We start from the raw sequence: 144,179 nt of genomic DNA on the forward strand, positions 1-144,179 counted from the left end.
CAGATTTTTGTGAAGCACACTGTAAAAACAGTTGGGTTAAAAATAACACGACTTTGGGTCAAAAATGGACTGATCCACTACTCGGGTCAATTCGACCCACCTTTCTGGGTTAGTTTGCAGAAAACAACCCCAAATATCTGTAGTTTTGTTAGTGTGTAAGGTGACTGGGAGTGAGAAAAAGGAAGAGGGTGAAGATACAGCGGAAGATCAAATGGTGGAAGTCAAGAGAGGAGGAATGGTGTGGGGAAGCAGTTGAGAATAGCTCCGGCTTATCTGGAGGAACTGGCACATAATTGGCTTGATAAAGTAGCAGTGATAAGGGAGACAGGTAGGAACGTATCTTTTGGGCAGACAATAAAATAAAAAAAGAAAAAGAAACTTGAAGGCGTAATGAAGAGATTCAGGGAAGTGTACAGAAAAGAGGTTGACAAAAAGAGTTGGGATAGTGAGAGAGAGCAGTGAGGAGAGCAGACTGCCGTGCAAGGAAAGGGCACAGTATGTGAGCAGGGACGTGACACACTCAGCTCAACTTTATTCATAGAGCAATTTCAAGAGGAAGTCAACCCCAAAATGTTCTTCCCAAGAATATGTTATATGCAGCCCACTCGTCTAAACATCTCCATCTTAGGGGGCGGCCATTTTGCCACTTGAAAATGACATCATAGTTGCTCAGGGATCAGGTAACAACCAATCATGGCTCAGCTTCAGAAAACATGACAATAGCGCCAATTTAACACTATATGACTATATATATATATATATATATATATATATATATATATATATATATATATATATATATATATATATATATATACATATATATATATATCAGGGTTTCATGAAATAAAATACACAGAATGGAACACTCTTAAAACAGTTGGGTTAAACATAACACAATTTTGGGTCCAAACTAATTGGGTCGATTTGACCCACTTTCTTGCGTTGTTTTGTACAAAACAGTCCAATTTGTTGGGTTGTACAAAACTATCCATTTTTAGGGCGCTTGTTTTCTGCAAAAACAACCCAGAAGGTTGTGTCAAATTGTCCCAAGTAGTGGATCGGTCCGTTTTTGACCCCAAATGATTAATATTAATTAATTAATATTAACTCAACAGTTTTATAGAGTGAAAAGGTTTATAGGCCAGTAGTCAGACCAGCCAGCCATGTTGTATGCCTTGGACAAGGTAACAATGACCAGAAATCAGCATACAGAGCTGGAGGTGGTAGAATTGAAGATACTGAAAATTGGAAGGCTTGGAGACAAAGCCAGAGAGGCCACATAAAGATGTTTTGGACGTGAAAAGAATGAACCGTGGCTATTTATCGATAGAAGGATGCTGGAAATGGAGCCAAGGAGACCAAAGAGGAGATTTATGAATGTGGCGAGGGAAAACTAGCAGCTAGCTGGACTCAAGAGTAGAAGATGCAGAGGACAGGGAGAGATGGAAGAGGATGATTTGCTGTGGCAACTGCTGACTAGGGTTAAGCCCAAAAGGGAAAGAAGAATCAATAACTCATTTATTACAGAGAACTCTTGTCATCTTAATGGGAGAAGCAGAGCTAGTTACCTAATTTGATGTCATCGCAGCGATAGTTTGTCTTCACTTTGAACGGAACCCTCTGCGTTCAAAATGTGAGGCACCCCTTGCATCAGTAAAATTACGATTTTAAAGGCAAATATGAGTACTGTGGTTGGAACATAGACAACTTGAGGTTTCTCAGGGACCACCGGGAGTCCACAGACCACTCTCTGATAAACACTGCTCAACATCCCTGCGAGTTCTGCATGGGATCAGCACCCTGGACAGCAGTATTCACATCGGTGCTGTTCGGCGACTTACTGACTTAGTAGTCATGTTTACGCCCCTGCCATCCAATGATGTTTTCCCCATTGTGTTTATTGGTCCAAAATTTCCCTTTCTATAACATCTTGCCCATTTTAAAGGGGGAAATCAACGCACACATATTTTATGTTCTATGCAGGCCCACTAGTTGAAACATGGTATTCTGATTAATATTGCTAAATTGCTGATTAATAATATGATCAAATCCACCCCTTTTTAGCCATCTCTAGGGGCGGCCATTTTTTCACTTCTGTCGACTGAAAATCACATCACAACTGTTCAGGGCTCAGGTAACGATCAATCATGACTCGGGTTCAGAAAACAGGTGAGCCGTGATTGGTCGTTAACTGAGCCCTGAGCAACTGTGATGTCATTTTCAGTCGACAGAAGTGACAAAATGGCCGCCCCCACAGATGGCTAAAAACGGGTGGATTAACTCTTATTCCACAAAGACAATATTAATCAGAATGCTGAAAAATATGTTTGGGTTGACTTCCCTTTTAAGTCAAATTGGTATTAAATTATCTCACAAATTAGGAGGAGTGGAAAAGGCAGTAGGAAATGTGTTTGTGATTTATGTTTTTTTTTTATTAGTTTGTCCCCTTCCAGATAGACTGTTTGAAAGTGTCTTGCTTTGTCCCTGAACTGTGGGTCTTTTGGGTCATGGCTGTGTGTGTTTGTTTTTGTGTGTGCTGTGTTCACATAAAGTTTGCTGACTCTCTGGCTTGGCAGGCTAAAGGCTACATGGCATAATTCCCTTGTGTGCAAACTGTGGAAGTGTACACAACAGTGTGTGAATGCAATTTGCATATGCATGTGACCTTGTGCTATTTGTTATATCCTTAAAGCCAAGTGAATCATTCCCAGTGGGCATCTGTGATTTGGGTTATTGCAAAATGTGCATGCCTGGCTAAATGTAGACATCGTAAATGCACGACAGAGGAATGCGTTGCATTTAACACAAGTAGCATACTGTATATATGTAAATCAAATGTTGCCTTTTTTCAATTTAAGGAACATTTCACAAAATTGTGCCAAACAGTCGAACCAAAATTTGGGGGTGAGCCCGAGAATTTGGGTGAGTGGACGAGAGAGGTAAGTTACCAGGTAGTGTGGGAGTTTCAGCACGCGTCTCGATTTTGTGCATGTGTGTGCGTGTGTGTGTGTGTGGGCGAGTATGAGACCCAGCGAGCATGAGACCCAGCGAGCGATTGCATGAAGGCAGTTGTCATGGCAACAGAGCATGTCGTCTTTTTCTGCAAGAGCACTCGGCTGTCCCAGAATTCTACATCACTCTGTCGCTCAACTGTTGTTGTCTGCCAGTGTCCTTGTGAGTCTGTATCAATGCTTTCAATACTGTCTTTTTTTTAGGGGAGGGGATGGAGGGGGGGGGGGGGGGGTCTAAAACTAATAATGCCTGTCCCTTTTAAATCCTATATAGGGTCAGAACCATATTTACCAACTTTATAGCGATACCCACTGATGAAATGTGACTTCTCCTAGCCAACCAGCAGACATTGAAAATAAGAAAATATTTGAATTTGAATATAAAGAAAGAAAATATGGGCGGCACGGTGGATGATTGGTTAGCACATCCGCCTCACAGTACAGAGGTTGTGGGTTCGAGTCCGCCCCCGGCCTTCCCATGTGGAGTTTACATGTTCTCCCCGTGCTTGCGTGTTTTCAAATCCAGATCTGGTGTCCGTGGCGAACATGGAGAAAGCACACGCAGGCTTGTTGCGATCATGCAAAAAACACTCAGAAGGGGTTGTGTTTTCGCAATATAAAGCACGTACAGAACCAGTTGTGGGAAACCAGGACATCAGGAGCTCTAACTCACCACCCTTTTCTTCTACATAGACAGTACACGCATACACGCAGGCCATTACTCTCGCATTTAACATCTTAAGGATCAAAACACTGAGGCTGCTTAACCAAATCAGGCATTTCCAATATCCTATGTGGGGGGCTTTTGTTTTTTTTTCAAAGACTAATTCCCAGTAACAAAAAACACTGACATGGCTTAAAAAGCCACAGAACACCAAAGTAATTTCCCAATAGCTCATGTAGTCTATAAGCACCAGTTTAATTCCAAAGTCTTCATCTAGTGTTCAAGGCAGTTATCTTAAGAGAAATGGCAAAGATTAATCATCAGAAGCACAGGGAGTAGATTATGACTATATGGTCAGTGCAACACGTCACATGCACAAGTTCAAGGAATGTGACCCACATCACTGAAAACATCTAAATCTCCTTCCAAGGTCCATTGTGTAACAGTCTGGCGCCAGGTTTACATTTCCAACCAGTCAGCTGACAAACACGCTCGATTGTAGACGATTGTATTTAGCATAAATCAGGCCTTTGACAGTGCCTTTCCTGCTTTAATAATACATGTGATCATGTTGTCATGATGATATTGCGAAAATTACCAAACGGCGCCATTGCAACCACGGCGCACACTGCATGGTCAGAAATATTTTCCCGGAGATGGAAACCGGCTCACGTAAGTGGAGTAAGAATCCAAACGAAATCCTCTTATTCACATGCCTCAATAAAGATTATTAGTTGAATTAAGATTATGAGTTGAATTAGGACTATTCTTCTTGAATTGGCAGCTTTTCATTTGCAGCTATAAAATTACATCTGTTGTGTAATGTAATTTGCTCATTTTCCTAGAGAAAGAGCATTAAAATGCGATTGTGTTAATATTCCAGTCATGCAACGGCACAGAAATTAAAGCTTTGCTTGTCTCATCTCTACCATCTGTTCCTCCACCTTTACCTTAAAGGTCTTTCTCAATCTCAAAGAAACACCTGCGTTCACACACACACGCACACACGCACGCACGCACGCGCATTTGTAGCTTTGGTAGCAATGATCTGTATCCCTGAGAGAGAGAATGCCGGAGGAAGGTGCAAACATATCACCCCACCTGAGCTCGAACGCTCTACTCATCTATCCACATTTACCTTACCAGAATGTAGATAAAATACATTCATGACTGCCGTCTGGAACGTGCTGCAAAATGGAAACCTACCAAATGCTACCTGATTACAGCCTCTTATCAAACTTATAAGGGCGCCTGTTATTTGAAAAGACATCATCGAGGGCAATATTGGCTGGTAAACAGTTCTGGTAGAAGGGCCCTTGCTGTGGAATATACAAATGGATTAAACGAGTTTCTTTCTTTCTTTAAAGTTAAATAAATACATACAATTAAAAATACAGTTTATTAGTTGAATCTTTGATTGAATTTTTCCCTTAAATAATCAGTTCCCTGTCGGTTGTAATTGCTTATGTATGTCAGTGTAAAAAGTAGTTAACCACTGACACCATCCAATGTAAAAACAATAAATCACTCTATCTTAATTTTGTCAACAAGTGACAATGCGCATGGTCAGCATTGGTCACACTGGTCTAAAGTTTTGGGATGCCAGTGAGTCTTACTGTTTTGAATGTGACTGTTTTTCTTTTTTATTTAACACCCATTTTGAAGACATTTTTTCTTTTTTTTATACGTTGTTCAAAAAGCCACAAAAATCCAAAACAAAATACATATGCAGAGTTACTCGTAACGATGCTCGCTGAACTGAGGTATATAAATGAGGTTGATATGTCGCGTGTGACATCATGTATGTCGATGGCTTGAACCAGGGGTGCCCATTACGTCAATCGCGATCGACCGGTCATCGCGAAGGCATTGTGGGTAGATCGCCAGCCTATCATCCGTCCTCACTACTGTATTGCTACGTTCATGCTACGTTCACACCAACAGAGTTGGGAGCGTTTCTGGCGGCGCGTTTGAATTGCGGTCAGTGTAGTACGCACGGGCGGGCGCGGTTACGTGCGGGGCGGCGCGAATGATGCGTTTGGAGATGTGGGTCGTGGAGTGAAGCACCCAAAACCCGCCCATTCACTCCATTCGGCACGTGTAAAACAAGTCAACTTTTTTGCCATTTCCCCAAGCGGTAGCCAGTCAGCATCGGGCATTCTACGTCACACACAGCCACACAGCGTCGTGTTAGCTCGGCAGCTTTTTTTTTTTTTTTTTTACAGTTCTTGAACTTTACCAAGACAGCAATATTGTTAGCATTAGCATAGTGTGCAAAGAAGTTGACTTGTTTTATATGCGCTGAATGGAGCGAATGGGCGGATTGTACTTGCTACAACTCTGCTTGAAGCTGCATGGCTATCAGCGGCTACTGTCCGGACCATGCGTCCCTGGCTGATTCCATTCAGTGCAAGTCATCAGCGTAAGGTAATTACAAAACATTTTTTGTTGTTGTATTGTGCTATATAGGTTGATGCAGTCATGCCAGGTTCACCAGCATATACAGTACATATAAAAATAATTCTCCATATATTTATAAATAATGTGTTTTGCATTTTTAGTAGGTGGTAGATCATTTTGACACTGTCATGTCAATTAGTTCTCAGGCTGAAAAAGTGTGGGCACCCCTGGCTTAAACTTTGACGTTTTGGCTGATTTTACTGTCATTGTTTCCCCCAAATTTTTGCTTGAATTTCATATTGTATGCTCAGGGGTGTGAAACTCATTTTGATGTTATGACTGTGACAATTACACACTTTCAATAATTTAAATTACTGCATGCTGTATACAAAATAGCCTTGCCATTTGATTATTGTATTTTGTTAATCATCTGAATCGGAAATTAGAAGTCATGAAGTATAATGGCAAAGATTACATCCTACAGTTTATGATGAGAAGGGATTTTGTTCAAATTAATGTTAAAACTGGTTTAATTGAAGGAAAATTCAGCAAGAAGCATGTTATAGAAAATGATGTGGTGACCCCCAGGTGTGTGGCCTGCTGGGCACTGAAGTTAGGATGTTACTCTTTGCCACTTTTCTACCTATCCTAATAAATTGGGAGGGACCAAACTTATGTGTTCAAGGACTCCAAATAATTCCTAATTTCTGTAAAAGACAGCGTTGGTAGTCAGATGGTGAACTGTGGAAAAGTGAGAGGTGCCGGAGTTTGTGCATCCCCCCGCCCCCTTTTTTTAAGCGTTGATACTGAGGAGCTGGTGGTGAGGAAGGAAGGAGAATATCATCAAGGAAAGTGTGAATCCCTCAAAGTACCCGCATGCCTTTGCACCCTCAGTACGCATCTGTCTGCTTGGGGCACATGGAGGGGAGGGATACCGCAATAGCTGACGCAACAGGACGTGTGACCGCGCACCTCTCCCCTCCTCAGAGAATATCTGCCCCCGCCCCCCGCTAACCATATGCCTCGTAACATGACTTTCATGTCTTTCTCTGCACTGTCCTCGTCTCGTTGCCTTTGATGGAGTGCCAGAGGCTGGCAGATGCTCATGCGCACGCCGCCGCCTTCTGCGACTACGCTTTACAAACAGCAGGCACGCACGCGCGCACGCACACACACAGGCACGCATTTATGGTGATGAAATATCAAAGCTCAACGCGGCCTTGAACTGCCAAAAATGGCTGCGTAGCCGTCGCTGTATGGCCCCTCGTAAGAGCACGGACGTGTTCGTAAATTATATAGGAATGCTCCATGTATGCATTCATATTAGGCTGATGCTCAGAACAGGCCCTGGTGAAGAAGGGCAACATCTCATTATGGTTCGCAACAATTCCATGATTCCAAAGTGCAAAAGATATCAAAGAGACAGCAGAAGGAATTATTTGTTTTCCTTTGCTAGATTGGTCCTGATTTTAGCCGTCACTGTCACTCTTCCTTCTGGATTTTGGACTCTAAAAACAATCGTTTATTCAGTGTTTCAAGTTAAGAATTTCCCATTAAATCCGTTTTACTAGCATTAGGCGTTTGACAATCTGAGTGGCATTTAAAGTTCTTTGTGCCCAGTTGTGTGCTCCAATTTAATTATTTGTTTGGATTACGAATTATGGTGCTGGGTCCAACTGGAACATTTCGAATGGCTCTTCAGGCGATGCTTTATGTCCTCTGTCAGGTGGACACAATCTCTATCGGGGGATTGACAAACACTCACATTTCTCAAAGCAGCTTCTGTGACTGAAGACTGTTGGAAGAGAAAAGTGGGACAAGAGAAATTGTGGAGAAAAACTGACCTACATGAAAGGTTGTGTTGCACTGTGGAGTCCAGTAAAGTATTGCTGTGATTTTACTGGAAGACATGTTTTCTTGCAACTCATTATATTGATGCAAATATTTATGTATATTGACTTATGTACAGTATGTATCCGTAGAACCTCCTTGAAGAAGATTATGTAACAGCGGCACATGATGCGCATGTTTGTTAGAAACGTGGCAAATTTGCATATAAACTGATGACACTTAAATATGAATCATTTTAAGACAGCTACGGTTGGGATAGGCTCCGGCACGCCCGCGACCCTCGTGAGGATAAGCGGCTTGAAAAATGGATGATTGGGTTTGGGTTGGTTGCATTTATACTCAGTATTTTTTTATTGATTTTTTTTTTTTTTTAAGATGGCACGCATTATATAGTCAACGCTGTACAGTATTTTTTGTTTTTTTACGTGTGCACATTGTGTGCTAGCTGACATTAACTCATTCACTGCCATTGACGTATTTATTTGTCTTTTCACAGTCCAGCCATTCAATCGCAGGAGTTTATATAATTTTTTTTCCATTTTTTTTTTTTTTTTTTTTTTCAAACGTTAGGGTCGGTGAATGAGTTAAGTAAGACTGATCACGCGCCTAAGTGAATACGAGGCTGCTCATCCTCTGTAAAAGTCAATGTGTCTTGTAAGATATTTATGTGCATGCTGTGATAAATATTCACATCAATATCGTATTGCCTCAAAAAAGGAGTCTTATGTCTTCCCAATATTGCTCTGCTCATTTTTTTTGTTTTTTACCGCATCCTGTACCAGCGCTTTCACTCAGAGGATTCAAACTCAATAAAAGCATGAAATGTGTGGTTCATTTCTCTGCCCAAACCCTTATTGGTTCTGAAATATTGCACTTTTACTGCAAGCGCCTCGAAGGTGGCATCATGGACAGGAAATAAATGATACAGCAATGATAGCATAGCATCATCAGAAAGCTAATGGCTTTCTCTGTTGTGATCCCTCCACTGCTCCCAAAAGTGCGATACAAAACCAGATTTGCTGTTTCAACAATGCTGAAATGATTGCTGGAGATTACCGAGGAAAATGTCAAGAGCGCAGACCTCCGCTAAGTCTGAATTCTTAATTTAAGTAAAAACAATTTATACATTGTGTTTGTTTGTCCATCTGTTTGTTAAATGGCTGGCTATTTCCTGGTTCATGAAGTACACAGATGGGAGTCGCCATTATGATTTGGTTGGGTTCCAGTGATCGTAGAGAAAAACCATACTGACCCAAATGGAACAAAGTAAAAAAACACTCTTCTATGTGCACCCCTAACAAAGTACAAATTGTACTTCCAAGACTCATGCGCCATCCCTTTACAAAGTTATGTAGTAGTTTGTCATGTATTTTTTTTAAATATTTATTCCCAGGAGACTTTGGCTGAGAGGTGGGGTACACACTGTTCTGGTCAGCAGCCAATCGCAAAATTGTAGTCCTTAATTTGATGTTCAGTGACAACATCTGACAACATTTATTGCTTTCAAAAAAGTATAGTTGAAATGACTACACAAAGGCCTTAATTTTTTTTCCTCTGAGTCCACAAACGTGATTACCATTGGCATTACCCGGAGGGGTGGGAAGGGTGGTCAGTGCCCACCCATGGACACGCTCTGCCCACCCAAAGAAAACTGGATGTAGTTCTGATGAATGGGATATAAAAAATCCAAATCAAATCTACTTTTATTTGTATAGCCCAAATCACAACAACAGTTATCTCAATCAAGGCGAAAACAAAACAAAACACGTTTTAAGGTGCAGTAGCCCTACGCTGGATTTCGACCTACTTGAGCATTGTTGCACTTTTTTGCCCCCCCCACCCCAGGTAAGACTAATGTCCACCCACACCTGGCATCCTGGTAACACCACTGGTGGTTACAATCTTTTCAGACTCCCAGAGACAAAAAGGTGTGATGATAATTGATTCTTGATTGACTACATTAAACCTAACCTGTTTTAGGATTGTTTTTCGTATGCAACATCAGTGAATCCTAAATACTTGCAGGATGGATGGGCTTTGGCAAAATGACATCTGGCCAATAACTGTGTCCCCAATCAATTGAAACAGAACAAACCTAGAAGTAGACCACAGTGAGTCATCACAGAAGGACTTTTTCCATCCTGTGTTATTGCTTTGGAGCTCAATGCTATATCTCCCACTTTACAGCCACATCACTGACACATAAAGGCACTGTTATTCAGTGGCATGATTAGGCCTATAACATTCTCAAGCCCCCTTTAATATTTTTTTTTAATTAAAAAAAAATAATCTCATAGAGGTCTGCCCTGCAATCGATCCAATGAGCCATGACCGCCATTCGGAGTGGTTGAGAGTTGAGTGCATTTGCAGGCAGTGTTGGGCACCAATGACGTAAGAATGGCCATAGCAACATTGTTTTCAACATTGAAAGGCCTTTTGATATAGAACCTACTTTTTTTTTTTTTTTTCATCACATTGTGCAATAGTGTTCACAGAGGCTACATTTCCCCATACAGCAGAGCGGTATGGATTCTGGACAGGATGGCAGAGGAGGAAACTGAAGCGTACATCTTATCATTTTTCATACTTTTACAAATTCATGCATTTTATTGAGTCGCAGAACACTTCCTTCCACCATTTACTATATTTTTAACACTACCCACCAAAAGAAGCTTGTCTGTATCCAAGATGTCTAGCACAAATTGACAAAAGTACATTCAGGTGTGTCCTGCAAAATTTTAAAACCGTTTTTTTCGAGGCTCCACCCAATTGAAGTTGCTTTGTAGCTTTTTAGTAAAGGCCCAAGCTGTCAACCCTCTGACTAGCGTGACTAACCACATCAAACCGCTTCCACTCCAAATGCAGCCTAAAATAGCGTCTATTTTCTCCACTGCCGTTTAATGCATTACCAGCATATACCAAGGAAACATTTACAAGCATTAGTTTCTCTGCTTTCCGGTCGGAGGGGACACTACATCCTTTTCCTCATCGCGGAGCTCAACTTCTGCATTTTGGGACTGCAAACTTATATTATAATAATAATCTGTCCAATTTGAGGTAAATTGCGCTAAAATTAAAATACGTACCGTTATTGCCTACTTGTATAATGTAACATGAGGAGGTAGAGTGCCGAAGACAAGTACTTATGAAGATATTACACAAATTCGGTTTGATGCTAATTGACTACATTCGGCCGCAATGGCTTTGTTTTGGCCACAAATACGATACTGTATCTTGTCTGCTTTCAACACTCACATGCATTTTTGTTAGAAACTGCCACTCTAGTTAGTATTTGTAATCATTAAAACAATAACATGCTGAATTATAAATGTAATTTCTGTTCATTATTTTTATGTAGAGCTAATTAATTAATGCAGCATCCTTCTATATGCAAAGTGAGTAGGTGTATCTTGATGACTTGCAACATGCATATATATATACGTACATCCATCCATCCATCCATCCATTATCTATACTGCGTTATCCTCACGAGGGTCGCCGGGGTGCTGGGGCCTATCTCAGCTGTCTTCGGGCAGTAGGCGGGGTACACCCTGAACTGGTTGCCAGCCAATCGCAGGGCACATGCAGACAAACAAACATATACACTCACAATCACACCTGGGGGCAATTTAGAGTGTTCAGTTAACCTACCATGCATGTTTTTGGTTTTAATTTTTTTAATGTGTGAAGAAATCGGAGTAACCAGAGAAAACCTACGCAGGCATGGGGAGAACATGCAAACTCACAAAAAAAAAATAATATATATATATATATATATATATATATATATATATATATATATATATATATGCCACTCTGCTCAAAAATGATCTTATTTGTCATCTTTTATTTTTGGCCTGTCACAACCTAAGTAGGCTGTTTTGGACAATCACAGCACATAAATTGAAACCAGCCATGATATTACAAGGCCCACAAAGCTATAACCAAACAGAAAGAGGATGGGAGCTTCAATAAAAGCCAAATTGTGAGCTTTAGTGCAGCATTATCATTGTTATCAGTTGGCTTCATATCCGATTGTTTTTGACAAGTCAAATCAGAACAATAAAATTGTGTGATGTCCAAATAGATAGAAGCTTCCTGAGTTCAATCCTGAATCGTAAGCTGCGTCATGCACAACCATCAATCTTTACTGATTATCCGATGCAAGGTCACTTGGATTCTGTTGTTGGGGGAACACAGCTTAAAGCTCCCCAGCACACACATGCTCGTGTAGTTACATTTAGGTTTTTGCGTGTCCCATTATTTGTGTCATTAAGGATAATGGATGTGATCATAACCTGACAAATGGAAAATGAGCCGCTTCATCAATCACCTGCTTTACAACAGCTCACGCACCACCCTCCCCGAGCCACAGTCTTAACTCACTTTGCTTTCTGTGTAGTAGGCTGTGTACTCACATGAAGATTCTTTTACTTAAAATTCTACATTGTGGATGTAGCCATGAAAATGTCCCTAGACAGCCAGGAAAAAAAAAAATCCCAATTTTTCTACAAAGCGGTATGGCAGTTTTGTATTTAATCAACTCTATGAAGAATCAACATTCCTTCACAATGAGTTAGAGACATGGGTACTGTGTCAAGATTTGTCCATTTTAGACAAGTTGGTTCCATTTTCTTTTTCTTTTTGAGTGTAAACGAGCATGGAAGGTATTTGGTCCTCCACAGGCAGGTTCTTTCACTCCTTTGCTCACCGAATGAAAAGAGCAGGACACATCTTGTTTTTATTTGGTGCCTTACACTGCTCCGCTGCGTGCTTTTTTTCCATCTGTATCTGAGTGTTTCGTTTAAGATACAAATGTCTTACAATAAAACCTTGTGCGGATTAAGAATTACAAGAAAAATTCATATGCACTGTTCTTAAATACGTAATCCAAGCAATTTACAGTATCTTCAATTGATTTATTGGGCCATTTGCCTCTTCCTACTATTTTCATTATTTCTCAATTTCTCTGTCTTTCTTTATCAGTTCTAAATTTTATTTTAAATGTCCAAACATTAGAATGCAATACATTACAATACAATTCAACTTCATTTCTTCAGCGCATTTCACAACAGCTGCAACAGTAACAAAGCACTATTACAATTTAACAATTACACATTATTTGGAAAAAAAATCAACCTGTTTTAGTTTCTCTGCATCTATATTTAAAAAACCTGCTAAAAACAGACCAAGATTGTTCAGGGTATTCAATAAAATGAACATTCCTTAAAACTGTCTAGTGCAAATGAAAACTGCCAATAATATTTTACACATCCGCGGGCAATTTTTTTGTGACATATTTTCAAAACGTGACCTGCCGGATATGTGTCATGGGTTAAAAATAGGTCTAACCCGTGTCCTCAATACAAATCCCGTCCTTCACTTAGCAGTTGTGTTAGCGTTGACAACACATTGTTATTGGGTAAACAGTCGGTTTTAGGATACTGCAATTAGATTCTGTTGGCTTTCCAAGACTAATTTATATTTCGTCTGCGTGTTGAGTCGGCAAAGAGATTGATATGGTGCTGTTATTTTCTAACTTATGGACGATGAAAAGAGAGTCGCACCAGATGTTGATAATCGTCTGATTGTGAGATAGCAGTTTAAAATCACACAATGGTATTTTCTGAGATATTTCTGTAAAAGATCAGGCAATTCTCTGTTGTCGCTCATTCTAACATGTTAGATGGGGTCCAGGTCACGTTGGAGTCAAGTTTTTCACACCACCTTTTTGTATAGCTTTTGGTTGACCTGTCTAAGGCTGGATTTTTTTATTACAGTGTGTGCATGAGAGGTGACAGTCACCGCCTAGTTGGTGTGACAGTGCTAACAAGAAAAATGCAAATCGGTCTGGATCACAGGCTTTAGGTAAGTGTCCCATCTATATTCCAGTACCCAATAAAGCTTAAAGTGGAAAGTCAACGCAAATATTTTTTTTCAAGAATATGTTCTAGGCAAGCCCACTAGTTGAAACAGGGCATTCTGATAAATATTGCGTTTGTGGAATACCACAATACCACAAACGCAAAATTAATCAGAATGCCGTGTTTCAACTAGTGGGCCTGCTGGGAACATATTCTTGAAAAAAATATGTTTGGGTTGACTTCCGCTTTAAAACTGAAACATCTATCTCTCATTCAAAAATACAGGTGAAAATAGATAGCAAAAAGAGATATATCAGACAAACATAGAGGATTCTGATGCAACCAATACATACAGTGTGTGTGTGTGTATATATATATATATATATATATATATATATATAATATATATATATATTTTTTTTCTTTTTATCATTTTTTTCCTTAAATCGTTTGTGTTTGATGTGTATTTGATACAATGCCAAGGCCCGCTGTAAAGCGAGTAGTTGACATTTGGATGAAAAACACACACAAGCAAGATGTCTTTACGAGTTTATGATATTGTCCAGCTACTTATATGCACCAGAAGGGTTAAGCCCTGAAAAATAAATCACACAACAGCGAATCTTCAATCGAAATGAACAGAAAAGTGATTTCTATTGTCAACGGTGAAGGTCCTTGTTACTCATCTTGATTGTGGAGAGAATTTCATTCCAGCAGTCATGTACAATACAGCCACCGAGACTAAAGGGTAGATAAACATATTTGGTGCTCAAATGTCAAGGTCAGTGTAACTTCAAAGTAGGATCTGATTTCCTGGTTGCCATAGTTACTCATAACTACTTACCCAAAGGATATTTTATGAATCACTTAAAGGTCAGAGTGACACGGTGTTTACACAAAACCTTTATTGATACAGTACTTTATTGTTAGTGGGGGCAACTACCACAGCCAGGTGGCCGTTCCACTGTTGGCCATTGGACAGAGCCAGGAGTACTTTAAAATTCCCATTCAAGTCAAACTAATTGGCTGTGAGCATAATTTCCATGCAAAAGCTGTTGCAGAAATGAACATACTTGATCTTCATAATTAGGAGTGGAAAGAAAATCTTATTGAACCCTAACCCTTTATCCTGGATAAAGACTGACACCTAGTGGCTTGTCTGATAACTTGTGATAACTGTGATTTTTATGCTGATTCTATCAGGCAACCATTTGACGCTCGCGTGTGTGTATGCACGTAAGTGCGTGTGCACGCCGCCGCGCCTGTGTTTGTTGCTCTTTCTCCATGTTTTTTTGTTTAACTTTGAACATTATATGTTTTCTTTTAAACCGCTGCGCCTCAATGTACTTCCTGTCAATTTGATAGATATCTTCCCAATTAATATCCATTAATTAATGATCGCACATGTTTCAAGCTTTCCTTCTGTTTTCTTTTAGTTTAGTTTTTTTCTCCAAATAGTCACATGTATTTAAAAGAAGTAAGTTGGACTATATCTGAGTTAAACTTCTCCTCCTCCACCTCATCATCATTTTCAACATCATCAAGTACAAATGTTTTATAGTTCCTTAAAGAATGTCAACCCAAGAAATTGTTTTATGCACCTTAAGTTGTTTAAACACAACATTCAGATTAATATTGCGTTTGTGGAATATGAGTTAAGCAGAAAAATCTTTGTCCATCTCAGGGGGTGGCCATTTTGTCACTTGCTGTCGACTGAAAACGACATCATAGTTGTTCAGGGAACAACCAATCACGGTTCACCTGTTTTCCGAAGCTGAGCCTTGATTGGTCGTTACCTGAGCCCTGAGCAACTGTGATGTCATTTTCAGTTGACAGAAAGTGGCAAAATGACTGCCCACTGAGATGGCTGAAAAACGATGGATTTTGCTGCTTAACTCATACTCCACAAACGCATTAATCAGAATGGTGTGTTTATGGCGCATCGAACATATTGGAATTTTTTTTTTTTAGGTTGACTTACCCTTAAACTATCAACATTTAGTGGTTCACTGTTTATTTTTTGGGCTTTTGCCTTTGGTTGTCCAAACATCCCTGCAAGAGTGACTAGCTGGAGTCAGATATGACGTTCAAGTTGGAAAATTAGCATTGAACTCTTGTTGTGGCTTACTGTGAACTATCCAAGGCATGTTTTCCCCAATGTGTGAAAAGGAGCCAGGGAGTGTATTCAACTGTTTCATATGAATAAGAAAAACTCCCCTACATGTTTTTTGAACATGCTTTACTTGCTTGTGGTGTGTAAGAGTGGAGCCACATCTGGAAACAATAGAGCAGTAGATGCTGTCACTTTGCTCTTACCTCAGGCTTTTGAGGGAGCCCTTAAACAAACACCCATTCAGTCATAGTAAATTACAGGAAGGTAATCCAAGCTACAAACCCAGATATTTGGAAACCCTCGCCAGCACCTCACCAGCACTACCACAACACACACCTTTGAGCTCAGCTAGTGTGGGTTACAGCTAAAAGTCATACCAAACAAAGTCTTTGGGATTTAAATTCCTATCTTTGTTGCTCAGGGCTAAAATAATGACCAATCATGGCTCAGCTTCAGAAAACAGATGAACCGTGATTGGTGACTATCTGAGCCCTGGGCAACTCCAATGTCATCTTCAGTTGACAGAAGTGACAAAATGGTCGCCCCCTGAGCTAGCTAAAAACGGGTGGAATTCTCATATTCCACAAACGCAATATTAATCAGAATGCCGAGTTTAGACTAGTGGGCCTGCATAGAATATATTCTGTAAAAGAATATGTTTGGGTTGACTTCCCCTTTCAGAATGCAAATATTCAGCTCTCTCCACAGGTTTTCTATTTTGCTTGAGGTCTAGAGACCTCTTACTGATTCTTCTTATAGCCACGATTCTTCTTATAGCCACTGTTTTGTTGCCATGGCTATACTGTTTTGTTGTGTATCCCCAGCATTTTGACTGTCACCTTCAGTAAACAGAATGTGGAGACTGTTAATTCCTTTATGAGTGAGCAAATTTCCAAACACAGCCGGGGGTCAAACTGTGGTAAAAGTATAACCTTTCCGATTTGTTTGGTTTCTCATCAGACAGGAGGTGGCAGCATTGCTTAACTATTGTTATAAGTACTGGCGTATGCACGTGTGAGTGTGTTTCACTCTCACTCTTAATTAATGCACTCTAGTGGCTTAAACTTGATGATGACATCATGACAAGACGTCATTTACCCAATAACTTTTAAAATATTGTAAACACGTGCATGTAAAAACACACAGACGCACACTGAAAACTTCACATTTTGGTAACCAAAGCTTTTTTTTATTCATCTTCTGATACAAAAGTGTCATTTAAATAACAAACAAGTTTTAAACATTCTGTCACTTTTTACAAGGATAAATTAACATTTTTCCTATCATACACTGATCATCTTTCCAGATTTCTTCGATCTTATAGACTAAGACCAGCAATGGTGAACTAAACCCAACATTGATTCATATCTGGCCATCTCAACATTGACATACCTTATTGCCAGTGATTTATTTGATTTTTTTTTTTTACGTGGCCCGTGCCAAAGTAACTTAACTACTCTGTCATTGTGTGAAACATCAGGGGAGGCACAGTGCGGTCATACGGGAGGTGGCCGCCAAACGTTATGAGAAAAGGGAAACTGCATTAGCTCAGTCGGATGGTGGTCAGAGCTTTGCTTAATTCACTTTAGCTCAATGTAATGTTTGTTTGACTTAGGAAATTCAATCAGGGTGCCAAGGTATGCTGCGTTGAGGACCACTGGTGGCTGCTCCAGGCTTCTCAGGTTCACCACAATATTTAGAAATATCTACAACAAGGTCTCATTTCCCTTGGTAGGCCAAGACATAACACGAGTCTGTAAATTGATACCCTCACCTACTTCTGTATATTTACCTCAAAATGCATGTGACAGCAATGCGAGGCACTCTCTGGGTTCGCATGACACATTGAATGCTTGTGTCACAGGCCCTTGTGCACTCAAAAGTCCCCACGTTTGACTCTCGCATGTACGAGGACTAAATGTGACAAATGTTATACATTCCGAGACTCACTGAAACGCAAGCGCTTTGTTAGATTGTCGTGCAAACACAATAAGTATGTATACATTGATGAATGTTGCGCTAATACATGGTGAGTGAGATACTTGTGAATTGAGGAGTTTTCAATTCTCAAATGCTTCGAACAACATTTTCTTTTTTTTCTGGGTGTGACCAGATTGTCTGGGATGGCCACAATGAAGGCCTGTCGCGTCACTCGAACATGTTGTTTCTCCAATGGCTGTGCGGAACTTGGTTTGAAACTGGAACTGATGTTTGATATCACCCACATGACATCATTATATGGTCATAGATTATCTATGTATGGCAAGTGGATTTGGTTCCACCTCTTCCCAGTGTTTGAATGCATAGTTGCATGAGGGCGTGTGTTTGCAACTGCTGTATAGACGTTATGTCTTTTGGCAAGTGATTGTCTAATAACTTTGAATTCTGGCGAATGTTTGGAGAAGGCAGCTTTAATTTCCTGGACTGCCTATTAACTTTTGAGGATATACAGTCCCTGGTTTCCCGGGAGACTGAACACATAATTGAAAAAAAGATGGCTCCGTAAAGATAACAAAGCTTTCTAGCGTCTCGCAAATGAATTGCTCCATAAGCACCCACAGACTTTTGTTTTCTTATGCAAACAATTGGCTATAAGTTGGCAATTTAATGAATCATAATTTCATGTTGTGGGCCTCATTGACAATTCTCAGACAACTGGTTTATTACCATAAGTATGTCTCCAGAGAAAATGAATTTTAAAAAAAAAGTTTTTTTTAGAAAAAAAGTTTTTTTTTTTTTTTTTTTTACTGCTGGCTAAACTAGTCCGGTCAAGTTTCATTACCCATATTCAACATACAGGAAAACTTTTCTTACTTGCGGTAAGATTCAGCTTTTTTTTTTTGTCACAAATGCCATAATTTAAATACATGCAGAACTCAACCATGATCATTTTGACATACCGTAGTTGCCTCTGATTCATTGGAGTCATCATGTAATTGGTGCGAGATGGTGTCATTATTGCAGCATCTTAGGAACAAGTGGATTTTTTTGTGCTAGTGACTTTTCAGAAATCAGTCTGCTGTTTAAATGAATGCACTTGTGGCAGGCACAGACACTTCATGTGTTTGATTATAGTGCATTTCTACAGCTTGAAGCTGGTGTGGATAAAATAACAGACCAACCCTAACCCTTGCTGAAATGTAAACACTTTAGAAACGTAAGGCCATTTATTTGACACGCGTTACTAACTTTTGGTCTGGTATGTCTTTTCCATTTCCCATTCCATTTAATATAGAAAGACACAAGGCTCTTTGGGAAACCTCATCCGGTATCTGAATACCATCTGTACATGGACTCATCAATGGCCTTCGCAGGCGTTTAAGGTAGAGGGGTTATTGTACGCAGCAGGTTCAGTCTTTGCTGCTGAGCACAATATCGAGGCAGAGGTAGACGTGGCACTACACAGCTTATTCGGCGTCAAAATTTCTTGTTATTGCTTCAATGCTGCCTGCTCTGTTTTTCTTCCTCCTCCATTGTCCGGCTACGAAATGTCTCGAGCGGTCAGGGGGCTGCTGTTGCTACTAGTTTTTGAACCGGCCCTTCCTTTTCTCTTAACTCCAACACTTAAAGGAAAATGTCATAGACATGCTTGTGGACTCCTAAACATTTTACAGCGCCGTTCACATCCAGTGGTTTGTATAACATCCTCCTTTTGTCAGGGTGAGCGTCTGTGAGTTAAAGAAGCAAGTCCAGTCTTGCGCAATCTTTCGCCTCACACTACCGTCTCGTTGCCTGTCCCTGGCTTAATCCAACCTTTGCCCGGTCCTCGCTTGCCACCTCGAGTCACCCTGCTGTCCTTGAGTAAGCGGGCGGAGCAGCGTTGCCACGTGTGGAGGGTCTTGGCTGACCAGATCCACATGCCCGAGGTGATGCCCACCAGTAGTGACATGAAGATTCGAAGCATCTCTGATGCAACGTAGGAGTCTTGGGTGGTGGCTTTGAAGTCCCCCCAGTGAGAAAGTTGGTAGAGGTAACAGCCAATCACAGTGGATGCTGGAACGGTGTAGAGAACAGAAAACACTCCGATCTTCACCATTAAACGCTCGAGCTTGTCCGTCTTGGCGCCATCCTTCTGCAAATTGGAGCGGATCTTGAAAAGAGCCACTAGGCCAGCACAGATGAATAGCGTACCTGCAATTTAAAGTAGGACACATTTCATTTATCATATTTTGTAAACAACTTCTGATGCCCTGTATTTCTACAAATTTATTTTTGAACAAACATTAAACAGCATTGCTGTTATGTTACATTTTATTTTAAAGAGGAAGTCAACCCGAAAATGTTCTTTAGAATAATATGTTCTATGTGCCTCCACTAGTCGATATACTGATTAATACTGCGTTTGTGGAATATGAGAAATCCACCCATTTTTAGCTAGCTCAGGGGGCGGCCATTTTGTCACTTCTGTGGAATGAAAATGACATCACAACTACTCAGGGCTCAGATAACAACCAATCAAGGATTAGCTTCAGAAAAACAGGTGAGCCGTGATTGGTCGTTACCTGAGCCTTGAGCAACTGTGATGTCATTTTCAGTCGACAGAAAGTGTCGAAATGGCCGTGCCCTGAGATGGTTAAAAACGGGTAGATTTTGCTACTTAACTCATATTCCACAAACGCAATATTAATTAGAATGCCATGTTTGGACTAGTGAAAATGCATAGAACATATTTTTGCAAAGAATTTGTTTGACTTTCCCTTTAAGTAAAACTACAGTTAAAAATAAAATGTACATTATATGATAGGCAATAGTGAGGAACAAAAACTGCTGTACAAACGCTCTTCCCTCATCAGATCACCATTAAAATGGAAGTTGTTCACAAGATGTGGACATTTTCCGCACTTTAATTCATCCGAGCGACTATTTACATGTTTCATGGGTGCTCGTTTGGGCTAGCAACAATGTTCAAACGGACTCTGCTGTTAACCCTTTGTGTGTTAATAACAGCAGAAATGTGTTTTACGAATGGGAAACGGGACGAGGCTGTCTTTGAATGACAGGCTCAGTAACTAATTGGGGCCTGGTCACTATTTAAGCAAATGCAGCATGCCATGAAACTCTTCATTTGAGGTAAGTTTTTAATTACCTATGAGGAGGTAGGTCGCTAGCGGCGCCACTACGAAGCCTGTGAGGGCCTCTTGCTGTAGGTTGCCAACATAGCACAGGCCGGTCAGATCGTCAGCATCCACCAATCTCATTATAAGAATGACAATGGTTTTAACAGCTGGGATAGCCCAAGCCGCTATGTGGAAGTAGGAGCTGTGCATTTCAATAGCCTCGTGGCCCCACTTCAATCCTGCTGCCAAGAACCATGTCAGGGTCAGGATCACCCACCTGAATTGAGAAGAAGAGAAAATTAAACAACGCATGGTTCTCTATTTTTCTTTCTATATTTTTACAGTGTAAATACAGCTATGGCTAATCTGTGTTGCTCTTTGTGGCGGCACATAGTAAAGGGTTACACAACAGATGGTGGTGTCATATTTAAGGCCAGAATGCAGTCCTTTGGGTTTGCTTTCCTGGAAAGGGGAAATCAAGGGCAAAACCCAAAAGGAAGACTTTGAGCTGTGTTTTTCAATAGCCGCACAACGAGTTTGTGAAAGGTGGCCTCATTCCAGTGGTAGCTTTTTACACGTGTGAATTTATCCATCTAGTGCAGGGGTTATGGGACAGGATGGCAAGATTTTAAACAAAACAGGATGCTCGTCTCGGCTTCCAATTGTTGTTCAACAAGAGATGATTTTGCGTGTGCGCACGAACCAGAGAGAGGAGGCCATGCCAAAGAAGTAGAGCAGTAGGAAGACGATGGCACAGCCGGTGCTCTTTAGTCCTTCCTGCACTAGAATAGGAACTTCGGTGGCATCCAGGTCACATGACACACGTTCCCTACCCAGAGTCAACCGGACCTGAAGGAGAGATAAATATACGTTGTTAAACTGGAAAACAGTTGCAAAAACAATCTGTTTTTTCCTTCTAAATGTCTCTACAATTATGGCAAAATTAAATTCTCTTAAGACCATGTTCATTTTGAGAAGTTAATGGGAGAGCACATTACAGAAAGCAGAAGTAAATTACAAAGAAGTACTTTTTCGACTATGAGCCGTTACTTTTTTCCCCACCCTTTGAACGCTGCGGCTTTTAATGTGACGCAGTTTATTCGCGAAATTTTACCGACGAGCTTCAGGCCGCCGAATCGATTTACCCATAGTCTCGTCGCATCGGACCAGTAAAATTACCAAGCACGTTTTGGTCCAACCAATGAATTGGTTGGAGTTCTCCCTCAAACGGAATATTCATCAGCCAAGCGCGTTTGGAGTGTGGAGGCGTGAGGAAGGAGTGGATCGCAGAATTCCAGAATAGTGTGCGCGGCTGTGTAGGAGTGAATATACAGAATATATAGTAGAACAAAATCTCGAGTTGACGTGGGCATTGGGAACTAGTACCATAAATACAGCTCTCTCTGCAGTGCGACCCCGTTGCGTCAGCGTCTCCCCAACACGTAACAAACTGGTTTCCAAAGGCTGCACTGTTGCGTGATGAAACTTCTCAGCAAATTTGTCTCATGTGACAACGAGAGACTGAGAGAGGTTCCAGGACACTACTGTGTAACTAGTTGCGTTCTGAATTGTTTGGCGGGAAAAAAAAGCGCCTACCAACGTTTAAAGCGGAAATATATATATTTTTTTTTATAGTATATATATTTTTTCATGAATATGTTCTATGCAGGCCCAATAGTTGAAACACTGCATTCTGATTAATATTGCGTTTGCGGAGTGTGAGTTAAGCAGCATAATCCACCCGTTTTTAGCCATGCCATCCACTGAAAATGACATCACAAACGCTCGGGGCTCAGATAACGACCAACCACTGCTCAGCTTCAGAAAACAGATGAGCTGTGATTGGTCATTACCTGAGCCCAGACTGAGCAACTGTGATGTCGTTTTCAGTCAACAGAAGTGACAAAATGGCCGCCCCCAGAGATGGATAAAAACGGGTAGATTAACTCTTATCCCACAAACGCAATATTAATCAGAATGCCCCATTTCAACTAGTGAGCCTGCATAAAACGTATTCTTGAAAAAAAATATGTTTAGGTTGATTTCCACTTTAAGGTAAAAAAAAAAAAAATCCATCTCTGTGACCTCATTCTCACAACCTATGTTATAACGTGACGAACCGTGGCTAATAATATGAAGCAGCCAATGTATGTACAAATTAGTTTTGTGGCTAAATCGAGCTGTTGAGGCTTTTCATTTTGTAGACATAATGGTAGGATTTGACCCTGGCTGTGTGTCACTAAGGCAACTCGTGCGTAAAACAGTGGAACATTTTTAATCTTAACAACCGAATATCCACATGGATAACAATGTTAGGTACAGCTGCATGACAAGACTTGTTTTAAATAAGATGCCCTCCCAAATGGACTAAACGTACTCTGCAAGCGCTGACCTCTGCCAAGGCTGAGCAATAATACGAGATACGGTAAATTCCTCCCCTCAAACTTCGTGGCTACTGAGACGTTGTACGTAGGAGAAATGGAACAATTTACAACACATTCTTTTCCCAGTAGCGCATTTGGAATGTTGCATTCAATGCTGTTCCTTTACTGTCGACCGGGTGGTACTGCACATTTACGGTGAAAACATCTACCACTACATTACATGGATCTCATTTTCCAACACAGTTACACTTAGTTTTATGGGGATTTATTAAGGTGTTTTTGAATTATTCCAGAATGAAGAAATTGTGTGTGAATGCTGGAATGCTCAAAGAAAATGATGTCGAATGATATTTGATCAAATGAAATAATGTTCAATGGTGTTGAATGAAATGAAATGACAGAGTGATATACAATAATGTTGAATGATACTGATGGAAAAAAAAAATAAAATATGTTGGTGGGAAATGTGGAATGATAAAGATTTAGATTCATAGATATGAAATGAGTGGAATAGTATCAAAGGATATGGAGCAATATTGATTGATATGGAATGACTGGTGGAAAATGTGCAATAAATTGATTAAAATGTGGAATTATATTGAAAGTTGAGCAATGATCCTGAATAGGAATATGGAATCATGTGAAATGATCCGCCCATCCATCCATGATCCAATCCTTATTTTGCTGAAAAATGTGCAATATGTTGGCAAAAAATGTGGAATTTGGGAAAGCTATGAATTTTTGGAATGTGAAAAATGCTAGGCGTGAACCTTTGGAATATGCTGAAGTTGGAATGGTGAGAACCAGAAATGTGGAAGTACAAGCGCATAAAAAAGTGAGGAGAAAAAAAATATGCAATTAAGTTCAAAAGTGTAGAATAACATATGTGCGAATGCTTCCAGCATTCACCCAATTAAGGTAATCTGCTTCGTGCTCGGTTGAGGTATTTCAGTCCATTAAATTCAACAATATTCTTAGAATTGGTGTCGTAGCGTTGCACTGCTTCTACACTGACGTAAAGAAGGGGAAGTAAACCTATATACACACACAGTGATGACTTACCAGGTAGGCGACACTGTACAAATTGCAGCACATGGACAGGAAGATGATGGGCCTCTCAGGGTAGGAGAATCGTTGGGAATCCAACAGAAAGGTCAGGACCGTTAAAGTGGTGGAGAGGAAGCACAGCACAGCCCATACCGCCATCCAGGCATCCGTGAACACTTTGGCCCCGCGCCTGTAGAGCCCGCTGTCATAGCCGCACTGGAGTGCGCAGCTGTCCGTCTGCTTCAGCCAGGTGTACTGGTCGGGTGCAGAGCCCAAGGCCTGGCACTCCTCCTGGTGCGGAGGGTGGCGGTAATACGGCGGATCCTCATCCCCTGGGCCCTCCATGCACATGTGGTTGTGGTCATTCTGAGGCGGGAAGAGGCTGCAGTTGAGTACCTGCACAGGGAAGAAAATGGAAAATCATTTATTATAATGATTAAAAAAAAAAAAAAAAAAAAAAAAGAGGCTCCTAATTTCACATTCCCCACATAGGTCGTAGGTCAAGCACTCCGATTTAAGTATTTACATTATGTGAAGGTTGTTCACTCACCTCTGGCCAAATGAAACCAAACTCGTGGAGCACTGGCAGGCATTTCCGTTTGACGGACAAACACATGCTGCCACATGGTCCAATAGGAATTGGTACTTTGTCCGTGCACATTGGCACATAGACCGAGCACAGGAAGAACTAGAGAAAAAGACAAAGTGCTAGTTACTGGTAGGGATTGGCAATCAAACTCATCCAGGGAATGCAGCAAAGAGTTTTCAAATAGCTGCTTCCTTACAAAAAAGTCAATCTTATGATACGGTGGACTTTTTCTCCATTAACATCAATTCAAACTTTAACGGAGAAAATCAATCTGCAATTACCATAAATGGCTGGATGAACACTCCTACGGGCTTGTTTTGATATCCACTCTGTACCCCATTGCGTCATCCCAAACCATTGCATCACGTCTACTGGTTGCAGGTCAACATTTCCATTTATAATAGCACAAACTAAAAAAATCATAACTTGAGTCAAGAAACCGGAGCCAACATCAACCTGCTGCAAGGTTAGACACACAACTCCGCGTCTCCAAAAAAACAACTCGAGGAGTAAACACAAGGGGCATGAGCCACTTAATGCTCCATAATCCCCCCCCTAATCCAAGGCTCCATTTTTCTGTGCCATGGCAACTGTTTTGAAATAGATCTATAAGTCTGGGTTCCAAAGACATTTTCAAGAATGCATTTGACCATTTCAGGTGATGTGACACCTTTAGGGATCTGAAATGCTTGAGTTATAAAGTATTTCTCAAGGCCTTTCGTCTTCTTGTCAGCGGGTAAAAAAATCTATTTAATGAAGTACGCATTCATAACGTACTTGAAGGTTTGAAAGTCTGACTGCCCAACTCAAATACAGTTTTTGAATGGTCCTGTATTAAGTGGACCATATAAAGAGACGGGTTGTTTATAATTGTTTGCATTTTAACAATTTGCGACTTGACGCTTGACGTAGTTTGAATGCAGTGATGACCGAGAAATGTCGAGGGGTGTTTTCCCTGACCGTTGGTAAACTGAGTGCTGCCATTTCAGTGCCTGAAGCTGCCCTGGTTATTTGCCAGGAAGCCTCCCATTAGAGCAAATGTTAGGGGATATGGTTTCCCTTTCACCTTTCCTCCCTCTTCTGTGTGTAGGAGGGGGTGTCGGCTAATCTTACAGGGCAATTTGGAGCAGGAGCAGGGCAGGACTGTGGAGTTTGCAGTTCCTGTTCTGTCTGTCTGCCTCACACACTGAGCAGTGAGCACAAATGTCTTTCCAAGCACTTTGCTTACTGTGGCACATTCAAAGCAATTTTGCCGTAACTACAAACACCTGTCCATACCAAGTGCCGTTCAAGTAACCCAAAAAAAATCCCCACAACAACAAAACAAAACAAACAAAAAAACCAACTCTGCTGACAAGTCATGAGCAAAGATAAAAATCAAAATAGTAAAATGCCTAAAATGACAAACTTTGCGATCCCAAGATGTCATATCCTAGTAGTGTGAGGGTATAACTATAATTACGACTTCTAATGCGGACATTGAATAAAAGATCAAATTCTAATGCAGTTTAATGTATACTGCACATATACTATTTATTGCACAGAAATCCGTGCCTGTTTATTTGAACACAAATGCTCTACTTCGGGAGCGTGAATGGACACAGGGTGATTATACTTTCTACCATGTGTAAAAGCATTAATTGTCACTATATGTCAGTGACATAAATAGATGAACAACGATACATTATATGCACCGAATAAATTCGATTTTTGGGGGACTAATTAAGTAAACTTCGATAATGTCCTGACTTGATCACTGGTCATCCTCGCGACCAGCGAGGAGACACGCAGTGAGGATGGTCGGCAGAGGAGACTAAATTGGCAGTACATTGCACATTAGGCTCACATGAACTTTCCAGTAAAGCGGCACTCGGTCCTCGTGGTACCATTAACGTGAATACTTTTACTGGTGGCTGCTCTTGGCCGTCATGCACTCCCTTTCCTCCATCCACGCACGCACGCACGCACGCACAGGCTTGCAGCAGACAGCCTGGACCCAGCATTGGCTATTTGAGTCTCTATCCCAAATTGTGTGCGTGTGCGTAACAGCCACGGTTCTCACAAGCTGTCCTGCTGCGGTCTGTTTATAAATACACACGGGTCCCATATATGTGTCGTACCTTGAGCTGGCTGGAGCAGCCGTACTGTATGAGCGGCGTGAACGTGGTCAGCTGCAATTCGGCGTCCGACTGGAGCACGTTGCCGACCAGATTGGGCATTTTGGTGACGTTGTAGCCCAAGCCCTGGCACATGCTGATCCGGATGGGGTCGCAGGTCACCTCCTCCACTTCATCGCCGAAGCCGCGCACCACGCACGGCGGAGCGAGCAGTCCGGACAGGAGGAGCAGGACTGCCCGAGTGAGCGACACCATCATCCCCTGCATGCTCACTCCAAAACGGACTCGCCGTCTTTTGCAATCGCGTCCCTTTAAAAACGTCGCCCTGGAAACAGTCCAAACCGTCCAACGCGTCCAGGCGCAGTCCCTGGTGGTCACCTTATCTTATCTGGAGCGTTTGATAGATGCATATATCCAGAGAGAACGCCGAAACGAATGTAAAAGCCTGTTCACCTAAAAACTGCGCATGCCTCTGCAGGCCAAAATAAATCCCACATCTCTTCCTCGTAGATTCCGTTACAGTCCGCGAGCGAAGACGCAGATCCAGCGAGCAGCTTTTGCGCCTCCAAGCTACAGGGGACCGGCTTCGAACTTTATTGTCTGTTTGTGGGGAGACTATTCAGTCCGTCCACTGCACAACCAACCAATCCTTGCGCCCCACTTCGCTTTCTCCGACCAACCCCCGGCCAGGGGGCGGGGTCCATTAGGAAAAAAAAAAAAAAAAAAAGAGACTTCTTTCCTCACTCCATCGACTCCTTGTTTCCTTTCCTTGAGTTTCCTCTGTAATTCTAACATGTGATGAAGCATAACCAATTTTGACAGAAAGAATTTCTGACGGAATTTCAATGGTTAAGCATAAGAGTAAGAAGTTGATTTCATATTTAAAATAGTCTTTGAGAGGTAAAACTGGGTATAGATTCATTCCCATTCTAAAGGGCCATCACCTCTAAATGGCCCTGACATTGTAATTGAAAGTAGGCGCTTAAGTGATGCTGAAGCACTGCAAATCTGTTTTGCATTGCAATGGATGCACATACTGGACAGGTATTGTTTGACTGTGGCACCCTGGGAGAAGGCTTCACCTTTCTAGCATGAAACGAGCAGTGAAGAGTGAGGGGACTTCAGGGAGAATCTGCAAAAACTGTTTCGTTAGATTATGTTTCTGTCTGATTTGCGTACTTCTGACTCAGTTGATGCGTATTCCACATGTAAATGCAACTGCCAGGTTGATCTGAGAGCTTAGGAGCCTGCAAATATAGTGTCTAAAGTAAAAAAAAAACGTTTTGAACTGTGCTTATATTTGTAATGGGTCAACCTTTTAGCAATACACAATAATATTTGACTTTATGAATTTAAAGATACTGTTTTCCAACTGCAAGAAATGAACTGTGTAACAATGGCATGAGAGGAACATTTTTGCTAAAAGGGACACTTAATTCGGCTGAACATTGACACTTATATAATAGGTTTGTATGTAAAAATGAGCAGAGGTGGGCAACTTACTAAAGTTTGCTGGTTCGTCATTTGTCATCCGTCAGCAGCCTGGGCACCCGTCTGTCATCCGTCAATCTGTCATTTTTGCACGCCGAACCAAACTGTAATCGTCTGTCGGTCAGTCCGTCATGTTATTTTAACCGTGCTTCCGTCAGTAAACATCAAAGGTCCGCCAGTTTGCCAATCGTCAAAAAAGGTCCAACAGATGAAAAATCCCTCCATCCATCCATTATTTGAACCGATTTGATTAAAATGGTAACTGCAGTGCACCATGTACATCATAACGTGTCAGCTTGCTGCTCAGACGGCTGTACACTGACATACATTTGACATTTGACATTTCACATAGCCTACACTTATTTGCCAATCTATTGAACTGCAAGTGGGAGCCTACTGTGGCTTTAACTCTTAAAAGTTTTACTTTAAAATTTTGCTTACCTTAACCAGAATCCTGTGTCACAGTCCTGGTGGATTCAAATGCTTCCCAGTCTTTGTAAAAAAACGAAATAAAGCAGCCGTTACCAGAACTGGGTGCTCCGCCTATGTGACGGAGCGGTCCGTGTATCAGTCTCTGACGGACGCCCGTTTTGCTGACGATTGAAAAATGACGGGAAAAACTTTAAAATAGATGGATTATGCAAAGACGGGAGCCCCTTTATTTAGTCCGCCATTCATCAGTCGTCCGTCATTAGTCTATTTTTCGCGGCATTTCTCGATGTCCGCGGCGAGCGCGGGGAGGAAAATAATGAGTTGTTGTTGCTTGGGGGACAGATTTGTTCCAAAATTGCGTCGACGTGCGATGCATGTACAATGATTTTGATTGGAGAAATTTCATTCGGTTCCTTCCCTGCGTCCGACCAAGACATGGGAAGAGGGAGTGGGGTGTGGTTATATTGCTGACGAGAAAGGAGTGTTTTGAAAGTAGTTAGTTATAGGGATGTACCGATTCACTCAAGACCAAATTCGATTCGATTTTAAACTTTCAGTTACGGATTTTTGATTGGATTCGATTTTTAAAAAATCTTCCATGCTTGTTTCTGTGCGCTAATGTGGTGCTGCAGCCATCCACAAACGCAATGATGTTTGGTGCAAGCGCATAATTTGATCTACACATTCAAATTTTGGTATGCATCTGGAATGGAAAAATTTAAAGACATCGTTTTTAGATGAATTTAAGCTAACTGAGCAATCACTATATCCTAGTTAGTTATTTAATGATTTCTCCAAAACAAATTGACGATAACATGCAAGCTAGTAATATAATTTTCCAGATAAAGAAAAGTATAGAAATTGAGCTTGTTCTAGTAAAAAAATGGACCATCCTGGCTGGATGATCCCTTTTAAAATTGGAAAACCTCAGCAACAGCAAGGTGGTTTCATGGTGTTGCTGTGTTGTGTTTTCATCCCTGGATTAATGGAGTGTTGCGGGAATCTACTATCACAATTTATTGGCAGCAGCAATAACCTCCTCAAAAAAACAACCCTTCCCCCAACACATTCGCACAAACACACGCGCACACACTCACAATCAAATCAGGGGTCAGGACCCGAAGTAATTAGCGAAACAATAGATTGTGGTGCCCCTGCATGGAGTTGATGGTTATCAGGGGTGTGTGTGTGTGTGTGTTTGGGGGGGGGGGTGCTTCTGTGTGCTTGTGGGAAAGCATTTGTATATGCACAAAAACTGGAAAGAAGTGATTCCATGTTCACATTTTTAAAGCTAAAACACACTGCGCCCTTTTACCACACACGAGAGACCAAAATGCCTTTTTGGATAGCTGGAATGCAAGTTGTATTGACAAACGAAACAAGTACATGCATCAGAACAACACAGACAAAGTGAAGGGGATAAGCAGGGCAATACGAGGTAAAGAATGATAACTGCACATTATCAGTCCAAGCCACCCGCGAGTTACCCTTGCCAGTTTACTTTCACAGTTAAGTGTGAATAGCAGGGGCCGGCAGACAGTATGTTGAAGTGCAAGCTAACTTTATTCCACTCAGCGGCTAATGATCTCAATTGCGCTAACAGCAATAAAACAAACTAATAATCAACAGACTATTTTATCCAAATATGTGCGAGACATCGATGCGTGTGTTGATCACACAGAATTTGCTGCATCGGAATTTGAAAATCTTTTACCATGGATATGTTTGCCTGCTTTTTTTTTTTTTTTATAAAATATTTGTGTGTGTTTGTTTTCCGCAAGGAGTGTATTTTCTGACCATGTTACTTGTGAAACACGAACAAGGCAAACCAGCAATCAGATGATGGAAGGGCATCACATCAGTCTGGCGACACTTGGCTAGCTGCGATACATCATAAATATTATGATTATGCTGACTTGGTAATTGATAGTGACTGCAAGCAGTGGGCCACGTATTGCACTCTGTAAATATACCGTCGAAGTGTGTCAAACACTTCATGTGGGAAGAAAACGGGTTTCGGGTTTTCCGCCGGGTATTTGAGGCCACCGATGGAAGCAATCAGAGTGAATCCATTGATGGTAGGTTCACATGAACAGCATGCGATTCTGAACTAATCATCTGTTATAAACATCAGGTCCTGTTATTAATGAAGCGAATGGGTAAACATTTAAAAGACCGGAGCGGACAAGATGTCAGCACTATGGACAGCATGCACTTTAAGGTTTATGTGGTTCATTTATTTTGCAGTGCTGGAAAGCTACTGTACTTTCCACTTCTGTGGGCCAAATGAAAATAGCCTGTACTTTCAAATGATCTATCCCACACTTTTCTCCAATAACAGTCATGGGATTTTTTCTTTTTCTGCGTGAATACCAGCAGAAAGAACTTCAACATTTCGATGGTTCTCAGAAATGTGACTTATTACAATCAACTGCTCAGAAGTGGCTTAGATTTTGCTACCCACTCCCCCATTTGACCATGTTTTGGTCAAATATGTCTATAAGTGATTTTAGGAGTTCATATTCATGTCTTACTCGTTGTCTTTTTAAATGATAAAGCAACGGTAACGGTGGCTGAGTTATATAAAACAAATGCCATGACAAAACACATTTACTAATGGAAAAAAATATATAGGAAATTACTCATTCACAGAAGCAAAAACAAATTCGCAAAATTCAGAAAAAAAAAAGAAAAACAACAGATTACTTTCCATAACTAACCTTCCCTTTATATTCAAGGGGTCATGTTCATAAAATTGTTTTTTACTTTTGTTAGTTGAATTTTACAGTATCATTTTGTAATCCCAAATGCGAATTTGTTCCAAAGTTGGTGAAAATGTTTAACAATGTGCAAATATGTCTCATGATATGTCACTGCATAAGTCTGTGGTCAAAAATGAACTTTTGACAATTTGAAATGAAATTACTTCAAATGTAGGGATGTTACCACTCACGCCTTTTGGTATGAGAGCACTCCAAGGACAGGAAAAAAACAAAAAAAAACACAAGTGTGCATCAGACACCACATAGCACCTCATGGCTCAAGGCCCAGTCCTTCAAGTGCGGTATTAATAGGCCTGCCAACTCCTTGGAATGGTGTGAGTATGTGAAACTGACAGACCTGCCTATAGGAGTGCATGCACACTGGTTAATTTGAAATGTTGACGTTTGTAATGTTTGTAGGCTACACAGTATGTGTGCGTGTGTGCGTGTGACATGTTATGCTGGAACTTTGACAGAAAAGAGTTTTGCAGGTGTTCTGTCCCATGTGGGAGAGCAGGTTCAGGTTACCTTGCAAGGACATGTGCATGGTGCAAACCACATTGGAAAAAAAACCAACCCAAAAAACCTAATTACACCAAGGCATCATTAAAGGCCCACTAGTTAAAACACGACATTCTGAATGATGTTGCCTTTGTGGATTTTGAGCAGTAAAATCCAGACGTTTTTAGCCATCTCAGGGGGCGGCCATTTTGTCATTCCCGTCAACTGAAAATGACATAACAGATGCTCAAGGCTCAGATTCCGATTTCATATTAATCATATTGCCTTGTTTCAACTAGTGGGCCTGCATACAACATATTCTGGAAAAAAAATATGTTTGGGTTAACTTCCACTTCAAGAATGTTGATTGATAACCAATGCCCAAATTATCAATAACTTGTCTCGGTAGCTATGAAGCAGTCATGGTATCAGTCCGGCACTTAGGACTAAGAAGAACCCTTCTCGTAAACCAGAGGTTTCTCCTGAACCATATTCTGTTGTGTGCTGGTTTTGTGAATGTGGAAATCTGAATTTAATCCGTATTCAGACTCTGGTTCGTATGAGCAAACTCTCCGATTATTATACAATTTTGTAATTAACACACAAGAAAACAAAGTCAGCAAGCACTATATCAGTCAGCGATGCGACAAAAACACAGTTTACTTATCGAGTATGTACACTTGCTGCTTCTATGAGCTCATAACCTGTCGTAACCCCCAAAACTGAAATGTGAATATGTCTCAGTGATGAGGGCTCATATTACTTGTTGCAATGCTGCTCGGACGCTGATGGGCTATAACAGATATGATGGCAATGATAGCATTTCAAGATTTTTCATCACATTTTGCAATAGAGCTCTTCATATATTTTATTCCATTTTTATCCTTGTGGGGAAATTAATTTGATTTGATGCGGAAAGAACCAGACCACACATGCGCACACAAGATAGAGATGTCAAAGTAATGCTGCACGACCCGAGCTGAAGAGCTTCGGTGTCTCGCTCATAAACACCGTGACGCTAGCCTTGAAGCAGTTGAGCATCTCGCCAAAAAGTCTTCCAGATGACATATTTTTTGTTTCTGTTGAGTTTACTGTTGGAATTCTGCAGAATAGGTCTTTATATTTACAGCAGTACTGTAGTTGCAACCTTCACTTTCACTTGCAATCATTTGTAATTTACCGGGAACCAGTGCTTACGAAAAGCCCCAAATACTGTAGAACGTCCAGCCAATAGATGCCCCTCTCCATCCGCTGTTCGGTAAAGAAACTGCCCAGACCACTTTAAAAAAAAAAAAAAAAAAATATATATATATCTATTTGGCAGAAGTGGCATTGCGCCAGCGGTAATCAATTCACTGCAACCAAGCAATAAAATTTTCTGTGGTCATGTGAATGCAAGTGTATGAGAAGGAACTTGTCACTGGTTAAATACGAATGCAGTCGAGTAGATCAGAGATTGGAACACCAGATTACTTTTCAAGAAAGCAAAAGAGTTGGACCGTGAAGAATTTCCCAAGCACATCATGTGAACTAAATCCTTTACAGCATAAAAAATGTTTGCCATGCATAGGATCGTCTATTCATTTCTAATTCTGGCTACTTTTTGCAGCAGTAGTTTCAGCCCAAGGCGACTCAGTGTGGTGTCAGGCAAAGTGTTGATAGATGGTTCATGTCCATGTCTGTAAATGGGCCTCTTGTTGGAGGGTTAACCCCTGTAACCCCGCTTGTCTGTAACTGCACGCTGCTCTCTCGCTGCCTCGGGCGGATGATTTTTCTTTCTCAGAAATCTGATGAGCAGGTGGTAGCGGTCCGGTTGGGAAGTGGACAGATGTGCACGCTCTAAAAGAAAGAAAGAAAGAAAAGAAAAGAACAATTCCCTTGCTGGTTGGTTGTGTGGGTGAGAATGTGTGCCACGGATGAAAAATAAGATGCATTTTTATCTGCTTCCTTGTGCATCTGCACCACCAGCTGACGGCTGCTTCCTCTGATTATTGAAATGCCATGAAGGCACAATTTATTGGCTGCTGAAGACAAATATGCAGGATAGATGAGGACAAAGGTCATCCAAGTACGCTTGGCGAGCTAATTCGATTTTCGTACTGGATCATGTAAACGGTGAAATGGGACACAGATAGATATTCAGTCAGCATAAAGTCATCTGCTTTCTGACCTCATGCAGATGCATCTGTCTCTTATGGTAACTTGTTCTCATTAAAAAAAAAAAAAAAAAAAAAATCAAATTATGAAGCTAGACGGATTCACAAGTAGATGCTTTATTAGGCTGCTAATCAGCATCTTTGGTATTTAGCTAAGTATTTGAATTCAAGGTTCGTGTTAATCTACAATACATCAATTTCAACATTTCCAAAGTTTGTTTGCAAGCGCCACTTTTTGGATATGAAACTTGAGGAGTCTCTGGCCTGCAAACCTATTTTTTGGATAAGGAACTTGGCACACAGTGCTTTTCCACTAAAAGCTTGTAAGTGGCAGGAATGTATTTGTTATCCGCCTCACAAATTAAATATGCTAATGCTAAATGTAATGCTAATAACAAATCAACATCCTTCCCCCATTTTTAAATCGTTGGTGCATCTACGCATACAGCTGTGTCAACTGAACCCTCATTCATAAAGAGCCGCTTTGTGCAGGCATAGTAAAGAGGAAAGTAAAATGGACTGGACATGTTTCGTCCACTGATCTTGAACTGCTTTCTCCTGAACTCTCCACTATCCATTTCTCCCTTCGGTTTGTTATTCATAGTCCGTGCTAACTTCCTTGGCACCTGTTTCTTCTCCATCTTGTTGCTCCACTCCCTGAAATAGAACTCATGTCTCTAGAGGAGAAGTCAACACTGTCCCTGCCGTGGGAATATTGAGCCCTGCCATAACACACGCAAGCATATCTTCATAGAAATATACTCGTATTTCAGTCGGATGTCATAGACGCATTCTGTGACCTAGCAGCAGTCACCGAACGGAATGAAGGTGTCACAATATTTCATCTTCGGACACACAACTAGGGCGTCTGTTACGTTCAGTGCCCGCTTATTGGAGCGCTTGACTGATAAAATCACAACCACGTGGCAAATCTTTATGTGCTGAGGTTGAAATAGACAAGTATGGAAAAAAATGCAGAACTTGTCAGTTGAGGCATCTCAATAGTTGTTGAGATGTCTCTTAGTTAAATAATCACTGTCTTTTCTAATCCCCAAATCTAAATTCGATCTCTCACCAAGATATTTTAGACATTTTTGTGACTTTGATGTGACGTAACTTCTAAACCTCAATCACATGAAACGCTTTTGTGATGAACTGGAACATCATTATTGACCTCTGGAGGGGGCTGATCCAAATTTTGAGCCACACTGACTGTTGTGCATGCTCAAATATGTCCTCTCGTTGAAAATGTGATGCCTGTGCTTACTCTACAAACCACGTGGTCGTTTTCCGTTTAGGTTTGGTACTCAATCTGGCTTTGTAGCCAGATGTCATCAAGCATTGCGCAATGCGTCGTTTGTGAGCGTGTGCTCGGCGGCGACTTCCGACATCGCATTATCTTCAGATTTAGCGTGGACACAGCCACCAAAGCATTCTCACCATACCATCGTTGCTCAGCCCAATTGCGCTTTGACTTGTGTGCCATGTGTGTCATCTTTGCGTCGCGCCTGCTACTTTACACCATAAGCAGTGGTTGACAGACGACGTGCACTGTACGTACGCGGTGAATCTTTTGTCTCGCTCAAGTGCCAGACAAATGGACCTTGCCGACACCCAGACAGATGTTGACAAGATGGTTTTCTGTTTGGATGCTCAGTCGAACCGCAAGCCACAATTACACTTGTCCTTGTCTGTTTGAATGCAGCTGGGATGGAGCCCTTGGTTTTCTTTGAGCTGAGAGCTACAGCGTGGTCATGTGACCAGCAGGCTGTCTAAAAGGGTCTGTGTAAAGTTACATTAACAACCTAAAGCGTGTATTAGTAGCATTTTGTTTTGTACTACTGCAGGGAATGTTATGTTCCAGGTCTGGAAATAACCCATGTATTTTTTTTTTTCAAATTATCAAAATGAAGGAGGTGCTGAGGAATGTGTTTTGATGACTTGTTTATAGATAGTCAGTATTGCAAATACACTTTATGTGATGTGTAATTACAGTTTGGTTTTGCATGGTAATATACATGGAGATGCATAATGGCAATTAGCATTTTTTTTTTTTTTTTGCTAATTCAATTTTTTTTTGCAACCTAAAAAGGTTTTCACAAAGTATAAGTTCTGCTTATCAATATTTACTGAGTGAAATGATATTGGACTTTTCCCTTTTGTTTATTGACTTAGTATTACACACAAAGGAGGCACCCAGGAATGATGGATCTTTAACAGTCATGGCTCATGGTACTGTTGACTCCTACTAGAATTTCTTGCAATCAGTCTTTTTATTTATCTTTTTCATCCAAACCTGTGACTGGTACTTCATAGTTAAGAGCCTTCACAGCCAGCATACACTAGAGCTCTGGCAAGTCTTTGAAACACAAATCTTCCGGTGTGCTTAATATTTGCTAGCAAACCTGAAAAGGAATGCAAAAAAACGGCGATAGCTATGGTGATTAATTCTTGGCAAATCTCCGGTTTTGAAAATTTACCACTTGAATTTGGAGACCTGATCTGAACCAGTATCTCTTGTTTTCAAAATAACATCTCATTTTATGCAAACTTGTTTTAAGATCAAGAAAAAAGAAGAAGCCATTATTCACTTACCAAAGAGACAATAGCAAAAAAAAAATAGCAACATGACTGAGTAGTCTCTTGGTGTCGAGCTCTGACTTTTGTTTTCTCCGAGGAGAACACCAGACAAATGATTTACAGAGCAGCTGGATATAAAAAATGTCTATTTTCCCCTTAGATCCCCGAGAGGTGGCCAAGAATGAAATTGAGCGTTTGCATTCTTGTATATTTTTCTTTCAGAGGTTTGAGATGTGGACAGTAGGGATGAGGACATTTTTGTTAAACGGGGTTTGGACTGTGCAGCACCGATTGACATGCAGCAATGTGAGGCTTTGAAGTTAAAAGTCATCTTTAACTCGCAATCTAATGACTTATCGACTTCACATTTACACTGTGTGTCCACTAAGATGAACTGTTTAGCAAAGGCCCAGAGGCTACACATGTAAAAGTAATTGCTGTCCCCTGCGTCACAGGTTCTCAATTCCATGTACCTTCACTTCCTTTATATCACTCATCGGTTCTTTTTGCATTCTTTCTTGCCATATTTTATTTTGTCACATTTTTGGGGCCTTTTTTTTTTTAGTCCAATGACTTTATCTCTCCAAGGCCCAGTAGCAGTGTGTGACCTGGCAATATGTTTTAATGCTTTACAGGGGCCTGGAGAGTAGGTTCAGCCATAAAAAAGCAGTTCAGAATGAGAATAAAGAAGCAGCAGATAGAGGAAGGGTACATTTATTGGAAGGGTTTGTTTTTTTAAACTGCCAACAGCTATTATTTTCCCTGCTTTCCAGCCTCAATGCGGAGAGTGTGTTACTGGTTCTAAATACTGTGACTGAACGCACATCTGCTAACCTTCTAAGCTGAAACTTATACACCATTTGACTTGCATGACTTCATACAGTTACCATCATGCAAGATTTATGGTTACGTATTATGTTGTAAACACTGTGCAGTCTGTGTGTGGTGGAGGATGTGGTGTGTTGTATTTGTTTGTCTTACTAAGTGTTTCAACTACCGCAGACCACAGTGTAGCCATTTTGTCTATTTGGCAGGTAGCCTGTAGTTAATGTCAACATGAGATGTGTGTGTTTGTGTTTTTGTCAGACCAATTTTTAGTAGTTTGAGCAGTTTGAGGAAGTGAGAGTCACATACACCTACAAATAGCTGTTTCAGACCCAAGATTGTTTAACTATAAAAATTAAGACATTTATTGGTATGGCACTTATTGTCTTTGGTGGATAATTCCACAAGCATGACTCACTCTGTCACCAAATTAAAGGAAAGAAAAGGAAGCAGAGTAGTCATTGAAATGGTCATGATTTGAAAAAAAAAAAAAAAAAAAAAAGCCCCAAAAAACATTGACATCCAAGGCAGGGACTCCAATCTTACAGGCCGCTGACCGGTAAAGGGCCACATGCAATTTGGTGGCACAAAGACACTGAACAAAAAACATATTATTGATTATCAAGGTTTCATTTTGAAAATCGGATGCATCATCCTTGGTCTGTGTCAAAACACTCATCTCAGTCACACGGTATCAGCTTTCAAATAAGGCAATAAAGCCACCAAACCATCATGAAGCCCAAACACCCAGCATTAAAAAAATGAAACCTTCGAGGGTTTTTTTAGGGCAAAAAACATTTACCCCAATATTTGACCATCTTGTTGAAGAGAAACAGCCCTCCCACTAATTGCAACAAGGACATTCATCATCAATGGTGAGTTATGTACTTTAGTTAATCATTTGTCTTTATTTGTTTCTACGCCCATCTGCCCAAGTACTGTACGTCTCTATGAAACTGGTCCGGTACACAAAATAAGCTTAGTGAAAGAAGTTGACCATTGGTAAGAGTAAAAACGTAAAAACATTGTCACTTACTTTTTGAGTGCCGCTTAGCGTCATGTTTGTTTTTTGTTCCGTCCACATTAGTTTCCTTCATGCCAGCAAACACCACACAATCATTAATCATTCTAAAACCATATTTGTGACGCCCTTTTGGAGAGGGTGTTGGGTAATTACCCAAGTAATTGATGGAACAACCGATAGGATAATCAATTCTATAAAGATTAATTAATGACAGCCCTACTTTTTAATATATATATATATATATATATATATATATATATATATATATATATATATATATATATATATCATTATCCATACCGCTTATACTCACAAGGGTCGCGGGCGTGCTGGAGCCTATCCCAGCTGTCTTTGGGCAGTAGGCGGGGGACACCCTGAATTGGTTGCCAGCCAATCACAGGGCACACAGAGACAAACATCCGCACTCACAATCACACCTAGGGGCAATTTAGACAGTCCAATCAACTTACCATGCATGTTTTTGGAATGTGGGAGGAAACCGGAGTACCCGGAGGAAACCCACGCAGGCACGGGGAGAACATGCAAACTCCACACAGGGAGGCCGGAGCCGGGATCGAACCCACGACCTCTGAACTGTGAGGCGGACGCGCTAACCAGTCGACCACCGTGCCGCCCCTATATATATATATATATATATATATATATATATATATATATATATATATATATATTTATTTATATATATTTGGGTTGGACCAAAACACATCTGAGTGGACAGCGGTTTGAGTGAGAGACAAATATTTGTATGGATGTGTTTATAGTTCACATTCTCAGCTCCAGTAACTGAAAAGCTTTCTGGGCCCCACAGGAAACCACACTGCTGGAGACAATTTGTCCATTGTTGTGATGTACAACGATGACACTGCACATGTAAAGCTAAGGACATTTATCCTATAATGAGCCCTGACGATGATGGAAGTGGATGTGGTCTCTTCCAGGAAGCGTCCATCCAACAGGATACCTGCGGGTGCCATAAATAGCAGTGTAGTTTACCGTATGTGCATCTCATGTCTGCTTTTTACAATCCTTCTGGGTGCTCAATACTTTCACCATGACGTTGGCACATGCGTTTTGCAACAATAAGAAAATGAAAACATCACAGAAATAACGTTTTAGGAGTTTTTACATTCCACATAACATGTTTTTTATACAATAGATAATTTGTTCCAAATTCCCAAATTTTAGTCAGTGGTGGCCAGAGGGGTTTTTGCAGGGGGCAGGGAGCACAGTATGTTTTTGTTATTATTAGTAGTCTTCTATTCAACAATTGGACCATCTGTATTCTCTACATGTTGTGTATTTTAATAACAAGATAACATTTTCAGCTATTTATAAGTAATATGTAATGTATGATTGCGATTGGCTGGCAACCAATTCGGGGTGTGCCCCGCCTACAGCCCGAAGACAGCTGGGATAGGCTCCAGCACTCCCAGCGACCCATGTGAGGATAACCGGTGTAGATAATGGATGGATGGATATTTGTATGATTATTTTTTTGGGCAGCACTTTCTTACAGCTGAGTTTGTTGTGTTTTGCTGTTTGAATAGATTTGAGTTGCGTTTATATTATTTCCTGAATTAACACATTTATTTATTTATTCTTTTAAGAAGCCAAAAGTTACAGCAGCTGGGGATCGAACTCACGGCAGAAAAATGATTAAGCCATTGCCACTAATCACTCCGCCAAACAATAACAGTATACAACCCTCAGCTAATGCCTTTCTTAAGCCGGCCGAAGCGCGGTCTCACATAGCCGACAAGAGCGATGTGTGTATTCTGCGCTTTAGCCCGTATGTCCGCAAATTTATTGAGAAAGCTATTAAGTTGTAAATTCTGCAAACCTGTTCTTATCCATAGGCTATAGAAGCCTGGTACGTAGTAGCCATATTGGATGGGGCAAGTTCCCGTCAACGGCAGGAGTCACTCAGATAGGCCGGAGACCGGACAGGAAATGACGCCGGAAATATTTCATTGTCATTATTTATGCCATTTTCAAGTTGACTCAGCTGTGCGGGAGGGCAGCACCTTTGTGACCTCTGTTGACGAACCGCCACTAGTTTTAGTATGAATCCATGTTTTCAATTAGTGAGTGTTTGATATGAAAAAAGTACTTTTCTCTTTTCTCTTAGAGCAACATGTCAACATATTATGTATATTCACAAATTACTCAAATCATGCCTCGAGTGTCTGTAACATGCATATTATGTACACTAACATTGTTGATCTAATCTTTAAGTAGGCAGGTGTTGTGATTGTAATACTTAAACCACTGCAACAATTAATACTACTACAACAATTAATTTGTGACACACATTATACAGTATTCAACTAAGGTCTCCATGGAATGACAACATCAAGGAGCAAATGTCTCTTTTCTGCAAAGTATGGTCGCTGGTGATCTCCTCAACTTCTCTATGGGATATCTGGTGGGCGGAGCTAATGTGTAAAAACGAGCCAGGCATGAGGACAGAGTAAACAATGAATTGCACCCCAGATTTCAACTCAGTATCCCACAAAGAATATTTTGATTGTGTCGAACTGTCCACTCCGACCAAACACCCAAAAAGGCAACATAGTTTTCAAGGAGTGTGTCCATCCCTCTTGTTCTGTTCCAGAAATGTAGACTCTATTCCAAGGTACACTGAAGTTTTCTGGCCTTTAGAGACATATTATGTTGGTTTTACCTGTCATTTCTCATTATTATAGCTGCTGGGGTAGGGAAATATACTGTATGACCCTGGGTCATACTTTCAAAGTTTGACATGTAATTAGGCTGTAGAAGATGTTGCCCAACTAGCTACATATAGTGTTTATTATACCTCAAATATGGAAAAACAACAATTAAAATGGGTAGTTTATTCCTTTTCAAGCATGAAAATGAACCCGGTATGGCTATCCAGTCTATTTTCTAAAGAAGCTCAGCACTCTGGTTTTCAAACTGCAAGTATCCATAATGAAGTGATTAAATGTAGGAGCCAATGTTGTGGTGGAGCACTCTGCATGTTGTACAGCCACCCAGGAGAGACAAAACCATGAGTGGCTAGTAAAGGTAGCCTCGAAGAAAGGACATCTTTGTTTCTGCTCACACTTAAATGAAGTTAGACTTTTGTTTTTCAAGATAGAGAATAAAATTACGTTATTTTTTTTTAATAGCTGTTATTTTTTTTAAGCCAGTTACGTTTTTATTGGGGAGATTGCTCAAACATGCTGTAACTGCATGGTTAACAATGGGGCCCTTGGTGGCTGGGATCCATGCTTTTGGGCAGCATAAGTTTCTGGTGCAGATTATTGTAATGCGTTAAATGCACATTTTTTCTTTGCCGGTACTTTATATGATAAAAACTTTATTGTTGGAGGATATTTTCCAATTACAGTATCTGGACACTACATTTCTGTGAACAACTGTGTTTTATTCCTGCCCATGGTGAATTAATTTGACACCTGGGAGGCTGTGTCTGTGTGTGTGTTTTGGGGAAATGCCAAATATATATATATATAATTACTACAAAATATGTTCCTTTACAATTGTGCATGTCTGTGTGTTGTGTGTCCCTGTATGTGTGCGTGAGACTGTATGAGGTCATTAGAAGCAATTAGCTGTGGCGCTGTAGGCCTCGTTAGAGACCTGTTGATGGATTGGAAACATCCACGGGGTAGTCATACTTACTCAGTTGTACTCTACTCAACAGCCCTTGCGCTGGTCCACTCAAGTTTGCATGTGTGTCCGTCCGCACGCAAGTACGCATACGTGCATGTCTTTTGCGGTTGTAACAACAATACAATTGATTTCAGAGGTATGTGTTAGACCTATTTGAATCATTATATGTGATTAGTGGAGAGTGAAGGAGCGCGCCACTTAATTTACACTAACAAAAACTGTACTGTCTTGTACTGTACAACCAGCTGCTAAGAACCACCACCCAGAAAAGAAAGAGTCCCTTCTCCTCTAATGTTCCTTATCACCCTCTTAATTGGAGTCTATTTTCTGCTTAACTCCGATCATGTCGGAGGTAAGTTGGTTTAGTATTTTGGGTCATATACCAACAATCCAACAATTACCGTATTCTTTTTCAAACAGATCTAGCCGTCAAACTTACATGCTTCCAAATATTGAATTGTTCTTTGGCACATTCTGGCCTGCTCATCTAAAATGGGCGGAAAATGGAACAAACACACTTGTGTATTCCTGTTTATAGATTGGGTTCATTTGTATGGCTTCTTACAGAAACCAGGAAACAACGGCATGTTTTACTTTTTATGTTGCACTTTACGTATCTCGTGACTGAACTTAATAAACCGCACCTGTGCCTACCCACACACACCTGCCAATGATCCCAAACTCGCCGCAACAGCAAAAAAAAGCAAATCCAAGCATTCTTGTTGGGAAACAACCAATTTTAGCGCCACCTTTGTTATAGTATTGAACCACAAACACTCAGCATTGTCAATCAAAGGTGGAATGTCATGGAGGCTGCAGCTATGTTTCTCTGTTGTCGGAGAATCCAAATAGAGGATAGCTAGATAGATGGATGGATGGATAGATAGATAGAGGTGTGTTGGCAAGATTATCTTGCAATCCCTCTGATAACGGCCACCTGTTTCTTATCAGTGACACACACATACTCATATCTTGACTCGCATCTTTTACATACATAATTTCCCAGTAAAACCACCCATAAAGTGAGACACTCTCTACACATGCTAAGTGCTCAGTGGACGAACTGGGTCACTTCATGCCAGAGCATGAGCAGCATGGTGTGGAAAGATGTTTGGCTTGAGTAGTGGCATTTGATGAAAAGCCTATCATTATCATCTTGCTCTTACATTTCTATTTCAACCATCTGATGTAATTTTGCAGCAGGCGATATGCTAGAGGGCACACTGTCATGTCAAGGTTTTGCTCTTAGAAACCAGTGAACAACCAGTGTACATTCTCTTAACATGACAATAAACCTCCTGGCGATTGTGTAAGGGAATAGTCATTTTAATGGGTGTGCGCGCGTGTGGGTTGCATTGGTGAGTGAATGTGTGAGTGAGTGAGCTAGACATTGAACATGTTATTTTTCTTCCTGCAAGAGTTTGAGGATGTGCGCAAGTTTGTGTTAATGTGGTAACTGCCACAATGTTGTACTCTCAAATTAGTCAGTGGTTTCCCAGAGTTTTGGAAAAGAGTTTTCTTAAGAAGATGAAAGTGATTTGGTAGGATGGGGAGAAGTGGATTCTGTATATGTGGTGATGTGCGCACGCATCTGTGCCTTTTACATTTCTGTGTTCACCTAATAAGTACAAAGTACGAACTATGAACTACTACTAATGCTACTAGTATGACCTCATGTTATTGGTTGTATTACAGTATTACTGTCTCTGAACTGTAATGCATTACAATATGTCTGTGTTGTGCTTAACAACTGAAACAACTGATTTCAAATGTGTAGCTCACCACAAAAACGACATTAGTTATTGCATACAAAAAGTAATATCTAACTGTAATTTAGCTGGCTGCTAAAAGCAGGTGCAGTCAGTACAAGGGCGTAAAGTGGAAGTCAGCCCAAACATATTTTTTAAAGAATATGTTCTATGCAGCCCCACTAGTTGTAACACAACATTCTGATTAAGATTGTGTTTGTGGAATATGAGTTAAGCCAAAAAAAAAAAAAAAATCCACCCGTTTTTAGGCATCTCTGGGGGCGGCCATTTTGTCACTTCTGTCGACTGAAAATGACATCACAACTGCTCAGGGCTCAGGTAATGACCAATCATAGCCCAGCTTCAGAAAACAGGTGAGCCGTGATTGGTTGTTATCTGAGCCCTGAGGGTCTGTGATGTCATTTTCAGTCGACAGAAGTGACAAAATGGCCACACCCCTGAGATGACTAAAAACGGGTAGATTTTGCCGCTTAACTCATATTTCATATTAATCATATTTCCTTGTTTCAACTAATGGGCCTGCATAGTACATATTCTTGAAAACATATGTTTGTGTTGACCCTTTAAAAAATATATCTGGATGGGTGGCGGCTAATGATAGAAGTTATAAACATCGCAAAGCACTCGGTAAAAACCAAACGATGAGCTTAGGGTCAATGTCCAAATGTTGATACAATATCTCCTCATTGAGGTGTTGCAGCTGAGTGCAGAAGCTGCCAAAAAGCAGCAGGACAAATATTGTCTTAAACATGAAATAGGGCTGGTCAATGGAAGGCCCTCATAAAGGAGAGACAAACGATGTTGTTGGAGACGAGCCGTGGAGGCTCTTAAAAATGACCTGGCTGCAGTTCAATGAGACTGTCAGGGAGAGATGTTTCTGAAGGTGGACATGGAAGGCCCGGAGGAGAAAACACAGGCCTCCTGTGTGATTCAGATCAACAATTAAACAAGTTGTACATTAATGTGCCTGATGCTGCTGTCACTGCAGTTAGTTTAGCCCGGCTGCTTTGTTTCACGACTGGGAAGCAAATTCTTCTCCATTTCTTTCATGATTTTATTTTTCTTATCCTTTGTCCTTTTGCCGAGCATCAGTCATTGCGTTCTATCAACAGAGAGTTGATGTATTCCTCAGAAGGAACGTTCAAAAGAAGGAGGAGGTGAAGAAAAAACATGGTGAGTGGAAAAACAGAGTGTTTAAATGTGTGTTACCAAGGCGCAAACATATTTGTGTAGTTTACAGCCCCATAACGAAGGAGGAGTGTTGCAGTTCCTGCTGTGGTTGCATGAATGAGAGATGAGGATTATAAAAACGAGGAGAGAATTGAGATGTGGTCGCAGCTGTTGCCGAATCAAAGGAACGGACGGGTTTGTGCTTCTGTGTGTCAACATGTGTTTCAGTAGTATCTCAGGGCTGCTTCATCTGGTCCTTATTTAACTTAGTTTGGCTGCTTCCGTGCGCAACTCGTCTATGCCAGTTCAAAGTGTGTGTGTCTGTGTGCTGATAGCCAAAAGGAAAATAATTGTGTTACTTGTTTAGTCTGGCATTGAGTCAACGATGGTGAGCATTTGGTCAGGTAGCAGAAAATCCAATCTGTTGTAGCAAATTAGAATATCTATTTTAGGAAGGTTGTAAACTCTTTTGCATAAGGATTACTGCTTCAACAGCTCTTGGTGTGATTTACATCACTGACGTGATGTGCCACCATGGCCGTCGGTCAATGATGGGCCTCAGTAAATACGCTTGCGGCACGCCCCGCCCATTGCCATTTTCTGCCCTTGTTTTTGCCTTTTCTGGACAGTTGAGTACACTGCGTTGGCAGCATGTGTTGGAAGAGAAACTTCTCTTCAGCGCTCAGCCATAAGCTCAGTCGATAACCGCAAAAAAAATAAAAAGTCAAATAAATACCTGACAGCTGAAAATGTTTCCCCCCCCCCCCATCTCAGCTGTTACCTGTTAGCAGACTTTGTTGTTTTATCTGTATTGAAGCATTGTACTGTCAATGTCCAAATTGTGAAACAGAGTTCCGATTCAACACACACACTTGCAGAACGCAGCTCTGGTTCTCAGGCTCTGTACTAATGTGGGGTCAGAGTTGGGGCCCCTCATCAATCACCACATCATTAGAGCACTTTAATGACCCCCTTCTCATTTCCTTTTACTTCTCCCCTTTCTTCATTGTGCCACTCTATATTTCTCGAACCCCTGCTTCCATGATGTGAAAAAGTTCTTTTTAAAAGTCCTCACAGTTCCGTTACAGCCTAAGAAATGATTTTCAGCTTGAATCGCAGCCTCACGTAGAGTGTTGGTGTGTTGTCCGGAGCAAGTTAGTTTTCTCAAGATAAACCTGTTTGACACGAGGGCCAATACTTTAGTCGTTTTAGGTATACTGTTGCATGGCCGAACAGTAGAGTTTCCAAACCTCAGTCAAGATATGAGAGGATATTTATGCCTTCGGAATGCCAAACCTGGGAGAGGAGCTCATAAGGGGATTTTTTTTTATGGGGACCATCATTCACATCACAGGATAAGGAATCAAATAGTTGTAAGGCAATGGTGAGATTCTGCTGTCGCTGCTCTCGCAACATTTTTTACCAATGCCATACAGACATCTGAAGGACGCCCTGGACTGGACCAGTCAGTCGCAGGACGCATATGAAAAAAAAACAACCATTCACACTCCCATTCACACCTATGGGCAAGTTTGAGCCTTCAATTTACCTAAGAAAGAAGAAGAAGAAGAAGAAATGTTTGTTTGTTTTTTTTGCAATGGTCAGCGGATGCCAGAGTACAAGAAGAAAACCCACACAACTGCGACTTCAAGGTAAAACGTGCCAGCCACGGTACTTCACCGTGCTGCTTACCAATGGCACTGAGGTCATGTTTTCATTAACATTATTCGCTCCAGCTATTTACCACTTTTTAGCATCTGGCAACTCTCCATGTTCTCCTGCATGTTCAAAGATGGGACCCATGACTTGGCAACCTGAGGCAAGAACTCCTCTAATTTGTGCAACGTTTTGATATGATATTATTTGATATTATTCTGTGGAAACTTGCACTTTTCATTATTATCCATCATTACTGCTGCTGACATAAATATGAAGAATGACAAACAAAATGACAATTACTGCACATCCTCAGACATAAACAAGCAAATTGGGCCAGATATTTGGATGACGCCAAATGTAACATTTAACTCCAACAACAGCATATTTTGTTTCATGAAGTTCTCCCCAAAAATCTATTTAAAAAAACTTTCGGAATAATAAAACTGGAATTATCGTTCAGTAATGTGAGTGTCCCTAAACTGTCTGATATGACTGGAATATGGAGCTACTCACTGGTCGATGTATTGAGAATACAGTTTCCCATAGAAATCCTGTTTGTTTAGCACCTATCGGTATTTTGATTGCATTACTGATAAGACTTTGGACGCCAGTGTGGAGAAGCGAGCCCAACATGCATCTCAGCCTTCCCAGTGGAATCAACCCATGGGGCCTTTCCATATCTTCAAATCATTTGCACGTTTATTTTGTGTGCCCCCCGCTCCCCCTTTTTTGATCTTTAAATGGAAATGTTAATCGTTTTACACTGTTATTTGTACTGCTTCTTCTCCGAGTGGGAGACCAATTTGTCTGACACACGTTAAATGCAAGAACAATTTCATTAAAAAAAAAAAAGTAACATAGCCTCATTCAGGGGTTTGTAGACTCCACATTCTTGTCCTATGACTTGCGTTTGGATAGTAAGATGGTACAAAAGTAGCTGCCAAATTTGTGGTATTATTTGGCTCCACATGATCTCCACAGGCAGTACTTTCTTTAAAGTTGTACTCTGCAGGTTTTAGTTTTAAGACCCACAAGTCAAATGGCACCATTATTTATGGTTCAAGTGAGAATTGGTTGTAGTTGAGGATGCCAAAAGAAATACCTGTCTGAGGCCCCTTTCAGAACCCATTACACACATAATTGGCTCTAGCAAACATTTAAGTGCCAGCCCGTGTGTCTTTTATGATGAGCAATCTGAATAAAACACAGTGAAAAATAAGACAGAAAGCCACAATTTTCAAAACTGTGCGTGTCCCCAACTGTGTTAATGTTTTTTTGAAGTCTGTCTTTTTTAAATCAGCCTCTTCTGAGCAGGCCTGTTCTGGGCAGTACCATCTACATAATCTTGCAACTTTCTTAAATTCTCTCCATATTCTTCACAAGAGTGATGACAATAACGGGCAATTAATACAAGTGGAAAAACCTTTGTGTGGATTAGCACTATTTGTATTCTAGCATCTGCCCTTCTGACTCAGTGCCACATGTGGAAGTAATAGAAGACCAAATGTGTTCCTCATTATGGCAGCAGCAGCAGCGTGTACGGACATGGTCAGGATACACAGACAAATTAGCTCATTTCCCCTCACACACGCACACACCCACGCACTCACACAAACACTGTACATATATGCAAACGACAACATTCGCGAGCTTACAGTACAGTGCGTAAACACACGGGAGCGTGTGCATTTCTCGAAACCCGAACGCATCGTAATTTAATGGTGATACATTTACACAAAGTATTGTCTGTATATAAATAGCACTGCAAGAAAATGTATGTCAAATCTTTGCAATCACCATCTAATTGAAATGAAATATCATCGTATCTTCACTTAAGTCACAACATCAGACAAACACAAGTTTCTTAAAATATTACCACACAAAAAATGGCATGTTGCCATGTTTTGCTGAACACAAAGTGTAAAGGTCACAGTGCATCCTGGGAAAAATATGTGAACTTTTGGGTTTGCAGCAATACCACCAAGCGAACGCTTCCTGTAGTTGCAGGTCTGACGTGAACAACAGTCAGGAGGAGTTTTGGAACATTGCTCTTTTGAAAACTGTTTGAGTTCAGCAATATCTTTGGGATGTCTGATGTGAATTGTTCTCTTGAGGTCATGCCACAGCATCTCAATCGGGTTGAGGTGCAGACAGACTGGATCGTTGTCCCATTGCATCACCCCTCTCCTGTTGCGCTTCAGTTGACAGTCAAATGGTCTTAAATAGTGATGGACAAATGAAGCTTCATGAAGCACTTGTAATCATTTTTGACTCGTCTAGATGGAAGTCTTGGTTGTAAGATGCAGTGGAGATTTTATACATTTCCATAGTACTAGCCTAAACTGAACTTCAGTTTAGTAAACAGAAACTGATGCCGCTTTAACAGTTTTTCGGGTCAGGTCTTTGTTTATAGGCATCTCACATTTTTTTTACGCAGAGATTCACACATCTGGATTTTTTGGTGCGTGAGACCGTATTTTAGTATAAAAGCTACTCTTTGTACATGGGGCCCCGAAACGTTTTCCATTTGTAGACAATCAGCCTTACCGTGGCTTGATGAAAATCACGGCTTTCTGATATACACTTGTGACCCTTTTCAGTTTAATGCAAGTTAACGATTCTTGATTGTTGTTATTCTGAGAGTTCTTTCGTGCAAGGCAGGGTTCACTTCGGGCAATGCTTCTTGGGAATGGAAAACTTTCAACTGGCGTGTGTTTTTTATAGGGCAGGAGAGCTCTAACCAACTCTTACAATTTCGTCACATTGATTGGACTCAAGGTTGGCTGACTCCTGACTCTGATTAGCGCTTAGAGAAGTCTTTAGCCCAGGGGTTCACATATCCTGTTTTTTCCGTCCTGCACTATGAATGTTAACATGGTGTGTCCAGTAAAAATATGAACCGATATAATTATTCGTCTGGTGTTAGCAGATTGTGATCAACCATTGTTGAGACTAAGATGACGATCAGATATGATCAGATATATATGAGCGGTTTATGCGGAAATCCAGGCAATTCCAAAGCGTTCACATACTTTGTCTTGCAATGTGTTTCGTGTTCACGTTGACGTCACGTAGAACCAAGCACAGATTTCCTGTAATGAAGATTAGAAAAAAAATATAGCTGTAACTATGCATGTTTTTCCCTTCCCTGTGTGTTTTTGAGTGAGCAAGATTATGCTTGTGAGTGTATATCATGTCTTTAGCAAATGTGTGTAGAACGGAAGGGTAGGGCTTCCTGCTTTCCGATTGGACAAAGTCGCAGGAAACTCACCCCGAGCCCTGCCCCCACCTCCAGACACGAGCTCTTTCGGTCATGTTGCAATTGTCCTTCATAGACCTGCTAATCAATGTCGCCAGATTCTTACCTTGTAGGTAGAGAAAATCCAACTGTGTATGAGGCAGTGGCAGGACGAAAGATGGTTGAGTCAGTGGCACAATGAATAACTTTTATTGGGCTGGAACCTGAGAGTCACACTATTTAACTTTGGTGGGAAATGATCTTGTTTTATTGCTTTCGCATGAAGTCTTATATATTGTGGCATACTTGTAGAGGACCAAACATATAGGAGTGCGCTTTTACACTATTAACTTTGGTAGCACCTCGAATAGCCACACACACATTCTTGGTCTTGTCACATTCACTGTTGATCTTGGTTCAGACCTACAGAGAGAGAGCAATGTTTGTGCAGACTTCATGTGAATGTGTCTAGGAGGGTGTTTTTCTAAATGTGTGTGTATATGTGTGTGTGAGAGAGCGAGAGAGAGAGAGAGTGCGAGAGAGAGAGAGAGACAAAGAGACAGAGAGACGGAGAGAGAGATCAAGTTCCATGGCCTTATAGAAAAACACAATAGTTTGAGAGACTTATGACAGATTTTACTGAAATGCGTTAATGTAATATGATATCCGGAGGTGGGCATTCCGACAGGTCACTGGCTGGAGAGTGTTGGTTTTGGCGGAGTCATTTTCAAAAGTGACTCGAAGGGAATGGATGGTGACTGTTTTGGATCATATTCAATGAAGGATTTATTCATTTCAAATAACATTTACAAAGTATCCATCCATCCATCCATCCATTTGGATTCTCCGACAACAGAGAAACATAGCTACAGTTTCCACGACATTTCACCTTTCCTACACAAAGCAGAGTGTTTGTGGTTCAATACTATAACAAAGGCAGAGCTAAAAATGGTTGCTTCCCCATAAGAATGCTTGGGTTTGTTTTTTTGTTGTTGTTGCACATTCCGTCGAGCCGCCATACATGTGTTGAACCACTAGAGGGCAGGTTATGCATGTCATGTGCAATGTGACTACTGGGAAGCACATGAAAAGCGTTGTGCAGGCAATTAATGAAGGTGGCACCGTAGAAGAGAACATGCAGTGGTCTTGCTTTTTAAAAGAACCCACCACAACATGTTCAGCCGGTACTTGACCCGGTTAGGGACGAATAGAGGGACGGACGAAAAGCCCTTCCGTCCATGCTTGGTCCATCTTTTTCAAAAGTCTTATTGTCCTGCGTCGATCCACAAAATGGGCGTCCGTCTTGGCTGGACGGACGGACTGTTACGTCCCTGGGACGGAATGCCCAGCTCTGTTAAATACACTGTCATGGTAGTCATAGTGATACCTTATCCTCCTTCTCCCTTTGGCCCTTTTGTGTCTCTATAAAAGACACTGGGAGAGGTGCATGTGTCTTGGTTCCTTTGTATATGTGAGCTGAAACTAAACTGATAAGAACCGTTATGTGAAGAAGACAGACAGGTTTGTAAGCAAAATAAACTAAAAGGAAGGATAGGTGGATAAGTGATCTCTGTAATTGTGAATGAGTACATGAGTGGATCAGAGAAGACGAAAGGAGGGGTGACAAAATTTACAGGCATGTCAAGCTAAGTGAGTTAATGATCAGACAGATGTCGGAGCTGCTCCTCTCCCTCTGTCTAACGAGGCAGGAGCACTCAGCCTAGACTAATGCAGCTTTTATCCTTTCTCCTTTGTAAACCCTGCTCCTTTTTATGAGCCAGTTTGCAGCTTAATTAGTGGTCACAGTGACGGACAGCTTGTAGCCAACAAGGAGGGAAAAAGGCTGCTGTGGTCAATAACAGAGGGATGAGACGATTAAACTTGCCTGCCTACTCCTCTTACCCCCGTCCACCACCTCTGTTCTGTTCCTGTAACCTTTTACCAGAGCTGGGCATTTTACTCAAATTTCCTGGTCAGTTTATCGCCTAACGTCTGCAGCCACGGTACCCTTCCGCCGTCCTTCTATCTGCCCTTTTTCCCGGCTGGACCAAATAATAATCGCATATATATATATATATATATATATATATATATATATATATATATATATATATATATATATATATATATATATATATATATATATATATATATATATATATATATATATATATATATATATATATATATATATATATATATATATATATATATATATCCGTTCCGTCCCAAGAATACCCACCTCTGCTAAAAACCCAGTGGCGCCTACAATGGAATTCAACTCACACATGCACAGAACAGTGGATTAGCAGTGCTAAATTCCTCTTCTAGACTACAATAAATTCGCTACAAAAGATTTTTTTTAACATCTCACTGAAAAGTGTCCTTTCCTAACCATCACATTACATTGTCCATTGCAGCTACAATAGGCCCCAAAATATGATTACAAAGTAGGTAAAACATTAGCTTTCAAGTGGAGTGAAATTAAACTAAGAAGCCACACAAAGTATCATTGAAGCTTCGGAGTACGCAAAATGCTTCCATCTCTGACAAAGGGAGCAGAGGAGCAGTAAGCCTTTTTAATTGGCTGAAGCACTCTGTCCAAGCACAAAGACTTCAGATAGCCATAGCCAGCATTTCAATCAACACTCTCGTTCAGTCTTTTCAGCATTCCTGTCCTGCAATCTGCGCCTCTGTCTTTCTCTGGCTCACCCTCTTCATTCTGTGCCTCTCACCCTCTCTTAACTAGCTCTCTAATTCTCTGGCTTTTGGTCCTTTATTCTGTTCATCCTCTCCTGTGAAACCAGCAAACTAATTCGTCTCCAGACAAATTGCCAATCAGCTGTGGACAAAGAGAAGAAGAGAAAAGAGACTGGTCCTCAATAGATCCAGTCGCTGTTTTGCTAAACGCTCGCTGACGGGAGGAGGGGAGGAGCAGGACAGGGGAAGAGGACAGTGTGCTTAAATGTGTGTGTGCATGGGGTGTGTGTATAATACTGGTTTGTGGGGGTATTTGCAAGTGTAAGCAGGGGTGTGTATGTGTGTTCCTCAAGACGATGTGTGTCCTTGTCGCCCGCTCCTGCCAGGGTTCACCTCCTTCTCTATGCAGAGGTTAACAACCTCACCGTCCAATCACATTCTCCTGTCAGGGCGCTGTCGCCAACAGCAACAGGCGGTCCAGCCAATTGGTATCCTGCTAAGCGGAAAAGTTGTTCTCGACAGACTTTAGGATGAAGAAAGAGTCACTGAAGCAGACTGGATTGAACAACACTTACGTCATTCACAATTAAATGTATATACACGGGCTTGTCATTTGGGTTCTTAAACTCACTGGACCCCCCTTGGCACGTACCCCATGTGCAGTAGCTTACTTTTAAAGAAAGATGATCATTACTTCTTAAACAACTTCCAAAACAACCTTTTGTAAATAACACAGTCCGTACACATGTACAACTGCAACACTATGAATAAGATACAGTCAACTTATGCCAATTCAGAAGTTCCTTCCTGCCAGTACATTCAAGCAAAATTACAACCCAAAAAAAAACGTTTTCTCTGCCGATACACAATGTTCCAATCATAGCATATCTTTTGTCTTGATCCACACAAATTTAAGACTTCCGACACCCAACTTATTCCAGACCTGTGATGAATGACACGCCACAAGTGAAATGTGGATGCCATTATTCACACGGATTTCATTTCAAATGGCAAAACTTGACTTATCGTACAAACGGAACTATTATCACATCCCTAACTTACTAAACGAGTCTGGCTGTGTTTCTTCTTTTGCCTGTTGAGGGAACATTCCGTCACAGAGCCATAATTGCTCTGAGTGAGTCGGCTACCTGGAGATCAACTCAAGCCTAATTATAATCACGTTGTGCTCATATGACTCAATGACAACTTCACATGAGCTCAGTTATTCATATGCCATTATTGTATGGAGCTTGAGAAACACATGCTTTCAACAATACCATTTTTGTTTGTTTATGATATAGCGCATTATGCGACAGGAAGAAAAAAAAAAAGATGTTCTCCTCATTTTACCCCATGTTAATTATGGAAGCACTATTGCTCAACAGGTTACAACTTAAAGGACCTAAGGAGAACACTATGTGTGATAACAACAGTCGATTCCCAAATGTCAAACACGTTAAAGCGGTCACTCAGTCATTCCACACAGTTTGAGAAACAACTTATTTCCACGTGGGAGTCCCGTTTGTTTGTGATTGTGATTGACAAAGGGAAGCGCTGACTGAAAGAGTGCTTTATTGTTTTTACATTTTTAAATACAGAATGGTTAACTGCAGAGGTTGGGGTTGTCGTTTTCGGGACTTGCTTGCCTAGAACTAATGATAGACTTGATTAGACTTTGGCTTAGTACGTTGGAGACTCCATTTGAACTACATGACTTAACAAGTCCTGTGTGTTTACAGGATTGCGAGTGAAAGTTACGTCGGAATCGCCGACGGAATCCCGTTTAAGGAGGCGGACCAGCCTATAGGCGGGTACTATTTTTTTCCCCCGGGAAAAAATAATAAATAACGGATGCTCAATTTTTAGTCAAGTTCTGATAAAAACAAGCTGACTTAAAACAGTGACAAAAACGCATTAAATTCACCTTGTGATATGGATAATATATATAATCATAATAATTTAATAATGATGCGGATATGCATTGATAAAAGAGAGTTGAAAAAGTAAAATTCCTCAACTTGACTTCCAAACTAACAACTACAAAAAAGCAATTACATGCACTCACTCAACTATATTTATGGTTCTGCACCCTCCCACAGCCATGTTGGACCAGCTGTGTTTTGGACTGCGACCAGTGAAGGTTCGAGTCCATCTCCCAAATGTTCCCAGCATGCTGGAAAGCTGCCCGTTGCTCCTTCGTTGCTGCTGTTTTCATGACTGTACTGGCCTACATGCAAAAGTCACATTTCATGGATGTATTTACATGACATTAAAGTCAAGGGGTTCCATGAAAAGCTGACCCTAGTCATCTGTACTTAAGTGACTCAATGTCCACAAGAACTGTTACTCACCCATTCTCAACAAACAAATGTCAGATCACTACCAGTGATAATGCGGCAATACTTCCACTCATGAACTTCCGTTGGGATGTCCCTTATTGGGCATGTTTGACGAAACGAATCTCCCCGAGAGACAATGGCTCTTCCTGAAAGGCTGCATATGATATCCTCTGACTTGGGTTCACTGACATCTCCTTTCAGGATGCCTATTGTTCATTTTGTTTTTTGAAAGCTTTTTCAAACAGTGGAACTAACAGTATTACGCTGTATGGCGGGGGTATTTTAACTTGAAGTAGCCTACAGACATTTTGGATAGAATTAGCAAGTGAGGCGTGAGACAACATCTTGTTGCACTGGTTACAGCTTCTCAATGTTTTGACAGCAGAACAAAACAGTCCGTCAACATTTTAATCCGAGTGTATGTGTTATTCAATTAGTTTTGTTTTTAAATACACGGTTGTCTCTCTCGCGCACACAAACGCACTCCAACCAAGCTGCTGCATCTCTCACTGTGTGTTTGAGTGCCAAGTGTTGAAACTCTAAACACATGTTGCTACGTTATTTCCTTTTCTACTGGATGTGTCTGTGACTACATGCGGTTCTAATAATTGTCCAAGTGCATTTTTCAAATGTCTGCCATTGGACCACCTCATTGAGTCTGTCAGCACAGCAGAGAAGAAGGAGGCAACAATGAGATGTTTGAGGAAAAGGCAAAGTAGGACGTCCGTAAAAGTCTTAAAGCGGAAGTCAACCCAAACATGTATTTTTTTTAAAAACATGTACTATTTAGGCCCACTAGTTCAAACACAGCATGCTGATTAATATTGTGTTTGTGGAACATGAGTTAAGCAACAAAATCTACCCGTTTCATAGCTCAGCTTCGGAAAACAGGTGAGCCGTGATTGGTCGTTATCCGAGCCCTGAGGGTCTGTGATGTCATTTTCAGTCGACAGAGGTGACAAAATGGCCGCCCCCTGAAAAGGCAAAACACGGGTGGATTTTGCTGCCTCACTCATATTTCATATTAATCACATTGCCTTGTTTCAACCAATTGAGTCTGCATAGAACATATTCTTGAAAAAAATATGTTTGGGTTGACTTTCACTTTCACAGACAGACAAGATAAGATGGAAGGGTACGAGAGAACAAGTCTGCTAGCAACTGCTGCGAGCAAAAGGACAAGAGCTTGGGCTGTTAATGGAAATGCAACTCTGTCATCAAAGCTCAAGTCCAAGAAATATTGTACATGGCCGTCATTATATATGGATTAAGCACGCACGCACGCAGGTGCCCACATGCACACAACCAAGGGAACATGTTCAAATTACAACAGGATGTTCCAGCCAAACTCTCGCTCATGTGCAAAGCAGGCTTGTTCTTGGTCTACAAGATGACTTAAAAGCGCAAGAAAAGAACTTGGTTCAGTCAGCCCAATCAAACATTCGATCGTGTTATTTATTTGCAGCCAGGGACAATTAGATTGAAGTAAACATACAATCAGTCGGACACACAGTCAGGCGGCCAGGAAGTTGGCTCACTATTAAGCATCCCACACACGAGCAAGATGGAAGCAAAGCAATGTCACGTCACCGCTTACAACAAAGCAAAATCGAAACGTCTTTAATCGTGTAGGCCTACACGCTGCCTGACTGTGTTTTTTTTGTTTTTTTTTTACTTGCCCCTAACTTCGTTTGACAAAGTGGGACTGAGTGTGGGGCATGAGTTTAAGTTTAGGCTAGTTGGCCACCATGTACTCACAGTATGAACGCTGGCATGAAGCCCAGGCTCCTACCACACTGCCTGCGCAGTAAAGTCCAAAGATTTAGGCAGCAGATGGAATACTGACAGGTAGCTGGATGCTACCCAAGTAACATCACAGAGATGGAAAGGAAGACAAAGCGCTTCAAACCTCTAGCGCAGTAGTTTTCTCCTTATCTCCTAGTTTGCCTTTGTCTGTGTTTGTCTCGTCTTACTACGCTGTGTGAAGGGCCATCAGGTCAAATGTTCTCTTTTCATTGGCTCTGTTTCCCCCATCATCATCTATTATCTGTCCTCCCCCCGATTCATTCTCTTTGCATGACCCCCTTCCCTCTGTTGACTCATTTTCGGATAAATTATCTCTCTTTCTGCAGCAAAACAGTAATGTGCTCTCCGTCTTCGTCTCTTTTATGGCGGCGCCATTTACCATGTCACATCATTTTCCTGCTTTCCTGCTTATGTTCTCTCACACTAATTTTCACTCCCTCTCGCTCGTCGGGCTGAGACAATACACAGGAATGGGTGTGCGGGTTGTGGCGGGAGGTAAAGTTGCTTTTCAGTAATGTTAGAGACATCCTGTTACACACATATACACACACACTCATGCTTTCAGTTACAAAGAGGATGTTGGCTGGACAATGGATAGCCCTCAAGAGTGTTTTGGAGGAAGGGGGCCCATCTATACCTCGCCTTCCACTGCCTGTACACTATTCCCTGTGTAATAGTTTGAGGTATCCCATTACAGAATATCTGACTTCAGAACTTTTACTTTTACTGCAGCAATTGTTTGTACAAGAAGATGCACTTTTTTTCACACTAGAGGACAGTTGCTGTTAGGTGGTGGCAGGTACATAATAGAAGAAATGTACTCTTTACCCTATTTTGCTGGCGCGTCCTCCTCATAGTCCCTCGGTCCTTTTTCATAAAAATAATCGTCCTCCGACCCCGTCCATCCTCATACTTTTAAAGCTCTTCCGTAATTACATTCCGTCCGTCCCCCATGCTGCCCTCCTTCCCCCACAGTGTTGTGCAGGCCATTAATAAAGGTGGCTTTATGGTATCGCAGAAGAGAACAGTGGTCTTTTACAGAAATCCATACAACACGCCAGTCGGTACTAGACCCGGTTAGGGACGATTACAGGGATGGACGAATACCCACTTCCGTCCTTGCTTAGTCTGTCCTTTTTTTAAAAAAAACAACAACTTCTCGTCCTCTGTCCCCAAAATGGGCATCCGACAGACCATTTCGTTCTTCAGACGGAATGCCAATCTTTGGTAAATAGTTTGACACATTGGTTCATCCCACATTTGAATTTACTAATAACAACGCAATACATTCAGCAGAGGACGACAATGGAAGCCTCACATGTTTTGTGTTGTTCCATTCATGGGTAGTGTAAGAATATAACCTTTAATTCACACATTTGCTTTGTGTTCTCTCTAGCGGTCCCTCTGGTCTGCCTCTAATTTTAAATGGCCGTCCGTCAGAGAGTCCGACTAAACCTTCTCTTTCCTCAGTCAAAAATAGACTAATGACTGACTGCAGACGAATGGCGGACTAAAACAATGGGGTTTCCGTCTATGCTTTATCCATCTATTTTAAAAATGCTCCTGTTATTCGTAAACCGTCATCAAAACGGGCGTCCGTCAGTGACAGATAGACGGACCGGTCCGTCACATAGACAGAAGGCCCAGCTCAGTCTAACAAACTAAACTGAAACAGAACACAAAATCAACATAAACTGTACTGAATCTGGACTGTGAATCTTCTCCAAACCAACTGCAAACTAGCGAAGCCAACTTTACTTTAAAACTGTCTCCGTTCATTATTGAATTATGCAAACACAGAGACTGCAGAGCACATTCAATCGTGCAACAATGTAGTCCTCTTCCATTATTCCTCAGGCACTACACCCGTAGTGAAATTCAGCAAATGTGGACTAATACAGCCTTAGAGCAGCTGTAAGCGTGTGTGCAGCTGACAGGTACAACGGCGTGACAAAGAACATGTATTTCCCTTGTTTTCATTTGTCAAAGTCTATTTTCACTCTGCAGTCCAGATACTGCTTTTCTTTCACAGTTCACAATTTGGTTCTGTGTTTTCCGCAAGCTCTTTGATTGGAGTGGGAACTTCTGGATAAGAGTCATCCAAGCACGGCTTCGCCAAAACATATGATAATGAGCTTTTGTTGGCTCTATGTAAAACTTCCAGTGTATGGAAGGGTGCGAGGTGGAGATGAATGGAGGTGGAGAGCAAGGGATGAGGAGAATGCAGAGAAAAGGAGGGGAGTAGCGGCGGAGAGAGAAGGAGCAGTGCCCCGGTACTATTGTCCTGTCTGTCAGCTGCCGGAGGGGAAGAACAAAGCAAACTGGTGGCCTGTGGCATATCAAATGTCTGTCTCACTTGCTCTGACTCTTAGCCATGTTATTCACTCTCCCACTCAGTACATTCACCCCGGGAGATGTGTGACTCTCTTGTGTGTGTCGTGTCCCCCCCGCCCCCTTCTATCTTTTCTCATTCTTGATCTTTTAGCGCATGAATTTCCAGTCTTCTTCTCATGTTTAGCAAGCTCTGTCCCAGGTGGGGTCGGAACTATTGGAAGGTGGATCCCTGGATGACAAACATTACACCACCGGTAGGGAGGTCAAAGCAAGGCCAGTACACTCCACACCTGTCTCTTGGCACCAGGGTGTGGGGAATGGACATAGCAACATGTGTACTGCACATGTACGTCAGGGATTGGACCGTATAAAGAAGTGTTTCCCAACCTTTATTGGCTCCAAGGCACCCATTTGCATTGGAAAAAAATGCACCTACAAACAAAAATGTCTGAAAAAGTATGAACACTGATTTCAACTCAATATACTCACAAAAGTAATTACTCCAGTGACGTGCCGTCGAAGTCTTCAAAGCCTTCTGTTCAGGCCCTAACACTATGAGATGTACGGACCTATATTTACAACTTACATGAAATGGTAATAGTGTATTTCCAACAGGATTTTGTCTTCATTTCATCATAGCGTGTATTGGCTGTGCGGCTTCCAGTTATTTGTGTGTGTGTTTGTTTGTTTTTTTGTCATTGTCCAATCAGTTTCAATCTCTTTTAGACAATCAGATTTTTAGATTCACTGCTGAACGCCTTCTCGAAGGCCTGGCGACAAGTGAGTTTGTCTGCCCTCTCATTGGTTCAGCCACGTTTAGCTTATGATTGGCTGAACTCAATGTGCATCAAAGCTTGATTTATGATGGAGGACGACGACAGGCTGTCTTAGTTCAATCCTGAAATTTGGGGGGCGGGGGGGGCGCTTCGATGTGATTTATTTAAAGTATTAATATTGATAAATACCGATTGTGAACTGCTACAGTATATGTAGTGTCGAGGTTTGGAGTTGTCGAGGTGTATTGAAATATAAAGGTAACTCTGATTTTTACCTTTGGTAATAATGGTATTTATCCAGAAAATACGTGAAATGCTCTTTTTTAATGCCACACATTGGCGCCTTTCCTGTGGATACAGTTTGCAGGAAGGAAAATAAGAAACCATTTGTAACTGCGAGATAAAACAAAGTGATGCGCTCACTACGGTGATGGCATTCATGCAGATGTCAAGATGAACTAGTTCCAGTCTCTCATCAGGCAGGAGGCTGCGGTTTATCAGGAACAAAACCTCATGCCACAAAAAAAATGATATTATATTCTTCTATTATCACACTCGTCTTGGATTTTGATTCATTACTTCATTCCAGGGGGTCATTGGTTTACGATGGTTTTGAACTACAACGACCTGTCATATGTTTCTGTGTGAACTTTGGGAGTAGCTGGAGAATCCCTTGAGGACGCGCTCATGCACTGGGAGGAAGAACAAACTCCGCTCTTGAGTCAAACCTCAAATCTTGCTGTAAGGCAGCATTGCCAACTACTATTTTACTGTGCCGCAAAACCCGAACTGGCCTTAAAAATCAAGCTCTGGTTGAGGATTACATAACCGGAGGGTAATGCATGTACACTGTGTTAACATGCTGTTCTGTATGTCTTTAAAAAAAAATCTAGATACAGTCTTGGTACCTTCTTGCTCCGACTGTACAGGTCTCCCTGTTTTGCCTCATGGTATTAATGAGCTAAATGACCTGAAGAGCATGCACTGCGAGGGGAATCCCTACTTGTTTGGCTCTGTAACTCTGACTCATGTCGAGGTGAGAAGTGGAAATAGCCGCTCCTGTTTTTCCCCCAATCTGTCATCTACTCCACTCTTCCCTTCCTGATCATGTGCTGTGCTACACTCTACTGTCAAATACCTGTGAGGGAGATTTTTCCCCAGTAAAGTTGGGAGAACATTTGCGGCTTCCAGATAACATTCCAATAAAAGGAGACCGCTGCCTCAATCTCTGTTATCTCTTGCTTGCACTTTAGCGGTTTCTCATATGAACTTTGGTTTGACTTGCTGATTTCTGATGTCCAGGCCTGGAGTGGCCAATCTGAAGCACTGGGAGAATACCCAGTGGGCCAGGCTGCTTAATGAGCTCCAAAACTCACACAAAAATGTCCCGTAATTTGTGGACATATTATCACAGAGTCCAATTGTGTTACACTCCAAGCGAGGATAAATTGAAATGTGACACGAGTTGTAATCGGCCTTTTGTTCTTTTATTCAACTTGGAGAGAATGAAGTTTACTATCTTCGAAGACTGATATTTTATTGGTGGAGTGTGTCGTTGTCCTTACATGTTTTTGTGGTACAACTGTTCATTAGAATTATTCACAAGCAGGGGTGTGCTGGCCATCGTGAATTTGGGGAAATGTGGTGATTTTCTCAAATGGTTGCTCTACTTCTGGGTCGGTCAAACCGGCATATATTAACGTTAATTAATTGGAAGAGTGGGTGATACAATATTAACTCATTCACTGCCATTGACGGATGTACTTGTCTTTCCACAGTCTAGCCATTCAATCCAAGGAATTTATTTCTATTTTTTTCATTTTTTTTTCAAACGTTAGTGTAATAGAGGTTGAACATGTCTGGCAGTGAATGAGTTAATATCGATTACCATTGAGGAACTGTTGAATGCTACTGAAAGAGAAAGAAAATATATCATTTCAAGCACATGACAAAAAAATAGATACATATTTTTACTTTGCCTTCTTCATGTGCTTGTTTTGCTTGACATGCCGTTTCCATTTTTCCAAAGGTTTTTATTCGTTTTAAATCGAAAATGTCAGAGCATGGCGAGTAATATAATAAAGCATGTGTTTAGCAACTGAAAACCATTTAATCTCCTTTAAAACTGATGCAGTGTGCCCAATGAGCACATGTTCAACCCAAATAGGCCCATTCATTTCAAACTACTGTTCAAATGAGCTTGAACAATCAATTGTTCTCAATGGCTCAAATACACTAAATGACTGCTTTTACGTGACAATATGCATTGTAGCTTTTCTAGATCCTCATCCATGCGGGGAAAGGGATAGTCCCTTCAAAACAGCAACAACGATTGTTGTAGTTTTATATTCAAATCACTGCCAAAAGTACTGCACATTCCATAAAATATTTAACGTGACAGAACTCTGAGCAACACAAATGGCCTTCACACAATGTGAACGACGTGTTGATGGACAGATAACATGGCTGCTGCTGCTGCACCTATTTGTTGACAGGATGCAGGCCGGCTTTAACCTTTGACTCATGCCAGTGGCCAACTATAACCTTCTGACCCCCTGCTTTGTGTTATTCTTTTTCTTCTTCCTCTTTCCTCTTGTTTTGCCAGATTTCCCAGGAGGCAACAGACCTGCGGTTATGTTGTGTTTCTCCATAGCTACACACCTACAGTATGTGTTTTGGCCAAGACTCACTTTTAACAAAACTTTTAATCATTTTTGTCTTTCTCTTTGCACTTAAGAATGTGATTCTTTACATGAATTTGTCAGCTTTTTTTTGTGATTGCGTTAAATGAACAGTAAGTGCAGTTTTTCTTATTTTTCTTTTCGTTTTTTAAACCCCTTTTGCCACATTTTCGCAGCTTTGGGATATGTACTTCTCTTAACATGATTGATATCGTTGCTATTTGAACCGAGCCACGTCAGACACCTTTGGTCATTTTGTGATACATTGACCGCCCGACCCCCCGCAAGCCCCTTCGTCCGAACCACCTACCCCACTTTAGTTAGCTTTCAGTGACATTTTATTTTGAACACGGTCTGGCAAAAAGCATAAAAAATATGCTTGGCGAATTCAACGGTGGATGCTTTTTGTTCGGCTCTGTCACGTTCACACATATGATCAGATTTACTGGAAGCAGCTTCTAAGAAGTTTGGTGATAGACTGTTGAGTTTAATTTGCGCATGTTTGGGAAAGAATCTGACTCCACTATATGCAGTGGGGCCTGCGCTTGCAGTCCTGTCTTGTTAAGTGCACGCATGGACCCATGGGGAGTGTTTGTGAATGGAACTGGGGTGAAGGTGATTTATGGCTCATATTTTAGACACCTTGGAGCTGAACTTTGACCTGGGTGATGGATTGTTCTGCCATCTTTAGTTAAGTGACACCACCAGCGTGCACATGCACAAAGGGAAGTCTTTTTTTTATGTAACAGATTAAAAACATTTGAAAAGTCATGATTACTTTGAAACATTGGCAAGTTTTATTTGAATCATTTTAACTCAACAAAAGGCGTTTCAGACCTGACGAGTTGAGATGAACTGATAAGTATGAAGACACTCTCCGTTGTCCCTGAAACAAATGATGACATCTCCCAAGTGTATGCTGTCTTTCTTGATTAACTTTATGGTCTTAAGGAGTCATAAATCTGTCAAACAGATGGATCACATTTTATTTTGGGGACTTTCCCTCCTTGAGGGTTCAAGAGGCAAGGCTTTGTGATACAACAATAAACATTCACTCTATTATAAAGTAAGGTGAATGTAAGTTTTAGGAAAATGAAGTGTAGCTATTCTTAAAAGGCTCGTGAGTGTGTGAGCCATGGAAAGAATTCAGTGAGTGAATGTGGGAGTATATGTCCTAATAAAAAGATAAAATGACATAACTGCGTGTGCGTGCGTGTGTGTGTGTATGTGTCTGTGTGAGAGAGAGAGAGAGACAGAGAGAGAGAGAACTGTATTTATGAAAGCCAGGGTCAGAGGTTATCCTTTCTAAACTAACCCCCACCCAACACACACACAAATGCAAATTCACAAACATTCCTTTCTCTAATGACTAAGAGTTTTGTCTCCAAACTCAAATACTTCTTTGAAGACCCAAGAGAAACAAAAAGGAGAACAAGAATAGCTAGTCTTTCTCTAGCGACTAATCCCTTGTCCTCACCATGGTAACGCATGGTCAACAGAAGGTTCAGAGGTCAGCAGGTGACCTCTATTGGTCCCATCTGGGCCAATACGGCGACAGAGGATGATGATAGAGGTTCTTGACATGGTGGAATTAAGAGGAGAAAAAGAGAACTCCTGTCATGGGGCAACATCCCAATGTGATGCTCCTCACTGTGCCACCCGGTGTGTTACAACAGGCTTTCTTGAGATCAGTTGGCTAAAATGTGAATGGGAAGCGAGGAGGCGGAAACAAAGCTCCTCACACAAAGGAACATCGAGATGAAGTGTGCTAGACCTTTCGGAGTCAAAGAGACTATGGACAAGTAGAAGATATAGCCATTGTGTAGTTTCATCTTTGTGATTTCTCATCTTCGTACTGGAATTTGTGCCTATCCTGCAACCAAATGTAGAAAGCCTCAGCCAATGCGAACACACGAATAATGACGGATCAGCTTCTGAAAAAGTGTCAAAAAGCTTGTGACATAATGCCGCCTGGCATTTTGAATGGCCAAATTGTGTCTGGTTCCTCCGCTGACTGATGGGAAGAGTGGAGGGGAGGAGGGCTTAATTGCTGAGCAAGTTCCTTATACGGAAACTAGTTGAAAGTTCAGTGTGGGTTTTTTAATGAACTTGTTCAGTTCATAGCTCATATTAAAAAAATGAATTAACCTCAACATTCAAAAAATGAAAGCCTGTGGTTCATATATATATATTTTTTTACAATACGTGTACATTACTGCGTGTACATTATCCTCAAAATACTGGCACATCCCCATTGTTTTCACTCATTCAGTCCACACTAGTAGACAGCTGCAAGTTTCACCTTACAATCTCATGAGGAAAAATTTACTTGAATGCTCTTTTTTTTTTTTAAATGAATAATTAAAGCAAAAACCGAACTGTAGTCTTTAATCTTCAACCACAAATAAAATCTAAAGTAGGAACCAGGCCGAGGTAGGAAATGAGCTGTCACACAAACTCTAACCAAACCCCCTTCTCGTCTTCAGGCCGAACAGGGAGTAACACAAATAACTAACCTTAATATTTGTTGCCTAACAATACAGATATGTGAGTGAGGTAACCGCCATTCAGTGTCCAAAACTTTTTTATATGTCTTTTCACAGCCAATCAACCCCAGGAACTTATTTATATTTTTTTCAATTTTTTTTTTTTAAAACGTTAGGGTAAGAGAGGGTCTGAAGAATGTCTGGCACTGAATGAGTTAACCTTTCATACGTACTAATGGATGAAATAGTGAAGCTTGGGGTAAAAACTTCGGGAGCGCAGGCACGGCTCGCCGGATCTATTCATCATTTGAATGAGAGTTCTCCAGCCCCAGTCCCCACTGTAAACTGTGAAGCGTAAAAAGTACTATTTATTTCCAGAACCTGTATGGAAGGATGAATTTGTTTGTCTCACTGGTGACAAGGTTGCATGCTGTTGTGAGACAACAGTAAAGAGGTGGAATGGCCTTGTAGCTTCTATGGCGTCAAGTAAAAAATATAAATAAAATCACAGATGGCGAGGGACTGCGCAGCTCCAATGTGCTCAAGCAGCCTGCATGGAGCAGTAAATTATATGGTTTCCACCTCAAAGGCAGTCTGCTGAGTGTTCAACAATGTACTGACTGTATGTGATTTCTCCAGGTGTTTGGACACATGACTGTCCCCTTTTTTTGTCTACATGTAGCATAATGATAACCTGCTGTTTACTTTTAAGTTAAGTTCAAGCTTGAGCGTCTTGTATGCAGAAATGAGCAATGCTGAGATTATGGTGACTGTCAACTTCAACTATACTTGACCTTTTCACTGATACTTGTTGGTGATTTTCCAAGGTTACGTCGAAATGATGAGGCAGACGAACTCTTGAGGGAAGAAGTGTCATCGATCAGTTCTAAAGCACTCATAACTTATTCACACCAGGAGGACAAATGGTTTCTGAATCAGAATCTGAACACAGAGTGATACATTATTGTGCTACCACCTAGAATGCCACTCTAAATGAAGGTGTTTTTTTTCCCCCCTCTTTTGTTGACAGTTCATTTTAGGTGTTGTTAATACTTTTTTACTATTTACGCAAATCATTATGTTCGGAACATTGAGGTGAAAAAATGCTGGGCTTCCGTTGTTTGTTTTTTTTTAATTATTTTTTCCCCCACAATTTTGATTATAAAATAGATTCATGCAGACACAGTGTATGTCACCTAAAAAGGAGTGCATAACATTCTTAAGAGCCCAGATTGGGGTTGCATAAAATGGAGGAGACTAACTACGTATTCATAAACAATCAGTGACAGAAGCTCTTAAAACACTAGACACTACAATATTACGCTGTACCCCTTGGCAGGATTTTCTCATATCTGTGGGTAGTTATTCCTGTCAAGTTTGTACTTTCTTTTTATGTATTTTGTCTTTTTAAGGAATTGTTATGGTAAGTCCCTAAGATAAAAAAAAATAATTTGATCAAATATCCAGAGGGACCATGTTAGTTGTCCATTGCTCAGTTGAAGAGAAAAGCATTTAAATAATACAAGATCATTCAATCATCGAAAAAATTAGTATGAATTTTTACTGGAGTCTTTATCTCACTAACCTTTAGTGCATCTCTTTAAAAGACAATAGCAGTAGATGTAAACTGTAAAAACAAATGCTTTTTAATCCTGTTCCTCGAGGGCTGGCTTCCTGGATGTTTTCCATCTCTCCCTGCTGCAACACACCTGATTCAAATGATCAGGATCATTATCCAGCTTCTGCAGACCTTGCTGATTATCTGATCATTTGAATCAGTGTTGCAGCAGGGAGAGATGGAAAACATCCAGAAAACGGGCCCTCGAGGAAAGGATTGAAGACCCCTGCTGTAAATAAACCAAAGTGTTTTTGTTAGAACCAACTTTTTGTTTGATATGAAAACTAACTAGGGAAGACAATAGACAAAAAAAGAAAAAAAATCATAAACAGCAGTCACTGTTACCTGCATGGTGCCATGAGAATAGCCTCAGGTAGACACGTGAGGAGAAGGACTAGGATGATGTAATCTCTGTAATTGGCTGGGGGTTGAGGCTCATCTGACTGAGGTGTGTTTGGGAAGTGCGAAAGATGAGGCGCCTTTCATGGTTTACATTTCAACCGCATACAGGAAAACATGTGCCAACTATTGACAGTGCAAACGATCAACAGCAATAAAGCAATAAAATGCTTTATGCTTTATAAAATGTTCTTTCTCATGCTCTCTCTCTCTCTCTCTCTCTCTCTCTTTCTTACACGCACGCACACACGCAGGTGAACAGCCACTATATACAGTATATCCCTTTGTGGATATATACCCGCCAAGGTATAGCTCCCCCCCCTCCTCATCTCACCATCCTTTTACCTACTTCTCTTCTGCCTTGAGGCTATGCTGGGTCCTTCCTGTCATGTGAGAGTCAAGGAGAAAGAGGCGAAGTAATATAATACATGAAAGTCAATACATTGGTTTTAGGTCACAGCAGTTGTATCTTTCCTCATGAAAGAGACTTAGTGAGGTTGAAAAATCAACAATTTACATTTGGATAGCATCAACTAAGATATCTCCATAGATTTTCAATGTACTGCATATGCACAATGTACAATTCCATATTTCAGCCAATGCATTAGCCAATGAGACATTAAGGACAATGTAAAACAAATAAGGATTAAGTGGGTCCAAAGCAAAAAGTAAAAGAAAAGAAAAGAAAAGAAAAAGGTATTCTTTTCGTCAAAGTTTCACAAAATCGGTGGGAACTGGATAAGCGTTTTTGTGTTATTGTACTTTAATTAATTAATTATTGTAAGGTCAACCCTATAAAACATGCATTAACTATGCTGGTAATGTTTTAGGCAACTTTTTTAGGTTCCGTCATTGTTACATGTGTAAAAACAAGATAACGGCTGTTAAAAAAAAAAAGAAAAAGAAAAAAAGTTAACCTTGATGTTGAGTGACCGCAGTGGTATAGAGGCCAATTTTCCGCTTGTGTTTGGGTGGTCAATCGCTTCACATACATTGCAGCTCATTTTCCCGTGTCCATTCAGTTGCTTTATTGCTTTACATTATTTTTTTTACGTCCATACTTTACTGAGCAGCCAGGACTTAGATGTCTGTATCGTTTGCCTACATTGCTGTAAGTTTCGTTCCATTACTGTTGCCATCGCTGTAACTTCCTGTAGTGACACCTTTAGATGCACACCGAGTTGAAGTCTCAGGTGATGTCTCACTTGACCGTTTAAATTCATCATTTTTGTACAACTTTGGAAGCAGGGGGTCTTTTTTTAGCTGCTTAAAGTATATACTAAATGGCGTGTTTCTGGATTTGGCAAGGTAGTTAAATATTACCATTTAATGTCTGGTTACAAATTTAGAAGAGAAGTGAATAACCGTGACACTGTGACATCTCCTTGGTGATCGTCCAAAGACGCGTATGTGTGTGTGATCATCGTGTCATTGAGAGGAGTCCATGCGGGTCGATGCCGATTTATTGCTGCTGTTGCTTTGTGGTAACCCAATGAGGCCTATATTAAATTTGACATCTGGACTCAATGTAGAGGAAAATGGTTCATTTAGAAAGAACAAGAAACACACTTGCACCATACAGACCTCAATAGAGGACTACTTGTTGGAGCAAGCAAGGCAAGGGCGACTTAAGCCTGGCAGATGGCTCTGTACTGTACTGAAAGGGATTAGACGGAGCACAGAAAGACAGATAGGAAGAAAACGAGGAGTGCGGTGCCGAGGCTCATCTGCGGTTCTCATGGTCCACAGGGTGAGCCGCCTGCATGTGCTCACACCGTTGAAAGTGTGTCTGCAAGACTTTGCATGAGTGTGTATGTGACACCGGAGTCCCCCAAGAGCACAGACCAAAGAGGTCTCACCGTGACACCTATTATCCACACGAAACATGACACACCACCAGGGAGAAAGACATAGTGAGAAGGGTGGAGGGGGTTGTACGCGTTTCCCCTTCAAGCGCCGGTTAGCCTCAGCTTCGATTGTGTCGCAACATTCGACCATCTGTCTGGAACTGTACTACAGTGTCGGTTTGTGTATGTGCTTGACACACAAGGCCCTGACATATTTTGTGTCAACAGGGGAAGGCGTTTGTCCTGGGAATGGCTTGGATCAAGTGGAAGTCGTGAATACGTAGCTTCTTTGTTGTGTGATATGTTTGTCCGAAAATATAATCTGCACAGATGAAATCGTTTTTGCGTTCTTGCTTTCGGAGGATCATTTTAACAATGCTTAGACATTTATTTTGATCTACATTTATGGCTTTCAACAAGACATTAATGCCAAAAGAACAAATACTTTCATCATTTATGCTCTCTGTTCCAATGACCATGACATATTTACAGTAAGCATCATTAATCTTGCGCAAGTCAAGTTAACTTGCCAATAGTCGAGTTTGTTGCCGATGAAGACGAGTGACTCTAACAGCATGTTGGGTTGCATACGCAATCAGAAGCTTGGCTGTGTGGATAAGAACAAGGTTTGGTGCTGTGTACGGTAGGTGCTGTAGATGTTATCACAGGGGTCGGAGTGCACTGAGGTGGGTGTCATTGGCTGCTGTTTGGTTGAGGGGGTTATACATTACATTTGGTGTAAGTAGGGGCTCCTTTGAGGGGGCTGACTGGAGACATTCTAAACCTTAGTTTCTCTCTTTCTTTAGGCCTGCTCAGGTTTCCTAAATGCTGCCAGCTACAAAGCAATATAGAGCCAAAAAAGAGATGGAGCACAAGTACAAGAGTGGGGGTGGGTATTTCGTGAGGTGTGTGTGGGGGGGGGGGGTGGGGGGGTGGGGGGGGGGGGGGTAAAGAGAGCCTAGGGTGAGAGCAGGCGTGTAGGAAACGAAAGGTATATAGGGTGGAAGTGAAAATGATGAATTTCAATATATATATATATATATATATATATATATATTAGATAAGATATTATAAGTTATATTGGAAGTTTGAGACTATATGAAAGGAGAGAATAATAAAATGGGAGGGTTTTTTTTTTAAAAAAAAGGGGCGTAGTCTGAAAGTCAAAGTATCCCCAGTCTTTCTGCCTCTTGTACTCTTTCTTTCAGTGGGAGCCGTCAAAATAATGGATTGTCACGCTAAAAAGCCGGATACAAGAGGGCAAAGAAGTTGCCCGGGCAGGGGAGTCGGGGAAGGGGGGGGGGGGGTTAATTGTAGAAGGCCAGGGGGGAGGCCACTTTGGACAGACGGGGGTGAACACACTGAGAGGTCTGCTATGCTTCCAAGGCAATTTATTCCCTATTACGGTGTGGCGACAAAACATTGTGAGAGACCAATTGTTATTCCAATGCTGAGATCACACTATTGACTATTTTGGATTTCAGCTCTATTCCCTGCAGGTTTTAGAGATAGAAACATAGTTATTTGCAACTAAAACTGTCCTAGACTTGGAAGGATCTGACAAAAATGTTTGCACTTTGGTCAGGGACACTGTAATTTGGATATTTATTCACCACATGGGCAAAACATGACCACTTACGCAATCTAATTAAATCAAATACAAGAGCTGTACAAGAATTGCCTTTAAAAGATAAATTTCATCACTTTTTGATTGTTGCTGTCAGGGATTATACATTTTAAAATGTTTTTTTTTTATTTGGGGTTGTAATTTGCCACAGTGTACAACTGCATTTTTACAGCTTGTCAAAAATGTTTTCCTCCAGAGCTCAACCGTTCAGAAAGAAATGGCAAAATAAGTGGAGGATATCTCAACCACCAATGATATTTGCAGACATACAAGACTTGCTAACTAAACTGACTGGCTTAAGTAAGAAAGTAGTCCTAAAATTAAAAAGTAAAACAAACAAACAAACAAACAAAACTCAGGGCAATGACCAAAGTCACCATCAAGAATTAACTTATTGACTGCCAGATATTTTCAGACTCCCTTTTACCCTAACGTTTGAAAAAAATTGAAAAAGAATATAAATACGTTCCTAGGATTGAATGGCTGGACTGTGAAGACGAGTAAATTCGTCAATGGCAGTGAATGACTTGAGAACAGAACTGCGACAGGGTATCTCTAGTAAGTTCTCCTCCAAAAAGGAAGAAGTCAAAGAAAGAATTCACACTTTTTGGCAGGCTTTCAGATAAGTAAATCTTGTAATTTTCCTTTAAGCAATTTGACTGCAAGTGTGCAACCAATGCATCTTTCACACAGTCAGCTCCAAAGTCGTAACCTGGACTAAATGAAGTACCCCACCTCAAAAGTGTGATGCAGCAAGGGCATGAAAGAATGATGCTGAGCGTATCTTGGACAGATCATATAAGAGCTCACTGCACACTGGAACAGCCCAAAGTTGGAGACATTGCCGATACCATCAATTACGAAGGCCACCCAGCCAGAAAAATGAAAAGACAGTCACACATTCTGGACTCGGAGAGATGGAAAAAGAAACAAAGGAATACTCGTTGGAGAGACTACCTGGACCACTTCAACAAGGAATGGAAGAAAAAGGGCCAGGCCAGATGGAAAGAATCGGGGAAGGCTGATGTCCAACTACAGACGTACAAAAAGGTGTTTCTATTTTTTGGACTACCAAAAGATGTCATCAAAACATTAGAAACAGCTCTCAATATGTTGCATTGTAATTCTACACCACAGCAGACTAAAAATTAATTCCATCTCATAATAGACCAAGAAAGGTTTTGGTTTCTTGCAAAATTCTGCTTCGCCACTTTATGAATATGAATATTCTTTGGCAGCCCATGTAATATCTTTGAACATGTTACAATGTATCTTGGCTCATTGATTATTTTGAGCAGATTTTTCCTGGCCCACTTGAGAGCTGGTCATTTGTGTGTTTGAGTGTGAAACTCAAGTTGTTGAGCCTCACAACTCATCGTTGCCCATCAAGAGGAAATGAAAGTCTGTCTAGATATGGCTCTTCTGACTCAACTATTTCAATGTGTTATTTAGAATCAGTATGCGATAATCTCTTAATGTCAATGACAATTGGTTCACATTGGAACTACTGTGTTACATGTTGCTTGTACACTGCTAGAACATTCACTTACAAAAATACCATATCAGGTCACTGATATCTTTAAGTGGATATTCAATGCTGTATAACATGAGCCGCAGCTGCTTTCCTAGGGGCTGTTTGTTGTTCTTAATTAACAGAGGGATTTTCTGTGTTTATTCCCCCTCTTTTCCTCCGCCTACTGGTGTGTTTGATGTATATTTGATGGATCCCGATATCCCTGCCTCTTTTTCCCTTGCTGACAATAGAGGATCAATAGTGTGTGTGTGTGTGTGTTTGTCAGAGAAGAACAGCGATATTGGCTGAAAGCGATGTGAACGCAATGAAAAATCTAAATGTAATGAGCATATGTCATCGTTTTCACTTTCTTGCCATTAACAGTCATCCAGCTGTAAGACACAGAGGATGGCCCACATGAGACCATCCAATCCAACGGAGAATTGAGCCGCGTAATCACGCAGCACTCGGTTTAGTGGAAAGGTATGTGGATCATATTGTAATTTCCCTAGCCTCATCTCAACCATGAAAAGAATGAAAACAAAAGAAAACATTTGGGAATAGGGTAACGGGAAACAGATCGATGCAAAATATGGAAGTGAAGAAAAAAACATTAATATAGTCTAAAATACTGTGTGTGTATATATACCCAAGCATTACATGGCTAGACAAAGGAGACATTTGAAAAAATCAGGAAATGACAGATGTTCTGCTTGTTTGCAGACCTTAAATGGACAAAAGCTTATTTTCACGTACAGTATTTTTGGGACGGTCCATTCCTTATTTCCTCCTCAGGCCTTGTGAGTCCCCCTGGCCAGTTTGCTCGCTAGATGATTTTGATCTACAACCAGTCTCTTGAATAAATGTGCATGAATGCTTCTTTCCCCCACGGTCTCAGGCAGCCTGCACACTTGAAGGTGTTTTTCTCCACTATTTTGTCTAATACTACAACAATGTCTATTCTGCTTCCAGCGATTTCTCCCACCGACACCTCTGGGACACCCAACCAAGCATGTGTTGCATCCTTCCCCCACTTGTCTATGCTCCTCCCTGAGAGGCAGGATGCTGCAATACCTCCATGATGAAGTGATGGTGCCTTTGGGCTTCTAAGTCATTTGAAATGCAACCAAACAAGATCCCAGAGGAAAGCTTTGAAACAAAAGCGCTCCTTTTTTTCTGGGCATTAAAAACAGCTCCAACAGGACCCATCAAATGAAGTTTAACAGACAAAGAGCATGTTTAGTTCAAACTCTGAGCAACATAACCCGCCTACCATCATTGTGTGATGTGAACATGAATGACCCACTTCTCTTACTATCTGTGTATTAAGAGCGCAGCACCAACAGCACCAACTGTAAAGTCATAATAATGCTTGAATGTCTTGTAATGGATTATTACTATTGATAGACAGTTTGGAACATTATATTGGGGTTTTTAGTTTCTGTAGCACATTTATTGGCAGAGGTATTGTCGGTGTATCTCTGTGAAGGAAGTGAAGCCAGGAGTATAATTAATTTAAAACATCATTGTGGGTGTGGGATAGAATAAAAAATAAAAAAATCTCCACGCGTATAATTGTCTTTATTCCTAATCCATTTATTTCTTAGCTAGATTATTTACAGAATGATAACAAAAGGAATAGGTATCAATTGCAGTAACCTGTCATTTGAAAAAAAGAAAAAGAAACCGTCTACTGCATGTGAAACAAATATAAACAGATGTTGACTACAGCTGTCCATTTAGTTTGGCAGTGTAAATGGTTGCCCTAAAAAATTGAAAAATATGATATCAAATGGGTCTTAATTGTGTCATATCAGGCACTTTGGGCAAACAAATTGACCTGTAAATCAAACATATCAACAGTATTGACAGATTTCAATCACATCTACCGGTAATCTCTAAATGCCTGTGAGGAAACTGTTTGCTAACATCACAAGCCATTTACTGAAAACTGACCAAACAATAGACTCACGGCAAATGTGTTTTGTGTGAACTTAGTTGTGATTTTCATGTTGACGTGCAAGTATGAGGTTTCCGTTCCAAACTTGGCTGCTGGCGCAAACTCAATTGACCTCAGTAGAATGCATTGGGTGGACTCAAACATCAATTTTTACTTTTCAGATCGTGAATGTCTGGCTTCTAGTTGTGTCTACAGCGGAGCAGACACCAAAGCTCAACTTTAATGTTTGAACAGCATCAGAAATGAATCATGATGCTACCTCTTAACAATCATGACTGTGCACATATTTATGTGAATGGACAAGTCCAACTGACCAATAGTAGCACTGGAAAACAAGTACGGCTACAAACACATTAGTGTAGTCATGCAAAGACATGCTTGTGCACTACAAACAAGTGTGGATTCCCTGTCAGCATGTTGGGAAAACACTCCTTCATTCGCCCGCAACACACACACACACACACACACACGCAGTCTTTACACACCAGGGGAGACTTTGTGCCAGTGCTCTCCTCTGGTCTATTTCAGAGGTGACGGGAAAATGATCAAAGCCACAGTACAGGAGCTGATGCAGATATGACCTTTCTAACCATCTTTAAGGTGTCTCATTACACACTCACGTATGCTTATATACAGTTCCACTCCTTAATCTACATTTACAAACTCTTTTGATAGTTAAATGTGAAAAACACGCACAGACTGTCCGCTGCAAGTACAGCAACCGAGCCCTCTTGTAACGTGGGGTATTCTGAGCTTGACAAGCATGTCAGCCATTCTTCCCCACTTCTTTTCTCAGTTTCAGCAGCTAATTCCGTCCCCTTAGAGCTTGTTCGTCCATGCACGGATGAAAATGTACGTACTGTACACTTGCTTCTTTCCCTCTCAAATGTCCCGTACATGGTGAAACAGACATGATCATTTCCAAAGAAGAGGAGTAGCTGTAATACGGACGTGAGCTACACTTGGAAAAAAAAAAAGTACCTGATTTTCGGTTGCACATGATTGAAATGTGTTTAACTAACACATATCATTTGTTTATCATTGAACATGTCATTTGTTTACGGTGTATATGTTTGAATTAAACGGGAGGTCAACCCCAAATTTTTCTTCATAATAATACGTTCTATGTGCCTCCACTAGTCTAAACATGGCATTCTGAATAATATTGTGTTTGTGGAATATGAGTAAAAATCCACCCGTTATTATTCATCTTATTTTGCCACTTTCTGTCAACTGAAAATGACATCACAGTTGCTCAGGGCTCATGTAACGACCAATCACGGCTCACCTACATTCTGAAGCCGAGTCAAAATGGCCGCCCTCTGAGATGGCCAAACGGGTGGATTTGACTGCTTAACTCATATTTCACAAACACAATATTAATCATAATGCAATGATTGCTGCAGTGCCCCCGCGGCTTCCCCTCAACATTTGCCAGTCATCGCAAGGACTCAGCAGTGCAGTGAGAGGGAAACTCTATCAGATAATTGTAGATATCTGGGAATTGTAGATGTGGAACATTCTCCCTATCTTGCGATAGTTGTAAGAAGCACTCCTGGCGCTTTATAGGGGTCTGTAATATCCAACCTTCCCCGCTTGCACATGTAGGCCTATCTAATGTCCTTTCCATCAAAGTGAGATGTGAATTCCCTTGGATGGAATGTTGAGTCATAAACGCTAATGTTATCACTGCTCTCCATTGTAAATCCTTAGACTGCCACTGCTACTATACTGCCGACATGATTGCGTTCAACAAATGAACGCATGGATCAGCCATGTGATGTCCAGAGCTCTATCGGCGGCATTGTGTGTGTATGTATGTAGTGTGATCTGACCAACTATGGGCCTTGCGTGAACATTACAACATTTGAACTCATTTCTGTAGGACCGAGTGAACAGGGATTGCCTGACAAGGGTTTCATCTTATTTCCATAAACCTTTTTAATAGGTTTTTGTTTGTTTGTTTGTTTATTGAACATTTAAACAGATAACAGAAAGACAATCAAATAGAAGATTAAAAAAAAAACATAAAAAGGAAGTAAATAATAATAGGTCATTGTTGGAACAGAAAAAGTCACTACACAGGGGAACAGTTTGGTCGGGCTAACCCAGGCTACAGTCATTCGTTCTCACGACATACATTTCAAATTGTGATGGCCTTTGATGTTGATCCTCTGCAGAAACATGAAGCTGCCAACAAACTGCAGCCAAGTGTACATCTCGATGCCCCCTCCCTTTCTAGTGTTTCCTCCCATGGGCTTCCCTCACACGATCCTTCCAGAAGATAGTCTGCTTCAGTCTCATCAGCTGTCTTAGAGTTGCTGGCGATCGACCGATGAACGGCTGGATGGATCCCTGCATGTACTGTACATAGGTGAGAGTGTTTTGTCTGTGGGGAAGTCAAAGTCAAATCTTAAGCAGTTCTATAAATAACGGCAAGGTCTGCTCAGATTTCGCTCGCTCGCACACTTAAGACATTGGGTCCCAGCCTAGTTAAAAATGCCTTGGCCAAAAACTCATTTGGTGTATCACCATTACATAAAGTGCTAAATATTAATAACTCTATTGGGCATCGTGCCAAAATGCTTGTGAGGGCCTCTGTATTCATTTGAAATGTGCTGATGACATTGGGATCATCAAACACGTCACACATATAAACCAGCAGTTCTTTGACACTATTTGGGCAGTATTCCCTTCAAAGTTAGTCCGCCATCTTGCGGCTTTGTTTGTTTATAATGACTGTTAATTCCTCCGTAGCTGCTTATCATCACAGAAAGATTTACTTGGAGCTGCGAGGTTCAACAACCGTGTAACATTCCTGACCTAAAACGGCTGTTAAGGAGACGCCAGAGAATTAACGTTACTTATGTGTACACAGCCCACACCGAATTCCTGCAGCCTCTTAAACCCTCTTTCTCCGTAAATCTGTCAAATCTCACTCCAAAAGTGTGCAAATTCTCCCACTGAGCAATTAAACAAAAGCTTTTTCAGTCAGTAACACGTTCAAAGGGCCCCGCTGCACTACCATGCATACATGTAACATGCTTGTACTGTAACATGTCGGAAGGCTGGAATCACCTCAATTGAGAGAGGAAGTGGCAAGAATAGTAATACTCAACAGGCATCATGAAAGACATAAGCCGAAGGAATGCATAGTACTCCACTGGGAATCTGCTAAACCAATTGAGTAGTATGAATGGAATTGCTGTGCTTTTCATTTTAGCTGATGAGCTATTCCTGAACTACACTATGCTGAATTCATCAAAATGATAGAATGTTAAAGGGGAGGTCCACCCAAACATATATCTTTGTCAAGAATATGTTCTATGCAAGCCAACTAGTTGAGGCATCCTGATAAATACTGTGTTTATGGAATAAGAGTAAATAGACCCTTCTTTAGCAATCTCTGGCGGCGGCCATCTAGTCACTTCTGTCAACTGAAAATGACATCACACACCCTCAGGGCTCAGGTAACGACCAATCACGGCTGACCTTTTTTCTGAAGCTGAGCCGTCATTGGTCGTTACCTGAGCCCTGAGCAGTTGAGATGCTATTTTCAGTCGACAGAAGTGACAAAATGGCCACCCCCTCAGATGGCTAAAAAGGGGTGGATTTTGCTGCTTAATTCATATTACACAAACGCAATATTAATCAGAATGCCGTGCTTCAACTAGTGGGCCTGCTGGGAACATCTTCTTGAAGAAAATGTGCTCGGGTTGATTTCCCTCTTTAAAGTTGATATATATGATCATTTGCCACTTCATTATGTCACCTTTTCTCAAACTAATGAATCCTAATCACTCCATCAATAGGCAGAGATACAGCTAGACATGTTTAAATTATATGGTCGAGTGGCTGATTAGCCAACAGTAACTATGACAATTAAAAGACTGGAATAATGTTGGTTGATCAGATAATCCCCGATTTCTCCAGCAACATTTGACGAGTCAAGTTACAACAGGTCCGGTTAGTAGCATACATGAATTAGGCAAGAATGAATATATCCTATCTGAGATTAACACTTCCAGTGATTGTTGGTTTTGGTTACCAAACCAACTCAGAAATTTTAAAAAGCCAACAGACAATCTGACTTTTAGTGTTGACAATGTCAAATCTTTGTTGACCTATATCCTCTCAAAAGCATATACCGGTACTGCAAAGGTAAATTGTATCACAGAACTCACCTTGTACCTCTTGATTGTCATACGCATGTAGATAGATTTTTTTTTCCCTAAACAATTTTGTCAAGGCAGAAAGGTGGTTAGTTGATAGCATGTCTGCCTCACAGTTGAGAGGTCCGAGGTTTCATGCGCTGTGAGGAGTTTGCATATCCCCCCAGCATGTCCTCCCATGCTTGCGTAGGTTTTCTCTGGGTACTCTGGCGTCATCCCACATTCTAAAAACATACTTGTTAGGTTAATTGAAGCCTGTAAATTGGCCATAGGTGTGAATGTCAGATTATATGATTCTTTGGACGTGCCCTGCGATTGACTGGCGACTAGATCGGGGTGTACCCCAGCCCCCACCCAAAGTCAGCTTGGCTAGGCTTCAGCTCAGCCGTGATCCGAATGAGGACACGCGCTATAGAAAATTGATGGATGGCATTTGATTGAATTCCAAATTGTATGACCTCAGGGGCATTTGACTTTTGATGTTGATGACATATCAAGATTTTCACATTATCCATGTTAAGTGAAACAGATTTGTTTGGAAAAATCCATCCATCCTTTGTCTACAACGCTTGTCCTCATCAGGGGTTGCTGGAGTCTATCCCAGCTGACTTTGGGCAAGTGGCCGGCTACGCCCTAGACTAGTTCCAGCCTATTGCAGAACACACTAAGACAAATAACTATTTGTCACTCTATTCAGACTGGCGCTCTATTCAGACTATTAATTTTTATTTTTGTTACTACATGTAAAAACAGTGTTTTACTGGCAGCGGTGAAAGTGCTGTAGTTTTCTACAGTATGTTACTGCATATATATATATATATATATATATATATATATATATATGTATATATATGTATATGTATATATATATATATATAATTTAATTTAATTACTGTATTTTTTTACTGATTATTTTACTGTACTAAGTATTTTACTGGAACGCTGCCACTAAAATACTAATAATAATGTTTGATGATTGATTTTTTAAAAAATATAATTATATACCTTTTAACAGCATGTTAACTGTATTGTTATTATTTTTCAATTTTTAAAATACTGTACTAATATTTTGTATTCAGAATTTGCATTTAGATATTTTAGAATAACTAAAACAACAGTATAGGAATACAAGATTTTTCTTTGCTCTACATTGCACTCATATTACATACACGCACTTTCACTCTGCAGCCATAAAGTACTCCAACAACCTAATCCCCATCATGGTGACCAACTCCACTTTAATTGCCTTGAATCAATACTGTACACTTGTTGACTGCAAAAAAAATATAATCTGTTTATTAATCTTCTGGTATGGACCCCATCAGAATAGTGTGGCAAAGGTCACACACTGCTCGGTGAGAAATGCTCCTAAAGAAGATTAAGTACACAGGCTGCTGTGTCATTGGAAAACAGAAACCTGCTAATTATATTTCTCATATAATTACTAGGACACTTGAACAAAATACTGTCTTCTTTTGGCATTAATCAACAAGGGAACAGTGCTGACCTTTTGTAATTCAGTGTCCTAAATGCACTAGATATTAGATATACTCCCTAAAGTCAAGCAAGTTTATCTCTTGATTTTATCCGACTTTTTTTGTGTAGTGAGTGGTATATTTCGATGTTCCCGTAGTTTCCAAATAGTAGCTCTATTTCATGTTGAGCCTAAACAATTCATATCCTCTTCAACAGACTGATGTTTATGTTTCAACCCAGCCTGACATGCTGTGTGTTTCTCTTACAGCCACCGCAGAGGAAAGTCCAACTGGTTTGTTTGGGTTAGACAACGGAGGAATGAGGGGAGGAAGACAGACAAATTTGGAGTGGTGCGTGGGGTTGACAGCGAAATGGGGGTGTGCAATGCTGAATTGTAGAAGGAAGCCCAGGAAGGTGAGAGAGTAGAGGAAAGAAGAGAAAGATGTTGTGGTGCCATGGGGAGTTTGATGAAGCTGAGGACCAGATCATTAGAGGGAGGCAGAGGAGAACGCCGAAAATGACGTCGAAGTCGAAACAGAAGTGAGGAGAGAAGGAAAATTAGTCCATGTAAGGGGGGAAAGAGATGGAAGGGGAGAACAGATGTTGGGAGAATGGAAAGGATGGGTGGGTTGGGGACCTCGGGGTTACATTCCTGAAGTGCAACCAACCTGGTGCTGCTCCTCTCCCCAACGTAAACACAGAATGGAGAGGAGGACTGACAGTCTGTCACAGAATTAGAGAAAGATACATGTCTCAGAGTGGGAGGAGATTCCGTAAAAATTTATTGAACTCAGAAATAAAAGTGTTTGACAGTTGACATTATTAGACATTATGACAGTCGGAATTAAATGTTGACTCCATCATCCAATCGTTGCCTTCTACTATTAGTGTCCCCCATTCCATTCTTTTTTTCAGTCCAAGTAAGAGGGCATCATGCCTGCCACCCACAGGTGCTACAAATTGATATTTCAAATAAACCTTTCTCGTTGCATTGCTTTAAAACTGTAGGTTTGCTGGGTTGCTTCGCATGTGCTGTAGCGTTAAAGCAACGTTCAGCTGATCAATTATTGGTGCCAATGCTACATCTAGTGGCCATAGAAGATGATGCAGCTCTTTAAATGAATGAGTAAATACAGAAGCTGCACTACTGATAAAAAGCTCCAAATAGATATACAGTAAGTGGGATTCAGTAAACAAAAGTTTATTATTGCAGTTGTAATTTATCACTGCATCATAAGAGGCGTTTCTAATATGTTGTTGATTACCTTACTTAAAGCCAAACATCAACCTAATTCTGTTTATGAAATAGGCAAACTATTACTTGATTTTTACTTCGTGCATGTAATTGATATCCAGTATTTTAATAACTGAAAAACAACCATGTAAACATATATAAAATAAAAGATATGTGAAAAAAGTCACACAACAGCGCAAAGTCCCATGAGGATCTTACAAAACAGGCTTTCCTGTCATCACATAAATAAAAATACAAGAAAGAAGACCCTGTCCTTAATATGTCGCCACAAACAGGTCCAGGTTGAGGGTAATGCGACCTTTAGGAACACCTTAAGTTAAATTAAACTGTTCAATATCCCATTTTCCTCATCTTTTATTTCTATCCATCTATCCATCTATTCTGAGGGTTGTGGATTTTCCTTCAGCGGTTCACAACTGCAGTGTCTTCTCTCTTTGGCTTTATTTGAGGGGCTTTATTTCTCTGGAGGGAAACAAGGGAAGGTAAGGAAATAATCACAGATGGCAGGAAAAATATATTAAATTTTTTTTTTTTAATTAAAAAAAATATATATATATATATTTTTTTATGGTCTATTGTTTTTCAAACCAGTCAAATAATAATTGCCATGGATTGGAATAACAAAACAAGTTACTATTGTATTCTGGGATGCAATAAAACAAAGCAAATATGATAAATATGAACACATCCCAATATTGTGGAATATGCTCTTGATTTTAAATGGAGAATGACTATCAATGGATGTCTTTTTCAGTGATTGTGTAGAATATTTATACTGAAGATCTTTTTAAATAAAATTTACCTTGGATCTACAGCCACATTATTTCCGTTACTGCTGCTCCTGTTAAAAAAAAAAAAAAAATCGAATTAAAATTGAAATTATATTCAGTACAGTCTAAGTCTAAACAGCAATAGTGTATTGTGACACATGCATGAACACTTCACTTACTTTTTTTGCTGTTTAATGCATTTCCATACCAGCACGAATAGAATCATTGCGGTGACGAATACTACTGTCCAGATAGTTGCTTTTAAAATAGGACTGAGACTGTGATACTTTGGAACACCTGTGGGTGAGAACAAATAATATACAGTACACTGTAGGCAAAAACATTCAAGTGCAAATTACTTAGCGACCAAGCATACAATACTACATTGCCAGTGATGTAACGAAAGTCGAAAAAAGAATCTTGTATAAAACAGACACTTTTTTAATATCTAGACTATTATGTTTTTCGGTTTCATGAATGAGTTTCTTTGGAGTCTTTTTTTTTTAACCTATTGAAAGTTTTCTGATTTTCTGATACCCACATGAATAATTTGTGGTAGCCAAATAAATTATGAAAGTAAATCATCCTCAAGGGTCTAAAAGTAATTTGGATGTACAAATTATTTTTAAGCAGGTTAAAAGCAGTGCCGACCTCTAAAGTCCATCCATTCATCCATCTCTCACAATGATTCAGTACAGTTCTACACCGCTGCAACCTACAGCCACCTTAATAACAACATCATGAAATGAATGTCTCTCTGACTGTCAATGAAAATTGAACAAGCAGAATATTTCATACGTTGTTATCATATGTATTTGCTAGTGATTGGAAAATGAAGCCCTGCGTGGGTTTTCTCCGGGTACTCCGGTTTCCTCCCACATTCCAAAAAAATGCTTAGTAGGTTAATTGGACACTCTAAATTGCCCCTAGGTGTGATTGTGAGTGTGGATGTTTGTTTGTCTCTGTGTGCCCTGCGATTGGCTGGCAACCAATTCAGGGTGAACCCTGCCTACTGCCCAAAGACTGCTGGGATAGGCTCCAGCACTCCTCGCGACCCTTGTGAGGATAAGCAGTATAGATAATGGATGGATGGATGGAAAATGAAGCTTCAAATTTGCTTCATGAACCAGTTTTCTGACTCCTCTAGATGGCACTGTTGGTTTAAATAAACAGGTTTAAGAAAATGGCTATATAATACAATTTTATTTATATACTGTTGAATGTAGTACTCACAGATAGACACCGACTCCGATGTGGAACCACCCACAGAACAACGAATAAACCTTTCTTCTCCATAAGAGCAGTTGAAGGACACGGTACTGGAAGTGTTGTACAACTTTGTGTTTGGATCGCTCTGTTCGCTCACATTCAGAATGCTCCATGTCGGGCCGCTGCTGTTCCCAACGACATTCCACATAGCCTTGGTGTGTGGATAGCCTCCGTGTGAGGCACAAGTCAAGAGGCAGCGATGTGCATAACAGGACGTTGTGACTGCAGGTTTGCTGTAGTTGGCTACCAGAGAAGAAAAGTAGGACAGCCATGCTGGATACTTAGTGTGCCAATTGAGTTAAACACAAAGGAAACCATTTTGAAGATATGAACATGTACCTGTCACATTGAGGTGTATGACTGTGACAGAAACATCTGGCCTTTCATCATACTGAATGATGCACTTATAGTCTCCACTATGTGAAACCTTCAGTTTGATCATTTGGACTGTTGCTTTGTTCTTTTCCAATCTGGTGTTTTCCCATCGGGCCTTTTGTATCTTTCTCAATGCATGGAAGCCGTTCACAAATTCTCCACCCTTTTGAAGGTAGAAGAATGTGATCGTCTTGTGCCGGTCCACAGGGCAGCGCAAGGTCACATTCTCACCAACTTCACCACTGAGTTGAAACTGAGCAACACTTTCTGCAAGAGAAGCAGAAAAATCAAAATCAGCTGTTATCTAGAGCTTCACTTGAGCAAGTTTCCACAAAGCTGAATGCCTTTACCAAGCTTGAAAGTGAGAGGGAAAGTTGGTAGTTTTGATAAATTTGTGGTTGTTTTATTTGTTGGTTATTTTAGCATTCCATTAAACTTTGTGAAGATTAGGCCACTTCAGAAAATGGAAGTCACTTTTTACCCTTTGGGTTGCAGTGGAACCATGACCACCACCCCAGATTTTATACAAAATCCCAAAGTAGAGTGATTTGATCAATTTTTTTCATCCATTTTCAACTCTGAAGTGTACCTTGGACTGGTCGCCTTTCACAAAGTTGTTGTTTTTTTTTAGGTCGCATAAACTCATATATACATTTACAACTTTTTAAACTCAAATTCATACGTCACTGAATGGGAAGTGAATCCATGTTGGCTCCATGGAAGTGAGCTGCTACACCAAGGGTCACCAACATGGTGCTTGCGGTAGCTAGGCAGCCCCCAGGGTCCACATGAGGAGCCTACGGGCTTGTTCTCTAAATAATAAAATAAACAGCCTATTGCAAAGTGATCATTTGCAGAGATCTACATAAGTGTTGCATATTGATATTTATCCGTTTTCTACTATGTTAAATCCTTGTGGATGATTATTGTGAGAAATAATGAACACGATCATTGTCTTCACAAAGATAGATGATTAATTATTCACATGTTTCCAGGTAGTGATAGCACATTTGTTATTTCAGAAGTGTATATCAAACTGGTAGCCTTTCACGCCTCGGTAGTTATTAGTCATTGATTAAGATTTAAGCAAATGGACGGACAAATATAGCATTCAAAGTTTCACTTCCCTCTTTGCTGTATGAGTCACAGGATATGGGTCCATCCATCTACATTGAGATTTAGACACAGATAAGGCACTCAGTGATTTATTTTTCCCAGCCATGGTGGAGGCTTGTGCTCTGCTGAGTGCTTTTGTGGTTTATCTATTGTAGGGGTGCCCAAGTCCAGTCTTCAAGAGCCCCTATCCAGCCTGTCTTAGGTGTAACCTTATTCCAACACATCTGATTCAAATGATCAGCTCATCAGCAAGCTTGGCAAAAGCCCGCTAATGATACTGATGATTTGAATCAGGTGTGCTGGAATAGGGATACACCTAAAACAGAATGGATAGGGTCTCTTGAGGATTGGACTTGGGCACCCCTGATCTATCACGTCCCACTGGAGGAACCAAGGAGAAAAGTTGTATCCGTACTCTTGGTAATAGCTTATTGTGCACCAAACAAAGGCACCACATAAAACAACTAAACACTCTTAAAAACAATCTGATAGGATTGAATTAGGTAATTTACTGTAGCCTACAAACATGCATCCATCCATTTTCTATATTGCTCATCCTCATGAGGGTCATGGTGAGCTGGAGCCTATTTCAGCTAGCTTTGGATGAGAAGCATTGCACACCCTGCGTCGCAACCTCGCAGGACACATACAAATAACCATTCACACTCACATTCACATTGAAGGACAATTTAGAGGCTTCAATGAAAGTAACGTGTATCTTTTGGGGTTCCCAACCTCATATCTGTGAGGCAAATCAACCATCGCCCACCTACAAACATTTCATTTTAAATTTGTCAATTATATTTTTTAGGGTAACACTGACAGATTTGTTGACATTATGACTTCATGTCCTACAGTAGACATTGCACACATACTGTACTACTCCAAACAAGATCATTTGTACAGAGAATGAGAGGTATCTAAATTGGTTCACCAATGATAATTGCTAATGTCATAACATGCATACCATTCTTCAATTTAAATGCCAGTGTAAAATCACAACTACTATGAAGCTATGTTGTTATCGAATCCTGAACATTATCAATATCATAACATTAGAGTAGAATTTTATTAAAATAACAGTAGGTTATATATGTTTAATATTTGATTTCAATTTATTGTTACTGTTTTCACTTTGGAATATGAGTGGGTTTGAAGGTCATGGCTTTTTGTGGTCTTTGAGAGCTACTCTTTGTGATGCATTAAATATCATTTCCTCTTCAGATAATTGTTTTTTTTAAATAAAGTTTAACTTCCAAGTTAGTAGTCAACTTCCTCTGGATTTGGTTTCACTTCCATCATCCTCTTGAAAGACATGATCTCTGTCTCTAATCTGATATATATCACTTCAAATACATAGAATGCAAAACTCTGCTCGTGACTTTTGCAAAGGTTCAAATTTGGAATTTTACCTACAATACGACTGCATCCTCATGTATACAAAGAAAACATTATCACATTATATTTATTATCAGAAATATTATTTTGTAGTTGCACATCTCTCTCACAGTATGATATTTGTGGTTTGAAGCTTCAGCCCTTGGAGTTCACATGTCGACCCCATAGGATTACTTTAACGAGTTTCTGCAGGTACATCGGCTTCCTCTCACATTCCAGACTCATGCAATTTTGGTTCATTCTTGAATCTAAATTGTCCATTTGGTGCAAATAATTGTTTGTCTACATGCACTCTGTCACTGACTTGGGTGTAGGCTATCCAAGTCAATTGGGATAGGTTCCAACTCATAAAATAAATTGATTCATTATTTTGTTGGACTACAAAAGCACGTGGATTTTACTGCTTAACATATATTCCACAAACACAAAATTAATCAGAATGCTGTGTTTAGACTAGTGGGACTACTGGGACTGCATAGAACAGATTATAAAGGCATTCTTATTATTGTAAAGACAATTTTAGGGTAGGTTTCCTCTTTAAATATTGTATGTCTAGTTAGTTTTGTTAACAGGAATTCATTTCTAAACAAGAAATACAGTCAGGAGCTGACTAAATTCACTGTTAAAGTATTTTTCAATAGCTTTTATCCATTATTTTGAATCTAAAATGCTAATAACGTGTGAATGTTAAAACATCCATCCATCCATTATCTATACTGCTTGTCCTCCCAAGGGTCGCGGGCGTGCTGGAGCCTATCCCAGCTGTCTTCGGGCAGCAGGTGGGGGACACCCTGAATTGGTTGCCAGCTAATCGCAGGGCACACAGAGACAAACAATCACACACACTCACAATCACACCTAGGGGCAATTTAGAGTGATCAATCAACCTACCAAGCATGTTTTTGGAATGTGGGAGGAAACCGGAGTTCCCGGAGAAAACCCACGCAAGCACGGGGAGAACAAACTCCACACAGGGAGGCCGGAGCCGGGATCAAACCCACGACCTCTGAACTGTGAGGCGTACGTGCTAACCAGTCGACCAATGTTAAAACAACTAATATTTAGTTTTGATGATTTCAAGATTCATTTGAAGCAATGATGAAAAGCGTATGCATTGTTTTACCCATGTGTGAATAGTCACAATCCTTTCTGGTCATGTGATCAGTACAGTTTGGTGGTTGAGATTTGAGGGTTTGCTATACAAACACTCAATAACCAGAGCACTGCGTGGACTTCCAACATGACAGTCCATAAAATCACTGGAAAACTATCTGTTGGTTTTAACTGAAGCAAGCACTCACCTTGGGAGGCCCAGGATAAACTTACAGTGAAAATTAATGTCAACAGTCCCCGGAGAACACTTGTTTTTCTAACAAGAGAGAATGAAAGTCCACTTAATATTTGCCTTCACATTAAGTTATCAAGAAGAAACAAGAACATGTGTACATTATCATCTACTGAATCCTTGGGTTGCAGCGATATGTACCTTTTTCTCATAGCAAATACTGTACTGAAAACTACTGACTCACATATAGGTACAAGCAGGACAATGGTGGAATTATTACTTACATGAATTGTGGTTCAACCCAAATCGATATCTGTTGAAAAGAACAGATTTCAATTGTAAAACACATGTCCACAGTCATTTGAATTATTGAATTATTATTTGTTGAAAGGTAATCATTTCAGATAATCCAGATAAGAAAGGTTTGTCTTGTCTGTGTCATTGTATCGTTCAAAACTCAACCGTAAGGACTGTAATAATAAACAACAACAATAATAATAATGATAAAAAAGTTGGTTACCCGTCTGCATTAATCACGACGACTGTAAACCAATCAGTTGAGACCACCAAAATGATTTATATCACCATTTCACACATGCCCATGCATTCATAATTGTTGGATTTTGTTATAAAATAAAAAAAATACGTTACTTTCCATAATTGCAACGGCAAAGGTTACTAATATGATGAGTGTTATATAATACAGTATACACTAAAGAAACAAAATGACTGAGATAAGGAAAACCTAGAAGTAAAATAAGATCTTACCATGGTGCTGTCTTCGGATGCGAATGAATGTGAGTCTGGAACTGGGAGAGTGATTTGACAACTTCCTCTTGACTAGGGCGGAACTTGACTCGATTACACGGTAACAAATGATATGCTTGGCTAAACAATGTGTCATGTCATCTTCCAAACCGCTTATCCTATACAGGGTCGCGGGGAGGTGCTAGAGCCTATCCCAGCCGTCAACGGGCGAAGGCAGACTACATCCCAAACTGGTCGCCAGCCAGTCGCAGGGCACACACAGACACCGCCACTGAGCGGGAATCGATCCCACGCTGCCCGCACACAACTCGGGCGTGTGTACCACTACACTATCAATGACTCCTAAACAATGTGATTTTTCTTAGTTTTCCAACAACAGGGCTGAGCATCTGGCGGTCCACACTCTGAGGTGCCCAATTTGCCATCAAGTTACGTGGTTTCCCGTAAAATGCGTAAGATTACGGCACGGCATGGTCACGTGACTCTAGGTTTTGGCATTGTTGCGTAGCAACAACGTAGGCGTAATCTAGGAGGAGCACGGGAACGAACTGCAGTTTGCTATGCTTCCCTCCACAGATTGAGATTTATTTGGGGGGGGGAAGAGGACCAGAATGTGGCTAAGTTCTATTAAAGTGTTGATTTTGTCTGTGAAACAACGCCATTGAAAGCTAATCTTTGACGTGAGTAGCATCCTTTTACCGAGGCAGTGTGCTAATCATAGCTAGCTTCTTAACCCTTGTACGTATTGCGTTGGGGTCAAAATTGGCTCGTTTTTCAAGTCAATTCTGGGGTCAATTTGAACCCAACACAATACTGCAAGGCTGTAAAACACCGCTAACATTCTAATAGTAGTTTAGAAAACGATTATGAATACGTCTACTTGTTTGCATGTGTGTTAAACGCAGTAAAGTTTATTCTTACCAGACGTGTTTATACTGTGAGTTATTTGCACTTTTTTTTATTTTTCTACCACTCCACGATTGGTAATTTAATGTTGGGATTTCATTAATATTGGTGTCAACGTTCGTCACGAACGAAAACGGACGAACACAGTGTATGTGAATGTACCAATGGTCTCTGCAAGCCTGGACCAAACCCAGCCCATTAATGTTGGACGCTGTCGCAACTGCTTGCTCTATATTTAACATGGCACTCAGTTATTAAAAAACACCAATTCCAATGAAGTTAAGAATTTATGTAAAACGTAATAAAAACAAATTAGACATGTAGACGACTATTTATCTTTAATGTGCAATACATTTTAATTGGATCAGTAAGTCAAATTGTTTTCTTTAAGAGCGGTAATAATGCTCCCTGCATAATGTTACAGTGATTACCAATAATATTAACTATACTTTTTAGGAATAAAACCTGTATGTGTGACGTCAGATATGTTAATCCAAACTATTAACATCATTTTTCAAATTGTGTGTTTTGTAATTCAACATACACTTGCTGCTTCTTGATCTGTCCATGTGTTTCATATAGGAGATGACTCAGGAATCAATCGATGCACGTAAGAAATTTATTCTCACCACGACGGGAAACTTCTATGAGTTAAAGACGCCATCCCTTCTGAATGACAGCCCAGAACTCAACAACTTCTTAGATGATGGAAACCAATTTGTCTTGTCCGTCAGCAGACATGAAAGTAATCTTCACCTGTCAAATAAGGTAGCGCAAACTTCAACTATCACACAGATTTCACCCCCCCCTTTTTTTAAGTGCTTCAAAGGAGCCTACATACTCTATAACAGCAACTTTTACTTACAATTTCATTTGACGTCTTTTCCAACAATTGTCAACAGTTCCCTGGTGTCTCAATGAACATGTCTGTCATGTGCTTTCATCAAAATACAGCCTGTGTTCCTATAGCGTTACCCATTTTATATTATGATTAAGAGAGTGGAGGCTCAGTGATTCCATACAAAATATGCAGTTGAGTCATCTGCCAAGTCAATTTTCCATTTTCTCCCTTGAAAGTAATTCTTTTTCCTTCATTAGATTGAAGAATTGGAAGCCGGCGGAGAGAAAGTGTTGGTGTTCTTCAAGCTCTACCCCACAGTGATCACAGAGGAGAACCTCCACCAGAGCATTCTTGTGTCATCCATGCTGGAGTCCCCTATCAACACTCTGTACCAGGCTGTCAGACAGGTCTTTGCGCCTGTGCTGCTCAAGGATGAACGCTGGCGTTCGGCGTTTGATCCAAAGCTTGCCAGTTTGCTCAGTGAGTTGGAGCTGGGTCTGGGATCAGTGGTCCGCCAGTCCGGAGCACAACCTTCTGACTTGAAGAGAGGGCGCTCGGAAGATGATGTTTTGGGTATGTGCACACAGGCTGATAAGTTATACAGGGGTCAATGTCCAAGGTCCAGCGAGTTGCAGTTGTAGTGTCATTTTGTCATTTTCCCAAGTGTTTGGGAGATTTTATGGTCCAGTGAACCCAAGGTTGAACTTTTTGGCCATAGGTGTAAAATGGTACATTCGACGCAAGCACTAAACAGCTCATCACCAAAAGAACACTATAGCTAGCATTGATGAATATAGGTGTGTGCCATCTGCATAGCCATGATAGCCAACATTGGCGTTCTGAAGCGTTTGACCCAAAGGTAACAACATAATACAGACTGAACAAAAAGGGCCCAAGTGTGACTTACCGTAAAAAAATGGTATATCAAATCTAGCACTACATTAGCTACATTGTTAAATGCTTTTAAGATAATTCTTATCTTTCAAAATGGCCACCTGTGCAACTTTATCCTACAATTCATACAACGTTGTGTATGTGTCTAACCTATGCAGGTATTCTTACACCCAGTGATGAGTTCCTGTACTGGGCGGACGTATCAGAGTCTGCAAAGAAGACCAATGTGAAAGAAAGGGCGGCATATTTCAATGAACAATTTAATCTTGTAGAGAAGGTATGCAGATAAAACATTAAATGTAAAACTACCTAAAGTGAAAGTCAATGCAAACATTCTTTTTTCCAGGATATGTTCTGCAGGCCCAGTAGTTGACACAAGGCATTCTGATTAATATTGCGTTTGTGGAATATCAGTTAAGCAGCAAAATGCACCTGCTTTTAGCCATCTCAGGGGGCGGCCATTTTGTCACTTCTGTTGACTGAAAATGACATCACAGTTGCTTAAGGCTCAGATAACGACCAATCGCGGCTCACCTGTTTTCTGAAGGTGAGTCATGATTGGTCGTTATCTGAGCCGCGAGCAACTTCGATGTCATCTTCAGTCGACAGAAGTGACAAAATGGCCGCCCTCTGAGATGGATAAAAACGGGTAGATTTCTCATATTCCACAAACGCAATATTAATCAGAATGCCTTGTTTCAACTAGTGGGACTGCATAGAACATATTCTTGAAAAAAATATGTTTGGGTCGACTTCCACTTTAAAGTTAAGTTGATCACCAATTTTTGCAATTCCTTTAGATTTTGTGGGTAAAATCAGTAAAGGTGAACAATGAAGATGTTTGCTTATAAATGTGATGTTTTCAGTCAAAGCCAGACAAAATCATACAAACTACACTTGTGCATGTGTTTCCTTTAGGAGTATTGTGGTCTGGATGGATTGTCTTTGTCCGATGTTCTGGATCTGGTGGAGCAGAGCAGAGACACACTCGATGGTGTCTGGCGGCAGCTTGATTATGATCCTTACCCAGAAATCCGCATGGTCCGACTGATGGATGTTATTGGTGAGAACTACTCACATGAAGGCATTCTGCTTCCAATCCGAACATGTACTGTTTATCATTTTTTTTCCATCGGTGTACGATTTCCCCCAACATTTCTAAACTAACATGGATCTCAATAATGTCACAATACCGATGCACATTTCAGTGTTTATTGACTAGCCTAGCAGCCCCCATGTTTTTTTCCCCAGGCAGTTGTTTGAATTAATGCTATCATAAAGCCCGAAGGCCAGGTTAGATGCTTTACAATGACAATCCGTGACTTTGGAGTTGAGTTGGATGATATGGCTGAAAAACGTAGCACGATGTAAGTCTTTCATCAGTCGATATAGATAATTATTATTATTAATGGTTTTTTTACCTAATCAAAACAAGAAAAAAACGATTACATTCATTAAATAAGATAAAACAACTATCTAGAGGAAAATTACTATTGAAAATATCTGGTATTTAAAAAAAAAATTAAAAATCAAGGAATCTACATTGTTTACATTGTAATGTAAAGTACAATGTTGTTTACATTCATGCTTCCCTTGCATTGCCACCAATGCATATTTGCAGGTAATGTAAATATTCTATCCCAAAATTGTTGCACTGATACAGTTACATTAACCTTCATTAATTTTTCATACATTGTCTAGCGTCTAAAAAACACCCACCACAAACTAACACTCCCTTGAATTGCATACATTTCAGTTAACCCAGCGTCTTCGACTTAATTTGTTATTGTTTGTTAATTTGTTAGCCGGCTCATTATTGGCGTAAGTAAAACAGGTAGCCCTACACCGGAGCTAGCACGTCATAGACAGGGACCTCCTTTACTTGTACACTATGTATCCATCCATTCGGGGGGTTTAATCATGTTAGTTTACACAATTTGATCTTATTGCAAGTGGTGCACTGCCGACACTGGTCATCTATTTGAACAAACTTAAGCCACATTTCATTTAGAGCGCCTACTAACATGCACTAAGTGTGTGCGTACGTGTGCTTCTTCGTTGGTTCGGTGTCTTCTTCATTTTGACAAACAAGCACTTGGTGGTGTAGGCTCACAAGAACAGTTCCTGTGCACTCATAACACAGTTTTGTGCTTAAAAAAATTCCTTTAACATGCTCGTAATTGGGGCACAAATTTAACACAAAATGCCTTGCAGTTTAAAATCGGGGTTTTCTCCCGTTTTATGTTCTTTTTAATTGAACATTCTATCGAACGTGCTTTCTGTTGATATTTGTTGTCACATGTCTATCGCAATAGATATTGAACTTCATTTATCGCCAAGCTCGATTGTGCGGCAAAGCTAATAACATACAGTACATTGGTTAAATAGAGTTATTTAATTGCTAACTAATTTCACAATTATCTTATAGTATAAGTTAAGTTAAAACTGGGGAAATAAGTGGCATCAAAGTTAAATGTTTGTGTGTCAGGTCACAAACATTCACTTCTTGGCTTGAATTAAGTTTTTGGCTATAGCTAGAGAGTTCCTTATTATGTAAATGTACATTTTAATTCATGAATAATTTACTCTAGGAATTTGTTTTTTGAAGTAACATGTTTTTTTTTTTTTAAATCTTCAAGGTGGCGCTCTCGGACGATACGTCCAGAAGAAGCTCAGTGATCTCAAGATTTTTGAGCAGCCATTTGTGTCTGTGAGGGAGAGCTGGAAAACGGGTATAGCTATCTGTGAGCATTGGGTTGCAGCATGCGAGCATCTAACTGGACAGGTGTGAGAAATATCGAAACAGTGAATAAAACTAATGACAAAATGGTTACAAAAAAAAATTAAACAACTGGATTGACTGAAAAATATTGTAAAAAAAATTGACTGTCATTAATATATCCGTTTTTTTTTAATCCTTTTAAAATTATACTGGCAGGTCTGGAAGAGACATGCTCCTCATCCCTGGAAGGGAAACAAACACTGCCCTCAAACGCTACATTGCCTTGGTAAACGACTGGATGAGGTATACTGCGTCGTTCCAATCCACCTAATCTATCAATCCACCAACCTACATAACATTTTTTTAGTTATGAGTACTGTTTGAATGTTTCTTGCGTTGTTTTATGCATTACTTAGAGCCTGTCTTGATTAATTCAGTGTGAAATGCGCTTTTTCCAAAGGTGGTGTCTCTGCGGGTTTGCCATGAGAAGCTACTGCGTTTGTTACCAGGAGGAAAACAGCAGGCTCTGACTTCAGATTGTGTTTTTGAACCTTTCTCTGGCCTTAACCCTCTCCAGTACAACCCCTACACTGAGGTTAGTTGAGCGAACTGGATATGTGCATGTGAACTAGAGGTAAGATCTTAAACCCAAGCCTGAGTCCGAGTCCTAAAATGTCAATCATTACATTCGGGTCGGGTCGGGCCGGGCTTCTCTCTCGCTGGCTTTTTAAAAAAAATATATATATCTTTATCACCATTATCACCATTTGTTATCATAAATCACCCCTCCTCCTCCCGAGTCCTCACAAATAAACAGAGCTGGGCAGCGTCCCCGGACAATCGGCGTCGATTACATAATCTTTACGTCACATGCAGGTGCCGCGCGAGCAGACACGCCGCCAAACAAAGAAAAAATATCAATCAAAAACAACTGACACACACACACACGCACAACGTGGTGATCGGTGAAATTAAAAAAAAAAAAAAACGGGGCACACATCATTGTGTCTGTGGGACCGCAAGGTACACCACACCATTTTATTTTTTACTGTTTCCTTACTCGACCATGTGTCAGGAGTGCGGCACCTGCAGTCTGTTCTCAACGCCGGTTGGCTGACTCCGACCGGCTGGGACCACCTGGGTCGATTGAATATGCAGGACAAAAACCGGGGACGGAGGGTCGCTGCCCAGCTCTGCAAATAAAATATGAAATTTCGTGTTTGCTTCGGGCTCGGGCCTGCAAATCAAGTTAATTGGTCCGGCTCGGGCTAGGTCGGGCTTTAATACCCGAGGGCCTGGGTCGGGTCGGGCTGGATTTTTTTAGGCCCGATCTTACCTTTAATGTGAACCTGTCTAATGCCAACAGTGTGCCTTACTTATTTCTTGCTGAATGGAATTGGATTATAGCGGTATATTTGTTGGCCATGTCATTATGTAAAACTCTTCCAACAGAAGAGCTTTAACAAAAGTGTCACCTTTACTTAGATGTGACCAAAATATTAGCAACTCTTGTCAAAAACGACACCCACAATAATAAAGATGCGTCTTAAGTAATACCTCTCTGACAGTGTCAATTAAACCACTGATTTTTTTTAAAGACACGAATCTTGCTACACCTCTTGTCTTGGATCCCATCAGATTATGCAAGTTTGCCAAATGTGTCCTAACTGTCTTGTTAAGTGTACATCAGTGAGGGATGAAACATTTTTCTCCCTGATTCTACTTTTTGTTGTATGTTTTTGTAGCCCCTTTGGAGGGCAGCAGTGGCTCAGTTTGAGCGCATCATGGCTCCATCAGAGCGGGAGGTGGCTGGCAGACTAAAGAGCTACATCGCTGACGTACAAGACAACCCACAACAGGTTGTGGAACACCTACAATTCAAATATACACCCAACTCTTGGTTTAATTTTGATGTATGATCACTATAAGTACGTACATGCTTTCTATGTAGCTGTTGCAGGTGTTCCAAAAGCACAAGGAGTTAATCAAGCGGACTACCATCAGAAAAGAGCTGCAGTCGGAGAGAGACACTCTATTGGCCAGACTTCTTGACTATAACAAAGGTGAACTAGATTGTCTGTCTGTGTTTGTCTCTGGCACATTTATTATAGTCTTCCACTGTGTGAACAAAAAACGTACACTTTTGACCCACTCATTAATTACATGAGTTAGATTGATATTCTGTTACATTTTTGTTTTATCCTATCCTATCCTATCCTATCCTATCGTATCTTGTCCTGTCCTATCTATCTATCCATCTATCCATCTATCCATCTATCCATCTATCCATCTATCCATCTATCCATCTATCCATCTATCCATCTATCCATCCATCCATCCATCCATCCATTTTTTTTTTTTAATGAGGGGCATTAACTTTGTCTTTAAACCCTTTTTATAGGGTTGAAGACAGACTTTGAGAGTCGCTGCCATGGAAGTCCAGGAGAGAAGGCTGGCCCACTTATGGGGAGAAACCTCTCCGATGTGGTCAATAAAATTATCTGGGTCCAGCACATCATCCACAAGGTAGCCTTATGACCAATACACATAGCTGTACAGTTCTGTGCAAGCCTTTTGGGCACTATTATTATATTTGCTGGTTTAGCAATGCTATAATAATTGTTTATAGTTATTAAACCTCTAGGTTTCTTAATACAGAAAACATAAAAACATACATCTTAAAATAGGAATGAAAAGTAAAATACAGGGGACCTCCACTACTTGCGGGTGATAAGAACCACACCTGCCTGCGAATAGCAAAAACAAACCTCGAATAATGTGAGATATGTTCCTCCCTAAAAATCAGCCATTAGGTGAATCACAGATATGCGGGCGTCCACTGTGTATTTATTAAATTGTTGCTGTTATTGCAGTGTTTGACATCTTTCATTTTTTATCATTGTGATTGCCCTGTTGTAGAAGCTGTCCCTGAGTCCTTTTTACATGACTTGACCTCACATTAGAACTTCACTATCATCTAAAAATGTACACACAATTAAAATCATCATCATATTCAATCCCAGGAATTTATTTATTTTTATTTTTTTAAGTAAAAGAGTGTCTGAAAATGTCTGGTACTGAATTAGTTCAGAGCAAACTAAAGTTAAGGAAATAAACACTTGACCAACAGATTGCACAACAATGTAAAGCTGCACACCTCTTTAAAACCTACATGTAGTGGAATCCAAATTAAAGTCATTGTTAGATCTCTTTTAAGGTGAAAAATTCACTAAAAAGCGCTAGTGATGGACATTTTATATGTTGGCGAAAAGGTTAAAACTTGTCATTGATTGCTGTATTCTTTCATTCCTACATTAGGTGGAGGACTGTGTCCACATCACTGAGGCTCTGCTGTCAGATCTATCAGGGTTCAAAGGGTTTGTGCATTTCTGTGATGACTTGTTGGAGGTTTTGAGGGCATATGAACAGGAGCAGTTTGAGGACTGGTCCAGAGATTTATTGTCTAGTCTGGCTGATCCCAAGTCAGGACTAAGGTGAGACACAGTTCACCTTTTGCATTTGCACACATTCATATGAATGCTTCAAAGAGTAAATCAATTACAAAATGATTAAAATATTTACTTTGCACTGACATTCCAACAATGCAACAGCCCAACATAGATTAAAAATAAATAAATACTGAATGACAGCAATCCCCAAGCAGTGCCATTGACTATGTGAAGACATAGTTTGCAGGACCGGCATAGGAACAGATAAAAAATATCACACACCATATTAGCAATGCTTCAACATGACTCGGCATATGCCGTAAAGTCTTAGTGTTTGTGTGCACTGTCCTAAAAGATCTCAGATGAAGCAAGTAATCTTGTATCATACAATTGTTGTCTGTGTATTATTTGACACAATGTGGTAACGAAGCGTCACTTTGCATCGGCTGCCCTTGTTGTAAATACCCATTTGAGTTTTTCTTTGGAATCCTATACCACAACTCGTGCCAGTCCTTTGATTCAAATTGTGGAGCAGGAGTGTGGCAGCAACAAAAAAAATATTCCATAAAATCAAAATTAAAAAATGAACTCGCTCGGTCTCATATTTTAGGGGAAACAATTGACCATTTAGGGGCTGTCTGCAGTCTGATGTGCTGTACTCCAATATAATCACACAATCTTTGTCGCTTTAGTCTCCAGGCGAGTGATCGAGTGATGGAACTGGACCATGCAGATGGCAGGTTAAAGATCCATTACTCTGACAGATTGGTCAGTCTGCTCAGGGAGGTCAGGCAGCTCTCTGCTCTGGGCTTTGCTATTCCTGCTAAGATCCAGTTGGCTGCTAACACTGCAGACAAGTTCCATAGGCAGGCCATTGTCCTCAAACAGGTGACTTTTTGTAGTTCCCCGTTCATTATCTTATTTTTTCCCTTCATCTCAATTGGGCTTGCATTATAATACATCTTTATTATGTTATACAGGTGGCCAACTTTTACAACACCATTGACCAGCAAATGATCCCTTCTCAGAGACCAATGATGCTCACACTTGCTTTGGCTTTTGAGCAAGTCATTAAGGTATTCCTAGCATGCTCAAGCAAAAGTAGCTATTTTTGCGTTTTTCCAGGAGCAGAATGTCCTCTTTAGCCACTTAAGTAAAACTATGAATAGACTATATTTTTGCTCATTTTTAAGATGGAATTCATGCAACATGTAAGAAGGAATTCATGCAACATGTAGTGTCTGTGGTGGGAGAGGGTTGTCATGGCAATGGCCTAAATACTACTGTCCTTATTATAAGCCATTTGATTCTTTTCTTCGTCGTGCGGGGGGGGGGGGGGGGGGCATTTGTCACTTCCGTCGACTGAAAATGACATCACAACTGCTCTGGACTCAGGTAAAGACCAGTCACGGCTCAGCTTCAGAAAACAGGTCAACTATGATTGGTCGTTACCTGAGCCCTGAGTTGTGATGTCACTTTCAGTCGACAGAAGTGACAAAATGGCCGCCCCCAGATATGGCTAAATATGGGTGGATAAACTCTTATTCCACAAACGCAATCTTTATCAGAATGGTTTTTTTCAACTAGTGGGCTTGAATGGAACATATTTTTGAAAAAATGGGTTGACTTCCCTTTAACAGTGTCATTCATGGTTATGGTGATGATGTCATAATATAATGTGTTATCTACTGTAACATCTCTTTTCTTGGACAGAATCCTCGCTCTCAGTCAAAAGAATCAGGCAGCAAACTGCACATCACTTGGAACAACCCTAAAGAATTGAAAGTTTACATCTCCAAACTGCAGTCTGCCACTGAGAAACTCTCCACTGAGAACAGGAAGCTGCGCAAATGGCACACGGATTTCACAGACAAGGTTGGAGCTCATCCTTAAGCCTGGTTTTGAGGGAATCATTTCCCCCATTCCTGTTATGTACTGAATGTATTTGTGGACACTATCCCACAATTGGCTTGATGTTCATCTTTGTGTGTGTTCCCAAGGTGGTGACATTGATGAATGTCGACTTGCTGAGACATCAACAACGGTGGAAAGATGGCCTCCAGGAGCTCCGCACCGGCTTTGCCACTCTGGAAGCTCAGGTAATGATCGTTTGTACTTGTGTGCATGTGTTACCATGAAATTGATGTATCATTGTGCTTGATTGAGGCTGAAGGATTTAGTAAAAAAAACAAAAACATGTTTTTTCATTCAACAAACATCGCCTTTGTATGTTGAAATTCAGGGCTTTAGGTCTGATGACATGCTGGCATGGCGGCAGCACTGGAATCATCAGCTATACAAGGCCCTTGAACATCAGTATCAGACTGGATTAGAAGCTCTGAACAAGAATCTACCCGAAATACACATAGACCTTACTTTCAAGTGAGTGCCACATCTTCATTGTTATCCACTATCCCTCGTTTCAGTTTCATCAACTATAGTCTCAGTGACCTTTCTCTGAGCAGACAGGGCCGGTTGCAGTTCCAACCGCCATTCGAGGAGGTACGAGCACGTTATTACAGGGAGATGAAGAGGTTCATCTCAATCCCGAACCAGTTCAAAGGTGTCAGCGCACCGGGCGATCCGGTTATCTTCGGTGCTATGATTGACACAAATGCTTTTGGGTTCCTCACCATCTTCAACAAGGCAGAGGACCTCTTTAGCCGCTTGCAGGCTATTCAACAAAAATACAAGGTGCGTGAGCAACAATACACTGATGGTGACAGTACACTGATGGTGACAGTGATTATGTATATATATATATATATATATATATATACATATGTATGTATGTATGTATGTATGTATATATATGTATATATATGTATGTATATATATGTATATATGTATATATATATGTATGTATGTATGTATGTATATATATGTATATATGTATATATATATGTATGTATGTATGTATGTATATATATGTATATATATATATATGTATGTATGTATGTATGTATATATATGTATGTATATATATGTATATATATGTATGTATATATATGTATGAATATGTACAGTAATTTTTGTTGTTCTTATACTTATATTCAACTTATATGTGAATGTTATTTGCTACATTACTTTGCTTTTTAGTGCTTCACTAGCAAAATGGTTCAAATAAAATGACACTTTCATTTAAATAATTACGCAGGCTGGTAGATGTCTTTTGTCTACAGTCATTCATCTCAGTTTGACAGGGAAAGACCAACCTCTTTTGTTTCCTGTTTTTAATATAGTCGTTGTTATTCTTTGTTAAATATCATTTCTCGTTTCTGACACAGTTGCATTTAAAACGAGGAAGCATGCATGTCTCACAATTTTTGTGTGCATGTGTACGTGCATTTATTCATGTGTTTGTTGTGTTTTGTTTGTTTGATTTTAGGAGTGGGTGGTACTGGGCCAGGTAGATTTGGAGAAGTTAGTAGAGAAACATCTGACCTCTGTGCAGGATTGGGAAAGAAATTTCAAGGCCCTGAAAGCCAGAGGGAAAGAATCAGAACGTCTTCCCAGGTACATATTACACAAAACAACAAGTAAAATCTTGAAACTCTTTGGATACTTTTAAGAACTGATACAGTAAAAGCAAACTATTCACATTATGTTTTTAAGAGAAGGGGAACATTTTTGTTGTTATTTTTAAATCCGTTCATCAATTTTGTGTAGCGCTTTTGCCTTAGGATTGCAGGTGGGTTGGAGCCTATCCATAAAAAATGGGTTGTGGGTATTTGGGCATTAAAATAATGGATAATGAACAAGCAGAATGAACAATGGCAGAATGAACAAGTGCGCTATCAAGCAACAATGGACAATTATTTCACTTTTAGCACTATTTGAACGAATGTCTTATGCATGCCCTTTATTTTTGGCAGCCAGGAGAAGGTTGACTGTGTCACAGTCAACTGTGAGCCACTGAAAGCTGCCATCGATGGACTGATCCAGAGGCTCTTTGATCTGCTTCTTATGTCTCTTCGGAAGTCCATACAAGGTAGAGGGCATATATATATATTTTTTTACCAACCAGAAGACAACATTTTAAATGCCTTTCTTTACCCTTTTTTTCTGTTGTTGTGTACTAATTCTATGCATGATTGTTGTTGTTTGATGACATCAATTTTGCTTATCTTTGGCTGGATTTTAGGTCATACACAGGCCATAGACAGTTTTGTGTCCGAGTCAATGGAGACCTTGTCCACACGACCAGAAAATATTGAAGCAGTTAGTGCTGCCAGTGGCAAATATCACCAGATAGTGGCCAACAAACCTGAGGTAAGAGACAAATAACTCATACTCTATTTACAACAGAATAAAAAATTGCATTTTACTATATTCAAATGAATCATTTTCTTTTGAGGCTCCTTAGATTCCCAATAAGAGTAATTTTACTACTTTAAATGTAAAATATTTCAAAATCCAATACAGACTTTTCTAACTTAACCAAATTGAGAAAACAAATATTCATCTTTACAGCACAAAACATATTCCTTCTAGTTGGAGTCAAAAGTGACGCCACTTAGGTATTGGTAGGTCATGCAGCTGAGGATTTACTTTATGGGTATGACTAGATCCTGCCTCAGTTCAAGTCGGCAGAGGAGAAGAACCGGTTGCTGCGAGCAGTATCTGGGGCGGGGCTGGACTCCCTCTCATCTCTGAGGGCCAAATGGGACAAACTGGAGCTTGTCATGGAGAGCCATCAGCTCATGATCAAAGATCAGGTATACCAACAGAACATCATGGTTTGGCTTCTTGATGGGGCACATTTTCTGCAGCAGCTTTTACCTGCTGGCACTTATTTCATACTGCATCTCCAGAGCACCTTATCCCCTTACTAACAGTAAATCCCATTTAGTCCTTATATCTGCCGGTGGCTGACTCTTTTCAATATCGTTGATGCTCAACTCCTTTCCTAGGTGGACGTGATGCGAAGTCACGCCTCAGATCGTATCAATGCCTACAGGGCAGATCTGGAGAGGTTCAAGGCCCGCTGGGACCAGCTGAAACCCAAAGAGGAAATGCTTGAGTCTGGTGATCATGAATCCCTACTTGCCAGTCTTCAAACCATCAGAGATAAGCAGCAAGAGTTCCAGGAGTTAGAATTAGTGCGCAGTAAACTAATGTGAGTGGTTTACTATCTATCTTATATAAGGCATACCGTTAGAATCAAATTTCCACTCCTAGTGCTGTCAAGAGGATGCATGGGTTCTGATCTTACCACCCTCTTTTTCTCTTTACCCTACTTCTCCTGTCCTTAGTGAGGACTGTGTCTACTTTGACCTGGAGGTTTCAACTTTCCCTCTGGCTGGAGAGACAAAACAAGACATGGAGGAGTATAGCCAGATGTGGGGTCTATATGAGGAGTGGCACCAAGGCTTTACAGAAAAGGCACAGGAGGACTGGATTTCATTCAGGTAAAGTAACAAACACGGTTCAAAAGCATACCATAAATGCAATTTTTATTCTTTAAAGACAAAAGTCAACCCAAACATATTTTTTTTCAAGAATATGTTCTATGCAAGGCCATTAGTTGAAACAAGGCATTCTGATAAGTATTGCGTTTGTGGAATAAGAGTTAATCCACCCATTTTTAGCCATCTCTGGGGGTGGTCATTTTGTTACTTCTGTTGACTGAAAATGACAATGACAATCACAACTGCTCAGGGCTCAGGTAACGACCAATCACGGCTGACCTTTTTTCTGAAGCTGAGCCGTGATTGGTCGTTATCTGAGCATTGAGCAGTTGTGATGTCATTTTCAGTCGACAGAAGTAACAAAATGGCCGCCCCCTTAGATGGCTAAAAAGTGGTGGATTATGCTGCTTAACTCATATTCCACATACGCAATATTAATCAGAATGTCGTGTTTCAACTAGAGGACCTGCTGGGAACTTATTCTTGAAAAAAACGTGTTTGGGTTGACTTCCTTTTAAACATTTTTTTTTTTGCTGTAACATTTTTTTTCTCCATTTTACAGGAGTAAGACCTATCTTTTTGAGGAATTTCTATTTACATGGCAGGACAAACTTCGGAAGCTGGAACAACCTACAGCCATTTCTGTTAAACTACAAGCAGAAGTGGATAAATATAAGGTACACAATACAGTTAAAGAAAAACAATTCTGTCTCAGTTGATTTCTTATACATTAAATGAGATTACGTGTGCATCTTTTATACTCAGCAATTAACCTAAACCTTGCATTGTAAAATATACGTTGCTAATGATTTTTTTTTTTTATCAAATACTATATTATTTACAAAAGAAAAGTCATCAATGGGACTCTTTTTAATTTACTAAAATTGTGTCTAAAGGGATTCAGATATTAAGGGATTGAGTTCCTGCCCCACTTAGTTGTTGTGTTTGTGTTTGACTTTGAATGTTTCAATTTAACTTTTCCACCTGTGTGTTCAGAACATTGTTCCAGTGCTGAAGTATGTGCGTGGGGAACACCTGTCTCAAGACCATTGGTTGGACATGTTCCGTTTGCTTGGTCTTCCAAGGGGGATGACTTTAGAAAGACTCACCTTTAATGACCTTCTTGGAGTGGCAGATAACATTATTACAAAGGCCATGGAGCTGAAGGTACAATACAGTGGATATAAAAACACTGTTCAAATGTCAGGTATTTGTGACATAAAAAAGTGAGAGTGAAATAAATCATTTCAAATCATTTTTGACCATTTATGTGACCTATGATGACCAATTGAAAAAAAAAAAAAGAAATCTTGCACACCCTCTTATAACTAGGAATATCCCTTTGTTCAGAATTAACCACCTAACTCACACATTTTCCCACATGTCTTTGGGAGATTTTGTCATGGCTGATGAAATCTAGGTTAACTTTTTGTGCCATGATTGAACAAGGTATTTCTGGCACAAACACAGCACTGCTCATTCCCAAAGGAAGACTGCAGTTGCATAGTGTTGGCAGCACCATGATCTCAAAAGATTTCTTTCTTTTTTTCTGTTGAGTTGTACGGGTTATAGGTCACATTAATGGCGGAAACATTTTGAATTGATTTATGTTGGTCACATTTATTATATCACAAAAACCTCCATATGAACTGGGTTGTGTAAACTTTTTGATCCACTATACCAGGGGTGGGCAATTCTCGTCCTCGAGGGCCGGTATCCTGCATATTTTCTATGTCTACATGCTGCAACACACCTGATTCAAACGATCTTATATAATCAGCAACGTCTGTAGACGCTTGATAACGATTCAAATCATTTGAATCATATACACGCTCACACACAGGGAAAATTATTTGTCTACCTAAATATTTTATCACCCTCGTTAATTCAGGAAAATGAAACAGCTGTTTGATTCAGCACAGTCACATTTTAGAAATTCAGATTTTTTTTCTTAACCAGTTAAATTAGTTGGATACCAGTTCTCATTTACATTGTTTTATTTACTGATTTATAGTTTAATAGGTACTGTTTATATAATTTGGAATGAACAATTTGCTACGTATATCTTATAAATGCACAGAAATGGGATCAATCACAACAGCTATATCAAGAAAATGTACCTTTACAAAAATAATCTCAGTTTTGAGTGACAATTCTGGAAGTATTGGGCTTATTGTAGTACTGTAGTGCTACCGTACACTTCGTCTTAGTGAGAGGTGTTCAATTAATTGTAATTTATAAAAGGTCATGAAAAAAAGAAACATCTTCAATTGATTCTGGTAAAAGAAAACACAATCCATGTACTGATGGAATGCAAAAATATTGAAATGTTGCTATGGTTTTGAATCGTTTCTCGTTCGCTTAATTGTTGTTTCTTTCGTTCTGTGATGAAGTTGGCATCTGCGGTTTTCAAATTCAAATCAAACTTATCTTCATACCTGGCGAAATGTATGTTTTATGTGTGTGTAGGACCTGAACAGCCGTGCCCAGGCAGAGGTGACAATCAGAGAAGCACTGAGAGAGTTGGATTTGTGGGGAGCAGCAGCTACCTTTAACCTCACAGAGTACACTGGCAGCAGTGGCCACACTATAAACATCATCAAAGACTGGAAGGATATAGTCAGCCAGGTAGAAAGAAGCATACACACGCTGAGCACACATTAATAGTGGTTGTGAATACTGTATACCGGTACATATTTGTTTTTTAAAAGCTGTTTAAGGGGGTGAGGGGTACAAGTATGGATTTATATTGTGGCCTCCAGCATGGTATACTGTACTGTTAGAACCCAGGGAATGCGGCTGTACGCATTGCCTCATCACAAATAAAATACCTGAAGCCATTCCCAAATTCAGCCGGTATAGTATTGCAGTATCTCAAACAGTTACTTTATAACCCTTTATATCCAGCACAACAACTGCACAAAAGTCACAATTATAGTAAACATTTAGAAAAATACTTTGAGGCCATAAATGTAAAATGAACAAATGAAAGTGAAAGTGCGGCAATTGAAAGTGCTTGCCACCTACTTCATTTTACGCCGTCTGGCCATAATAGGTCCATGTGCACACTTTTGGGTCCAGATCCACCAGTTGAGCATCCTGCCCTACAACTATGCATTGCGTACTGCAATTTATGTGATATTAGTTTTGTGACTCTTTGAACACAACGCATTGTAAAATCCTATTTATCCAGAATATGGGACAGGCATCATGGCCATGTTGAAGCAGGACATCTTGGCAATAATAAGTTTCCATCCATTATCCAAACCGCTTATCCTCACAAGGGTCGCGGGCGTGCTGGAGCCTATCCCAGCTGTCTTTGGGCAGTAGGTAGGGTACACCCTGAACTGGTTGCCAGCCAATCGCGGGACACACAGAGACAAACAAACATTCACACTCACAACCACACCTAGGGGCAATTTAGAGTGCCCAATTAACCTACCATATATGTTTTTGGAATGTGGGAGGAAACCGGAGTACCCGGAGAAAACCCACGCAGGCACGGGGAGAACATGCAAACTCCACACAGGAAGGTCGGGGCCGGATTCAAACCCACAATCTCAGCACTGTGAGGCGGACGTGCTAACCAGTCGGCCGCCCATAATAAGTTTGTGTTACAGTATATTACTCGGTGACTTTATTAATATCCTATGAGAGAATCTCTATTGTTCCACTTCATTTTAAATTTGCTGTACATTGAGCAATTATTTTGTGAGACTGCAGTCATTGAGATTTATACCCCATTTCCAAATACCATTTAAGGGCCAACGGATTTGGGAGTGTTAAATTCATTGAGTAGTGACTAACTGCCTCAAAGCAGACACATAAATCCTCAGCTTCAGTTTTGTTTAGACTAGCGAACTTTTTTACCTTATGATTTATAGCTCATACAAACTATCTGTCCCCTTACAAAGCATGATGAATTCCGTTTTGTCATATGGTCTATACACTATTGTCCTGATTTACTCAACATTTGCCCCTGCAAAAACGGCTGCAATTTTGATTGCTCTCGCAAACTGCTGTAGAAGCTACTGTAATTAAACTAACCGTGCGCACCAACGAATGTATCTTCCAAACACACAGTTAATTTTCTTCTAGGAGGACTACCGGTATATACAAATAGGTTAAGTAAGCATGCTGAGTGTGATTTTGTCAAACCTCAGACGATTGATTTTGCATATTTAAAACCGTGTCTTAAAGGCAGGTGCAAACAGCACCGCTGTGCATTACCATGACACGGAGGTGCAATCAAAATGAATCTGTTTTAAACACAGTGTTATGAAGGATGGGTATATACATCCAGTCGGCACACATTTGGGGTCGGGGATGAATAGCATCAAACAAAACATGACCATGATGTGGTTGCTGGCTTCACCAAAATTGTATGTGTGAGAGATTCTCGTCTCTGTAGCTCTGTAATATGTTTGTTTGCTGCTTTCATTACTTCAAACTTCATTTTGTACTTGCGGTGCCCGCCTAAATGATCTATCCAAGGTGCACTCTAAAAACAGTTGGGCTATAAATTACACAATTTTGGGTCAAAAATGGACCGATCCACATATTGGGTCAATGTGACCCACCTTCTTGTGTTGTTTTATAAAAAACAGCCCAATTTGGGGGTTTGTTTTGTACTAAAACAACCCAGAAATTTGGGTCAAGTTGACCCAAGTAGTGGATCGGTTCATTTTTTACCCCAAATTGTGTTATTTTGAACCCAACTGTTTTTAGAGTGTGAAAAACATCAGAGCTACAGTACCAAAAGTGCGAAACCCCCTTTTCTATTCAGCAGCCTCCACCACTTTTAGCATCCACTATTTGGGATCTTCATAAATGAGGCCCGATGCATGAACATCAATCTCTTGTAACTTGTATTACTGTGTCTGCCTGTAATAACTGTTCATTTGTAATCGCGTTGCATATACAGTAAGACAGAATATAGTGCAGTCTGCAACTCAGCATACAGAACAATGTTTTACTTTGCAAAACTCATTTGTTCTGTCATAGTTCAGGCAGGTCATTTAAATGACATTTTGCCAAGATGAATTGTAATTGCTCCAAATATATAGCTATTGTCAGTCACATCAACAGACAATTTTGGAGGAAATCTTTTGAGTTAAGCCATTATCGGCTTCATTGCCAATTTGTGTCCATCCAGGTGGGAGATAACCGCTGTCTGCTGCAGTCTCTGAAAGACTCTCCCTACTACCGCAACTTCCACGATAAGGTCAGATGAACGTACAGATTTGGGTGCTTTAAATAAACAGAAATAATTAGGATTAAAAAAAAAAGATAAACATAACTACCAGTATATGTACATTTGCTCCCATATACATTCAGATCAACTTGTGGGAGGTACGTCTGTCAGACTTGGATGAATACCTACTAAGTTTAAATGCCATCCAGAGAAGATGGGTTTATCTGGAGCCCATCTTTGGACGGGGAGCATTGCCCCGAGAGGAGGCCCGCTTCAAACGAGTTGATGAAGACTTCAGGTAATTGGAGTAAAGGTCTGAGTTCTGCGAGGTGATGTTGGAAAAATGTATAATGTTTGTCATACCCCAAGTCCCCCTGATTTTTAATACTTCAAATAGTTTGGGATAGTTTTATACAGGTTTGATAGAAAAATATGAAGGAACAGAGCAGACTAAAATAAACCCAATTATCTCTCTCAGTTTTTTGGGGGGCTGAAAAGAGTTTTTCAATCTGAATTATTCACACATTATTCAGATATAACTGGGGAGCATGATGATGAAGTGCAGCCAATGAGTCAATGGTCAACCATGAATGACCATTGTGTTTTATGTATCATTATTGCCAGTAACACCATTTCCATGGGGAATGCTATATTTTCAATAGAAATAATGCATTTTCTCACACGAAAAAAACCCACCCACACAGATCGATACATTTTCTGGCTTAATTGGAGCTCAGGTATGCTTAGTGGGGCTTCGCCTTCTTTTGTCCCCATGGAACTTGAGCTATGATTCTATGATTATAAATTCCGGGAAACACCATGGAGAAGACCCTAGTGAGTGCCATAAAACCATGCTTGGAAGGGTTGGTGTTGAAGGAATTGGTAAAGATCCCTGACCTTCAACCCCATCAAACACATCTGTGATGTGTAACATTTTTTCTCACGCTCTGCACAGGTCTCCCAATATTTTCGTCACTACTGTCACTACATTACAGGATATGTGCTGTAAACATTAATTCCAAAATCCCATGTTCCACAGGTCTATCATGTCAGACATCCAGAGGGACAATAGAGTTATTTCTCTAAGCTCAAGGGCTGGCATCAGAAACTCCCTGGTGACCATAATGGACCAGCTACAGCGCTGCCAAAAGTCACTCAATGAGTTCCTGGAGGTACATACAAACCAAAAACACCAACACAAGGCATATATCCCTTCATGTATAACTGCTTCATATGTCAGTGTGTGACTGTTTTAGGAGAAGCGCTCGGCCTTCCCAAGGTTTTATTTTATCGGTGATGATGATCTTTTAGAGATTCTTGGTCAGGCCACCAACCCAACGGTTATCCAGTCACACCTCAAGAAACTGTTTGCAGGTCACAAACCTTTAGTCCTTTATTCTGTGAATGTTTTTTTTTTCTGGCTTTAGTGGACACCATTAAAATCTGAAGCTTTGTAGCTTGAAGAGGGAACCTAATCAATGTACTACCTGCACAGGCATCCATAGTGTTGTGTTTGATGACCAGTGCCAGCACATCGTGGCCATGTGTTCCTTGGATGGAGAGATGGTACCTCTCAGAAATACTGTTCACGTTTCCAGCCTTGTGGAGGTAAATAATGTGGAGTGTGATATATAGACCATAGAAAAACTTTTTAATTTTCCATTTTTCATTTCAATACAGACACAGTCTGTTGCTCAGTGTTTCTAAATATTTATGCTTTTATAGGTGTGGTTAAATGAACTGTCCAAGGAAATGAAGGAGACTTTGAGGGAAATGCTGTATGAATGTGTCAGTGCAGGGAGAAAAGGGGATGTCGACCCCTCACGTTATCCGTCACAAGTACGTATACGTAATTTTTTGTACTGTTTTTGATTCAGGTTTTTGATTCAAGTTCGCTTCTCTTCTCTTCATATTTTTAGGCCACAGCCCATTTCAATGAAAAGGCCTGAAAAGTCAAAATTGTATTTTTTGGGTGTAGATTTTGTGTCTTGCAGAGCAAATCCAGTTTACTGAAGATGTAGAGCGAGCACTCAAGGAACACAGTCTACAGCAGCTGGAGTTGGAGCTCAGTGCCAAGCTGGAACACTACACCACAGTTGATACCAGCACTGATGATCAGACAAATACAGGTTGGCCTCCTGTAGTTTTCAACTCAACTTTATTTATAGAACAATTTAAAAACAACCACAGCTGCATACAAGGTGCTACACACACACACATATACACGTATATACACGTTTTACTTTGCATGTACATTTACATGTATTATCACATTTTACCCATGCAGTTGTTCATATAATTATGGCCCTGTACAGACACTGGTATTCTGCAACTGAAGTTGAAGGCCTTGATTCTGGACATCATCCACAACATCAGTGTGGTGAAGCAGCTGAAGCAAGCAGGAGTCCGCAACCTTGAGGCCTGGGCCTGGCAGAAGCAACTTCGCTTCTACATGGGATCTGATAAATGCTGCCACATTCATATGGTGGATGCACAGTTCAGCTACACTTATGAGTACCAGGTGGGCAACTCCAACTGGTGGTGCCACCTCCATTTTTCTTTTTTACAACAATACACTTCCTGCACAGATTCAGGGGAAGGCTTCTCTTCCACCATAACCTTGTGATAATTATTGAAGAGGACATCTGCAAGGATACTTTCCATAACATTTGGTCACATTCGATTCTAATAACGTGTGTCATCATTAATCACCTTTACAAAACTAAAAATAGCAAAATCATCATTTGATGTCAGAATCTAAATGGGAAGATACATTTAGTGCTGAACATTTGATTCACAATAGTGTCTGAGTGAGAATATCTACTCCGGTGGAAGTCATTTGTCAGACATCATATTTGTGGATGAGCATTCAAGACAGATAAATGACTCAATCTCATGCCACTCAGTAGAGTGTAGTCCTCTGCTAACCTTGTCCTCATTTGGATCAAGACACCTGGCTTCACATCCTGGATATGCATGAAGTACAAGATTGTCAGATGTTAATTACACCCCCCCCTCCAAAAAAAATCCTAATTTGGACCCAAGTACATCTCTAAATTTCAGTTAAATAAAACAAAATCTAATAACAAATATGGGAACAATCAGAAATTAAAACATTGTATCATTTAATAATTTGATCAGTCTTTGATCAAAAAGCTCCTGTATAATTTAATGTCACACACTTTGGCAAGCCGTAGTGAGATAGTAATACTCACACTCACAATACTGTATAACACAGCAGAATTGTCCCTGACCACACACTCTGGTTTCTGTCCAATTAAAAGTATGTAAAACTAAGAAAAAAATGCTAAATGCTTGCTAAATTTGGAAACACATTTTTAATTGGACGGTGATTATATCCATGTTCAACTACACTCATCCAAGTTTACAGCAACCATTAATGTGTCTTTGGTGTGGTTTTGCGAAATGAAATAGGCATGGCATATTTGGCATTTGGGGAACTTTTCATGGTGCAGATTTCTTAATGTGCCAGGAATATACTACCATTTGGGGGAGCTGTTTATTTATGAATGGTTGTAAGTGTAGGCACGTTGAGCTCATTTGAAAAGACACTAAAAGCATCTGTCATTTTGTTTTGCTGGTCACTCAATTGTTTTCAGATTCTGTGTCTCTTAATCACCCACCTGCTTTCTCTAGTCACATGGTATCATCCTGTCATCCTGGTGATCTTCTCTTTTTCTCTCAATTCCCTCACCATTTCCTCTCTCTCTCTCTCTCTCTCTCTCTCTCTCTCTCTCTCTCTCTCTCTCTCTCTCTCTCTCTCTCTCTGTCCTTGTTGTCTTGCAGGGGAATGCGGCAAAGCTGGTCCACACTCCCCTGACTGATAAATGCTACCTGACTCTGACTCAGGCCATGAAGATGGGGCTTGGGGGCAACCCCTATGGGCCGGCTGGAACAGGCAAGACTGAGTCGGTCAAAGCCCTGGGTGGGCTGTTTGGGCGCCAGGTGTTGGTGTTCAATTGTGATGAGGTAAAAATGTGGTCTTGGTGTGTGGAGGAATAATGCATAATCACTCATTATACTCACCAAAATCACTCATTTTAGATAATATAGCATTTATTAATTACTGGCTTTATATTCAGTGCAAGAAAGACATGATTCATTTGTAAACACAGCTTTTAAACACTGTAGATATCTTGGGTTTTAACCAGGCTAAATCTGATCACATCAGATATCTATAGGACTGGTACATTCTCTTCTTTAATCTTTGTTTGTCAGTTCATGGCATGAATAATTGCAAATATGTGACTACAAAAGGCAGAGCAAATGAAAGTCTCTCTGTCTCTGTTTACTTTTCATCCAGGGTATTGATGTGAAATCAATGGGACGCATTTTTGTGGGCTTGGTGAAGTGTGGCGCATGGGGCTGCTTTGACGAGTTCAATCGTTTGGAGGAGGCAGTGCTATCTGCAGTTTCTATGCAGATTCAAGCCATTCAAGACTCCCTTAAACATCACAAGCACACATGCGAACTGATGGGGAGGGAGGTCAGTGCATACAAACTAATGCAATACCATGCAGTTTTGCAAGTATGGATGCCAAGTTCATTTTGTCTGAATGCCGATGTTTTTAGACGATTCTCTTCTTTAGTTCAGTGGCTCGTAACACTGTAGATGTGTACTGTACTTTAACAAATACTGAAGTGTCGGGTGTAGGGCTGGGAAAAAACATTGTGATACTTTTTATGCCAAGTATCAATAAGTTGATGAAGTATCGATACTTTTGATACCTTTTGTTGTGTAATGTTTTGCATGTTGCATAACATACTTTTGGAACATTTAAGGTCCTTAAAGTTTCGCTTTTTTTGAATGGAGTTTTATTTAGCGCACTCCTGTGTATCAGGAACAGTTACTGGAACAGTTTATGAACTTTTCAATCGTGACACTTGAATAAATGTCAAACGGCACTTAAGTTAAAACTTTGGAAACGCATGCCTTTTAACATATATTTTTATATTATTTAAGTTTCGCAATACGTATCGGATCACACCTAAAGTATCGGGATCCGTAACGGATTAGTACAAAAGTGTATCGTCCCAGCCCTAGTCGGGTGCATTACTTTCAGCCTACTTATTCAGAACCTATTTCATTGTTTATTAATCTTCTACAAAATAAGTTAGACTATGAAGAAGTTAGTATGAATGAATGAATGAATTCATTCATTCATTGATGAATTAATCCCTCTCTCAGGTTGAATTAGACCCAAACTCTGGAGTGTTCATCACGCTGAACCCAGCAGGAAAAGGTTACGGGGGCCGTCAGAAACTTCCAGACAACCTAAAGCAGCTGTTCAGGCCCGTGGCAATGAGCCGGCCTGACAATGAGCTTATTGCTGAAGTCATTTTGTACTCGGAGGGCTTCAAAAACGGAGAAATACTGGGTCGCAAACTGGTTGCAATCTTCAACCTGGCTAGGTAAATTTGTATTCAGTTGTGCTGTGGGTGTATTTTGTGTTTTTAAAGCCATGTAACAGCAATGACTTATATTGCGGTCTATTGATTCTGTGAAAAAGTTATGTTCGCACTTGGACCAGCCCTGCAGTCAATTGAGAATGGTTAAGCAAGTTTCTTTTCTTTTTGTGTCAAGGGAGCTGTTGACCCCGCAACAGCACTACGACTGGGGTTTGCGTGCTTTGAAAACAGTGCTGAAGGCCTGTGGTAGTTTGCTGCAGCAACAGAGGAAGAGTCATGACAAGGACAAAAGTAAGACCCTCTATGAATACTTTCGATATTTCAAACCTTGCAAAACATCTGTACTTTGTCTAGCAGGGCCACCTATCTGGTAGCCGCAAGCCGTATATATTACAGCAAAAACGTCAATATTATGAGCGGCTGAAAACATTAGGGCCTGACCGATATGGATTTTTTTGGGCCCACTGTCGATTCCAATATTTTTCAGTAAGAATCCAACAACTGATTAATCAGCCGATCATTTTAATAAAAAGTATAATGAATAGCATAACTTATTTCTGGTCCCTTAATAATTACGACAACAAATATATTAATTGCAGGCAGAATATTAGATTTTTTTTTTTTTTACAATATTTTGTCCTTTAGTATTTGTTTAGCGTAAGTACAAGACATGGAAAAAAGCATGAACTAATGAATTTAGCTTTGGATTAAATGATACACTTATGCCTTACATAAGTGAAGTTACTGGCAAAACATGATTACTGCATAATGTCCTTTAACATTTCTTCAACTTTGAAGAAATGTTATGAGCTGATGTGCTGAGCTGAAAATTAATTCAATAGAAAAAGAAATTCAAGACTGATTGCTGAGAATACACACTACCAAACCCAAATGTCCGGTACAGGCCGAACAGTGCCCCCCAAACATTGCTTTCGTATGCACTGATCACTAGCGCAATTAAGCTAGATGCTAAAGCTAATGTGAACACTAGTGATCCACTTTTTGTCACTTCAGTGATCGGCAAGAAAAGGATCGTGTTACAAAAGCACGAGCGCTGCAAATGCCGTGGCAAGTAGCAGCACGGCTCAGCTCCGTAACGTTGGTGGCATCAACATTCGCATCGAAGGCGAAGGCATTTAAATGCATTGAAAATAAGTCATAATGTGCTCATTTCTCAACCAATTTTCTTGAAGCTTACTTTCTTGTCACTGCCAAAGCATGTGCTATCAATACAGAAATGCATTTTGGGATTTTTTTTGGTATTTGTGACATCCACGAAATCGGAAGGGGGCAAAACGTTGCCCATACGAGCTTTATCATTGCCATAGACTCTATGGTAATGACGGTAAAGGCACTTGTTTTCCAGATGCATTGCGTGGTGCAATACATTCACTTAATGCAGTTACAAGGATGTTAATTCTTGTTATATATCGTCGCTGTCCTGTGAAGTACACATATGTCCAATTTTGAAAATTGTTTTAGTTTTCACGTTAATGCGATGTCTAGCACGGAAACACCATTCACATAAAAATAAGAAAAATTAAAAAAGGACAGCGACGATATGCTTGTTTGTGTTACTTGTAAGGCAAGGCTAGTCAAGGCAGTTTTATTTGTGTAGCATATTTAATACACAAGCCAACTCATTGTGCTTCATACAAAGTACAAGCAAAGACACAACACCTAAAAGCATTTAAAAACACAACAGGAAAAGGCCCTGTATCGGCCAATGTAATCGGCTAGGACGATTAATTGGTCAGGCCCTAGAAAACAGATCTGATAAATGTGTGGTTGTGCAATACAGGCAACGGAGCTTAATTTACTTCTTTGGAAAACAATATATCGCTTTAATGAAGCACATTTAAGGCTGTGCAACTTTTTAATAACCTCAGGCTGTAATTTGTCTTTGCTTTCCTACTGTATAAAGTTTCTAACGTTTTCTTTGTGTCACTTCCATTTTCTTCTTCTCTCTCTCCTTCTCTTTCTCTCTCCCTCTCAAATCCCAATTCCTTGTGGTCCACCACCCACCCTTTATCTGCTCAACACACTCACGTTCACACACTCCACACGGCCCTCCTCTGTGTGGCAATGGGTCCCAAGCCTCTCTGGTGTTTGGCTCAGTGTAGTTCAGTCAAGTATTCTACTAAGTTTTTTTTCCATACTTTTATTAAAATTATGTTGTTTTTATTTGTTTCCCTTCTATTGTGTTTATGCAGTTCAAGAAATCAATCTGGTGGTCCAGGCATTGCGACTTAACACCATGTCCAAGCTGACGTTTGCCGATAGCTCGCGATTTGATGCCTTGCTCAGAGATGTCTTCTCTGGCATCAGTTTCACTGATGTTGAGGATCTGATCCTTACTGAGGCACTGGAACAGGTCTACAAAGAGAATCGACTAGAGCCCATACCCAGCCAGGTGTGTGTATGTGTTCGTCCGTACGTGCGAACACTCGCCCTCATGCCCTTTTCAGAACCGCTGCAAACAGTCACTGTAGTGACCGGATGACAAATGGACAGGTTTAAGTACATGTGTGAATATATCACAAAGGCAGGACAGTTCTACCTTTTATACAATTTTGTGTGTGTATTTGTGTGTGTAGCTCAAAAAGGTATTGGAACTGAATGAGCAGCTGAGACAGCGCATGGGTGTCGTGATCGTAGGGCCAAGTGGAGCGGGAAAGTCTACTTTGTGGAGGATGCTTCGGGCTGCTCTTAATAAGATAGGCAGAGTGGTGAGTGATTACAGTTTTTCTCTGTTTGGCTCATTTCTTGAGAGAGAAATGACATTCTCAAAATAACTTGGACAAATCCCCAAACCACTTTGCAATTGTTCTCAACAGAATGTCATTTCTTATTGATTTCATCAAATTGCAAATGTCTTAGTATATGTCTCGTGTCCCTGTGCATCTTTGCAAATGGTTGTTATGTAAAAGCAGTCTACAGTAAGCACAATGAGCCCATGTTTAGCATATTTTCTAAATAAACACATAATGCTCATCTAGACGTATTAGTTGATTCCCACTCTAATGGTTGTTCTTGTGCTCTCCAAAACATGTCACTATGATTCCATTGTGTAAGTCATCATTTGCACAATAGTCTGTTCAATTATCAAAATGAGTCTAGAACATAATACTATAAACACCGTATATGAATTTCTTGGGACATTTCATAAATGTTCATGGAATGGAGCTAGTACCACTGTACACTCTCATAACAGTTGGATTCAAAATAACACAATTTTGGGTAAAAAATGGACCGATTCACTACGTGGGACTATTTGACCCAACTTTCTTGGTTGTTTTAGCAGAAAACAACCCCAACAATGGGTAGTTTTGTACAAAAGAGGGTGGTGACCAGGAGACGGAGGGTGAAGACCAGAGCTGGGCATTTTACTAAAAATTGAGCGTCTGTTATTCGTCATCTGTTTGCAGCGTGGGTACGCTTCCATCGTCCGTCATTCGCCTTTTTTTACGGGGGAAAAAAAAATAGTGCGCGTCTATAGCCCGGTCTGCCTCTAATTGTCACCGGCAGACTTCCGTCGGCGATTCCGACTAAACTTTCCCCAGCCGCTGGCCGATATTTGAACAGAAAGAGTGGCTTACTGCTCCATGGAAGCCTGTTCACAGCCTGGTCCATCACTGAAATCTGTCCCCCAGGCAACTACAACTCAATATTGTTCCTCTCTGCAGCCATCGAAGCCCCGCCGCGAAAAATACATAATGACGGGCTACAGATGAATGACGGATTAAATACAAGGGCTTCCGACTATTCTTAGTCCGTCTATTTTAAAAATTATCCCGTCATTCGTCAACTATCAGCAAAACGGGCATCTGTCAGTGGCTGATAGACGGACCAGTCCGTCACATATATGGAATACCCAGCTCAGGTGAAGACAATATAACCAACGAATGTGTTACTGTAGTTGTGAAACTTTATTTACAGCACTGTAGGCTAGTTATATTCTAGTTCCAGCTCATTATTGATTATTGATTGTCAATTGAGACATATCTGTATGTTGTTTTCTTATGTTGTAGTTAAAGCTGTACACAGTGAACCCTAAGGCAATGCCCAAACAACAACTTCTGGGACATATTGACATGGACACCAGAGAGTGGGCTGATGGCGTGCTGACACATAGCGCCAGAAATGTGGTTAAAGAATCCCAGGGTGAGAAAATTGATTGGCTGTGCACTGTATTTATGTTTTATGTTTACAGTGTTCACATTCATTTTTTTTCTCAGATGTAAACTCCTGGATCGTGTGCGATGGTGACATTGATCCAGAGTGGATTGAGAGTTTGAATTCTGTGCTCGATGATAATCGCCTTTTAACAATGCCAAGTGGAGAACGCATCCAATTCGGACCCAACGTCAACTTCCTGTTTGAGACTCACGACCTGAGCTGTGCCTCCCCAGCTACAATATCTCGTATGGGCATGATCTTTCTCAGGTCGGTGTTGTTGAACAATATGTGTTTATACGTGACCTCCATTTACCATGTATTTGCAGTTTATTCAATTATTTTCCCTATTCCACAATCACCTTTAATTCTTTAGTGATGAAGACATTGATGTAGGTGCCTTGGTGAAATCATGGTTGTGGAATCAAGCCGAGCAGTGTCGCTCTAATTTAGAAAACTGGCTGGGAGATTTTTTCCAACGAGCTCTCGACTGGGTCCTCAAACAGGTAACTTTTGCCCTGCTTCGACTGTAAATATTTACCTCACATTTCATTGAGGACATCTTATGACTTCCAAGGCCTTTATGAATCTAAACATTTCCCACTATTACATTATGTACTACTGTTCCACATCATTATTAACTACAACAGCAATAATGGACATATTGCTACATTCACCCTTTAATCGAAGGTGAACATTGTTAAATGCACCTAATGAGTGTCAGTCAAGATCTTCATGTTAATGTAAATTTAATGATTGAATGTCAATTGATGTCACTTTTTGTCACTAAAAATGTTATTAATTACAATATTAATGCTAAATTACACTGTGTGTAATGCATTTTTTGTTGAGAGTTTTAATTAAATTTCTTGTTTCACATCCATTTTAACGCATTCCCTGCCTTTGACGTATTTATTTGTCTTTTAACAGTCCAGCCATTCAATCCCAGGAATTTATTTGTATTGTATTATATATATTTTATTTTTTTTCCCCAATGTTAGGGTAAAAGAGGGTCTGAAAATGTCTGGCAGTGAATGAGTTAATTGAGTTTGAATTATATTCAAATGCTTGGATTTTGAATTGAGTACTTGAAATGTAAAGTAATAATAATAATGAATTACAAGAAGTAACTAGTGAACTGACTGAACAGTTCACTTGTTAGATGGACTCAAATAAAATGCACACACAAACCTGATTATATAAGATTTAAAAACATTAATTTAATTTATGATTCAACTTTTTTTTTAAGTTATGGTGATGATGTAAAATGTACTTGTTTTTACTTTTGAGTATGCATGCATCGTACTTGTATGACTCTTATAGCATGTTATTAGGTGTAAAGTTCTGAAAACATTTGGGAAATTGTTTTGAAAGCACTTTAATTTGGCCTGGACAAAAAGTGTACAAACTAATAGGAAAAACTGTTCTTTTCCCTTTTTCCTCCCTAAGAATGACTTTGTGGTGGAGACCAGTCTGGTGGGCACAGTGCTCAACGGCCTGTCACACCTCAGTGCTGTGACAATGCGTGGTCAGTTCATCATTGGTCTTCTCAGAGGCTTAGGAGGAAACCTCAACCTCAAAACAAGACAAGAGTTTGCCAAAGAGGTGAGCACTCATGGAATTTTTGTAAGGATAGGCGATTACGGCAAAAATAACCATCACAATTATGTTGATTGATATTGAAATCGCGATTAATAAAACGATTATTCATCCATCAGGAGGAATTTAACTTTATGGTTGCCTCAGACCACAATGATATGGTCCCTTTTTAGACACAGAAGCAGGAAGTACTCCTACATTTCTCCTACCATATTTGTCTTTTTTTCAGTTGCTGAGCTGGGCCAGTGAAACCCCACCAAACATCAGAAAGCCACTTGATACCTACTATGACCCTGACAGCGGCCATCTTGCAGCTTATACATTGCAGCGGCCTGACAGTCTCAGGCTGGAGCAGCTCTCTCATTCAAATTCACTGCCCGTTATTGAGACTCCAGATATGCAGAGGGCACTTCACTGCTTCTCCCCTTGGCTCACTGCTCAACACAGGCAACCCTTCATGGTGGTGGGGCCAGAGGGCTGCGGGAAGGGGTAACTACAGATTGACGTGGGACATTTATCCACTCAACAAACTCTTGATTAGCTCTTGTAATGGTCTTATCGCATTAAGTGTACAGGTGTACTTAAAGTGGTGGCATGTCAACTCATTTTTTCCATCCAGCATCATCTGTGTATCATTAGCGCCGTATAAAGGAAATCTTGCTTAAGTCTTGTTTTGGCCTTAGTAATAGATTGGAGGCATTGTTAGGCAAAATCATCCAAATACAGACAAGATTACCGGTATGTTCAACATTTGGCTTTAATATACGTTATTTTGTTGTTCGTTATTATGTTTAGAATTTGCATCAAAAGTAATTCCAAATGCTTCCCTCGCATGAGGGAATTAAAGGATTGAGCTTATGTTCCCTCAGTTTACTGTAGAGGTCATTGTTTTGGTCAATGTCTTGTCAGACAACATTCATTTGTTTATATAGTGAGTAAACAGAATTAACAGACATCTGATGTTTAACTTCCAATGATTCTCAGTTTTGTACTACTGAATAAACAAGACCTAAAAAATGTTTTCTTAACACCTAGAATGCTCCTGCGCTTTGCCTTCTCCCGGCTACGCTCCACCCAAGTAGCTGTGGTCCACTGTAGCGCCCAGACCACGTCTCGCCACGTCCTCCAAAAGCTCGGTCAGACCTGCCTTTTGCTCAGCTCCAACACCGGTCGAGTTTTCAGACCCAAGGACTGTGAGAACTTGATTCTCTACCTAAAAGATATCAACCTACCCAAACCTGACAAATGGGGGACAAGCAACCTCACAGCCTTCCTGCAACAGGTACAAATTTTGTAAAAAGAATAAGTCCAACTGAATAGAAAGACTAAAATAACAATTTTAAATGTACTTGCTTCAAATCAGCAATCTGTCAGTATTATTCCTTTAAACAGTTTAAACACTATAGAGGTAATTTGTGACGTCTATTTAAATTAGATGGTTAAAAGGGTGGTAACTTCTTTAGAAGGGAGATGTTCTTATCACACATCAGCAGTTGCACTGCTGAAGGCAATAATTGTAATTTGCTGTGATTGATGTTAAAAAATCCCCAAGAAACAAAAAGTTCTTGGGCGAGTTGTTTAATGACACACAAACGGCATCTTTGATGTATACATACATGCATATGAATTTTACGATAAATGGTTTGCACTATCCAGTGTCATTAACCAATTAATCATAATTTCACATCATTTATATAATTTACAATTCGTGTCAGAACTCTGTTTATTCCACTTTTCCCTTTCCAGGTGTTGACATATAAAGGGTTCTATGATGAAAATCTGGAGTGGGTGAGCCTGGAGAACGTTCAGGTGGTGGCCTCAATGTCAACAGGTGGTGCTGTTGGGAGCCATTTACTAACGTCCCGCTTTTCATCGATAGTTCGCATCTGCACCATAGAGTAAGTGCAGTGGTAATTGCACCTCCTTTATTATTATTTTCCTATCCTTGACCTCATCACTATAAATTGTCCAATTACTGTTTCTCTATGCTCTGTCTCCATCTGCTTTGGTATCACAGCTATCCAGACCGGGAGCAGCTGCAGACTATCTGCTCAGCGTACCTGCAGCCAATTCTGCAACACAGCCTGGGTAGCCAAGCATCTTGGGCCAGCACAGGGAAAACACACCAGCTGGCTGGTTTGCTGGTGCAGCTCTATGAACAGGTACTGAATTGGACTGGTCATTTATGTCAACATCTGTATTTGTGGCCAAACTATATTCGGAATTACTGGGAGCATGGTCTCTAATGAGTACAAACTGAATTACATGTTTTCAGCATTCAAAATAGGGAAAAACAAAGACCTTTGTCAATTAATAATTGCACTGAAACATCACCGCCTGATGTTTTATAGCAGTATTATAATCGTTTCCTTTGTATTACTACATTATTCAATCATCTTTGGAATGAACATTTGGAATGTTATATTGTAACCTTAGAATAAGGCTCAAAATGCATAGTACTTACCTACCTTTGTGTTGTGTTGGCAAACGCAACAATATAATTTAACTGGGGCGTGCATCCCTCCATAAACAACTATTCAGTACAATTCCCGATACATTTGGGTATGATACGATTCAGGGATGCAAGATTCTAAAATGTGATGATTCAATTTGGTTTGTCAAATCAAAACCCATTTTCAGATTTTCATCGTTTTTTTGTTGCACCCCTAAATTGAACAGTTTAGTGTTCATTATTCTTAGTGATTGTTCAAAATTTTCCACACAAACATAATGTCTTTATGATTTTGTATAGGTCAGTTAAAAAATGCATTTACTGAATATTTGTATTTACATGACTTAAAAATAAATTAAACTGTGGTCTGGATAAATCAGTTCCTTATTGTGACTTGAAGTGTGATGTACTTCACATTGGGGACACATTTTACTCTACTTATGTTGTTTACTTTTCTGAACCATAAATGTTGTGTTTACCAATAGTTTTGTGTCTTGCTGCACTATGTTAATCACATAATGTAACCCCCTTTGGTTCCTAAAAGGTGAAAGCCAAGTTTACAGTGGATGACCATAGTCACTACCTTTTCACCCCGTGCATCCTGACAGAATGGGTTCTCAGCTTGTTACGATATGACCTCACTGCAGGTAACCTGATACATGGACAAGCATTTTTTTTGAAACTCTATTTGCAACTTTTTTACTCTCATTTAGTAATAGAGCTATTGTAGCTTAGTTAAATGAAGTAGAATTTATGATTGATGATTTGTATTATTATTTTTTTTTTCAAGCTCAATCAGATGTGACCGACAGTGTGCTGGTGGTGGTAGCACAAGAGGCAAGAAGGCTTTTCAGAGACCGGCTGGTTTCTTCCAAAGATCTCTCTACCTTTGATAATATCCTCTCCTCCATCATACGCGGGGAGTGGAGCTCTGATGCTCTTGAAAACATGACTGGTAGAAAATCCCTTTCTATTCTTCTCCTTCCGCATTCCTTACCTACACAAAACAAACTGTTTTAGGCTCAGATGGAAGTGACACTTAAAAGGAAGAAAAATACTCATACACTTTTACACATGCATTGGTGATATTTTCACAAAATGATTCAAGCTGTCAGTGGATGTGCACACATTTGGCATCTGACAGTTTTTCTCTCCCAATATGCAGATGGTTTCTATGTAACGTGGGGAGTCTCTGAGGGGGTTGTAATGACTCCAGGCCAATCTCTGCCTCCTCATGGTAAACAACTGGGACTTCTGCAGTCTTCTGACCTCAAGCAAGTCATTCAGAAGGTACACAACAATGTGTCGGATTGTTTGCTTTGATTTCAAAGTAAACTGCATGGAGTTACCTTTTACTGAGTGTTGTTGTTTCTCTTAGTTTCTCCTGAGTTTTGTTGTGTCTGCCATGTATGTGTTGGAAAATGATGTTGTCTGTGCACCTTTTCCCCATGTTTGTGTCAACTCTAGGGATTAGTGCTGTACAGCCGTGATAACAGAGAGCTGGACCTCCTCCTTTTCTGGGAAGTGTGTGACTTTGTGTCCAGGCTCGATCGCGTGCTGAGCCGGCCCGGTGGCTCTCTGCTCCTGGCGGGTCGGAGTGGGGTCGGGCGGCACACAGCCACATTTCTGGTGTCACACATGCATGGATACTCCCTGTTTACGCCAAAGATCTCTCGTGGTTATTCCCTGAAGCATTTTAAGAATGATCTCAAGACGGTAAGGTTTCTTTCAAGATTTTGTCATCCGAGTTACTGTAGCATACACTGTAAAATGCAGAGATGGGCACTTAGCACTATTTTACCTGTTCGTCCTCTGTCATCCGTCCGCGACCTCAGTACCCTTCCGTCATCGTCCCTCCATCCTTACTCATAAAAATAATCGTCATCCGTCACCGTCTGACCTCGTCCTTTCAACCGACCGTACATTTCAACAGTCTGTAAGCCCCCTTCCACACACACACACACACAATCTTCCCCAAAAATAAAGTCATTCATGCATGGGCCGTGGAAGAGAGGCTAACGGCAGAGGTTTCATAATTCATAAACATTATTTAAAGCTCATTAGCTGGCTAATTTCTGATTCACTTACCGACTGGGAGTATCTTGTGAGTGGATTAAATTCTTTACATCTGTTTAAGTGTCAACCAAGAAAGCATTTAGCTACCAATACAACCACCAACGGTCACCAGACTGACTGTCGATGTGTTTTTTTGACGGAGGACGAGTACTCCTTCCCTTGTCCGCTTGAAGCAAAGTGAACTTACTTCCTCCCGCATATAAACACGGTGAACACGCGCGAAACAAGCGGTGCGTCGTGATAGTTCACATTCAGTCTGAAGTAGTGTATTGGCGGATTACACAAACAAGACATGCTGGGCGTGTTTCTGTCAATCGTCAGTGAAATGGGCATCCTGTGGTGTAATCCATGGCATTACATGTGTTTAACCAGGGGGCAGACTATGCCTCTGAGTACAAAGTTGCTGCACGGAATGGACATGGAAAATTAAAAAATAAGGCTCTCCACAGTGTTGTTGCAGTCAGTTAATAAAGGCGACTCCGTGGTAACGCAGCAGAGAACAGTGGTCTTTCTTTTTAAAAGGACCCAACACAACACCGGTTTCGGACGATTGCAGAAACGGACGAAAACCGTCCTTGCTTAGTCCGTCGTTTTTAATAATGTTCTCGTCCTGCCGCCTCTATCCCAAAAATGGATGTCCGTCCTGGACCGTTCAGCCCCTGGGAGGGAATGCCCATCTCTGGTAAAATGTGTGTACACTCTTTGTGCTTCACACGTTACTATGTGTACAGGTGATGCAGTTGGCTGGACTAGACGGGCAGCAGGTTGTCTTCTTGTTGGAGGACTATCAGTTTGTCCATTCTGCCTTCCTGGAGATGGTCAACAGCCTGCTCTCATCTGGTTTGTGTTTTCATTTTATAAGGAATGATCTAACATGTTTACACATTTTAGAATTTCTGTTTACAATTTGGGTTGTATGTGTTTTGAGGTGAGGTTCCTGGACTGTATACCCCAGAAGAGCTGGAGCCTCTTCTCTCTTCCCTCAAAGATTCAGCTTCCCAAGATGGGTTTACTGGACCCCTATACAACTACTTCTCATTCAGTTAGTATGCTGCATTTATCTGTCATTCTTTTGGACTCTCTTTTGCTCCATCCTTGTTCTGTATCTGTCTCCAGCTCTCCTTCTCTCTAATACAGCAATGTATCATTGTAGTGCTGGGGGGTCACTAAGGTTGAATCTGTAGCCAGATTTATTCAATAGCTTAATGTTAAAGTCAAACCACTAAAAGCCTCCTGGCAGCTCATTATTCAGGTCTGCCATATAATTATATTCATAGGGACAATATTACGAGCATCAAGAAACAAACACGCTACCTAGTGTCACTTGTGATCTCAATTTTGTGAGGAGAGGCTTTTATGGCAATGCTAAACTCTCCTGCTCATCTTTCTATGCCAAATCTCCCTTAGAAATCCAGCAGAATCTGCACATTGTTCTAATCATGGACTGTTCAAACCCCAACTTCACCATCAGCTGTGAAAGCAATCCAGCTTTTTACCGCAAGTGTTCTGTCCAGTGGATGGAAGGATGGTCGGAAAGCAGCATGAAGAAGGTCAGATGGTTTTGACACTATTTTATGAATATTACTAAACATGCTGAATTTAACATATACCATGAATTTTTATACAAGCAAATTATTATTATCTGTAGTGTGCACGGGTTTGCATAAAATTGTGCTTTGTCAGATTCCTGAGCTGTTACTTGCAAAGGCAAACAGTGAAGGTGAGAAGAATGAAGGGGAAAAGAAAGCAAGGAAAGGTATGTATACTTTTTAAGAATAAGCTTCCTTTTGTTTTCCATTTTACATAGCACCGATTCTTGAGACATTGGTGGACTCACACACTCCATAGCCAAATAAAGAAACGTGCAATAGGGCTGTTTGTTGAGCTTCTGAATGCATTTGATACCATCAAACATGATTAATTGATCAGCAAATTTAAACTCTATACAATGAAGGATATGACATTGGGTTGGCTCAGACATTACTAAATGGAAAGGCAGCAGTTTGTGAAGTTGAATGAGTTTAACTCCAATTGCTTCGACATTGTCGGTAGCGGCAACCAAAATTGTTGATACCATACAGGTATGTGTAAGTTGGTAATTCATTCATCATCTATGTTGACGATTTATATTCTTTAACTACTGTTTTATTTGCTGTTGTTTTCACTTGTGTCTTTGCATTTTCATGTTACTGTATTTTGATTCGAATTCCAATTTCTTGTAATTAATTCCGTTTTTCATTTGTATCAATTCCCCGTAACTTCATGACAATCAATAAAAACTGGAATTTTCTGAATACTCAGAAGATATAGATGTGAAACTGACATTTTTTGCATGCAGGTGGATTTTTTTTAAGTACAATGTAACAATGATACACTTGCAAAACAATATTGTTTTTTTTTGTTTATTATTACTTTTATTATTATTATTATTATTATTATTATTACTGTTTACTATTTCATCAGTGCATGAATCAGAATGCTGTTAGTTTATTCTTTCCTCTACTGTTCTGTTTTGACGTGTGGTCAGAACCTGGACAGGAAGACGTGAGCCATCTGTTCCTGATGGTCCATGAGTCATGCCGAGAACATGGTGCAACACCCAGCCAGTATATGGCCTTTCTACACCTTTACAATGCAATTTATAGCAAGAAGCAGATGCAGCTCACAACGAGACAACAACATCTGCAGGTAATGAATGCAATGTAGCGATATAAGCTCGTTTAACATTACAGTCACAGACTTGTCTCCTTCTAGTATTAAACCAGACTAGTTGTTAATATGAAAAGCAGAAATGACCCTGACTTGTGTTTGCAGGCTGGTGTGTCTAAGCTTAATGAAGCCAAGGCACTGGTTGATGAGTTGAAGAGGCGGGCTGCAGAGCAGAGTGTGCTGCTAAAGACTAAACAACAGGATGCCGATTCTGCCTTGCAGGAAATCACCACATCCATGCAGGTATGTCATTTGATTGGATTTGTATTGTCGTTTGCAAATTTTACACTGAGTGGAAAGCGGGACGGGTGTCTTGGTGAAACATGTCTTTCATTGTCCTCTATGACTTACAACACCTCTTTTCCTTTGCAATCCCGCATTTCCCAGCAGCATTGCCCGTTCCCAGCTGTGAAGGAAAAAAACAAATGCACTTTTGTTTTTTTCATTTCATCTGTTGTATTCTTTCTGTAGATATCTACAATTTTGAATACTGTACTACTATTTTTTATTTAATAATTACGATGGAGGAAGGAAGAAAAGAAGATAGCAAATAATAATAGATGGTGAGGGGGAAAAATTAGAACGAGTTTTGAGGTGAGTAGTGACTTTTTTTATGATAAAGATTTATCAAGATGGAAGCACGAATGGAGCACGGCCCTGTGCAAGGACAATTTGATTTTTAGAGGACGAAAAGAAAAGTTGGCTTTCAAATCGGGTGTGTGGGAAGTCAGTGTAATCAATGAAAAGATTAGCCTTGGTCAAGCGTGAGGTGTAATTGCAGTGACAGAAATACATTCCTCTTTCTTACAATTTTCATGTAATTTCCTTTGTCTATGTTTAAAACTGGTGGTTTCATAGAATTAATTTCAATTTCACTTTGTTGCTGTCACAATCAAAGGCCTTTTTAATGTACCAAAAATAACACAAGTTCACAATTATTGGCTCTCCAGAATGCCAGTGACCAGAAGGCAGAGATGGAAAAGATTCAAGCGAGAATGGCTCAAGAAGTGTCCAAAATAGAAGAGCGGAAAGGCAACATTGATGATGAACTGAAGGAAGTAAAGGTAGGCTGTCAGATTGATTTGTCAACAGCTGCCCTCTACCATAGCTTGGGCACATTCACACACATTACTTTATTTCTTTCCTAAAGCCTTTGGTGGATGAGGCAAAGCAAGCAGTGGGAAACATCAAGCCTGAAGCCCTTTCTGAGATCCGTTCTCTCCGCATGCCACCTGATGTCATCAGGGACATCCTAGAGGGCGTCCTGAGACTGATGGGCACCTTTGATACCTCCTGGGTCAGCATGAAGAGGTAAGATAAGGTAGCGTCATTAGGAACAGCTGTAAGGATACACACAGAGGAGACGATAGAAATAAAATGACAGGTTCAACGTTTTGGAATAATTAAACAAATGAAAATAGTGCACTTCTTGAATAATAAAATAGGCAGCCTCAGGCTCAAGTGGTGAACATGCTAGCTGCTGTGCAACTGTCCTCAAAAATAATAATAATAATTTTAAATTCAAATAAAAAAAATGCAGAATTCACATTTTGAAATCTATTTTAGGATATACACTAACAACCAAAGCAAACCACATCTTACGTTGTAACAAAAGTAACACAGATTATGTTTCATGTTGTGGTTATAGTTTTCAGTTCTGTATGTTCTCAATGAGCTGTACTGTATCAGATAATTTAGGTAGCTGTACTATTGGACACAACTGTTAGATTGTTGTTAGACAGGAAAGCCAGAGCGCTGTCTGTGGGTGGAAAAGTAAGCAATTGTTAAGCTGGGAGAAGATGGACAAGCAGTCACATTCCTGGTACAAACATTGGTCATAGCCAGTATACATTGTGTATCAACTGTAGATGTAACTCCTCGAAAGAAAAGATGTTGTCTCATATTCATATTTTGGCTTCAAAGCCAAATGGCTCCAGTCCACAACCAAAATAAATACAGGTTACTTCTAGAGGGACAGTGTATATTTCTATTCTGTCTCTTATTTATTTTTTAAATCAAAATAGACTACTCTATATAATTAACTTGGTCATTTTGTGCTCTCCATTTAAAAGAAAAAAATCTATACTGTCCGATGAGACCATAGCTGTAGGCCCCTTGAACACATTTTGCATTGCAAATCATTTATTTTTCTTCTGAGCAGTGCTAATGTCAACAGTTGTGAGTGTTTCCTTAAGTAATAAACAGAATAGCTGATTATTTTGTAAAATATCAATTGCATGAGTTCAGCCTTTAAATATGGCAATCTTCTTGATTTTCTACATACACGGTTTTTGCAATGTTTCTCCATCTCAATGTTTCTGGTGATGTTTTCTCCATCTGTTTGTTTTTTCACATCTCCCCATCCTAATCGTCAGCTTCCTCGCTAAGCGTGGCGTGAGGGAGGACATAGTTACATTCGAGGTCAGGAACATCACCCCGGAGATTCGTCAGAGTGTGGAAGAGCTGCTTTACAGGAATAAGGCTTCCTTCGACCCCAAGGTCAGTTGGCCCCTATATACAAATTATTTGTACATTTTTTGACCGATTAAAAGGTAGTGTTGTTTGTGACTTGTGATCCTGTTGTCATGGACAGAATGCGAAACGTGCAAGTGCAGCAGCTGCCCCTCTGGCTGCCTGGGTCAAAGCCAATGTTCAGTACTCCCATGTCCTACAGAGGATAGAGCCTCTTGAGCGAGAGCAGGCTGGACTAATGGAGTGAGCACACACACAAACACATGCACATACTACCTACAATATAATAGTTTTCAGTTTCAGTTTTATGATGTAATTAGTACACTTGGAGCCTATTTTACTTCAAGTTTGCAAGTGATAAACCCGGTGCAAACTTGATTGCACGAGGAAACAGAAGTGGAAGCTGATCTGGGGCGCAACCGGGATTGTGTCTGTAAATTTAAACATGCTAAATTGCTGCACACGTTATTATGTGTGTTGTTTGATGACTATATGCAAACGGATACATTTAGCACATACAATGGGATTCATCAAACCTGAGATGAATTGTGATGGCTGACTTTGTGTCAGTCAGCAGTGCAGCAAAAAGATAGGTGGGGGGGAAGATTTTTTTCGCTCACATAAACATTGTTGAAAGGAAAGCAAAAATTATTGTGGCTGCAAGCAAAAATTATTGTGGCATTCAGTAATCAGCAATGCAAATTTAGAGCTTCTGAATGATGTTCAGTCAGGACTGACTTTGCAGCAGTCACAAGAAGGAGTCATGCCATATGCCCATGACAATACACTTTCAACTCTACATTTTCTTGCGGAGTCAAATGGCTCCAACTAAAAAAACAATTTTCTTCATTCTGAGTTTTAAACAACCATAGACATTCTTTGATTATTTTTGCAGATTTGCTTAATGTTGATCACACTATTTATTGTGCTTGTCCAGCAACCTGAGGAAAACGGAAAGCCGTAGGAATAAACTTGAGAGCCTACTCAACTCTGTTGGAGACAAGGTTAATGAACTCAAAGAGAAGTATGAACCCCCTTTAATTTCTGCTATAGTTTCAATCTTGGTTGTTTCATATTTGTTAATAAATGTTTAATTTATGCTTGTTTGTCAACATTGCCTAAGGTTAATGCTGGATTGTGTGTGTTTGTGCGTGCCCGTGTGTATGAGGCCAAATGCATGCTTCTGACTTTGTGGGAACCATTTTAGGAAGGTAATTTTCTGTATAAAGACCTGGTTTGAATTTGGTGTGGAAGAACACACCTGTTCTGACATCAACCTCTTAAATACCTAAGAAAGGACATTGAAATTAGATGTCAGAAAAAAAAAAAAATTTAATCCAAAATTGTTTTTTACCAGGCAAATGTTCAAGCGCTAGCACAAGGATATCAATCTTGTTCGCAGTGCCAAGTGATAAAACTTGATTTGATCATTTTAAATCCGCCTACTTTAAAAATGTAATTGCATTGCAAGCGAGTTGCAGGGGCTAACCATGCTACCACGGTTACTATAATACGCCACATAATCTCTTACACTCTCACCTTTGGGAAATTGACTTTGACGACATCAGGAGCAACTGGCTGTTGAGTGTGTTCCTCAAGGTTCCACTCATCACATTGCAAGATTCCCAGTCTACATGTCAGCCTGCCATCCTTGAACAAGTTTGTTGTTACTGTCTGTTTACTGCCATTACCTATTATTCTCATCAAGGATACAAACAATCACGGCTGCCTGAAGGGCAGCTTTAGTCCCTCTCTCTTCAAATGTACTGGACCATGATGATTGCAATCAGGTTAAAGGTCAATAACATACTGCATACATCGATGTGACTTAATTCTCTCTTTTTGCATTCCTATATCCTTGCATCCCAAGATTAATACCGATCATATCTGTTTAAAGCGCAACATCATAATACATATGTTATATATCTATATACTACCGGTATATGTATCTCTCTCTCTCTCTCTCTCTCTCTCTCTTTCTCTCTTTCTCTCTTTCTCTTTCTCTTTCTCTTTCTCTTTCTCTTTCTCTTTCTCTTTCTCTTTTTCTTTCTCTTTCTCTTTCTCTTTCTCTTTCTCTTTCTCTTTCTCTTTCTCTCTCTCTCTCTCTCTCTCTCTCTCTCTCTCTCTCTCTCTTTCTTTCTTTCTTTCTTTCTTTCTTTCTTTCTTTCTTTCTTTCTTTCTTTCTTTCTTTCTTTCTTTCTTTAGATATAGATATAGCCTGAGCCTCTTGTCTTTCTTTCTCGCAGGTTTCAGTGTCACACTGCAGAGGCAGCTAAACTGGAGGCTGAGGTGACGAAAGCTCAGGACACAATCAATGCTGCCCAGCAACTGATTTCCCAACTGGACGGAGAACACAAGCGGTGGAATACACAGGTTGTGTGAAATACCGATACTGCTTTTGCCATTATGGCCATTTTGTAGTAGAATTGATGCACAAAAGGCTTTGTGTTGACTAAAGGATGGGGCCCTGATGTCTCAGGTCACTTATTTGGGTGTTTAACTTCTTTCTACAGTATCTGTCTGGGTGTTAATTAAAACACTCCATCTCCTCCTGACATACAAACACATTCATTCCTTCTCATTCTCAACATTCCACAAGATTTGCTCCATAGAAGAAACACTTCACTGTCTCCTTGCATTTCTTTTAACCTGACACACACATAAGCAATTTCGTTTCATTTCATTTGTTTGTTTTTGAGCAGAATAAAACAAAACATCTAATGTATACAAGAAAAAAAATAATAGCACAAATGCATGAATAAACAAAAATAATTAAGGCAAAAAAGTAATTATCATGTGCACCAGCAATAACAAAATAAGTTTTACATACATACAGTGGGTACAGAAAGTATTCAAACCACCGCATCTTGACAGAAAAAAATAGAAATTTTGAAATTTTGGGATATTTATTAAAAAAGAAAAACTGAAATATCATGTGCTCATAAGTATCCAGACCCTGACACATTTTATTGAAGAGAAGCACCCTTTTGAGCTAGTACAGCCATGAGTCTTCTTGGGAATGATGAATGATTAAGTTTTTCACACCTGGATTTTGGGAACCTCTGCCATTCTTCCTTGCAGATCCTCTCCAGTTCTGTCAGGTTGGATGCTGAACAGGGGTGCACAACCATTTTCAGGTGTCTCCACAGATGCTCAATTGGCTTTAGGTCAGGGCTCTGACTGGGCCCCAGTCAAGAACGATCACAGAGTTGTTTTAAAGCCACTCCTTTGTTATTTTAGCTATGTGCTTCAGGTCATTGTCCTGTTGAAAGGTGAACCTTCGGCCCAGTCTGAGGTCATGAGCACTCTGGAAAAGGTTTTCCTCCAGGATATATCTGTACTTGGCCACATTCATATTTCCTTGACTTGACTAACCAGTCGTCCTGTCCACGACCAATTAGGGCTCACCTTCAGAAAATAGGGGAGCTGTGATTGGTCATTACCTGAGCCCTGAGCAACTGTGATGTCATTTTCAGAAGACAGAAGTGACAAAATGAACGCCCTCAGAGATGGATTGATTAACTCTTATTCCACAAATGCAATATTTATCAGAATGCCTTGTTTCAACTAGTGGACCTGCATAGAAAATATTCTGGGAGAAAATGTGTTTGGGTTGGCTTCCCTTTAATAGAACTTGAGGTGACAACTTTTGGCCACAGTATTAGATTACCATGAAAAATTAAAATGATATGATAATAGAGTGCTGAAAAGAAGACCAATTTTATCCGTGACCTCAGATACCTTAGTCATGGATATGCATTATCTTGACTTTTTTTCTGAGTTCTCCTATTTTTCCCTTTCTCTCCATCAGATGTTGGAGATAAAGAATGAGTTAGATACACTCCCTGTGAGGGCGATGCTTGCTGCAGCCTTCATCACATATTTGTCTGCAGCTCCTGAAGATCGTCGTCGAAATTGTCTCGAAACCTGGATGGCTCAATCTGGACTGCAAAGTAAATGTGCTTTTGACAATCAAAGATCATTCAAACACTTGATGAACAAATTGCAGTTGGACACCTGACCATTATATATAAAAGACCTGAAAAACAAAAACAAACTAATTAGTTGGTCTGTCTTGACCAGCTTTAAGGGCTTACATTCTTTTGGGAGAACATTATTCTTTGTACACCGAGGCAAGTCACGTTGGAACAAAAAATAACTCAAGAGTTTGAGAGCAACTAATGGGTGTGGAGAGACCCTGACTGATTAATCAGTTAGGTTTCTAAACTTTTCTATGTCAATGTTCCCAACTTTGCAAGGCACACATTTTACATATGGCACATTACCAAACAAATATGCTAAAATAAACAAACAAACAATGTATATTTAGGTGATTTCAAAACCAATATACTAGCGAGAAATAAAGAAAGGCACATCTAGCAATCTTAAATATTTTTTTGACCAATTGTCAATTTGGATGATTTTCTGTTGCAGACCTGGGGATTTCTCACGGCACATTAGTAGTAGACAATCCTTGCTTTATGTAAAATATATTATTATTATTGTTTATTCATAAAAAATAGATAACACTCAGCTGTGTTTTGGGTGGCCCAAAACTCATCACATCTCATTTCTGGGTATGTTTGTTTTTATAGAGTTTGACTTTAGGTCATTCCTGTCACTGGAGAGTGAACAATTGATCTGGAAGAGTCAAGGGCTGCCCTCTGATGACCTCTCCATGGAGAACGCCATTGTTATACTACAGGTTGGGAACTAATTATTATTCTTGCCTTTGTTGACAATCTTATTTATATTTTTGAGGTCTGTGATCACTGTATATACAATAGATATCAGAACATAGTTTTATGGTATTATGTTGTCTTGCCTTCCCCACCCCCGTCTTTCGTACGTTTTTGAATCATCATTGAACGTATCAAACGACTGCACTGAGCCCGTTGTCATTCACATCAACATATTACATCTGTGTTTGTGTTTTGTTTCTCCATTTCTGTCTTATAGATCAATGAACTTAAGTTACGGGTAAGGAGTTGCTCCATCATAGATCCAGTGTGTTTGTGTTGTTAGCCATACACATGTCAAGTCACATACTATAAATACACAGGTTGACCCACTCATGGAAAGTATTATACAAAAACCTATGAACTTCATTTGTTTATTTTTCAATACCTGCATCGAACAGCATATGAAGTGTGTGTTAAGAGCTACAAAAAAAGAACTGTCTAAGCAGAAATAATACTTCTCTACATGGATTTAGCTTGCGCACAGTCAGTATTATCATGTACTGTACATCCTGACAGTAATAAGAGCGAGAAACCATCAAAACTACAGAGTCTAGGTGGGAATTGCTCTCCTTTCATATGTAGGAGTCATGCTGACCAATAAGAATAGCAGCATAAAGACAGATATTGAGGTCAATTATGTGAACATACACTTGATTTGCTTGTGATCCAGCCCAAATAGAGTACAAGACATCCTAAAATGACTAAATACTGTGTTTTTTTTCTGTTTCTCAGAGTGTTGCATGCCCTTTTCTCATTGACCCTTCCTCCCGGGCCACAGAGTGGCTCTGTACACATCTTAAACAAAACCGACTTGAGGTTATCAACCAACAGGTAAATATGACTTAAAGGTCAGGTGATGTAATCAACTATCAGGGATATTTCACACAGAATTGTGACCTGTATAATGTCAATGTAAGAACTGTAACAAAATGTGAACAGAACTGTATAAAATGTATTATGATTGCTGTTTTGACCAACACTGTCGAGAAGTATTAAATTAACATATTGCTGACATCCGGCCGAAACCTCCTATGTCACTGTTCTGTAAATTTCCTATTTTTTCACATATCTATACTGTTGATCTGTCCACACGTGTGGGTGTTATTCTTCCCAGTTATTGACCAGTCTAAAGTGTTTAAAATGGCTTGCTCTCAATGCCAATGCAATGATAGCAAAAATGCCGTTTTTGGGGTCTCAAGCACATACAAGAGCAGCGAACCATCACAGGCAGTAAATACAGCTACAATGAATAATTTATGGTGGTGGGCAACCACTTTGTAATGCGCATTAATTCCACCTACATGACTGGAGTAGTACAAAATGCTATTACCTGGTTTGTCATTGTTTTGAAAACAAATCAGATGCATATGGTGGAGTGCTATTTTAGTTTCATTTTATATAGCTCAAGTAGTTACAATGATGTTTCACAGTTTTTTGCTACCTCTCAGATACTCATAACGGTCACACATTTGTATGTCAATAAAGGACAGTAACTTCATGACAGCCCTGGAGCTGGCAGTCAGATTTGGAAAAACTCTCATCATTCAAGAAATGGATGGAGTGGAACCTGTACTCTATCCACTGTTGAGAAGAGACCTCATCGCACAAGGTACACATACAAAATGCACAAAACCATACAGTATTTGATTATTATTTTGGGGTTATGTAACATATTTACGCGTCATTATTTCTCTCTGATGCATCACAGTTGTCCTTAAAATAAGCGTTTGAAGCAAACATTTTGATTCTTTCCTCATTTTGCTCAGCCTACCTGCCAAGTCATGGCCGACGAAACTTGGTGTGGGGGCAGTTATGCAAATCGGCTAAGCTGTTATACAGTGTTACAGTTCGGCAAAATTCGTAACGGTCCTTCTTCAAACTCATTTTTGGAATTGGGCAGATAAGGGGGGCGTTGACCATAGAAGGAAGGAAGCGGAAAGACAAAGGCTGTGCTGCATTTGAAAGTCTAGTCACTGAAAAAGTAAAGGTCACATTTGAGAGTGACGGTACTTTTAAGCCCATCTAAAAGAAAAACTGAATCCCTTGTTTTTTCTTACTTTTCTGGCAACACGCATTTGCATGCGCATGCACACAGGCCCAAGATACGTTGTACAGATCGGTGACAAGGTTATTGATTACAATGAGGACTTCCGACTCTTCCTGGCCACACGTAATCCTGCTCCCTTCATCCCCCCTGATGCCGTTTCTGTGGTTACGGAGGTCAACTTTACCACCACAAGAGCAGGCCTACAAGGGCAGGTGATTGTTTATTTTCTTTCCCATTGGCCAGCACTAGGATTTAGTGCTTTACCTTGGTCAGTCTGTGCACTTTTTGTAGCAGAACAATGTCATGACAGTACAAATATGTGTTTGTTTGCTTGTTTGTGAATAGCTTCTCGCCTTGACCATACAACATGAGAAACCAGAATTAGAGACAGAGAAAACAAGATTGCTTCAACAAGAGGAAGACAAGAAGATACAGCTTGCACTATTAGAAGAGTCACTTTTGGAGGTACATCAATAAACAAACAACACGCTTCGTGCCCATGTCGTTCAGGGAATGTGTTGTTGGTTACTTTTGTTACTTGGGCATCACCTCCACATTTATCGTGTAATTAAACAGTCAGGAATTTTGACTAGACTCCAGTTTCCTTGTATTTCTGGCCCAATTAGCATGAAGCATAAACTGGTAGACACAGATAACGACAAACAGATAACGTTTTTCAAAATTAGCCTCACGTCAAAACTTTCTCAATCAAAAACATGTGCGAACAAAGTTGCTGTTTTTTGTGTAAGAGAAACACAGGCCATCAGTAGCACAAGAAAACAGTCTTGAGATTTATTAGGGTCAGCTGAACATTTCCATGCTTCACTACTTTCCCATTCGTTTTCTCTGAATGGTTTTGTGAATTCATTTTATTTTAAGTCAGTTTTTGAAAATGTGTTTTGCAATTGGTTTGATGTGTCTGTTAATGTCCCACATGAGACTGTTATAAGACGGCAGCACTTGCGATAACAGATCTTGTCGCTCTGCCCCCCACCACCCGCGCCCCACTGCTCTCACCACGACAGACCTTGGCTACATCGCAGGGAAATATTTTGGAGAACCGGGAGCTGATAGACAGTCTAAACCAGGCCAAAGCAAGCAGTGCTCTCATTCAGGAGTCACTACTGGAATCACACCGTTTGCAAGCATCTCTGGACCAGGTATTCACACGCAGTGAAAAATGAGCAACGTAACATTCTCAGCAGCCCCACCATCAAGGTTTAACCTGACATATCCTCCCTGCGTCTCAGTGCTCCGCTGGTACCTTGCTCAGAAGTAGATCTTGACGATTTTCAGGCACCCCAGGGCAGCTACGTATACTGAACATTGGTTGTTGCGAGTGTTGCTCTAAAATATCTCTGAGAAATGGGGCCAATTGTTTGCTCCCTGGACTCATTTTCATGCATGCAATTTTTCTTTGATTATTAAACACTATTCATCTTTCCTCATTATGTCTGGCCTTTGGGCTACAGTGGGAATAGAGGAGCAATCTTAAGCTGTTCTTGGGGAGCATTTCTATCCTACTATCACCTGCACATTTTCTCAAGTTGGATGTCATGTCTCGTGGGCTCATGCTGTTCTCAGACACACTCAAATTGTGTGATGGGTCGATATTGGAATTTCTCTGCGCTATAGTGACGTATTTGATAGAACACGACAGATACAATATAAACTACATGGAGAAGATTTTATTTTTTATTTTATTTCGCCTTGCTTGAAAAAAATGTGGTAAATTGATTTAGAAAATCATCACAAACACAATTAAATGTGCACCAACTGTTATAGTTGTTTGTCTATAACTTGTTCCTTCAATACCAACTGTTGCTATAGTCATTTTCCCAAAGTTAAAGAGGGAAATAAACCCCCAAATTTTTAACTGTCCTTAAATACAATAATATCTTCTATGCGCCTCCATTCGTCTAAAGACGGCATTCTGATTAATATTGCATTTGTGGAATATGAGTTAAGCAGCAAAATCCACACGTTTTTAGCCATCTCAGGTGGCTGCCATTTTGTGACTTGCTGTCAACTGAAAATGACATCCCAGTTGCCAGGGCTCAGGTAACAACCAATCACGGCTCAGCGGTTTTCTGAAGATGAAAAAAAGCAGAATAAATCCATCATAAATGGTTCATTTCATTACACTGTCATCCTCTCGGAAGCAGTGTCCTACCAACACTATTCATCTATTCTGCCCGAGTTTTTTGTATTCCATCTTTTCATTCTCACATCAGTTTGTTTGGATTTCAGGAACGGGATGCCTACTTGCCTCTTGCAGAGAGTGCGAGCAAGATGTATTTTGTCATCACAGACCTGTCAAAGATTGACAACATGTACCGCTTCAGCCTTGCTTCATTTCTACGCCTCTTCCAAAGGGCTCTTCAGGCCAAGAAGGTGACGCATGTTGTTCACATCACTTTCCTTCAAAATAGCATTTTAGTACAAGCATTTGTGTGGTAATTCACACACACGCACACGCACTCCCACACGTACCCCTACACACACACACACATACATAGATTCATTTAAAAATCAAATCACAAACTATTTTCCTCTGTGTGTGGTGAATGTTTGACACATATCAACCCAAATATTCTAAAGAAGGATAGCACTACCACGAAAATCCATTTTTACGCTGAAGCGCACCTGCCTACCTGTACAAATACAGAGCCCCTAGTCTTCTTTTCCCTGTCTTATCATATTCACATTTGTTTCTGTTTGCTGTAGGAAGCGGCACATACCGAAGCAAGGATCACTTCTTTGGAAGCAAGCTTGAAGAATATGGTTTATGAGTATGTGTGTCGCTCACTTTTCAAGGTAATGCAGCTACACACATGCACACACACGCACATTAACACTCCAGCAACTCTGCTGCAAACTTGCAGATTATTGTGTGTGATTTTAACGGGTATTAATATTAGGGCTGCAACTAACGATTATTTTAATGGTCAATTAATGTATCGATTTTTTTCAGTTCGAGGTTTAGGCAGTGATGTGTCAGAAAAATGGGCGAAAATGTTGGACGTTGTTTTCTAAAGTAAGCAATGTTTGCAAAAGTCTTATTTTGATTTCGTACAAATATAATCAGTCTGCTTTTCCAAAAATCTGAGATATTTTATGTTGAAGGTCTGAATTATAATATAAATTATTAATAATTGTCAATTAATTTGATAATTGCTAAAATAATGTACAAATGAACACGTCATTAAACATGGTGGAAAGGAATCATGTTTGTACGACAGAACAATTGCTGAAGCAATCCGACAATCCAATTAATGCATGCCTTTGTACAGTTATTTAATTAGGCTTTTCCAATTAACACAGTAGTCAAGTCTCCAGTATTGGCTCGGGCTGTTTACATTCCAAAGCCCACGTAGTGATTAGTTAATGTAATTTCTATTGGTGTGATACTCCTTCGTGTGCCTTTAATCGAATATCAGCAAGAGCCAGGCAGTTGCTTACTGAACATGTTGACTAAGGTCGAGCACTTTTCCAAACACGCGCACCAGTAAGACTAAAACAAATCATGTAGTCAAAAAGGCGGAAACCGTGGAACAAGTTCGTGTGTATAAAACCAGCAAAGGTTGCTTGGACCTGGTGGTGAAGTGGCAGTCTTGCAATTAGAAGATGGCAGGTTTGACCCCTGGCTTTTTCGAAACACCCTGATTCTACACTTGAACATGATTATTGTACAAATGTGGGCGTTAATACTGTCATGAGCATGTCCAGTGTTCTTTACATTCAAAACAATTCCTTCACAAACTGCGTTTTTGTATCCTGTAGGGCTGTTCGATTTTGCCTAATAAGAAAATCCAGATTATTTTCTCTCAACCCCGATTTCACGATTACGATTTCGATGTCTTTGTAAAATAAAAGATAATGAAAAATGAAGTCTTTTGAATGTCTTTTATTTAAACTTAATTTTTCTTTTTTTGAACTCAAAATGCGAGTCAATTTAATTTAACACACACAGAACAATCCATTGGGATTAACAGCATTTTACTTACACAATAGATTTCAGATCTGTTCTTAAACCAATAATGAAAGAATAAAGTGCATATACCATCTGAAACGAAATCATCAACATGAGAGAAGGTAGACAGTTAAGTCTGTAAACCAAACAGTCTGTCAGCAAGTCATTTTGACAACCAGTTAGTGACTAGCCTTTCAACTTTCTCCCTGGTCCCACTTAAACATAAATCAATGATTAGTGCAAAACTGTCACGCAATAATACAGTGCACTGTCAAGCTTAAGTATGGATGCATAGTCCGACTGGACAGGAGGTCGTCCGTTGTAGAGGAGAGAAAAAAAAGGGACGACTCTCAGACATTGAGTTACTTGCTCACGGGTTGTATTGTACATGCGGGGCACACACTACACTACAGATCTATTTTTGCCCGATTTATTAACTAAACGCTCACTTGACTGAGCAAATAGCAGAATCGCCGGTAAAGCCATGGATGTTGTCGTTGTTTCGGACTGCGCGCTCGTGGGAGGAAACGGAAATGCAGAGGAAACTACGGTGGCTTAGATACACCAAAAATAACAAAATCGAACGTGCCGATTTAAACGTTTTTAACATCGTTTTATCCAGAAAATTCGGTTGCGGTTCAAAATCGCTTAATCGAGCAGCCCTAGTATCCGGTATGACAGACGACATCCTCTTAATTGTTTTGTATTCATTTATACCTTTCAGGCTGACCAGTTAATGTTTGCGATTCATTTTACCAAGGGCATATACCCTGAATTCTTCCAGGAAAATGTGAGTATGCTTATCAGTGTATTTTATGTAGCGTGTATTTTCAGTAACCCTGAGTATACACACATAAGAAGTTCTGGCCTATTTGAACACAACTTATTCACCAAATGTCAACCGTAATAATAATCTTTGCTATAGGAATGGGGGGTCTTTATTGGCTCCATTGTCGGGGAAATGTTCAAACAAGAGGTACGATTTTTTTCTTTATAAGTAGTACACATTGCGGCCTTTTCTTTTCTAATCACCTTTCCTTCCATCCCTCCTTCTACCCCACGTCAGGAGTTCCCATCTTGGATCGATCAGGAGAGGCACAGATCAGTAGCAGTTTACAAGGTAAACACTTAAACAGATTTACTAGACCAAATGCAGACATTATCTTTCATAATAGTGTTATATCTCTAATATGTAATGCAATATCTATCTGCAAATATGTGAGAGATTGCGTTGATGTCGTCAATCCAAATTTGCCATCTTCCGTTCCAAGTGGTGTAGAATGAAAGTAATTCTTATTAGTCTCACATTCTAACTTTTCTTTGGCTTTAGTTAACATATGTTGTCCCTCTTTCTCAGGCTACATTCGCAGCACTCTATCAGTCGCTGTGTTTGAGTGACTCAGACCTTTGGCTGTCCTTCGCACGGAGCTCACGCTGCGAACAAGAGATTCCATCCTCCATTGCCAAGAAAATTACTCCCTTCCAGCAGGTCAGATTTCACTCAGATAAAATGTTTTAAATCCATATTACTAATGAAAGAATTTATCTCTATTAGCTGGAGGAAGCAGATGTCTATACACATTTTCCTGTGTATTGCCTTCCCCTACCATTGTATGTTTTTGTTAGGTAGATCATTTTCCCGCCTTTCAACGCTGGGTAATTTCACTGCACTGTGACAATTGGTTCTGGCCTTTCTCAGAGCAGTTTTCATGAGTGCTGTTCTAACTTTGAAACACAGTGTTGTACAGGATAGGCTGATGTGCACTGTGGCTCAATCAAACAAAACGTTATACAGTAGTTGGTTTCCTCCCAAATTATTGGAGCGATCAATTTTCCGCCAGCAATGTTTGTTTTCCTCGTCCACTAACACTTCCAATTGCATCACGTCAAACTTCATTTTTTGCTTGCAGTGTTCTGATGGTGAAAACCATCAAAGCCATCCGAGCATAAGCGCTAAAAAACACTTATACTGTAGTTATAGCGCCCTCTTACATCTATTGTCAACAGCGAGTGCAAACTGTAAACGTGCACATGCAATTTATGTACATGCAATGTTAGTAAATCAGTGCCTTTGTCTGATAAAACCAAATCAAGGGCATTCATGGTAAAACACCAATTTTTTGTCACTTTTCAACAAGCTAACAACCAAACTGTTTTTGTATCTTCTCGTCAGTTTACCCTTCTCTTCTCCTTTTCTCTTCGTCTTCCCTACAGCTGTTATTGGTTCAAGCAGTCAGACCAGATCGCCTGCAGAGTGCCATGACAGCATTTGCCTCACAGGCTTTGGGTAAGTGTTTTAATTTCAGACTATTTCATGAGTCCTGTAGTTTGGCTTTGTCATACCAGGGTCGGCATAATCACAGATAAAGCAAAGCCACAAAGAAAAGATTCCACCTGGGGAATTAGGATGAGAAGACATTACAAAATACAAAGTACCTCACACGAGGATTGCTTCCACAGCTACCTATAGCGATAATGAAGGGATGGGGATGAGCAACCACAATAGCAAAACCAACAGGGAGTTTGTCATTTAACGCTGTATAGCATTTATGAATTCAGGAAGTGCATTATTCATATCAATATCCCCGCAGTGATAATATACATAGTTCATATATTGCTATTAAGAAAATAATTCCTTACCATGGGATGAAGGTGGATTGAAGGGAAATGACAAAGCCAGACAGAATCAGGCTAAAGTAGAGTATTAGGACCATGTTGCTTCTAATAGATGCGTGGAAGTGCTTTAAATGCGGTGCTACACCTGCAGAAACAAATCCAGACAAAATGGAGATGACTCTAGCTTCTCTTCATATTTGTCCTCCCTTATGTCACCATATGTTAGTTGGTCATTTGTTTGTATGATTTGGATTTTTGTACATCCTTACTTCTGTTTGACAACCAATAGTTCCTTTTACTCACAACATGATTTCTCGTGATAAATTTGCTCAGTGTCATTTGTGAAAGTCTGCTTAGCATGAGAAACTATGTTTGAGACTTTAATTGATTTTCTGAGAGTGTGAAAAAGTCTATTTTGTCCTTATGTAAAATTGTGTTTTGGTTTGCTGTCAGACCCAAGTAGCAAAATACTTGTATTTTTTATTGTGATTGTAGAAAAAGAAAATAATACTTGAACAAAGGGGGCAAACTTTTATTACTGTTGACGGCCCAAAAAAACCCCATCTATACCCCTTTGACAGTCAGGGTTCCAGATTGCCTCTAAATGGTGGCATTTTGCAACTACAATTTTCAACCAGTAAATTTGTTGATTTATTTACCGGTATTTATTTATTTGTGAATTACTATTATTGAGTAATTTTTGTTGCAGACAAACGTGCTTCACACTTCAGCCCATTTATTAGTTATATAATGAAAATTAATGTGTATATTTACTTTGCAAGTCACTTTACACAATGTGTGTCCCAAAATATTTTACAAGCCTGCCACACCCCAAAAAACATTTCAGGCCACAGTGCTCCTACAAAAAATAGTTAGTCTGGAGCCCTGGACAGTGTCAATCAAAACTGAGCAGTATCTATGGAAGGCAGCTACAGCTTTTGTATTGGGGCTTGTTATTGCAATTGTAAATAAAGTTGCGGTCTGTGAGAGTAAGAGTCCCCAAACTTGTTGAACAGCAAGTGAGTCCGCCATTGGAGTTCCCGTCAGTATTTGCAGACTATTAGTCTTTATTCAAGGGGAGGCGGCAGATACGCTGATAACATTACAGGAGCAGGGTAGAGAAACAGTGAGCGTATTTGTGTCTTTGGCAGTAAATCAGTATGCTAATGAGGCATGGTCTGTAATCCTCTTACAACTAATCTCACCCAATCCTTTCAGTCTAAGGCTGGCCACTGCTCGCACACAGTCATGCCTCACTTGACTCATACAGAAATAATTTTAAAAAAATGTCTCTGAGTCATCTTATTTCTCAGCCTGAATTTTCATATGACTGGATAGCTATCATATACCGTCCAAATAATCTATTCTATTATACTTATTTTCAACTGTACTATCCACATATGGCGGCATGGTTTATGGCATGGTTAGCACATTCGCCTCACAGATTGAGGGTTCGAATCCGGGTTCTGGTTTTCCTGTGTGGAGTTTGCATGTTTTCTGCTTTCTTCTCATCTTCCAAAAACATGCATCTTAAAACCAAATTGGTGTGAATTGTTTGTTTGTCCATGCTTGCCCTGTGATTGGCTGGTGATGACACTAATACCTCCTCTTACCTCTTGCCTGAAGTCAGATGGCCCCAGCACACCCGCGGCTTTAAAGTGAACATCAACCCATAAATGTTCTTTACAATAATGTGGTCTATGCAGCCTCCCTAATCTAAACTTGATATTGTGATTCATATTGTGTTTGTGGAATACGAATCAAACGCAGCAAAATCCACCTGATTTTATCCATCTCAGAGGGGTGGCCATTTTGTCACTTGCTGTCAACTGAAAATGACATCATAGTTGCTGTGGACTCATGTTACAAGCAATCATGGCTCAGCTTCAGAAAACAGGTGAGCCATGATTGGTCATTACCTGAGCTCTGAGCAACTGTGATGTCATTTTCAGTCGACAGCAAGTGACAAAATGGCCTCCCCTGAGATGGATAAAACCGGGTAGATTTTGCTTACTAACTCATATTCCGCAAACGCAATTGTAATCAGAATGCCGTGTTTAGACTAGTGGGGGCGCATACTACATATTTTAAAGAAGATTTTGGGGTTTACTTCCA

General features: G+C 40.2%; 3 protein-coding genes and 1 long non-coding RNA gene across 13 annotated transcripts in view; 2 read left to right on the forward strand and 2 right to left on the reverse strand.

The window, feature by feature from the left end:
• The first annotated feature begins 5,799 nt into the window (after positions 1–5,799).
• LOC147144648 (uncharacterized) lies at positions 5,800–74,073 on the forward strand. Of its 2 annotated transcripts, XR_015087521.1 has the most exons (4): positions 5,800–6,105; positions 13,710–13,797; positions 72,896–72,994; positions 73,484–74,073. It is a non-coding gene; the product is annotated as an uncharacterized LOC147144648 (long non-coding RNA). The 2 variants fall into 2 exon arrangements; XR_015087522.1 differs by lacking the exons at positions 5,800–6,105; positions 13,710–13,797 and adding an exon at positions 45,384–45,491.
• fzd4 (frizzled class receptor 4) lies at positions 19,041–27,710 on the reverse strand. Its single transcript, XM_086036395.1, has 6 exons — positions 27,104–27,710; positions 24,945–25,082; positions 24,410–24,790; positions 21,667–21,812; positions 20,993–21,240; positions 19,041–20,037 (listed from the first exon to the last, which is right to left on the reverse strand). The coding sequence occupies exons 1-6, from the start codon at positions 27,365–27,367 to the stop codon at positions 19,619–19,621; spliced, it is 1,596 nt and encodes a 531-aa protein (XP_085892521.1). The 5' UTR covers positions 27,368–27,710; the 3' UTR covers positions 19,041–19,618.
• Positions 74,074–80,883: 6,810 nt separating the features above from the next.
• Positions 80,884–88,778, reverse strand: LOC147144650 (T-lymphocyte activation antigen CD80-like). The gene is made up of 8 exons (XM_086035239.1): positions 88,356–88,778; positions 87,872–87,900; positions 87,604–87,671; positions 83,753–84,055; positions 83,378–83,656; positions 82,324–82,441; positions 82,177–82,215; positions 80,884–81,836 (listed from the first exon to the last, which is right to left on the reverse strand). Exons 1-8 carry the CDS (start codon positions 88,356–88,358, stop codon positions 81,815–81,817), a joined length of 861 nt encoding a protein of 286 aa, XP_085891365.1. The 5' UTR covers positions 88,359–88,778; the 3' UTR covers positions 80,884–81,814.
• A 4-nt stretch (positions 88,779–88,782) lies between these two features.
• dync2h1 (dynein cytoplasmic 2 heavy chain 1) overlaps positions 88,783–144,179 on the forward strand; it is a 116,945-nt gene continuing 61,548 nt past the window's right edge. For 8 of the 9 annotated variants that reach the window (XR_015087414.1, XR_015087415.1, XR_015087413.1 and 5 more), the window contains exons 1-80: positions 88,783–89,035; positions 89,844–90,029; positions 90,360–90,675; positions 91,155–91,273; positions 91,915–92,059; positions 93,636–93,781; positions 93,935–94,021; positions 94,179–94,313; positions 95,464–95,577; positions 95,670–95,781; positions 96,120–96,244; positions 97,037–97,212; positions 97,860–98,055; positions 98,148–98,243; positions 98,881–99,042; positions 99,168–99,266; positions 99,410–99,549; positions 99,633–99,861; positions 100,556–100,683; positions 101,043–101,158; positions 101,312–101,439; positions 101,736–101,885; positions 102,081–102,286; positions 102,423–102,578; positions 103,141–103,255; positions 103,575–103,745; positions 105,048–105,206; positions 107,734–107,802; positions 107,916–108,070; positions 108,812–108,944; positions 109,029–109,146; positions 109,268–109,380; positions 109,498–109,611; positions 109,751–109,901; positions 110,088–110,293; positions 111,580–111,762; positions 112,097–112,279; positions 112,982–113,205; positions 113,378–113,493; positions 115,416–115,615; positions 115,800–115,931; positions 117,234–117,366; positions 117,441–117,648; positions 117,755–117,884; positions 118,828–118,983; positions 119,207–119,466; positions 120,013–120,259; positions 120,724–120,875; positions 120,995–121,139; positions 121,974–122,076; positions 122,220–122,384; positions 122,595–122,719; positions 122,897–123,145; positions 124,237–124,345; positions 124,434–124,547; positions 124,913–125,055; positions 125,189–125,261; positions 126,033–126,193; positions 126,320–126,457; positions 127,165–127,278; positions 127,365–127,525; positions 128,590–128,713; positions 128,808–128,929; positions 129,624–129,710; positions 130,933–131,059; positions 132,498–132,639; positions 133,282–133,391; positions 133,646–133,666; positions 134,161–134,259; positions 134,914–135,037; positions 135,524–135,687; positions 135,821–135,940; positions 136,501–136,635; positions 137,726–137,869; positions 138,203–138,292; positions 140,173–140,238; positions 140,374–140,424; positions 140,515–140,568; positions 140,806–140,937; positions 141,663–141,735. Coding sequence is in view for 2 of the 9 variants with exons in the window: in XM_086035227.1 (XP_085891353.1) it covers positions 89,847–90,029; positions 90,360–90,675; positions 91,155–91,273; positions 91,915–92,059; positions 93,636–93,781; positions 93,935–94,021; positions 94,179–94,313; positions 95,464–95,577; positions 95,670–95,781; positions 96,120–96,244; positions 97,037–97,212; positions 97,860–98,055; positions 98,148–98,243; positions 98,881–99,042; positions 99,168–99,266; positions 99,410–99,549; positions 99,633–99,861; positions 100,556–100,683; positions 101,043–101,158; positions 101,312–101,439; positions 101,736–101,885; positions 102,081–102,286; positions 102,423–102,578; positions 103,141–103,255; positions 103,575–103,745; positions 105,048–105,206; positions 107,734–107,802; positions 107,916–108,070; positions 108,812–108,944; positions 109,029–109,146; positions 109,268–109,380; positions 109,498–109,611; positions 109,751–109,901; positions 110,088–110,293; positions 111,580–111,762; positions 112,097–112,279; positions 112,982–113,205; positions 113,378–113,493; positions 115,416–115,615; positions 115,800–115,931; positions 117,234–117,366; positions 117,441–117,648; positions 117,755–117,884; positions 118,828–118,983; positions 119,207–119,466; positions 120,013–120,259; positions 120,724–120,875; positions 120,995–121,139; positions 121,974–122,076; positions 122,220–122,384; positions 122,595–122,719; positions 122,897–123,145; positions 124,237–124,345; positions 124,434–124,547; positions 124,913–125,055; positions 125,189–125,261; positions 126,033–126,193; positions 126,320–126,457; positions 127,165–127,278; positions 127,365–127,525; positions 128,590–128,713; positions 128,808–128,929; positions 129,624–129,710; positions 130,933–131,059; positions 132,498–132,639; positions 133,282–133,391; positions 133,646–133,666; positions 134,161–134,259; positions 134,914–135,037; positions 135,524–135,687; positions 135,821–135,940; positions 136,501–136,635; positions 137,726–137,869; positions 138,203–138,292; positions 140,173–140,238; positions 140,374–140,424; positions 140,515–140,568; positions 140,806–140,937; positions 141,663–141,735 (11,077 nt within the window). In the remaining 7 variants the exon portion in view is untranslated. The remainder of the gene's footprint in view (positions 89,036–89,843; positions 90,030–90,359; positions 90,676–91,154; positions 91,274–91,914; positions 92,060–93,635; positions 93,782–93,934; positions 94,022–94,178; positions 94,314–95,463; positions 95,578–95,669; positions 95,782–96,119; positions 96,245–97,036; positions 97,213–97,859; positions 98,056–98,147; positions 98,244–98,880; positions 99,043–99,167; positions 99,267–99,409; positions 99,550–99,632; positions 99,862–100,555; positions 100,684–101,042; positions 101,159–101,311; positions 101,440–101,735; positions 101,886–102,080; positions 102,287–102,422; positions 102,579–103,140; positions 103,256–103,574; positions 103,746–105,047; positions 105,207–107,733; positions 107,803–107,915; positions 108,071–108,811; positions 108,945–109,028; positions 109,147–109,267; positions 109,381–109,497; positions 109,612–109,750; positions 109,902–110,087; positions 110,294–111,579; positions 111,763–112,096; positions 112,280–112,981; positions 113,206–113,377; positions 113,494–115,415; positions 115,616–115,799; positions 115,932–117,233; positions 117,367–117,440; positions 117,649–117,754; positions 117,885–118,827; positions 118,984–119,206; positions 119,467–120,012; positions 120,260–120,723; positions 120,876–120,994; positions 121,140–121,973; positions 122,077–122,219; positions 122,385–122,594; positions 122,720–122,896; positions 123,146–124,236; positions 124,346–124,433; positions 124,548–124,912; positions 125,056–125,188; positions 125,262–126,032; positions 126,194–126,319; positions 126,458–127,164; positions 127,279–127,364; positions 127,526–128,589; positions 128,714–128,807; positions 128,930–129,623; positions 129,711–130,932; positions 131,060–132,497; positions 132,640–133,281; positions 133,392–133,645; positions 133,667–134,160; positions 134,260–134,913; positions 135,038–135,523; positions 135,688–135,820; positions 135,941–136,500; positions 136,636–137,725; positions 137,870–138,202; positions 138,293–140,172; positions 140,239–140,373; positions 140,425–140,514; positions 140,569–140,805; positions 140,938–141,662; positions 141,736–144,179) is intronic. The other variant, XR_015087418.1, reaches the window with a different exon arrangement.

This window comes from Filicampus tigris, chromosome 7 (genome assembly GCF_054856515.1).
Source record: "Filicampus tigris isolate MCC_2025a chromosome 7, RoL_Ftig_1.0, whole genome shotgun sequence".
NCBI lineage: Eukaryota > Metazoa > Chordata > Actinopteri > Syngnathiformes > Syngnathidae > Filicampus > Filicampus tigris.

What these genes read in the sequence shown, in the direction of transcription:
- fzd4 (XM_086036395.1), bottom strand. Translation starts at nt 27,367, where the DNA reads ATGCAGGGGATGATGGTGTCGCTCACTCGGGCAGTCCTGCTCCTCCTG. An exon ending in TGTACAGTGTCGCCTACCTG is followed by an intron (nt 21,813 to 24,409) that starts GTAAGTCATCAC and finishes TCTCTCCTTCAG; the next exon opens with GTCCGGTTGACTCTGGGTAG. An exon ending in GGCATGGCCTCCTCTCTCTG is followed by an intron (nt 21,241 to 21,666) that starts GTTCGTGCGCAC and finishes TTCTCAATTCAG; the next exon opens with GTGGGTGATCCTGACCCTGA.
- LOC147144650 (XM_086035239.1), bottom strand. An exon ending in TTTATCCTGGGCCTCCCAAG is followed by an intron (nt 84,056 to 87,603) that starts GTGAGTGCTTGC and finishes CTTCTCTTGCAG; the next exon opens with AAAGTGTTGCTCAGTTTCAA. An exon ending in ATCGGAGTCGGTGTCTATCT is followed by an intron (nt 82,442 to 83,377) that starts GTGAGTACTACA and finishes TCTCACCCACAG; the next exon opens with GTGTTCCAAAGTATCACAGT.